Source organism: Lynx rufus, unplaced genomic scaffold (assembly GCF_022079265.1).
Source record: "Lynx rufus isolate CCGP_SWC_20201006 ecotype Redwood Valley unplaced genomic scaffold, mLynRuf1.p SCAF_14, whole genome shotgun sequence".
NCBI lineage: Eukaryota > Metazoa > Chordata > Mammalia > Carnivora > Felidae > Lynx > Lynx rufus.
Genome location: NW_025814828.1, coordinates 14,356,521 through 14,500,699, shown reverse-complemented (window position 1 = coordinate 14,500,699; position 144,179 = coordinate 14,356,521). Strand labels below are relative to the sequence as shown.

Genomic DNA, 144,179 nt, shown 5'->3' with positions numbered 1-144,179 from the left:
CTTAACCGACTGCGCCACCCAGGCGCCACCAAAAAAAAAAATTCTTAAAAAACAAAGAAAAGAAGAAAATAATTGGAAGACACATTACAGTAGCTTTAATAAAAAGAACAGCTCGTGGGAAAGAGGGGACAGTGAAATCGTCTGCAAGACTTGCTAAGCATGAGGATGAAGCTTCAACAACAGGGGTGAATCTTGGGGACATAATGTGAAGTGAAAGAAGCCAGATGGAAAACAGAACGTACCGAGTAAGTCCATCTATAGGATATCCAAGAACAGGCAAAGTAATCTATAATGATAGAAGCCAGAATAATGGTTGCTTGGTTGGGTGTGTGTGGGGTGGGTGTTCTTGACTGGGAGTGGCCATAAGATTTTTCTGGGGTGCTGAAAATTATACCTTGATGTCGGTGTGATTACGTAGGTGCATACCTGTGTAGAACTTAATGGGGTTGTACATTTATGATCTGTGCACTTTATTGCATGTAGGTTAAAGTTCAGCTGGGGTGGGGCGCCTGGGTGGCGCAGTCGGTTAAGCGTCCGACTTCAGCCAGGTCACGATCTCGCGGTCCGTGAGTTCGAGCCCCGCGTCGGGCTCTGGGCTGATGGCTCAGAGCCTGGAGCCTGCTTCCGATTCTGTGTCTCCCTCTCTGTCTGCCCCTCCCCCGTTCATGCTCTGTCTCTCTCTGTCCCAAAAATAAATAAACGTTGAAAAAAAAAATAAAATAAAGTTCAGCTGGGAAAAAAAAAAAAAAAAGCCCAGGATGAGACCACGTTTGTTGAAGTGGCCTTGTGGGGTTGTCCATCCAGTCGGTTCAATGCCCGCTCTGGTCCTCACCCCCCTCCCCGTGACCATCAAAGCATAACTGCTCTTGACTGTTTCCAGTATCTGCCTGCTCCGGCCCTAATTCTCCAGGTCAGCTGCCAGAGGCCCAGCGGCCTGCCAGCGCTTGCCCCATCTCGGACTGCAGAGGTCCAGCTTCCAGTGGGAGAGGAGAGCAGGACCCTGCAAGCTGTAGCAGCAGCCAGAAGGGTTGCAGATGCCTCTACAACTTCTCTTCTTAAAGGCTCCCTGTCATTCACTGAATAAGGTTCAGGCACCTTAGCCTGGCACTCAAAGTCCTCTCTAAATTGACCTTTCCTTAGTTTGTTTGGCACGACGAACCTTTCAGTGTTCAAGGACTTTTCACTACCTTGCATGCATGCTGTTCCCTATGAGCTTCCACGTCTACTTGGCAAACTTTTCATTCTCCCCTTTCAGTTCAAATGTCACCTTTTACTCTCTTAAGAAATAGGCACATGGGGAACTCATGGTGGAGTGTTCGTTGTCAACAAATAGACAGCATGTAGGTGCTTTTCACATGTTATCCTCTTTAACCTTCACTCTAAGACAATATATCGCCAGTTGATTTCATCCACTCATAGTTCACAGTATTATAATGACTTGTTTACACATGATCGGCTATGAACCCTGTAGGTGCTGTACACAGTGCCTCGAATATAAGTTCTTAAAGGGCTTACAGACCTGCTTGAAGACCCTACCCTATCTTCTCAGTTAGTTGGCTCAAAACATGAAAAGAAAACCATCTCAATAATGGTCCCGGCAGGAACAGAAAGTACAATCACATGTGATTTTGAAGAGAATTGGATGAATTATTTACAGAGATGTGGGTAGATTCAAAGGAGCTAACAAGGGATATTGAGGTTGCCCAGGGATTAGGAAAAAATGGAAGATGGAAACTGTACCTGTTCCTCTCACTTCCTGAAGACCCAGCAAGGCTCAATCCCTGGAAGGAGAGCCCTTTCCTGGAGGTGTCATGGAGCCACCGCTACTGCCAGACTGAGATCCTAGGCAGGAAGGGAGTGGGGACAAAGTCTTCTCACACACTTGACTACAGTCACTCCTGACAGTACCTGCCGTTGGCCAAACCAGCTGTTGAGAGTGATAGGCTACTGAAGGTTAAGTCCCCTGGGGCACAGAATAAGGCAAAGAGGGTGAAAATTCATGGGGGTGGGGGATGGCTCAAATGCGGAATAACCAGTACAAAAAGTGTAAAATCAAAATTGGGGCGCCTGGGTGGCTCAGTCGGTTAAGCATCCAACTTCAGCTCAGGTCATGATCTCACGGTTTGTGAGTTCGAGCCCCACATTGGGCTCTATGCTGTCAGCACAGGGCCTGTTTCAGATCCTCTGTCTCCCTCTCTCTCTCTCTGCCCCTTACCTGCTCGAGCTCTCTCTGTCTCAAAAATAAATGAGTAAACATTTTAAAAAGTGTAAAATCAAAATTAATAAATGTTTTAATTAAATGTGCAAAGGATATTACATCAGCTGGTCAGCTAGGTATACAATATTTTATGGGTACTTCTAAAAATGTTTGATTATGCTGAAGGGTGTGATAAACCCTACTTCTTTTGAAGATCTTAAAATCTCTGTGAGCGCGCTCTCTCTCTCCCTCTCTCTCCTCTTTGGACTGGGTGTAAGATTCTGGAGTGTTCAGTTTGTCTTGTACATCTTGGTATCCCCACCTCTCGCAGAGCGTCATACAATAGCATTCAATGAATGTTTGGTGTTTGAATAAAGAACTGAGTGAATGTAATAAATGGCCAAGTATAGTTTATAATGTTGAGTTTATGCCAGTTTTCACAGCATATAGAATACTTGACTTGGCCAAAGTCAGCTTCAATTTCATACACTTTGTTGGTGAAAGACTAATTTATGTTTTGTTTTTTTTTTTTAACATTTTTTTAAACGTGGGCTCCATTAAGGAAAGACCAGGGTTTGGTTTTCTGATAGATTTGGGTAGCACAGTCTCATCTGTGAAGTAAGTGTGGCAGATTTTATTATCCTTATTTTGAAGATGAAAAAAGCTGAGGCATGGTAAGATTCTAAAGAAAGATTTAAGACAAAAGTTTAAACCTCCTGATACAGCTGTGTCCTTTGACAAGACAGTCTTCTTGTTAGACTAGAGTCTCTCTTCGTATCACAGCCTTCACCTCTTGATATTTTTCCAAAAAAGTTACTATTTTGAAGCTAGGAAAAGAGGTTTATTGTAATCATCAGCAATACTAAGAACAATTTATATCTTACTGAGATGTGTTCTTGGTTTAATGGGGAGAAACGGGCAATTTGTTAGAAACCAGGATCTGAAGATGTTTGTAAACTCAGTTACTATGTTAATTAGTTATTTAATACCTACTCTATGGATTTTTTCTAGTAAGGTGGAAATACGACTGGTGAATTTATCAGGAATACCTTGGATCCCTAGCCTCTGCCAGGCTGAGTTAGGCTTCTGTGTTTTAGGGAGGAAGGAATGGGAAAACTAGAGGGAGACTTCCCTAAAATGGTAACTTTACCTATGCAAGTAATATCTCTTCAATATGAGCATGTGTGCTGATGGAAATCTAGGTTAAATTTTGCTTATCTAGGAAAGATCATCTTTTTATTCTGAGGGACTGATATTAAATTCTAAAGAAAGCTACAAAAGGAAGTAATCAAACATACTTGTGATATAGGAGTATTTTGCACTGGATTGGGGCAGAGTGAGGATGATATATCTTTTTTAAGGTCATCATAGATCTTGGGCTGAGCCAGAACTATAGGAGCAAATGGATAGAAACAAATCAGATTTGAAAAACCATAATAAAAATTTGGATTTTACCAGCCTTAGTTCTTATTCTTTCAGTTCAGCTATTCTCCTTATTTTTGTTTTCTAGGCAAAATTAACTGAATTGGTCATAATAGGTATTCATCCATCCATTCAGTCATTCAACGAATATTTACCAAACTCCTATGTGCAAGGTGCTTCCATATAATGTAAAGAAAGTGATGTTCTGACCTATGCTAACAGCATTAAAAAGCAGTCTCAAGTTTACTTTGGCAAAGGGGGAAAAGGAAAAGCAGAGTATAAGTACATAAAAATATTGTTATTAGACGTTTATATACATAGTCTATGATGAAAGCATATGATTTATGACAGGTACAAGGGATAGGAAAGGTTCAGGTATATTTATGTTTAGAAGTTGATTCTGCCACTTAGTTGCTATTTAATATTCAATTCCCTCATCTATAAACTGGGAATAAGGGAACTTACCTCCTAAGAACTTTTTTTTTTTAATTTTTTTCAACGTTTATTTATTTTTTGGGACAGAGAGAGACAGAGCATGAACGGGGGAGGGGCAGACAGAGAGGGAGACACAGAATCGGAAACATGCTCCAGGCTCTGAGCCATCAGCCCAGAGCCCGACGCGGGGCTCGAACTCCCGGACCGCGAGATCGTGACCTGGCTGAAGTCGGACGCTTAACCCACTGCGCCACCCAGGCGCCCCACCTAAGAACTTTTTGAAAGAATATTATGAAAATTGACAACTATGTATCTGAAAAGGCTAGAGGATTCTCAGCACATGGTAGCTGTCACCATTAACAATAACTCGTATTTAATGTAACAGTCACACTTCTATAAATGCTTTGATGAACATAGTAACTGATAAGATGTTCTAATATAGATCATGCAAATTACATTTTTAGAGGAAAGGCTTCAGTAATTTCATAGTAAAAACAGGAATATGGGAAGTAGATGAGGTGCCTGTGAGACAGGCAATTTAATAATCAGAGTACAGTAGTATTTCTACAACTTGATGAGGGGTCCATAGATGAAAAAGATGCATAAGTGACAACCCAAATCTTTCTGATACAGAATATAGAGATGAATTTCAAATATTTCCATTGCATCAGGATTAGAAAGACAATGGCCAATAATTAAAAATTTAAGCTCCCTCATCCCTCCAAGCCCTGCTGTAGTCCATACTAGGGGTCTGCTTAGATTAAACTTGTTTTTTCCTCTCAAAGATATCTTTTTTGGCCTTTGAAAACATTTCGAACCTTGATCTTGGACCATTTCAACATTCCTTACTAAATGGTATGTATATATTATACAATTGGTATGACCAAATCTCTCTTTAGTATTTGAGTAACAGTGGCCTAGTTTTTCTATTTCACCTTAAAGTTTTCTTGAATTTTGCGTGAACATTTATTTCGGCAGTTTGATTTTGTGCTATTGGCCAATGTTTACATACAATAAAAAAAAAACACTTAAATTTGGCCTTCGTTTAATATTGCAAAAGTTCTGTATGAAAATAATTGTATTCTGCATTGTAGAAAATGGATATATTCCGCGGTTGTGTGTATGGTTTTGTTTTTGTTTTTGTTTTTGTTTTTTTTAGTTTTAGGCTTCAACTTCCTAATTATGATTTTAAAAATACAATATGCCCCATATACCAAGTTAAGGCGATCACAGACGAAAAACCCACATCCAGCTTTTCAGAGTTGGAGAGAGATGGCCTGCCAGTGGGTTACTTTTCGCTAACACAGCACATTGTATTATTTTTCAAACAAAAGTTTTAAATCTGCTTATACCCAACCTCACAACGAGGGATGGAGGGATGGGATGTTTTTCTCGGATTTTCTGTTTGCCACATTTTGTGCTGAGAGAGTCTTGAGCCAGTTCAAGGTTATTTTTACGACCTCCCCCTTCCCTTCGGGCGCAACCTCCACCTGCACAACGGCCCGCCCCTGGCGAGGAATATCCACCAGAGATCACAAAATGCACTCTCGAGGACGGTCCCAAGCAGTCTCAAACTAGTGAGCAAATGGCTTTCCCCTCCGGGTTAACCTAGCCCCGTTAGCTCCAGCTTGGGCTTAGAGGAACAACCAAATTCAGAACGTGGACCTGGAGGGGAATGCGTGGCAAAAACCCATGGGGGGGGGGGGAAGCTGTTTCAAGGAACATGCTGCAACCCGCGAAGGAGTGGCTTTGCTCAAGCTGCTATAAAGAGTTGCATTTTCTTTGCTCATCGAACTTGCTTCAGTTCCCAGGGAAGCGCCTGCGTTTTCGGTGCGTGGTCAGTGTGGGTGGTGACCGAGAGTCAAAGGCAATGGCCAAGAGGAGCAAGTTCCCGCGATGAAACTTGACGGGGACTCCGGGGTCTCAGTTAGGGTCCCGTCACAGTCTTGGGTGCAAAGGGCTGCGACTGGCTTTTTTTTTTTTTTTTTTTTTTTTTTTTTTTTTTTTGGCGGGAGGGCAGATAGTGGGGGGAGGATGAAGGAAAACTACCCAGGGCTTTCCTGGGCTCGCAGCGTCTCTTCGCCCGCCACCGCTCACGCGGCCTTCCGGCAGTACCCCCAGCTCGGGCCCCGCACGCGGCGGCGGTCATAGGGCGTGCTTGCGGCAACCGCCGAGCACGCGGGCCAGCCGGGGCGGGGGCGGGGCGGCGGTGGCGGTTGCGGGGCATGCGCGGCTCCGCGCGCGGCTTCTCAAATATGGCGGCGGCGGTGTGAAGACCGGTACCGGCTCGCGGGACCAGTGTCACAATTTCGCTCCTTTCGCTGACGAGACTCGAAGGTGCGTGGCGACTGTGGGCCCCGTGAAGACCAGAGAGGCGGAGCCGTGGCATCTGGTCTCTGGTCGTTGTCCGCGGGCGGTCGGGTGGCCGGGAGACCTCCGCGGCGCGTCCCGCGTGAGTAACGCCCCCTTACCGCCCCGCGGGGTCCGGCCTTATCTTGGCTTCTTACCCGCGTGGCCCACCTTCGGCAGCCTCACGCCAGAGGCCAGGGCTCCCCTGCCCCATTTAGCGCCCTCCGCGACGCCTCATAGCCGCTTTTGCGCAGCCCCTCACATTCCCCCGGGGCCCCGTCGCGGGTCACGGGCCCATCCCTCGGGCGGTGTTTGGTCGCCGTGTCGCTCTCTAGCTGCCCCCCTGGCCCGAAGCGCGGACAGCACTCTTCGGAGCATCCTCCTGCTGTGGGTGGGGCTGGGCTGGGGGTGGGGGGCGAGCTGGGGCCCGCGGGCAGCGCCGGCGGGCGGTGGGGCTGAGGAGCCGGGATGACTTTGCGTGGTCTGGGCTGAAGCCCGCCCGGTTGCCTTCCGGGACTTGTGAGATAACTTTTGGAGTTTGGGAGGGAAACGTTAGCCCGGAAGGATGCGCCTGTGGCGGAGCGCGGGCTCGGGTCCCGGCGCCAGGTGCCCGTCGGACTCGAGCCCCGGGACTCCTGGCAGTTGGGCGAGGGGGTGGGGTTGGGGGCGCCGGTGGCTCTCTCTCAGGGGAGAAGTAGGGCGGGAGGGGTGCGGCCCTCCTTGCGTGTTTGGGGGGGGCGCGGAGAGCGGGGCTCCCAGTCCCAAAGAGCTGCGAGGCGGCCGCTGTGCTTTCGCGGCATGAACTGGTCTGGGGACCATTAGTGCCTTCTTAAGGGATAGCGTTCTTGGCTTTTTCCACCTGGCTAGTGGTTGTGCTGCATCCTAGTGTAAAAATCGCCAAATCGCCAGAGGGAGAGCTAGCAGGCGAATTTAATAGATTTTGCACCTTGAGGTTCTGCATAGCTTAGAGGGCTGTAATTTGCCCCCTCCCCCGCCCCCAAATATTTGGCCAGCACCGGTATTTACAAATTCCCATTTAAGACTTGATTTTTTTTTAAGGTTGTAGAACACTTGTTCATTACAAAGTGTGATTATAATTTGAAATTAGCCTTGATCTTGAAGAACTAGATTAGCATTTATGATTTATCTGTTAAGGTGACATTAGGATATCTCTAGAAAGTGGATGGATCTGTTAATAGGGGGAAACTAAGGCAGGGAAAGTGGATACTGCCTTACACAAAATTGTCAGAGATAGTTTTCTTTACCAAAACAACTGCAGATGCTCCATTTTTAATGCTCGCACAGCTATTCATACTTCTGTTTTGGGCAAAGAGTATTATAAGACATATAACATTTATGGAGTACAACTTTCTGTGACAAGCAATTGTATTATAACAGTAGTTCATAGACTGATTTAATTCTTTTCAACAGCGGTGCTTGGGAATGTTCTTCAAAAATGACAATTTTGCCTTTCTTGCCATTCTTTTTCTTAATTACTCATGAAATAAAGTATTTCTAAGGATCTGTGTTTTTTCGGTCTGTGATTTTGTATATTTAATGGGAGGATTGTGAAAATAAGCTTTTGGAAACAAGTCCAGTTGGGATTTTGAGAAAGGAGTGAATTTATGAGCACTCACCTGATGCTTTGTATTCGTTTGGCTATAGTTTTATCCATTGTCTTCAAAACAGTGTGATAGATTTTTTTTTTCAAAGCTTTAAACACTTTTAAAACTGCTTTGAAATTTTTGAATGAATGTCGTGTGTATCATGCAACCTTACAAGCTTAAGTGTGTATATCTGTTTCCTTTAGAGAACTTGATTTGTTTTGAAATTATTTGGAAAAAAGATTAATGTAACTGAACTACATTATGTGTGAGGTTGCCTTAAAGCTAATGATGTCATGGTATGTACAAAAATCATTGGAGTCAGTCTTAAAGTGGTGGTATCAGTTTTTCTCATGAGGCAATTGGTCAGTCTTTTTATGTTTCAATCAGTACATCTTTATTAAGTGCCTGTGCTGTCTGTAGTATGGAGTTTGGTTCAAGTTGCTTTTATTCAGAGGCTGTGCTTGTTGGCTTTTGGGTGTTTAAGGCTTCCTATCAATACTTTATTCCTGAACATTTCAAAGTTATAGCTAAGAAAATCAGTATGAATGTAAAACAAGTAGTTCTTTTATTTTAAGGCAAATTTAGGGAGTCAGTGTTTTGGTCATAATTCTCTAAACAAAATTCTGGGTGTAACTGAATTATTTCTGGTTTGTGTGATACTAACTTTGTGCCTCTTTATGATTAAATAAAGCTGTACATTTTTATGAAAGATTATTTTCTAGGTCATACAGATAAACATACTGGTTAGGCTTGAGAAGAAAAATGAATTATTGGTATAAATTGAAATCTATGTGCTTTGGAGATTGGGTCTTTTTTAATGCTAAATAACTTCATTTCTATGGCCAAGTAAGTAGTTTAGACTGTAACTGATAATTTAGAGCACTTTATTTTTTCAAAATGTTTCAGAAATCTCTGAGCTCAAAAATAACAAGGGTTATGATGGCCAGCTATAAGCCAGATGTGACTCATTTTCTTTTGGGTTTGTTCCTTTTTAGCTGCCTGCCTGTTCCTCCCAGATGCTTCCTATCTCCCCTCTTCCTGCCCCCCGTTCCCTTTGCTGTTGGTGTCTGTTTCCGCATCAGTGAAATGGTCAGGGTAATCCTGCGCTGCCTCATGGAGAAATAATTGATGATAGTAAAGTGCCTTGAAAAGGCTGAATAAATACCAAGTCTTTTGAATGAAAATGATGTAGCCCCTTGTTCCATTTAAGGAAAATCCAAATTCCAATTTTAGTTTGAGCTCTTGGGGCGGGGGATGGGGAGAGAGGGAGAGAGGAAGAAATTTCACCTGAATATTTTACTGCCCCTCTCTTTGGGTTAATAGAAATGATTCTTGTAACTTTAGTAACTGGAACATTGGAGGATGTAAAGGATCCTCTGTTCTTTAAGTTTTATTAGTGGCCTCTAGTGTTGTGTTTTTTTGTGTGTTGTTGTTGTTTTTTTTGCCAGGTTACCCTGTCTGCCTCCCTTTTCTTTTCCCCTTTATGCCAGCTCTATTCTGATTCCAGCTGTGAATGGAAATCTGAGGTCAGTTTCTCTTTTAGTTCACTTCCCTGGGAGTCTCATTGTCTCCTCATAATCATATTCCTGGTTTTTACGATACACAAGATATGAACAAAGTCTGCCAGCCATCAGTGTTAGAACCATGAGACTATGGTGTGAATATAGGTCTGGCATTGCCAGGAGATGTTTTGTAGTTTGAAGTGAGCAAATCAAGCACCCCTAAGAATTTTAAGAACATTATTAATGTCTGAAAATTACTACATAATATCTCAGGATTTGGAGTGATAGTTAATTTCAGGAACCAAAACCCTGGAAATTTTGAAAATGGCTGATGTTGATGATTTTGAAAGAAAAAGTTCACCCTTTCCTGGCTTGGGGTCTTAATATTTATGATCCTTTTGTCTTAGGGAAATAGATGAAAGAAACCACTGCTGTTTATCTTACATTAGAATAGGTTGGTATAATTTAGTGGTAAGTTTTCCAGGCTCTAACTTGTTTGGGCTTTGGTTACTCTAAGTATAGAAATGCCTTTACTATAGTGATAACATCTCATTTTTAGAAAGATAGCAGAGGTGATGGTTCTTAAAGCTGGATAACTTGAAAATAATTTTAGAAAAATCATCTAAGATTTGGAATGTGCATATGCTCTTTGGTTTTCATGGGTAAGGCATTTTTGCTTCTTTTGTCTTTATGTTGTCTAACATAAGTAAACCTTGGCCACCTTAGAAATAATAATATGAGTGATTTTTATGCTAAATGATTTCTACGAAATATATGTCCATCCCTAAACCTTTCCTCTACTTCCATTTTTTGGGCATGTGGTGGTAAGGTTTTGATGTAAAAAATGAGGGTATCTTATTGTGTGAAAAGCAAAAGATTTGAGGCTCCTTTAAGCAGTTTATATGATGGTGCTGTTCAATTTAATTTTACACTCTTCTCACCTAGGCTAGATGAATTCCTTATTTAACCAAAGAGTAAAAAATAAATAAGCGTTTTTATGAGTAAAGAGCTAGGAAACATTTAAAGATAGAGAGCATTTGACTACTACTACTTGTGACCTGTGTTTATGGCTGTGGCTCTGCCCCTTCCTAAGTTTATAGGAGCAAATTGTTGTAAGAGCGGAAAGAGTGCCCACCTTTTGTGGTAATGTGCCATTGTAAACTTCAGAAGGGACAGATACACTGTAATTTAGGGCATACCTTTAGGACACTTTATTTTCTCACGGAAAAGTTGGTGGGGCTCTCTTTTCTTTAGAATACATATTTGATTTTTCTCAACCTCCGTTTCTTGTAAGGATTAACTAGTGCTGAATTCCAGACATAAACAGCTTCAATTGTACCTTGTAGCCTTGACAGAGTCTTTTAAATTAGGTACGTGTATTGACAGGGTTCTTACTTTCTTTAACATTTGGTCACTTTTCTTACCTTTCATCATTTTAAGCTAGTTTAAGATTTTGATTGTACCTTTATTTTTAAATTAATGAGTCACATGTGTTTCTTCTGTTACCTTGCCTCTCTGTACAGTTGTAAACATATGCTTTTTGCTGTGAAACTGTCTTTTTTTCTTCCATTTGAAAGATTAAAGTATTATTTGGAGTATTAATACACTTTGTTATTTGAAAAAAATGATCAATATTATCTTTATTTTTTATTAACTTGGTATAGTTTCATAAATCTGTTCAAATGAAACACATCGTCTTTGATGATTATTAAAAGAATTTAAATGCAGTACTTGATACTGGTAAGTACCTTTAAATTTTGCTGTGTTTTAGATTAGAAACTCTGATTTGAGATTTTTTGGGTTGACATTTTGAGAGGTTGTAGAAATAACTTAAATGAATAATTTACTGACACCTGCCTCATGTTTTAAGTATTGTGAGGGATGTTTAGTTTTCTGATCACTTCAGATTGTGGTTTATTGCATGCTTTTCTGTAGTCTGTTGTCTAGCAGGGATTGTTGTTGTCATCATTTCCATTATTTCTTGTAGGGCTGGTGTTAGAAACCATAAATCTAGACTGCTGTGATAATAGGAACAGGCTGTAACCTGACCCAGTTCTTTTGTCAAAATGTCGCACCGAGAGCTGCCTGTAGTAAATTGACATGCCCTGCTATTAACTTCAGTCCTCCGCAAATGTCGGTGGGCAGCAGGTCTTTGGGCAATTAGCCTGTGGCTGTGCTTTAAAACCTTAGGAATTTACAACTATAAACTGGGATTTTGGCAACCCTTGACTTGTCTTTCAGTTATCTGTTTTCTGAAATAACATACTTCTTAAGTAAATACATAGCTTTCACATAAATTATTTTAAATTTGCAAATAAATAATTATTTCAACTTGTAGACTATAATTTTTTAGATAACTTAAATTAAAAATTCCTAAAAAGTTATTTTCTTCTTGGGTTTGTTTTGCACAGAAAAAGATTAATTTCTAATTTGTTGGGGTAGACTTTACTAAAGCAAAATTAAAATTGTTCCTCTAGAAACTTTAATTTCCTCCAGGAGGCTAGATTTAATAAATCTTCACTACCAAAAATGTTCATTCTTAATATTGATTATTCACAATTCAGAGATGGAATTTTATAGTTACAACATTAGAAATCAGAGGTTTTTTTTCTGATTACTTTTATAGATAATGCAGAAAAGGGGAAATTTGATTATTTACTTGAGTGAATTGAGTAGGTATTTGTGAAATCTTTAAGTAATGAATCATGTCCAATTCCAACAAGTTATGTATGGCTATACGGTGGATATATACACTTTTTCTATCCTGTGTTAGGATAATCACCATTACCAGAAGCAAAAAAAAGTTAAAGTTAAAAGAGCCAGCTGTTCTTTGTCAAAGGAAAATATGTAGCTTTAATGTATTTCACTTAAATCAATATGAGTTTTTGCATTTAGGTATAAATGTGAAATACTTGTTGAAACCAAAGTAATAAACTGTTTTGAAGTCAAAATGAAAAACTTAAAGGTGCTGTCTTAAACGCAGTTAACTCAGGCTTCCCCATCATCATCTTACATATTGACAGGACAGTAAAGAAGAGCTTTTTTGTTTGTTATTCAATTTTGAGATGAGTGTCGTTATAACAAGATAGACTAAAAAAGAAAAAAAAAGTTGTGGTATTTCACTAATAGTCTCTGGTGAATTATGTGTGTGTATAACTTTATCACTTCTTCCAACATTTTCTTTAAAAATACCAGCAAGCATATTTGTGAACTTCTCCTAGCCTTGAAACTTCCCAAGGGGATGTAATAAAATATTTATGCAACCAAATTATTTGTGTGTAGTGACTGTCTTTTCCTTTTTGTGCATTTGAATATTGATTTAAAGCATGTGTTTTAGTTTCAACTGCAATGTAATTGGAATTTATCAACTGAGTTCTGGTATAGCATATATTGCTAGTTGTTCTCCCTTAAAATACCCACACCTATAATAGCGACCAATTTACACTTGGGGCCTGTCTTTTTGAGACCTCATACAGCCTAGAAATCAAATTCAGAGTAAAAAGTAAAAGGTCTATTAGGTGTTGGGAAGGAGGATGGTGTGGGGAGTGAGGGACTCTGTCTCATCTCACAGTATTTTCTCCGTGGCCCATGACCTAGACTTGTGTAAATTTAGCCACAGCAGATTAGACATTGCAGAAAGGAACAGAGAAGAACAATAATGACAGCCAAAAGAAAAGCTCTCCCCCCTCCTTTTTTTTTTTTTTTTTTTTAAACCGCAGTGTCCTGGGACTGTATGGTTTAGGTATAAGTAACCTGTAGCACAGCAGATTATATTTACTCATTTAGCAAACATTTAGCAAACATAGCACTACCTATGATAGACCCTGTGGGTAGGCATGGGAGGATACAAAGATGATCCAGACATAATACTGCCCCTAAAAGCTTACATCTGCCCGGGGAGATAAAGCATGTACATAAACATAACAGAAGAACTTTAGCAAATGGTTAAGCATTCAAGGACCTAGATCCAAATCTAACTGGGTGATCTTGTGCAGATTTTTGAGCCTCAATATTCTTTTTTTTTTTTAATTATTTTTTAAAAATTTTTTGGGTGCCTGGGTGGCCCAGTCAGTTAAGCGTCTGACTTTGGCTCAGGTCATGATCTTGTGGTTCATGAATTTGAGCCTTGCATCAGGCTCTGTGCTGACAGCTCAGGGCCTGGGAAGTGTTTCAGATTCTGAGTCTCCCTCTTTCTCTTTGCCCCTCTCCCGCTCTCTCTCTTTCTCAAAAATAAATAAGAGCATTAAAAACATTTTTTTTTAAAGTAGTCTCCACACCCAACATAGGACTTGAACTCCTGACCCTGAGATCAGGACTTGCGCGCTCTACTGACTGAGCCAGCCAGGCACCCTGAGCCTCAATATTCTTAACTTTTAAGTGGACATTAATAACAGTAACAACCCTACAAGCTTATAATAGGCTTTAGGTAGGAAAAGTGTATATAAATGCCCTAGTAGGTTAACAGACATTTAGCAAGAGTTCAGTAAGTGACACCTCTTAGTATTTATTATTACCATTTTCATCACCACCACCGTTAGACCCTAAGGACCATAATCTTTATTTTCTCCTGCCTCATGGGTCCATTCTATCCAGGATGCATGGTGTGTCTCCTTACTTTTCCCTTTTAAAGTATGAGCAGTGTATTGAAACCCTGTCTTTTTGGTGTCTTACAGACTTAGGTTTGAATCATTTTTCTTTCACACCAGCTTTCTGATCTTTAAGAATCAGCAGAACTTGGTAATTGGTAAGATACTGGACAAATGAGGAAGAGAATCAAAGATGACTTCTAATTCAGAAAATTGGGTATTAGTAATGCCTATTAAAAAAGGAAGCAGAGGAAGAGTCACTTATTTTGGAAGGCAGAAGAGTTTGATTTCTTAAATATGTAATGTTTGAGGTCGTTGTGAGACATTTAGACTGATGTTCAATTGACTACAAATTTTGGAGAGAGATTGGGGAGTAGAGATGCTGATATATGAGTCATCCACATAGGAGTGTTGCATCAACCATAGTATAGAATGAGATTCTAGACTCTAAAATTACTAGAATCTAGAGGAAGAGACTAAGTGATTTGAGACCAATGGCTAGGACAGAAGGAGGAAGTAGATGCGGAGAGATAATAGAGGTAGGACAACCAGAGAATCTGAGGCTCAGAGATGAGAGGTGTCTGTTATGAGGGGTGACCTATCGCTCCTGAAGTGTCAAGGAGAGTAAGGACTGAAACACTGAAATGGGGTCTGGTGTCTGAATTAGGGTCTTGGAAAGCAGTTGTAGGAAACAAAGGAATGTTGCAAAAAGTAAGATCCCAGAAACTCTTTGTGTTTTAGGTGTTGTTATATTTATTACCAAAATCTTAGTCATCAGGAAAAGGTTAGTCTGGTAAATGTATAGTATAGTAGAGAATTTTTTCTACACTGATAAAAATTGGATGTTGTCTCAATTTAAGGCCACTTAGCTCTTTCAAAAAATGTGGATATTAATATCTGCCAGATGGCAGGTTCAGTGAACAAGTCTAATAATAAATGCTCAAGTTTGGACATTACATATTCCCACCTATGGGACTTTTGCAAACTTTGCTGTCGGTTCGGGAACGGATTTATCTTTTTCAGCTTAACATCTGTATTTTGTTTATTTTTATACTCTCTCAGGTTGAGATTCTATATAATTCCATTCATTTTATAACATCTGATCAATGGCCTAAAGTTGAAAAGAGCCCTGGGAGATTTCTTCCTTGTTAAATTCCTGCCCTTGTCAAAATGTTTACCCTCACAGACTCTTCAGATAGTGGTCTCTAATTAGAGACTCAAGGTGTATTACCTTATCTTTAAAACAAAACAAAACAAAACAAAGGAAAAGCAAACAAACAACCCGAAGCAAACAAGTAATGGAAAGGCCCTGTAATCTTGGAATTATAGATTCATTAACTTGCTACATAGTTCTTTAAAACTCTGGGGGGGGGGGTAGACTTTTCTTCAGAATCAGTTCAGAGCAATGGGAATTGTAGGTTTAATAATTCCACTATTAATCATTGTTTACATTGTTAAATCGTATTGAGAAAATGGCTGAAGACAGTGCAGGATTTTTCAAAGCATTTGTTGATCTCTTATCAGCTCCGAATTCTGCAAGAAGATACAGTCTTCAAAACAAATGGTTTTGTAAAAGATCCTGGTGCTTGTTCAAAGTCTGCTAGATACAGCAGCTAGGTTTAGTGTAACTGGTATTTAAGTAAAAGAAATGTCAAATGTCAGACACTTATTATAAAATAGTGCTGACCTAATACCTTTTTTTGGATGGTTTACATTCGAAAAAAGACTTAATGCAGTGAAGTTGTTCCTTATATGCATTCAGTGAAGCAACTTCTCTATAAGCTGGCAAAAACAAAGCTTTTAATTTTTTTCCTTGTCCAAATTTTCTCTCTCGTATAACATGGAGAACGACTTCAGGAGTCTTATTTGAGTCCTTCTTAAAAGTGCTGAAGCACTTCAAAGTATATTGAGAGCAAAATTAAGCTTTTCTGTTGTTTCCTCTATAGATGACGACTGTGTGAGATGCGTCTTTATTTCTAAAAGAATGTTAGGCTCTTAATTTTTTCCAGAAAGACAGCAGCTGTGCTTTCTGCATATCTGGTATGTAAGTCATATAGGTATGTTCTTAGCTGCACAACCTCTTTATTTGAGGCACTGGGGATTCATCTATGAGTTGATGTTGTCCAGTATTTACCAATAGATCATGGTCTATTCTTTAGACTTCTATAATCTCTGCTTTTGTATTGTGAAGAAAGACATGAATGAATTACAGTGTAATGCTGGGGCATTTTAAGAGGGACAATAGAACTTTTATGTTTTCTTAAATTATAGTCAAAGATAGTTTCTATTAAATTAACCAGTATTCCTTTACATTAGGATCTGTACATATTCCTCCTGATTACTCAGTCCTAGGAAGATGTTTATCCTATTGAATTTGTATGTATTTTTATCTTGTAGTGAAACTTTATATAGACCAGAGAGAAATTAATCATTCAGGTTGGGTACTCATTTTTTTTCCAACTAGTACATTTTTATTTGCTCTTTTTAATAATGAATGCTCCACCCTTTTATAAGTATGTTTTTATCTTGCAGCTGCTAATCCTTTTTAAAAGCATGGTATAGGATATAACAATTATATAGAAATGGTGAAAAGTTTTGGTGATCAAACATTCTTAAAAAATGTTTGATAAATATAAATTTAAAAATTAACCCAATGTCCTAGTAAATATATTTTCATCTTCCATGGTGTTTTTTCACTTTTTAGGTTACAAAATAAGCACTAATTTTTCTCCTGTTTTGAGTGTTAATCTTGAGAATAATGGAGTTTTTTCTTAAGGCACGAACTTTTAAAAGGCATTTATTATTGTCCAGTTTTTATTTTAACTAAAAGTGTTGGCTTTATGAATTATGGGCAGAATTTTATTTGAGGATTATTGATATATGGAATTTGGAAAGTGTATATTTAAAAGTGGTTCAAATGTGTATTATATATGGATTTACATATATGATTTTTCATTGAAAGGATATATACCTGTTAACAGATGGTTAATGGCACACATATTGTTTGATGAGGGGATTATAGATGATTTTTTTTCCTTCTACTTTTAAATTTGGGGGGGGTGATGTGTGTGTGTAAAAAACAAACAAACAAACAAACCCCAAAAACGATTCCAGTTTCTAGAAGTCCACAAAGGCTGTTTTGGTTCACAAAGGGCCAAAAGCTATTTTCAGTACTCATCAACCCCTAAAGGAAATTCATGAATAATTAGGCCTCAAAGTCAACCAACACTGGGTGACATCCAGTATCTTTTGGCTTTAGCTAGAATGTATGTATTCTAATAATGCCGGTTAGTAGATGGCAACTGCTTTCTTTGGTAATTATATGCCTGGGCATTATAAAAAGCATATGTATATTTATTTACTTATTACTGCTTAATTTAAGAGTGATTTAAACTTAGTGTTTCTGTTTATAGAACACCTTTATGGTCTGTACTTTGGAAGAGAATAATTAAGTAATGCTCAGGAATCAAAGTAGGAACACAGTGTCATTTTATAACATAATTAATGTTGAGTGTTAATGCCGAAACTCACTGCTCTCAGGGAGTTTTAATTAGGACAGATGGGGTGGGGTAGAAATCAGCCTTTGAGCTTCCATTTGTTTCAGATACTATGCTCGGTGCTCCACCTACACTATCTCATTTTAATTTTCATGACTATACTAAGAAGTGTAAGTGGTATTCGCCTTAATTTACACATGGGAAAACCAGGAGTGAGGGAGGTGAAGTAACTTGTAATGGCTTTGACCACTTAAAATATTATTTCTGTGTAATTGATATGGCTACCACTAATCATGGCAGCATAAATTGTTTAAGAATATATAATTTGTTGGGGGCCTGGGTGGCTCAGTCGGTTAATTAAGCATCTGACTTTGGCTCAGGTCATGGTCTCGTGGTTCGTGAGTTCAAGCCCCTCATCGGGCTCTGTGCTGACAGGTTGGAACTTGGAGCCTGCTTCAGATTCTGTGTCTTCCTCTCTTTCTGTTCCTCCTCTGCTCATTCTCTGTCTCTGTCTCTCAAAAAAATAATTAAAAAAAAAGAATATATAATTTGTTAAGCATATGCCATAGGCCAGCATTGCATAAACAGAGCTTAATATAACAGCATTAAGGGATTATTAAAAAAAAAACTACCAGGATATATTCCCCCCCTCCACAATGAAAATGACTTAATTATTATTTCATACATCCCATTGTAGAGCATACAAATAATGCATAAAAATATAACAAAATTAAGGTCACCTAAAATCTTACCAGTCTGTAATGTAAGAAAGGAAGATCACCAAAATATTTTTGTGTTACTTTATGCAAACTTACATACAATTTTATACAAATAGGGTTATATCATGCAGGGTATATTTATAAAATACACTCCCTTTCCCCTCAGCACACACTAGCATCTTTGCCCTCCTGGGTAAGCCTTATTAATAACCTATTAAATGTCCTGTTTCTCTTCATGCTTAAATAATCTTTTACTCATGTAATCCTATACAAGTCTATTTATACATTTATAGTGTAATTTTAGTCACTATCATTGAATGTTTAAGAACTTTTTTAAGTGCAAGGTTTTGTGCTAGCCGTGGGGGAGGTATAAGGAAGAGTAACGTGTGGCCTGTATTCTCAACCACTTAATATGTGAGAAGAGATGAGCAGGTAAACAACTTGTATTATACAAAATTTGCTTTGATATCTGTTAAATGTTGGGTGAAAACACAGCCTGAGAGCCCTGCTGGGGAGCGTCCAGAGAGCAGAGGCCTTGCTTTATTTATTCGTATGGGCATAAACTCCTGACTTATGCCCACTTGTCTGTAAAGTCATGTGTTCAAGTGATTAAAAGAAGGTTATTCTTTTGATTGGTTTAAGTGGATTGTAGTTTGAGAGCCATTAAAGAAGCAGTTTGTGTATTTGCTTTGTTTCTTTGTTATGGAAGTATCCATTCTCCCATTAGGGAATTTAATTTTTTTCTCTTTAAGGTTTGGGCATTTTTGTAACAAGGAGGAGGCTGTAATATTTCGCTGTATAGTGCATGGAGGTTGGGAGTTTAAGATAGTTTAAGTAGTTAGTAATTTTTTTCTAAGTTTATTTATTTATTTTTGAGAGAGAGCACGCACCTGAGTGAGGGAGGGGCAGAGAGAGAATCCCAAGCAGGCTCTGCACTTTTAGTGCAGAAACCATGAACCATGAGCCAAAATCAAGAGTCAGACCCTTAACCAACTGAGCCATCCAGGTGCCCCAATAATTCTTTTCTTTTTCTTTTTCTTTCTTTTTCTTTTTCTTTTTTCTTTTCTTTTCTTTTCTTTTCTTTCCTTTTCTTTTCTTTTTTTTTCTTTTCTTTCTTTCTTTCTTAACTTTTTAAAGTTTATTTTTATTTATTTCGTGAGAGAGAGTCCAGGTAAAGGGCAGAGAGGGCGGAAGAGAGAGAGAATCCCAAGCAGGCTCCTTGCTATTAGTGTAGAGCCCAACGCAGGGCTCGAACCTGTGAACCATGAGATCATGACCTGAGCTGAAACCAAGAGCCAGATGCTTTACTGACTGAGCCATCCAGGTGCCCCTCCAGTAATACTTTCTAACACAGAAGTTTTTATTTGCTCAAAAGTAAGCTCAAGCATTCACTTGATTTTGTATCTAGTGCCTAGATTAAATGAGAATTTATGCATTTGCATATGCCAAATATAAACCTTGTATTGTAGGCATATTGCGGAGAATGAGGAGGGAAAACAAGTCTCCAACAAAATGTATGAATTTCAGAATATTTGAAAATAAATATTTTATTAAAGATTGGTAAATATTCACTCAAGTATTCAGTTTGAATCTACCTTGTGCTTAGCACTGTTCTAGGTGCTCTGGAATATATATATATAAAGGAAATAAAGACAGAAACAGGGGCATATTCTCTTAAAGGGAAAATTATTTCATTTAACAGTGAAATTATTGGTGTAGTGAAATATGGAAGCTATATGGCTTAAGAGGGAAAACAGTAAAGCCTGTCTGTAGTGAAAGAAGAATGTTTAGGGCAAATGATTTTGATTTTATTGTGACCCTGAAAGAATCCTTAAATTACTACAGTGTACCCAAGCTCACATTTTATTTTATTCTAATTCCAATATAGTTAACATGAAGTGTTATATTAGTTTTAGGTATACAGCATCGTGATTCAGCAATTCCATACATCACCCAGTGCTCATCAGGACAAGTGCATTCCTTAATCCCCATCGCGTGCTTTACTCATTACCCCCACCCACCTCCCCTCTGGTAACCATCAGTTTATTCTCTATAGTTAAGAGTCTGGATGGTGTCTTCAAACAACTCAGTGCATTTTAACACCATGATTACTGAAAGGGAAAGCTTAATGAGTCACTGACTTATTTCCTAAACTGTTTGAGTTCTTTTTGTGTACTGAAGGCTTTGGACTTCACAAGAAGATATGTCTGCTCACTGGTGCTGAGTGAGTGACTATGATAATTGAAAAGGAAAAGTTTCCAAACTCTGAAAGAGCTGATTTTATCTAATATGGCTAATCTCAAACCAGAGGGATCTGGAATTCTTCCTATCTTTATCTGGGGATAAGTTGAGTATTTTATTCCTTGGTCTGTGGTTCTACCTTTAAAATAAGTGGTTTGGATTCCAAAGCATTGATTTTGAAATTAGGAATATTTGCTTTGCATTTAATTCTAAGAAAGTTCTGTTTTTATAGAAATACTTATTTTATTTTCCCACCAGCAATGTATCAGAGTTCTAGTTGTTCCACATCCTTACCAACATTTGGTATTGTCAGCTATTTTAATTTTAGCCATTTGTGTCGTGGTATTTCATTGTGGTTTTAATTTATGATTCCTTGAATACTAATAATGTTGAGTATCTTTTCACATGCTTCTTGGCCATTTGTGTATCTTCTTTAGTGAAATGATTGTCCAAATCTTTTACCAATTATGTTTTTATTGGGCTGTTTGCCTTTTTAAAATTGAGTTGTGAAAGTTCTTTATGTATTCTGGATGTAGATCTTTTATCGGATAGTATTTTGCAAGTATTTTCTCCCATTCTATGGCTTATCCTTTTCTTAGCAGTATCATTTGTAGAGCAGTTGTTAGTTTTGATAAAGTTCAGTTTTTCAATTTTTTGTGTTGTGCTTTTTTGTAAAAGAAATTATGGCAAAACTTAGAGTCATAAGGTCTCTGTTTTCTTCTAGAAATTTTATAGTTGTAGGCTTTACGTTTAGATTTATGATCTGTTTCAAGGTAGTTTTTGTGCGTTAACTTGTGAGATAAGTGTTTTTGTTTTCCATTTTTTGGTATATGGAAATGTTCTAGTACCATTTGTTAAAAAACAAAAACTACCCTTTCTCCATTAAATTACCTTGGTACTTGTGTTGAAAATCTGTTCACTATATATATGTGCATCTTTTAAGGCTTTATTCTGTTCCATTGGTCTGTATGTCAATCCTTATGCTAGTACCACTCCATCTTTAAAAAGATTTTTTTAATGTTTATTTTATTTTTGAGAGAGAGAAACAGAGTGTGAATGGAGGAGGGACAGAGAGAGAGGGAGACACAGAATCCAAAGCAGGTTCCAGGCTCCGAGCTGTCAGCACAGAGCCCAATGTGGGGCTTGAGTTCACAGATTGTGAGATCATGACCTGAGCTGAAATCACTTAAACGACTGAGCCACCCAGGTGCCCCTAATGCCACTCCATCTTGATTAAATATTGCCTTTAGATAAATTATTAAATCTAGTTTATCAATATTTTCTTTTATGGTTAGTGTATTTTTATGCCTATTCAAGAAATCTTCCAACTTGTGTTCATGGTACATGGATTTATTTATTTAGGTCTTCAAGGATTTACTTTTAATCATCTCTGTACACACATCTTCATCTTCTAGAATTACAAGATTACTTACTCAACTAATGGGAGCAATTGATACCAGTTGAGATTAAGAATTCAGTTATGGTTCTCCCAAAGCCAAGAGCACACTGTATACACTGTATGATAGCTAACTTGATAACAAATTATATAAAAAAAAATTTAAAAAAAGAATTCAGTTATGGTTTAGAGATTTAAGAACATTGGAACCTGGCTATACCTTCTATGTGTGACCCATCGCTCAGTTTTTCTTCTTTTTTTTTAAAACATTTTTTACTGTTTATTTTTGAGAGGGAGAGATAGAGAGAGAGAGTGTGTGTGTGTGTGTGTGTGTGTGTGTGTGTGTGTGTGTGCAAGCCAGGGAGGCACAGAGAGAGGGAGATAGTGGGCTCCACGCTGACAGCAAGAGAGTCTGATGTGGAGCTTGAACTCATGAACCGTGAGATCATGACCTGAGCTGAAGTCGGACACTGAAGCGTTTTAGTGACTGAGCCACCCAGATGCCCCAGCAGAAGCCTCTTTAGTGTTCGCTCATTTTGTGTCTTCACCCTGAAATTCCTCTCTGTCTTCTCTGCTCATTGAAATACTCATCTTCAAAGGGCCAGGTCAAGTGCCACTTCTTTGAATGTGCTTCTTATATGTTCCCAGTTAATTGTGCTTTCTGTCTTCTCACAGAGCACCACTTTTGCCTCTCTCTTTTTTAAAATTTTTTTTTCAACGTTTTTATTTATTTTTGGGACAGAGAGAGACAGAGCATGAACGGGGGAGGGGCAGAGAGAGAGGGAGACACAGAATCGGAAACAGGCTCCAGGCTCTGAGCCATCAGCCCAGAGCCTGATGCGGGGCTCGAACTCACGGACCGCGAGATCGTGACCTGGCTGAAGTCGGACGCTTAACCGACTGCGCCACCCAGGCGCCCCTCTTTTTTAAAAAAATTTTTAATGTTTATTTTGGAGAGAGAGAGCGCACACGTGTGTGTGAGTGGAGAGGGAGCAGGGAGAGAGGGGGACACAAAATCTCAAGCAGACTCCAGGCTCTGAGCTATCAGCACAGAGCCTGATGCGGGACTTGAACCCATGAACCGTGAGATCATGACCTGACCTGAAGTTGGATGCTTAACCCACTTAGCCACCCAGGCGCCCCTTACCTCTGTTAGTAGAGTTTGTATTTTATTCTTTGTTCAATAATTATTAATAGTCTCTCACTGGATTTCTAAGCTCTTTTGTAGTAGACTGTATATTCTGTCCACATAGTGCCAAGCACATAGGAATTCTGTAAATAATTTTTAAATATGGGAATGCAAGCTGGTGCAGCCACTCTGGAAAACAGTATGGAGGTTCCTCAAAAAACTAAAAATAGAACTACCCTAAGACTCAGCAATTGCACTACTAGGCATTTATCCATGGGATACAGGTGTGCTGTTTTGAAGGGACACTTTCACCCCCATGTTTATAGAAGCACTATCAACAATAGCCAAAGCATGGAAAGAGCCCAAATGGACATTTGGGAAAATGTGGTATATATACACAATGGAGTATTACTTGGAAATCAAAAAGAATGAAATCTTTCCATTTGCAACTATGTGGATGGAACTGGAGGGTATTATGCCAAGTGAAATTAGTCAGAGAAAGACAAAAATCATATGACTTACTTATATGAGGACTTTAAGAGACAGAACAGATGAACATAAGGGAAGGGAAACAAAAATAATATAAAAACAGGGAGGGGGACACAGCAGAAGAGACTCATAGATAGGGAGAACAGAGGGTTACTGGAGGGGTTGTGGGGGGGGGATGGGCTAAATGGGTAAGGGGCATTAAGGAATCTACTCCTGAAATCATTGTTGCACTATATGCTAACTAATTTGGATGTAAATTAAAAAAAATTAAAAATAAAATTAAAAAAATAATTTTAAATAAATGACTATATCACACCTGGAAACAGATGGTGGTAATATAGAAAGGAATAAGAAAGAGGTGGGATTTATGTTTGGTCTTAAAGGATGGGTAGGATTTCAAGAAGCAGCAGCAGGAGCAGAAGAAGAAAAGGTATCCTATGCAGATAGAATAGCATGATGAGTTTTGAGCCAGGCCATAGGATAGCTGTAGGTGATAGATGTCAGGTGACTTTGAAATTGTGAGTTAGCTTAAATAGACCTGCAGAAGACTTTTTTGTTCAATTCTGTATGGTGAAATTATTGAAGCAGGAAGGTGATTTGGGCAGAAAGCAGCTTAGTTCATACCTGTCATGTATTGGGTAGATTGGGGTAGGGAAAGACCCTTGTGGCAAGAGGAGTTAGGTGGCTCTGGTATTAACTAGGCAGGAGCTAACGAGGGTGTAAATCAGTGTGAGGGGAAAGAGAAATGAGAGCACGCATGTTGACTACTGACTGAATGTGTGAGTGAAAGAAGAGAACCTCACACATTCAGTCATACCTGGGGTTTTAAGTCCAAGTACCTGGAAGAGTAGTGTGTTGGTAAGAGAAAAATGTCAGAAGGAGCAAGTTTTGAAGAGAGGATGCTTGAGTTTAAGTCTGTTGAGTGAGAGGTGCAAAAGGCGTTCTGGGTGGCTTAATGAATGTGTTCTCCATAGACTTCCTTAAATAACAAATTACCTTCCATTATACACATAATCATGTTCTGACCACAGGCACACAGAGTAATGGGAGATGGATATCCTTTTGCCATGTTCAATATTTTTGTGTACATATTTTATAGCACTCATACTGTGTTTTGTTCATATGCCTGTTTCTGACTGGATGGAATTGTTGGAGGGCAAGGACAGTGTTTTATTTATCTTTGTTGTAGAGTGCCTGGCATATTGAGGACATGTAGGAAAAGTTTGAATTAGTGAATGAATTAGCGGCTCACAATACATATGTCTTTGAGCAAGTAATTGTCTTGTTAGAAGACTTGACTCTTGCAGTTCTTACAAGTTTTACCAACACAGGCGTGATACTTCCACCACTCGAAAATATGGGCTTAAGAGGGTTTTTGGATAGGCCTCAGGCTGAATCCCAACTCTACCAGTTTACCATCTGCTCTTTTTAATTAATTTAACCATAAAATTCACCCTTTTATTATTTTTTTAATGTTTATTTTTGAGAGAGAGCGAGACAGTGGGTGAGCAGGGAGGGGCAGAGAAAGAGGGAGAGAGAGAGAATCCCAAGCAGGCTCTGTGCTTGTCAGCCCAGAACTGTGAGATCATGACCTGAGCCGAAATCAAGAGCCAGATGCTTAACCGACTGAGCAACCCAGGTGCTCCTAAAATTCACCCTTTTAAAGTTTACAATTCAGTGGTTTTTAGTGTATTCACAAGGTTGTGCAACTGTCACGACTATTTAATTCCAGTATATTATTATCACCCCACAAAAGAAACCCCTTACCCATACCCACTAGTAGTTGTTCCCTAGTCCCTATTTCCCCAGCCTCTGCAAGCTACTCATCTACTGAGCTTATTTTTTTAATTTATTTTTTAAATTTACATCCAAGTTTGTTAGCATATAGTGCAACAATGATCTCAGGAGTAGATTCCTTAATGCCCCTTACCTGTTTAGCCCATCCCTCCTCCCACACCCCCTCCAGTAACCCTCTGTTTTCCATATTTAAGAGTCTCTTATGGGGGCGCCTGGGTGGCGCAGTCGGTTAAGCGTCCGACTTCAGCCAGGTCACGATCTCGCGGTCCGTGAGTTCGAGCCCCACGTCAGGCTCTGGGCTGATGGCTCGGAGCCTGGAGCCTGTTTCCGATTCTGTGTCTCCCTCTCTCTCTGCCCCTCCCCCGTTCATGCTCTGTCTCTCTCTGTCCCAAAAATAAATAAACGTTGAAAAAAAAATTAAAAAAAAAAAAGAGTCTCTTATGTTTTGTCCCCTTCCCTGTTTTTATGATTTTTGCTTCCCTTCCCTTATGTTCATCTGTTTTGTATCTTAAAGTCCTCATATGTGTGAAGTCATATGATTTTTGTCTTTCTCTGACTCATTTCACTTAGCATGATGCCCTTTAGTTCCATCCATGTAGTTGCAAATGGCAGGATTTCATTCTTTTTGATTGCCGAGTAATACTCCGTTGAATATATATACCACATTTTCTTTATCCATTCATCCATCGATGGACATTTGGGCTCTTTCCATATTTTGGCTATTGTTGATAGTGCTGCTATGCACATGGGGGTGCATGTGCCCCTTCGAAACAGCATACCTGTATCCCTTGGATAAATACCTAGTAGTGCAATTGCTGGGTCTTAGGGTAGTTCTATTTTTAATTTTTTGAGGAACCTCCATACTATTTTCCAGAGTGGCCGCACCAGTTTACATTCCCATCAGCAGCGCAAAAGAGATCCTCTTTCTCTGCATTCTCGCCAACATCTGCTGTTGCCTGAGTTGCTAATGTTAGCCATTCTGACAGGTGTGAGGTGGTTCTCATTGTGGTTTTGATTTGTATTTCCCTGATGAGTGATGTTGAGCATTTTTTCATGTGTCAGTTGGCCATCTGGATGTATTCTTTGGAGAAGTGTCCATATTCTGTCTTTTTGCCCATTGCTTCACTGGATTATTTGTTTTTTGGGTGTTGAGTTTGAGAAGTTCTTTATAGAATTTTGGATACTAACCCTTTATCTGATATGTCGTTTGCAAATATCTTCTCCCATTCCATCGGTTGCCTTTTGGTTTTGCTGATTGTTTCCTTTGCTGTGCAGAAGCTTTTTATTTTGATGAGGTCCTAGTAGTTCATTTTTGCTTTTGTTTGCCTCGCTTCCGGAGACGTGTTGAGGTAGAAATTGCTGCGGCCAAAGTCAAAGAGGTTTTTGCCTGCTTTCTCCTCGATTTTGATGGCTTCCTGTCTTACATTTAGGTCTTTCATCCATTTTGAGTTTATTTTTGTGTATGGTCTAAAAAAGTGGTCCAGGTTCATTCTTCTGCATGTCGCTGTCCAGTTTTCCCAGCACCACTTGCTTAAGAGACTATCTTTATTCTACTGGATATTCTTTCCTGCTTTGTCAAAGATTTGTTGGGCATACGTTATTGGGTCCATTTCTGGGTTCTCTATTCTGTTCCATTGATCTGAGTGTCTGTTTTTGTGCCAGAGCTTATTTTTATGCAAAGGAAAGATTAGAATGATTTAACTCTATAACTGATTTCTTATAATCCTATTCTTCCGAAATGTGCTGAAAGGAGGCTTTAATTGGTCTTTCTCCTTGTAGGAAAGAATACCGGAAATGGATATCAGGGGGCAAACAGAGAATGAAGGTAAGATTTACTTTCCAAAGATGATAGTATTTTTAGTATTCATTTGGAATGAATATCTTCTAGTAGACTGAACTTTTGAAAAAAAAAAAAAACCCTTTTAGAAATAAAGTCACAAGAGATGTTAGGTGCTTAGAATTGACGTTTTAGAACCAAATAGCTAGTAAAGGTAATTTTGTCTTTCCTTCCTAGTTTTATAAGTGAAAAAATGGACATTCAGGGAGTTTAAGTCAACAGGTTCTACAACAATCTGTGACAAAATCAGAATCAAAATCTCCTAACTCTAATTATAAATGGTTAAAAAATGCTTCATCCTGTCTTGCTTTAGTGAGAGGTCTGCTTACTGTCCCATGAATATGCCACACTCATTTTCACTCTCCTTTGAGTTGTACAGTTGACCCTTGAACAACACGGGTTTGAATTGCATGGGTCCACTAATGCATGGATTGTGGAGCCTCCCTGGGATTCTCTCTCTGACCCTCCCCTGCTCTCTCTCTCTCTCTCTCTCTTTCTTTCTCTCTCTCAAAAATAATAAATAAACATTAAAAAAAAAAAGACCCAGTTCAAGTCCTGTGTCTCTTAGGAGTTTTTCTCTGGCTGAATGCTGAATGTTGTTTTCTGCTGTTCCCAATTTTGTCAAGTTTACTTTGGTCTCTGTGAGTAGATTCTCAGCTTCTCTAGAGCAGGAACCATATCTTTACAGTTTCACTTTCTTTCCTATTAGAAAATCTTACTGTAGGGGCACCTGGGTGGCTCAGTCCGTTGAGGGTCCGACTTTTGGTTTCAGCTCAGGCCAAGATCTCATGGTCATGGGATCGAACCTCATGTCAGTCTCAGGGCTGAGGATGGAGCATGCTTGGGATTTTCTCTCTTCCTCTCCCTCCCCCAACTCGTGTGTGCGCTCTCTCTCTCAAAATAAATAAACATTAAAAAAAAATAGCAACTTAGGTATCCATCTGAAATGTTCACATGTCTTAAATAAGAGTCACTGAGTCATAACCAGAAAGTAGATCTGTTACCTTAAATTGTATACCTGGTATCATTCATAGATCTTTCTTTGAGAAGTTTGTCATTTGACAATTTGGTCATCAATAAGGGTAAAACAGCTATGAATTGGCAACCACACATTAAGTATGGTTAAATTCATGAGTTCATAATGATACAACAAAATAAAACTTATTGGTTATCTGTGGAGAATGCTAGGGATCCAACTCATTATTTTGAAAACTAGAAAATAAAGGAAAAGAACAAAGTATTGCTTGTTACTTTCTTATATGTTCTGTACCTCAGGGTAATTGAATGATTGAAAAGGGTAGGCTTCTTTCTTTCCAAGTTTTCTGGCTAATTAAGACAGGATGATAGAGGCACCTGGGTGCCTCAGTCAGTTGAGCATCTGACTTTGGCTCGGGTCATGATCTCACAGTTTGTTAGTTCAAGCCCTGTGTTGGGCTCTAAGGTGACAGCTCAGAGCCTGGAACCTGCTTCAGATCCTGTGTCTCCCTATCTTTGCCCCTCCCCTTCTTACTGTCTGTCTCTCTCTCTCTCTCTCAAAAATAAATAAATATTAAAAAAATTCTTTAAGACAGGAGGGTAAAATTAGAATACCTCCAGGGCACCTGGGTGGCTCAGTCGGTTAAGCAGCAGACTTCAGCTCAGGTCATGATCTCATGGCTCATGGGTTCAATCCCCGTGTCAGGCTCTGTGCTAACAGGTCAGAGCCTGGAGCCTGCTTCAGATTCTGTGTCTCCCTCTCTCTCTGCCCCTCCCCCTCTCTCAAAAATAAATAAACATTAAAAAAATTAGAATATTTCCATTTTGCAGCTGCTAATGAACTAATGGATCTAGGCAATAGCCATCCATGGCTGCTTATATCACAAAAAGAGAGAGAACTAGATATTAGGAGCCTCCTGTGAGAAGTTCACAATACCTCCTGTGAAGTCATCTTCTCACCTCAGAAAAGCCAAACCTAGGTGCCTGGGTGGCCCAGTTGGTTGAGCGTCTGACTTTGGCTCAGGTCATGATCTCACAGTTTGTGGGTTCGAGCCCCACGTTGGGCTCTGTGCTGACAGCTCAGAGCCTGGAGCCTGCTTCAGATTCTGTGTCTCCATCTCTCTCTGCCCTTCCCCCATTCACACTCTGTCTCTCTTGCTCTCTCTCAAAAAATAAATATATATATAAAAAAAGAAAAACCAAACCTAAATCTGATTATGCTTTCTGGATCAAAACACTAATACGAATTTAGAGAAAATATAAGGACCAGAAGAACCCAGTACCATAGGAGCTAGTCAGCATAATCCAGACTGGAAAACTAAACTGGTATCATCAGCAAAAAAAATTCCCAGAGGAAGGAAAAGAAAAAGGAGGAGGAGGGAGCCTATAAGTATCAAGAGAGACTGAAAACACTTATCATCCCTTGCTATATACGGACCTTATTTGGGTCCTGATTCATAGAGACACACTTAAAATAAGACAGTTGGGGAAATATGAACACTGACTGCTTATTTGGTGTTATAATGGAATTCTGGTTAATCTTTTCAGCATAATAACAGCATTATGGTTAATTTAGAAAAGAGATAAATATATGTGGACAGAATAATGTCTTGGTAAGTCACAAGGTTCAGTGCTATTGGAGCTCCTCAACTTGGCCCAGAGAAAAATCTCTGCCTAATTACATTGTATTCCAGCTTCCCTCTTATGTTAAAAAAAATTTGAGAGAGAGAGTGTGAGAGCGAGCGTGAGCAGGGAGAGGGGCAGAGGGGGAGAGAGAGAGAGAAAACATCTTAAGCAGACTCCACACTCAGCACAGAGCCTGATGGCAGGGCTTGATTCCAAGACCCTGGGATCATGATCTGGGCCAAAATCAAGATTTGGGTGCTCAACCGACTGAGCCACCCAGGTGCCCCTATCAGTTTTTAAAATTCTCAAAAGCATGCAGTTTATTTCTAGGGCATGTTAATTCTAACAAATGCTTAATGATGTTCTGCATGCCAGGTCCTAATCTAGGCACTGAGGATACAGCAGTGAACAAAAGAAACAAAATAAAATAAATAGATCCCTGCCCTTTTGGAGCTTACATGAGTGGAGTGAGACATATAACAAACAAAATAAATGAGCAAATTTTAAGATACATGGTATGTTAGTGAAGTCCTATGCAGGAAATATGCAAAAATTTAAACGGGCTCCTATTAGAAAATAGTTTCAGTTTATAGGTTTTCTTTTTTTTTTTAAGTTTATTTATCAGAGAGAGAGAGAGAGAGAGAGAGAGAGAGAGAGAGAGAGAGAATGAGCAGGGGGAGGGGCAGAGAGAGAGGGAGAGAGAATCCCAAGCAGGCTCCATACTGCCATCTCAGAGTGTGATGTGGGGCCCGAACCCACAAACTGAGATCATGACTTGAGCTGAATTCAGATGCTTAACCGAATGAGTCACCCAGGTGCCCCTCATTTACAGGTTTTCTAAGAACTCTTTCAGACTTTTCCTATGGCCTTCCATATTGCTCACTATTTTCTTTCTTTTTTTAGATCCAATGGATGACAAGAAGGAGAATCAAGAGAAAGTGCCTGACTCAGGCACACCTTCTGTGCAGAGTGGTAGGTTTTAAAGTATTTCAGTACAATGTATTTTTCTTCCTCATTCAGTGTTGATATGAACTCTTAATGCTTTTGGTATAGTATACATGTATGGTAAACTCCTGTAAATATAAAACCTAAGCAATGGGAAAAGTAAAACAATAGCATTTATTTTGAAAATTTTACTTTGGTTTTATTTTAGAGATATTGGTATGGGATTAAAGTAAAAAAAAATGTATTTCAATGCACATTTTGCCAAATTAATGGTGCATGGTTAATAATTACCATTTATTACCAATTAGAAATAATCTGTTTATTAATAAAAATTCTTCTAATAGTAGAGTCAATATGAAAATCCTTTTTTTTTATGGTCAAAAGACAGTTCATTGGATAAAAGCTTAGGCATTGGGAGGTCTGACTGATCTGTTCTAGAATCCTGGCCTCATTCTTTACTGGCCTTGTGACCTTGGGCAAATTACTCAATGTTATTAGTCTCTTTTGTCTTCTCTGTAGCACAGGGATAATACTACTTAATTCATAGGACTATTGGAATTAAATAAAGGAAATGAATGTAAAGCACCTAATATAATGCCTAGGCATGCAGTAAAATGATCAGTAAATGTTTATTTATTAACCTGGAGTTATTAATTCATGCTTTAAGTTCTTTATTGTGAACAACATGTGTATAGCACTGCATTAGAGACTCAGGAGATAGAATCTGACCCATTGTACCTGCTATTAAGGAAAATGAAAAAATTAGTCACATGCACATAAAAGGCTGAATTGAAAAAATACTCTAACAAACTGACTGTGTTTATCAGAGATTTCCAGGTAAACATTTTTCCCCTTGTTTTTCTTTTGTCCTGTCCTGCCAGCCCCACTCTCGGGGTAGTTCACCTGTGACTTTCTGTTCCTACAGGAAGATTGTCTATAAAGGTAATCCCCATGGAATAATTTTTTCTCACTGTAGCTGGGCTCCCAGTGCTTCCTTAGCTTCCTTTTCCATTGCCCTCATTTGTTTTTCAGCAATTCCCTCCAACCTCCAAAACCCTCCAAGGAAAGGGAGGCTATTAGGTTAGAATATTCTTCCTTAATCCCTACAAATTCCTCTCCGTCTGTTTTATTTTTTTAATATAACATTTTTATTGAGATACAATTTACATACCATAGAATTCACCCATTTAAAGTATACAATTCATTAGCTCTTGATATATTCACAGACTTGTGCAATCATCACCACAATCAATTTTAGAACATTTTCATCATCCTAAATAGAAATCCCATACCCAGTTAGCAGTCACTCCCCGTTTTTCCCCAGTGCCTCTCCCCTGCCTCATCTCTAGGCAACCACTTATGTATTTCCTGTCTCTATAGATTTGCTATTCTGGACATTTCATAGAAATAAATTTAAAAAATATATTCTTAAAGATTGAAACTAGTAACTTCAAAATTCTCAAACCGTTGATTGAAAAAAAAATGAGATTACTTAATGAAACTGACAGACATCTGCAGGTATTGCTCAGGGCTCTGACCCTAACGTTTCATCTTAGAAATCTGTGATTGTTAGAAGGTAAACTCCAAGAGAGCCAGGACTTTTGTTTTTTTTTTTATTAATTGCTGTGTCCACTGTACCTAGGACAGTGCCTCGCACATACTGGCAACTTTGTATGAGAAACCAGTGATGAATAAGACAAACATGATTCCTGCCTTCTTTGAGCTTAGGGGGCAAGATTGACATTAAACAAATGCCCAGTTACAGGTGTGATAATTGCCATGCATTAGTAGCTGCTGATCATTCAGCCAAGAAGCTTCCAGCTCTGGATATTTTTCTCATCTTCTTTATTTACATACCCTCTAAACTCAAGCCTAGTACTGATGAGAGACATCAGAATTCTGATTTACTCTGGAGAAGACCAAGGGGGCTCATATAGATTATTTTCAGTTTGCCAAAAGGTGTTTGGGCTAATGTATGGACTAGATTAGAGTACAAGTCAAACAAGGACCATGGACATGTGTTAATAACAATCAGACCATGAGGTTATGTGTATACACCTGTCTCACGAACAAACCTGTCAGTTGCCAGGCTTCTTTTCTGAGAGAGAATAACATCCCCCTGCCCCAGTCTGTCCATGAGGATAAGATGCAGAGGCCGACTGGGACCTCAGGTTTGGGTAAGACTTTCTATTTTGGCTCTTGGTCAGGAATTCTAGCTGTGGTATTATTGTGGATGTGTCAAATTTAAATTTAAGTAAATCCTGTTGGTCTGTGTGTGTTTCCCCCTGTGTTATTGGTAGGGTCTCAGCACATGGGTAGCCAAATTGAATGGTTTTGGGAACTGAAAATTTTGCCTTATGAATGAAGGAAAAAAGTTAAGGCTCCAGTGGTTAAGTACTACATAGGGTCATTAGCTAGCACTATGATAGAAGTGAGAGAAAATGATCATATTACAGTGTACTGGTATAAAGGATTTGCTAGCTTAAATTATAGCCCATTCAGACATTAATGGTGATAGAATAAAAACTTGTGTTAGATAAATTAAATATTTTCCACTGTCATTGAAAATTTTTACAAGTGTAGCTGGTTTATTTGAGATGTAATTGTGAAATGATTTTAGTTTCCCAGTCATTATTTTCAACTTCCTTTCCTCTCTTTCTGGGATGTTGGCTCTTTAATCCATAGTCAGATTTTTCTCTCCATTCGTGTTGTGTTTTGTTCTTTTTTTAAAATGCTCTCTAAGATCATATGGTGGTAGAACTTCATTTAGAACCTTGGGTCTCCTTATTGTCAGGTTAGTAGTTAGGAGGTCACTGAAATATCCTGGTCAGTTCTATTTTGGACCTATGGATCACTTTATATATATATATATATATATATGTATATGTATATGTATACACACACATATATACACACACATTATATATTTGTATATATATAGTGTATATATGTTTTATATATATAAATTTATACATAACAAATACAAATTATAAAATATATATATATATTTTAAAGTTTATTTATTTTGAGAGAGAGAGGGAGCATGAGCGGGACAGGACCAGAGAGAGAGGGAGAGAGAGAATCCCAAGCAAGCTCCACACTGGCAGTGCAGAACCCGACACGGGGCTCAAACTCATGAACCGCGAGATCATGACCTGAGCCGAAGTTGGATGCTTAACAGACTGAGCCTCCCAGGTGCCCCTAATATATTAAAAAATTTTTTATTTTAAGTAGGCTCCACATACAACATGGGGCTTCAACTCATAACCCTGAGATCAAGAGTCCCACACTCTATGGCTGAGCTAGCCAGGCACCCCTCAGTTTTTACGTTTGACAAAGCTATCCAGTATTAATAAATTTGGCACAGCTATGACATTTAGTTTTAGAATAATCATACCTTTTATTGAGTGACTTACATGTATGCTGTGTCACTTAATTCTCAAAATACCTTGTACCATATGTATTACTTTTCCTCATTTGGTAGATGATAAGGAACTGAGGCTGAGAAAGTGAAATGACTTGATCAGGTCACAAAGGTTTTAAGAAGCAGAACCAAACTAGAAAAAGGCAGGTTCGACTGCTGAGCCCATATTCTTGACATTTTGCCACATGCCATTCAGCACTGTGGTAGTGCTAGCTTCATATCATTTAGAAGTGGAGTTAATCCCAGTATTTTTTTCTTTTAATGGAGCAGTCTCTTAAATTTATGGTTAAAAAAAGCAGGGTGTACAATGTTATGTCTGACATGCTTAATGCGATATATAATATGTATACATATGCATATAAATGCATACCCACACATAACAGTGGTATGCTGATGCTGGCTCACATCAGGTTGGGAGAGGGTCACTTGTGCACATGTCTTCCCAACTTCATAGTTGTTGACTTGACCTTGGCACCTTGCAATCAGCCATGGTAGTAGTATTTATACCATAGAAATCTGGAAATATTATCAGTTAGGCTTTTTATTTGTATATTTTGGAAAGCTGGTTCCTGATTTATCAGCATTCCATGTGTGTGTGTGTGTGTGTGTGTGTGTGTGTGTGTGTGTGTATGTGTGTGTGTGTGTGTGTGTGTAAACATTATACCCTTCAAAAGTCGAAGGATATATAAGAGGCTTGTCATGCAGATTTCCCCAAGAAGGGAAACTGTCAAACCCAGTATATATTTTTTAATGTTTGTTTATTTATTTTGGGGGGGGGGAAGCACACGCAAGAACAGTGGAGAGGCAGAGAGACAGTGGGAGAGAAAGAATCCCAAGCACAGAGCCTAACTCGGGGCTTGATCTCACGAATTGTGAGGTCATGACCTGAGCTGAAATCAAGAGTCAAATGCTTAACCAACTGTGCCACCCAGGTGCCCCAAACCCAATATTTTTATAGTGAGGAAGTTAAACAAGAGTATAGGTGGTTGATGAGAATTAAACTTGGTATGAATTAAAAGTACCTTTAATACTGCTGTTAAGTCTTTTTCTTAGTGTCTTGGTAGTCTTAACTGGAACAGTGAATTGAAGTGTTCAAGTCAGGCAAAGTACATTGCTTTCTGACTTTCCTCAATACCATTGTAGTATATCATGAAGACTGAATGAGAGAAGGACAGCAAGGGTTTGTAGAAAATATAGATCATTAAAATAATTCATATCAGTGACTGTACTGATGACTGGTTTATTGCTTTATTCTGCCACTGTATTCTTTTATTTCTAATGTTTATTTATTTTTGAGAGAGAATGTGAGTGGGGGAGAGGCAGAGAGAGGAGGATAGAGAATCCAAAGCAGGCTCTGTGCTGACAGCAGAGAACCCAGTGTGGGCTCGAACCCACAACCTGACCTGAGCCAAAGTTGGAGCTTAACTGACTGAGCTACCCAGGTGCCCCTCTGCCACCATATTCTTAACATCCTGTATGGAGATCTAATAGTCAATTGAGAAACAACTCTGATTCTCAGATTTTTTCTCTTTCCATAAAGCATTGCAGGGGTAAGATTCTGTTAGACCACATACCTAAACACCTTTAGTTCTCCATGAAAAAATAAAAAAGTGCCTTCACATTAATGGGATGAAATGGTCTTGAGTAAACACATGTCTTGAGTAAATTTATATTAGAGACAGATGAGAAGAATTTGCTGTTACTCTATAAAAAATCATTTTGTTCTTAGAGTCCACATTGTTAGAATCACTGTGCTAATTTCTCGTGCCATTGAGAAGATCTTGAGTGTAATTTGTATCAGAACCAGTATTATCAGAAAGTTGTCTCTTTCATTTCTGTGCTGGTAATTAAATGTAGATCAGGAAATTTGAATATGCTCTGTAGGAAGTCTTTTAACTTTTTTTATTTTGGGGGGGTGGGGAGAGAGAGAGAGAATGAATGAATGAATGAATGAATGAATGAATCTTAAGCAGGCTCCATGCACAGTGTAGAGCCCAATGCAGGGCTTGATCCCATGACCCTGGGATCATGACTTTAGCCGAAATCTAGATTCAGACACTCAACCGATGGAGCCACCCAGGCGCCGCTAGGAAGTCTTTCCCACCTTTTTTTTTTTAAATTTAAATATTAGTTAACATACAGTGCAATATTGGTTTCAGGATAGAATTCAATGATTCATCACTTACATACTTACATAGAACACCCATGCTCGTCACAAACAAGTGCCCTCCATAGTACCCATCTAACCCATTTCCTACCCACTTTCCCACAAACCCACAAACCCATAGTTTGTTCTCTATCATTAAGAGTTTCTTGGGGCACCTGGGTGGCTCATTTGGTTAAGCGACTGGACTTCGGCTCAGGTCATAATCTCACAGTTCGTGGGTTCGAGCCTTGAGTCGGGCTCTGTGCTGGCAGCTCAGAGCCTAGAGCCTGCTTTGGATTCTGTGTCTCCCTCTCTCTCTGTCCCTCCTTTGCTTGTGCTCTGTCTCTCAACAATAAATGTTATAAAAATGTGTTTAAAAAGTCTCTTGTGGTTTGTTTCCCTCTCCTGTTCCCCCATATGTTCATCTGTTTTGTTTCTTACGTTCCACATATGCGTGAAATCATATGGTATTTGTCTTTCTCTGATTGACTTATTTCTCTTAGTTCCATCCACATCATTGCAGATGGTAAGATTTCATTCTTTTTGATATATATACATACCACATCTTAATGATCCATTCATCAGTTGATGGACATTTGAGCTCTCACCCTAGTTTGGTTAATGTTAATAATGCTGCTATAAACGCTGGGGTGCATGTACCCTTCGAATCTGTATTTTTGTATAGGAAGTCTTTTTTTTTTTTAACGTGTATTCATTTTTGAGACCGAGAGCATGAACGAGGGAAGGTCAGAGAGAGAGGGAGACACAGAATCTGAAACAGGCTCTAGGCTCTGAGCTGTCAGCCCAGAGCCCGATGTGGGGCTCGAACTCACAGACCGCGAGATCATGACCTGAGCAGAAGTTGGACGCCCAACCGACTGAGCCACCCAGGTGCCCTAGGAAGTCTTTTTTAAAAGAGAGATGGAGGGGTGGGCTCAGTGGGTTAAGTCACCGATTCTTGGTTTCGGCTCAGGTCACGATCTTGTGTTTTGTGGAATCAAGCCTCGTGTCAGGCTCTGTGCTGAGTGCAGAACCTGGTTGGGGTTCTCTCTCTCCCTCTCTCTCTGCCCCTACCTTGCTCATACTTGTCAAATATATAAGCTTAAAAAAATAAAAGAGATATGGAACTAAAGTCCATTTTACTCCTGAAAGTTAGTATACATATTATATATACTAAAAAACCTATTTCATGCGTTTTTCCCCCCAGATGAGTTCCACTGGGAAAATTACTTGAAAGAGACTGGATCTTTGGGTGCTCCTTCAGAGTGCTTCAGACAGGTATGCCCAAATTCTGTAGAAGTTGTATATATTAACGTGAACTGTTAATTTGTTGAAGGATGTTTGTGCGATTGTTAGATTCTAGTAGTGCGAAGAGGTAACGGGGATTGTGGTAGTGCCACTTAAGGGGCAGATGGTATCTTTGCATTTGTTCATTAAGAAGTTACTCTATGTCAGGTATACTAAGCCCTTATGACTGTCCATCCGGAGGGGGAGACAGACATGTAAAAAGTTAATTATGAAAATATGATAACTGTACTGCGAGTGCTCACAGAAGAGATGGTATCTGAGATGGTTGGAATGAGGGCAGAGATATTCCAGGTAGAGAGAACATCCAAAGCAAAGGCACATGGGTGTAAAAGAACCTGAGTGTTGAGGGATGGCATCGGTGGCTGGAGCACAAAGTGGGTAGAGGTGATAGTGTAGAAATAAGGTTAAAGGTGTGGGGGCTTTTAAACTGTACTGAGGACTTGCACTTAAGCAGGGGTGAGCTGCCAGTTGGTTTATTTCAAGGGGAATGGCCTAATCAGATTCTTATTTTAGAAAGCCTCTCAGGGTGCCTTTTAGAGGGTGTATTTGAATTGCCTGGAAGTGGGCAGAGGAGTAAGACCAGCAATGAGCAGGGTTTTTATGCTTCATGTCAAGCCAAGGAGAGGATTTGGAGATCTTTTCCTTGACCCTTATAGTTCTTTTGCTTACCATCTGCTATGACTGGTACTTAAAACATTTATTGAGTATTGTGGTAACATAACTGACCATTTGTTTTTCTTACAGTTGATACATTTTAACAAAACTGTGTGTGTGTGTGTGTGTGTGTGTGTGTGTGCGCGCGTGTGCGCTTGTGCGTGCGTGCACGTGTGCATATGCACGGATGTAATATATACATATATATGTATGCAGTCTAAGGTTCCACCAGCTAATGAATTCAAAGTTGGCATGAAATTGGAAGCCCATGACCCTCGCAATATGACTTCAATATGTGTAGCCACGGTCGTCGGAATTACTGGTGCCAGGCTACGTTTAAGACTGGATGGTAGTGACAACAGAAATGATTTTTGGAGGCTTGTTGATTCTCCAGACATACAGCCTATTGGGACATGTGAAAAGGAAGGGGACTTACTTCAGCCTCCACTGGGTAAGAATAAACAGTTTTTAAAATAGCATATTCTTACTAATGTAACATTCAGTAGAAATAGTTTTAAGTGGCCTTATTTTTTAAAGATTTTATTTTATTTTTTAAAGTTTATTTATTTATTTTGAGAGAGTGTGTGTGGACACGAGCAGGGGAGGACAGAGAGAGGGAGAGTGAGAACCCCAAGCAGGCCCTACACTATCAGTGTGGACCCCAGTGTGGGGCTCAAGCCCAGGAACCATGAGACAATGACCTGAGCCAAAACCAAGAGTAGGATCGTCAACTGACTGAGCCACTCAAGAGCCCCAAGATTTTATTTTTAAGAAATCTCTACATTGATCGTGGGGCTCGAACTCATAACCCCAGGATCAAGTGTTCCCTGCTCTACTGACTGAGTCAGCCAGGTGCCCCTGAAGTGGCCTTTTAGAAGTCTCTTCTAGGGATTTTTGCAAATAGATTGTCAGGTGGTTCCTGTGGAGAATGTATGAGAGAGGAACTCTGTAGCCTATGTTACAGAGTTTCACTTAAATACACATGTGGCATATATATGTATGCTGAAGGTTCCCCACTCCAGGGCAATACATATGCTGTCTTCAAACTTGAAATGTGAGAAACAGCACTACTAGGTTACACATGCAGATTCAGAAACCCTTCTGGGGGAGAAGTTTGTAGCATTTGTTACAAGTTATTCTTTCCTTATTATTGTCCACTGAGCCATTTAGTATTTTCACCATGGGGATGAGCACAGGGGAAGAGTATGATTCCACATCCAGACTCCAGTTTCAACTTTGAAAATTTCATTATATCTACAATGGGAGGAAATCATAGTGAGAGGAGTAAGGGTCTTTAGGACTTTGAAAAGGAGGAGATTGTTGGAACTTTAGAAGCAAAGGTTTTAAAAAGCTGTCAAGTTTGAGTTTTTAAAAGGTAAAAAGTAGGTGACTCCAATTTGGGGCAAAATAGTTCACTCTTAATATTTAGATGTACTCTGATATTCTGTAGAAAATAAATGATTTCCTTTATTCTGCTATCTGTGAGTGAATGGTGGATATTGGTTTTTGTTTCTTCTTTACAATGCTGAAAATGAAAATTCTCTGTTGTAAAGGAAAATGAGGAGATGGATTTTTTTTGGTCTCCTACTAGTTAAAAATTCCCTGAGAACCCGAAATTTAAGATATTAATAATAACCACTCTTGGGGTGCCTGGCTAGCTCAGTCGGAAGAGCATGAGACTCTTGACCTGGGGTTTGTGAGTTTGAGCCCCACGTTAGGTCTAGAGATGATTTAAAATCTTTAGAAAAAAAAAACCACTTTTTTAGCAATATATTTTTATACTTTCCTTGCTCTAGTTGTTAATCATTCCTAATTTGGTTTAAAATGTTTAAAAAAAAAACTAATTAGAGATGTGTTCTTCCAAGAGGGTGGTTTAGGGTGTGTGTGTGTTTTCTGCTTTTTGCCTTCTTTCTTCATATCACTTATGGTTTTTGTTTACTCTTCTCTCTTAAATCATACAGAATTCTATAAGAGATAGAAGTGTAAATCTGAGGCTTAGTGCTTCCCTGCTGGGATTTGATTTCTGTTTACAAATGGTAATAGGTTTTTGTATTTAAAGGAAGCACAGCTATTGTGATTGTCAGCATTTCAAACACATAGCCAGATTTATGATCATTCCTTTTTCAAATTACTTTTAGAGTTTATTTTTATTAATTAAAAATATCAAGTACATAGTAGTACATGCTGATTAATAGATATTTTGGTAGTACATGTTAAAAACACACAAGTTTTGCCAGTCTGCTCATTAGGTGTTTTTGAATAGTTTAGTTTCCATTTTAATATAACGCAATTTACTTGGTTTTCTTCTTTTAAAGATTAAACCTTAAAGGTTATTATTTAAAAGCATTTTTAAAGTTTTAGCATACAAACAGAAGAGTATACACATCATAAGTGTACAGCTTATAAACGAACACATCTATGTATAACCATCACTCAAATCAAGAAACAGAACATTATCAGCACCCCAGAAACCCCACTCCTCCTGATCTCCAGTTATAAACCTCCCATTCCCAAAGGTACCCCTGCCTAGACTTCCTAACATTATAGATTAGTTTTATCTGTGTTTGAATTTTTATTTTATGTATGTATGTATTTATTTTTAGGTTTATTTTGAGAGAGAGAGAGCACACACAAGCAGTGTAGTGACAGAGAAAGGGAGAGAGAGAGAATCCCAAGCAGGTTCTGCACGGCTAGCTCAGACCCCGATGAGGGCCTCGAACTCCAGAACCATGAAATCATGACCTGAACCAAAACTAAGAGTTGGATGTTTAACTGACTGAGCAACCCAGGAGCCCCTGTGTTTGAATTTTTATATGCACTTTCATCTATTTTTGTCCTTTTAATCTATGTTTGACTTTAGGCAATTGAAGAATTAAGAAAAATGTCAAGTTAAGGTGATGGTGATGATAATGATTGCGTGATAGAAGAGGATAAGATGGGGGTTAAGAAAAAGGCATAAGGACCAGAGAACAACTGTTATGCAATATTCTAACCATAATGTGGCAAATCCATGTTGTGGATGACTATTTATTAGATATCACTAATAATACTGATTTATTATAAAGGAGTATATAATAAATCTCCCCTTTCCCCATTTTTTTTCCTAACGACAATTATTTTCTCAACAACAGTTATTTTCCCTGGTCAATTAAGGAGATTTTGGTGCAGGATTATTATAGAGTAACTTTCTGTCTGAACTTTTTTGCATGTTTTATCCTATTGATGGACCCACTGCCAGTGATTGCCAGTGATTCATATGCCTCCCTATCTTAATGCACGTATTCATCAGGAATGCATGCCAAGTTCTCTTTAATTCTGGCATCAGGGCAGGCAAGTGTTGCATGAAACAGATTGCCCCCAGAAAGCAATAAAACTAGCAAACCTCTCTACTCCCTGTTGCACATGGCAGATGCTGTGATATCCACCATTAATTGATGAGATCTCCAAAAAAGACACCTGTTGAGTCTCTTTTGATTGCATCTGATACAAATTCTAAGAGAAGATCATGTTTAATGTGTATAAAGATTGCTAAAGTGAGAGCTATCTTTTTTACTAACATACTGTATAAAAAATTTCAAATACAGGAAAGGTGAAAGAATTTTACAGTGAACACCCACATACCCATTACCTAGATTCTACCATTGTCATTTTCCATACTGGCTTTATCACTTACTTGTGAATCTGTACTTCTATCGATTCATCAATCCATCTTATTTTTAAATGCATTTATTGATGTCAGTACATTTCCCCTAAATACTTCAGCATACATATCAGTAACTGGAGTTCAGTGTTTATTGGCAGTTTTTTAAGATTTTGAGGTGAAATTTATATACAATGAAATGCACCATCCTAAGTGTACGTTTGCTGAGTTTCACAGAAAACTGTCTTTTTTTGAAAGGAAAATGAGGCAGGGACTCTGAGGAAAAAGAGGCTGGAAGTCTTTTGCAGCCTTTGCCGTGCTTTTGTGGCTATTAGTGGGGACTGGAAGCTCTTCTGGGTTTTGCCTTGGGTCACCCATAGTATTATGGCCCATTCCTAAAGTACTTATGTGTATGTTGGTGAACTCAAGCTAGTGGCTTTTCTAAAATGAGAGTTTCTACCCCTACTGTAGCATTGTTGCCAGATAGTACAGGGGTACAGTAGAACTTATTGGAGGGTGCATCTGCTCTTCTTGCCCATTTCCTGGGTTTCTTGGTAAGCAAATAATTCTCTGGAGAAGAATGTTAAACAAAACCTATTTTTTATACCATCTTGCTATAATATCACAGGAAGGCTTTTTCATGCTGATTTATTTTATAAAATAGGATACCAGATGAATGCGTCATCTTGGCCAATGTTCCTCTTAAGAACCCTGAATGGATCTGAAATGGCACCTGCAACATTGTTTAAGAAGGTAAGAAAGATGTTATAAAAAGCTTCCATCGGGGTGCCTGGGTGGCTCAGTCAGTTGAGCATTTGACTCTTGATTTTGGCTCAGGTCATGATCCCAGGGTTGTGGGATCGAGCCCCATGTCGGGCTCTGTGCTGAACATGAAGCCTGGTTAAGATTCCCCCCCCCCTCTCTCTCTCACCCTCACCCCGTCTCCCATCCTTCCATTCTCCTCTCTACCTCTTTCCCCTGCTCATGCCCGCATGCTCGCTCATGTGCTGTCTCTCTCTCTCTCGCTCTCCGTGGTTTTATTGTTTTGATAGGAGCACTTAAATGCCCACAGACTGGGTAGCTTAAACAATAGAAATTTAATTTTTCGCAATTCTGGGAGCTAGAAGTCCAAAATCAAAGGGCCATCAGGGTTGGTTTTTGGTGAGGCCTCTTTCCTCAGCTTATAGATGGCTACCTTTTTGCTGTGTCCTCACGTGGCCTCTCCTCTGTGCATGTGGGGAAGGGGAGGTATCTCTGGTTTCTCTTACTCTTATAAGGACACCAGTCCTATTGGATTAAGGCCCCACCCTTAGGACCTCAGTTAACCTTTGTTACCTCCTTAAAGGCCCTGTCTTTAAATAAAGTGACTTTGGGTATTAGGGCAAATTTATGAATTTGGGAGGATACCATTCAGTTCATTCCAGTGGCTTAAACAACAGAAATTTATTTTCTTACAGCTCTGGAGGTTCATAGTCTGAGATCAAGATGTCAGCAGACTTGGTTTCTTTTGAGGCCTCTCTCCTTGACTTTTAACAATCTGTGTGTCTGTGTCCTACTTTCCTCCTCTTGGATTAGGGCCCACCCTAATAACCTCGTTTTAACTTAATTACCTCTTTAAAGACCCTGTCTCGAAATGAAATCACATTCTGAGGTACTGGGGGTTAGGATTTAAACATGAGTTTGGCTGGGGTGGGGGATACAATTCAATCCATAACAGCAAGTCATAAAAAAGTCTTAATTATAATCACTCACTAGTCAAAATGAATTTGTACTCTCTTTCAAGACTTTAGATATGAAACGAGTGCTCTACTAGAAGCAAATATTCATTGCTATTTTTTATTTGCCTTCAGAAGTGGAGCTTCCCCTCACTTTGCTGTATTAGTCATCCTTTGACATTGGAGAAAATGATGATAGGCCAAAAAACCACTTGAAAGAGAGATTTTGTTTCAGAAGTAAAAGAATGTTAAAAACAGTCATCAGAAAGAATTTGTTATAAGGAAATATTTGTTATATAACAAAAGAGGGAAAATTCCAAAAATAGTTTATGCTCTTGAGAAAATGTTGAAAAAGTACACTATGTTAAGAAACAGTGAATAAAAGCCAACTTTTAGTTAAATTATGGGTCAAAATATTTCTTTCTCACCCTGTGTCCTGATTGTTTTCTCAGTCAAATTTTATTGCAATTATTCATATCAGGGGATGCCTGGGTGGTTCAGTCGGTTGAGCACCCAATTCTTGATCTCAGCTGAAGTCTTGATCTCAGGGTCATGACTTCAAGCCCCACTTTGGGCCCCCTGCTGGAAATGGAGCCTACTTAAGAAAAATAAAACAAGGTAAACAATTATTCATATCAAGAATGGTAAATATTGTAGTTTTTTTTTTTAACTATTCAATACTTCTATACATTTCTCAGTGCTGATTATCAAGGTAAGTGTACTCTTGTGGTGCCTGGGTGTCTCAGTCCTTTAAATGTCCAACTCTTGATTTTGGTTCAGGTCACAGTCTCACAGTTTGTGACTTTGAGGCCCTTGTCTGGCTCTGCGCTGATAGCGCAGAGCCTGCATGGGATTCTCTTTCTCCCTCTCTCTGTGCTCCTCCCCCATTCTAATGCACATGTGCTCTCTCTCTGTGTCTTTCAAAAATAAATAAATAAACTTAAAAAAAAGAGAGATAGTTTGGAGCGCCTGGGTGGCTCAGTGGGTTAAGGGTCTGACTTCAGCTCAGGTCATGATCTCATGGTTTGTGAGTTCCAACCCCACATGGGGCTCTCTGCTGTCAGCACGGAGTGGGCTTTGGATCCTCTGCCCTCCTTCTTTCTGCCCCTCCCCCACTCACATGCCCTCTTGAGTGTGCACGCCCTCTCTGTCTCTCAAAAATAAATAAACTCTAAAAAAGAAAGTTTAAAGATAAGTGTACTCTTTTTTAGGTTTATTTATGGGGCCCCTGGGTGGCCTTAAGTATACTTAAGGGTTAAGTATCTGACTTTGGCTCAGGTCATGGTCTCACAGTTTGTGAGTTTAAACCCCACTCTGGGTGAGCTCAAACCCTGTTCCAGGCTCTGCACTCTCCTTCTCTCTTTGCACCTCGGGGGACTCTTTCTCTCTCCCTCTCTACCCCTCCCTCACTCCCACTGTCTCTCAAAAGTAAGTAAATAAAAAGTTTATTTTTTTGAAAGAGAGGGAGAGAATAGGCACAAGTAGGGGAAGGGCAGAGAAGGAGGGAGGGAGGGAGGAAGAGAGAAAGAGAATTCCAAGCAGGCTTCTCACTGTCAGCACAGAGCCAGATGCAGGGCTTGAGCTCACAGTGAGATCATGACCTGAGCTGAAATCCAGAGTCAGATGCTTAATTAACTGAGCCACCCAGGTGCCCCAAAATAAATGTATTCTTAATCCCCTTTATCTGTTTAACCCCTCTCCCCACCCATCTCCCCTCTGGCAACTACCAGTTCTCTGTTTAAGAGTCTGTTTTTTTGTTTGTCTTTTTTTTTCTTTGTTCGTTTGTTTTGTTTCTTAAATTCCACATGAGCGAAATCTTATGGATTTCTTATGGACTCTCCTGCTTTAGGGCCTTGGCCCTGGCTGTTCTTTGTCTGGAGTACTCTTCCTGTAGGTAACTGTGGTTAATAATCACCTTTAGGGTTCTGCTCACTTGTCCCCTTCCATTTGAGGTTTGTTCTGATTACCCTATTTAAAGTTTTGCACAAAACCCTCCCTTACATTTTTCTCTGGATCTCACTCTGCTGTATACTTCCTTTTATTGAATAGCACTTATCATTTCTTTTTTTAAAAAATTATTTATTTATTTATTTTGAGAGAGAGAGAGAGACAGAGACAGCACAAGTGGAGGAGGGGCAGAGAGAAAGGGAGAGAGAGAATTCCAAGCAGGCTCTGTGCTCACGCCACTCGGCACTTGGGGCTTGAACTCATGAAACCGGGAGATCATGACCTGAGCTGAAACCAAGAGTCAGATGCTTAACTGACTGAGCCACCCAGGCACCCTGCACTTAACATTTCTAACATAGAGTATATTTTGCTTGTATTGTTGTTTCTTGTCTTTCTCTTTACTAGCAGGTGAGCACCACAAGGATGGGATTTTTGTCTATTTTGCCACTTAATGTATATCTGGAGCCTTCATTAGTGTCTGACATTTAGTAGGCACTTAGTAAATATTTGTGAATCAATAAATGAAGTTTAAAGGACTAGAATTTTTGATGAGGTCAAAGAAGTAGTTGATTAAAAGTAAGGAAGTAGAAGTTAAGGATAGGAGTTTGTGGTCAGAGGTAGACTCTGGGAATACAGCTATAAATAAGACAGTAAAAAAACTGTCCTTATGGGGCTTGCCTTCTAGCTGGGGAGATGGATAATAAATAAACCATACAAAATAAAGTATATATTATGTTTGATAGTTGTACATGCTAAGGAAAAGGGAGGCCTTAGAGTCTGTGGGATATGAAAAGAAATAGCCTTTAAGGAGAAGTGTATTGTAGGTAGATAGGCAAGGAGAGATAGGAGAGAGATTAAAAGAGTATTCTTTACTAGTCACCTTCTAGGAAAGAATCATTTTTTTTTTCTCACAGTAAAAAAGAATGGGTCCTTGTTTATTTTAGCTATTGCTTTTGTAAATTATATCTTTTTTTTTTTTTTTTAATAAGCTCTGTGCCCAAGGTGGGTCTTGAACTCACAACCCCGAGATTAAGAGTCACATGTTGTACCAACCAAGCCAGCCAGGTCCCCCTACAAATTATATCTTTGTGTTTAGGAAGTCATTCAAGAACTGTTGATGACAAACCATATTCTTTAAAAACATTTAAGGGGCACCTGGGTAGCTCAGTCAAGCTTCTGATTCTTGATTTTGGCTCATGTCATCTCACAATTTGTGAATTTGAGCCCTGCATTAGGCTCATGCTGACAGTTCAGAGCCTGCTTGGGATTCTCTTTCTCCTTCTCTTTCTGTCTGCCCCCACCCCAAAATACATAAACTTAAAAAAAAATTAAAACATATAAACATAAAGCAACTTTATATTATTACCTTTTGTGGACAGCAGAGGGTACTATTTTGCCAGTTATCTAAATCTGGAGGTAGCTTGTTTTGAGATAAAACCCTCTCATTTATTTATGAAAAAGAGTAGTCCCTTTGATTTTTTAAGAAAATAAATATTTGTTTTCTTCCAGAGCTCTGTTTATTTGTATGGCTATACATATGTAAGTAACTTTGATAGAATATTCGTGAAATTTAGAAGAATTAATAAACAGTGTAAAAATCTTCGGAGAATAAATTGCATTTTGTCCATTATCAATTGTCTGGTTTTTGTTACTTGTCAGTTTATAGTGGCATTGATGACCTGTCACATTTGGGATATCTTTTTAAATTATACATTTGAATCTTAAAATTCTGTTTCTCTGCTCATTCCTGTCTTCTGTTTTGTAGCAGAAAATGTATATTGTCATTTGAACTTAGTTTGCTTTGCTACAGAAAGTCTTATTGTTATTTGGTTATTTGACAGTATAAGGGCCTAAGAAACTTCTGTGTGCTTTGAATGTTTTCTCCATTCTGTGAATATGTAGGACAAATTTATAAACTGCCAAAGTTATCCTTTGTTAAATCCACCTCCCTCTTTTCCTTCCATATGTAATAACAGTTAGCTGACCTTTAGCCCCTTCATGAAGTGGCAGTATGTAACTTTGCTTCTTATTTACCAGCAACTTATTTATCAAATACCTTTGATCTTTGACCAAGCTAACTTTTGCCCTGCTGACTTTAGGGTGGTTTTTAAGAATCAAGTTAAGATTATGTAATTAAAAGGACTTTGAAGGCTAATAATTAAGGAACTTACAAGACTTCAGAGGTATAAAGGATATCACTGGAAAAGCACAGGACGATGAGATGGGTTTAAAGGGGGCATTTAAAAAAGAAATCAACCTACCAGATATGTGTTTAAATTATATCTTGGTGAAAGAATTACTTGAATTACTTGAAAGCTTGTTTACTGTTCTTCAGGTGATTACTTGGTTAATTCATTTTTTTAAAATCTTGTTGAGTACTCTGCTGGAAATAGCAATATGAATAAGATGTATCTGCTTTTGAGAATCCCTTGGTCTCAGAGGAGTGAACACGTTTCAAGGGTAGTTTAGCAGTTGAAGGCAAGAGCATCTTCTTTGAGGGGGCCTAGGAGCGGGCAGGAGTTGGCCAGGGAAGCCTTAAGGAGACCAGAAAAGCTGGGCTTTGAAGTAGATCAGTTGGAGTTGTCCAGGCAGATGATGTGGTAGGATGTTCCAAGGAGTTGTCTGCCTATGTTTAAGATCCAGCTCCTGCTCTCATATTTATGGTGTATTCTTAGGCAATCATGCATCAATTTCATCATCTATAAAATGGGAATAATAATTGCATTGACTTTGTAGGGTTGTGAGAATTAAAACATTTAGAAGCATGCCTGGCATATACTGAACAATTGAGGGCTAACTTTTCATGTTGTTACGGGATTCTAGAGATCTAGGTGATAGAATTGGCAGGTTGTAGTCTTTGAATGTGAGTGTTAAGGGGAATATTATGCATCTGGCCTGGTGGTCCTCAGCCTTGGATGCACATTAGGATCACCTGGGGAATTAATATGTGCTAATGCCTGGTCCCCACCCCAGACAAATTAAATCAAAATCCTGGCTGTGGGATCCCAAGTGATTTTGAAGTTCAGTTGGACTGATAACCCCTGGTCTAGGGCTTTTTCCAGGCTTCTGGCTTGAGCAACTGGGTTGATGATGGTGCTATTTATTTACTGTGATAAAAACCAAATTGAAAGAAAAGCTGTTGCTTTTAACATTGCACTTAGGCTTTCTAAGAATCCTGTTAGCATTTGCATGCTTTAAATTTTGGTAACTAAAGTATGCTTTTTTAAATATTGGTTTCTGGGGGTGCCTGGGTGGCTCAGTCAGTTAAGCGGCCGACTTCGGCTCAGGTCATGATCTTGCGGTCCGTGAGTTCGAGCCCCGCGTCAGGCTCTGTGCTGACAGCTCAGAGCCTGGAGCCTGTTTCAGATTCTGTGTCTCCCTCTCTCTGACCCTCCCCTGTTCATGCTCTGTCTTTCTCTGTCTCAAAAATAAATGTTAAAAAAAATGTTTTTAAATATTGGTTTCTGGATTGGATATCATAAATGACCCCAAGCTATATGACTTTCATGTTCTTGTGTCTGCAATAAAACTTGGAGGTTTTTTAATTTTTGTATGTTGTCTGGTGCTATTCCTTTTCGTTTTTTTTTTTAAGTTTATTTATTTTGAGAGAGAGAGAGAGCAGGGGAGGGGCAGAGAGAGAGGGAGAGAGAATCCCAAGCAGGCTCCACACCATCCACATGGAGCCCAGTGTGGGGCTTGAACTCATGAACCATGAGATCATGACCTAAGCCAACACCAAGAGTTGGGCTTTTAACGGACTGAGCCATCCAGGCACCCGTTTTTCTTTGGACTTACCAACTTTCAACATACCCTATAATTTACACATTAATTGGGTTTGTTTGATTCCCTCATTTAAAATTTCTTGTTGGTTTCTTCTCTCTTTTTCCCTCACCTGCACCCTGATCACTAGAAGGTAAGTTCCACCACAGTAGGGATCTTTGATATTTTTTGTTCACCAGCGAATCCTAAATTTCTGGTACCTAGTATATAGCACCTATTTCTTAAATGAATAAATGAATCACTATCAGTTTGGGTTTGTTTCCTTCCATGTTCTTGGTTCTGCTCCAGAGTAAGTAAGATGTTGTAGAGCAGAGTTTCACAGAGATCTCTGACAACTGTTTTCATGGAGTTTAATTTTTGGTTGATAAGGGTTGTAAGAATACAATTGAGCAAATTCTTCTTATTGCATCTTAACAAAAACTTTTTTTTAATGTTTTGGTAGGAACCACCAAAGCCACCTCTAAATAATTTCAAAGTGGGAATGAAGCTTGAGGCCATAGATAAAAAGAACCCTTATATGATCTGCCCTGCAACGATTGGAGATGTCAAAGGAGATGAAATTTACATCACATTTGATGGCTGGAGTGGAGCTTTTGATTATTGGTGCAAGTACGATTGTCGAGATATTTTCCCAGTTGGGTGGTGTCGCCTGACAGGAGATGTATTACAACCACCAGGAACTCAAGGTATGATAATAAGTAACTATGTATTTTTAAAATTTTATTGAAGTTAGATATAACTGCTATTGGCATTGAGGTTAGGACTTCATGCTCAACTGGAGCAGCAGACAGAATAGTGAGGGCCCTGTCTAGGCTCGAGAACTACAGGTAGAAGAAGGTAATAATTACATTTCTTGAGGGCCAACTCAGCATCATAATCTGAATTGACAATCCACATTGGAGAATATGGACAAGCTACAAGTCACACTTGGACCATTGAAGCCTAGTTACTGTAGCCATTTTGGGGTGCTTAGCTACCTTTGTAGTTGATATTTCAATTTAAAATTACACATAGTATTCCACTATTTATATCTCAGATCGTTTTCATTTTTTTATTAAAATTTTTTTTTAATGTTTATTTATTTTTGAGAGAGAAAGAGAGAACAGGGAAGGGGCAGAGAGAGAGGGAGACAAAGAATCTGAAGCAGGCACCAGGCTCTGAGCTGTCAGCACAGAGCCTGACCCAGGGCTCAAACCCACAGACCACGAGATCATGACCTGAGCTGAAGTCAGATGCTTAACCGCCTGAGCCACCCAGGCACCCCTCAAAGATAGTTTTTAAAAGGTTAGGCTTAACTGTTATATATATGTTTTGTACACTTTAGGTCAATTTTTGCAAGTCAAGTTGATACTTTGATAGTCTTTTTTTAATTAAAAGTTTTTAATGTTTATTTATTTTTGAGAGAGAGAGAGTGCAAACAGGGGAGAGGCAGAGAGTGCGGGCGACACAGAATCCGAAGCAGGCTCCAGGCTTTGAGCTGTCAGCATAGATCCCGACGCAGGGCTCAAACCCACAAGCTGTGAGATTATGACCTGAGCCGAAGTCGGAGGCTTTACTGACTGAGCCCCCCAGGCACCCCAGTACTTTGATAGTCTTAAGTAAAATCTCCCAATCAATGAAAATTTTATGCTATGGAAGCCATCATAAATTAATATGTTATTATAGTCAGGTGTTTATCAGTTGTAATGCTGTGCTTCCTAAGTTGAATACTATGATCATCTAGATGTTTTCTTTCAGAGAAAAATCATCAAAATATTGAGGCTCCTCAGTGACTCTCCCAAGGGCTTAGAGATGCCTAAACTGGTCTTCTGTGATGGAATAACTGCTGAGATATAAGTGGGATCTAAGCAAAGCACCTAATCATCTATCTAAGTTAAATATAAAATTAATAGAATCAAATGTAAACATACTTAAAATTTATCCAACTAAAATTTATTTGTACCATAAAAAAAGAAAGATGAGTGTAGAAAATGAGTAAGTAATGTGTGCCAGAAAAGAGCAATGGCTAGATAAAAGCATATAGCCATATTCTTGTAACTGCTGTTAGAATCTTCTATGATTTGGGACTCTTAACACATCCCATTATATTACAATAATACATACCATAGTGTCCGTTTTATTAGGTACTTATTTTACCAGTTCCATGCTGCCATAATTCTAGGAAGCAGATATTAATGGCTGATTTTTGTGAAATGTAGTATGCTATAGATCTATATGTATATGATGCTGAGGCAGTCTCTGCCCTCAAGGAGTTTACCTTCTAGTGGAAGACAGATGAATGGAGGGATAAACTTTAAAAAAATATTAGAATTAACAATGCAAAAGTAGAATTGTATGCTAGATACAAAAGTGACCCAAAGACATCCAGTCTGTTTAGGCTGAAGGGAAAGGTGGTTGGGTAAAGGAAAGCTTCACAGAAAGATACATGATGTGAATATTAAGAGAAGGAGTTTGCCAGGAGATAAAGGCAAGGAGATAAAGGAGATAAAGGTAGGGTAGACAGATCACAAAGGTATAAAATTGCACAGTATATCCTGAAAACTAGGGAGTTCAGTTTGGGACATGGTAACTTTGGAATGTGTGGCCAAGAATGTTGTAGTCTTCCACCCTCTGGTTTCCCTTTTTTTCTTAGTAACGCAATTCAGCTACCTAACGTGAAGACTAGTTACAGCCTCCCTAGCAGTTATATGTGACCGTGAGACTAAGTCCTGGTCAATGAGATAAAAGTACAGGTCATATGTTCTACTTCCAAGAAGTGTATTAGAGATCAATGTACCTTTCTCTATTCTATCTTCCTGCTTCTATCCTGCTGCTAGGAATGTGCTTGTTTTGGGTGGAGTTCCATCTTGAACCATGAAATGGGACCATATTCTAGGCATAGTGGAGTGGAAAGCAGAAAGGAGCCAGAGTCCCTGAGAATTTTGTGGAGCAGAATTTTCATACTGGCCTCTTCCAGACTATTATTTTATTTATTTATTTATTTATTTTTTACAAATTTTTTAGTGTTTATTTATTTTTGAGAGAGTGAGAGCATGAGCAGGGGAGAGGCAGAGAGAGAGGGAGATACAGGATCTGAAAGAGGCTCCAGGCTCTGAGCTGTCAGCATGGAGCCCGATACGGGGCTTGAACCCACGAGCTGTGAGATCATGACCTGAGCTGTAGTCTGACGCTTAACCAACCAACTGAGCCACCCAGGTGCCCCTTCTTACTGTTATTTGAGAGAAATAAACTTCTGTGTTGTATAAACCAATATTCTTTTAAGTTTTTCTGTTATCGTTAGCTGAACTTAATCCTAACTAATTCAGAGTAACTTTAGGACATTGGATAGCAGCGAATGCAGGTATGGAGCCTGAAAGAGATAGGTCTTAATTGACAAAGCAGGTTTGAGAGTCATCATGCTCACTCAAATAAATACTCTGTATCAGGTGGGATTATAGGTACTGGCAGTGGCCGGGAGTGGAGGTAGGCAGCTACACATCCAATTAATAGCAGTAAGGGGGGAAGTTTTGGGTGTTGTTTTTTTTTAAGTTTATTTATCTATTTTGAGAGAGCAAGAAAGTGTGAGTAGGGGAGGGACAAAGAGAGGGGGAGAGAGAATCCCAAGCAGGCTCCATACTGTCAGCATGGAGCCCAACTCAGGACTCGAACCCACAAACCGTGAGATCATGACCTGAGCCGAATTTGGACACTTAACCAACAGTCACCCAGGCACCCTGGGTGTGGTTTTAATTGTGCATGTGTAACAGGTAGAAGAGGATCAAGGACAGAACCTTGTGAGTAAATATTTAAGACAATTCTCATACTTGAATCACCTGGTAGGGGGAGCTTATTCAAAGGCTGATGCTCTGGGGGCACCTGGGTGGCTCAATCGGTTAAGCACCCGACTTTGGCTCAGGTCATGATCTCACGGTTTGTGGGTTCGAGTCCCGCATCGGGCTCTGTGCTGACAGCTCAGAGCCTGGAGCCTGTTTCAGATTCTGTGTCTCCCTCTCTCTCTGCCCCTCCCCCACTTGCACTCTGTCTCTCTATGTCTCAAAAATAAATAAACATTAAAAAAAAAAAACAAAAAAAAACAAAGGCTGATGTTCTGGAGCTCATACCCAGGGGTTCAGAATCAGTAGGTCCGGAGTGGGATTCAGGTGTTTCAATTGCACTTGGTTTCAGGCCCACCCTTTGAGAAACACAAAAATAAAGGGTGAGTAGAAGATAGAAATCAATTTAGGGCACTGAGAAGAGAAGAGCTCATTAGTGGTCTTAAAAACATGGTTACTAGGCTACTTTGCAAAGCCAGACTTAGAAAGCTGTGTAAATAGGAGATGCAAAGTGTTTTTTAAAAAATGTGGTTTCACAGATACTTTGTGAGATCTGCCTCCTCTGTCCTTTACCCCACTAGACATTTCACTAAAGTGAATTTTAGAAACCTTACCTCAGTTTATATTCCTTTACCCTCCCCTATTCATCATATAATCTTAAGTATTTCCTCTACATTCATCGAGAATGGCATTGGACAGTGGTAAGATTTTTGTTAAACCATTGAACATAATTTAAAAACTCAGGAGAAGGAAAGTATTGTATTTACCCACAGTTTTGACATTTCAGTTCTTCCTGATCTTCAGATTCCTTTTTTTTTTTTTTTTTTTAATAATTTCCTTTCTGTTTAGAGAACTTCTTTTAGTCATTCTTTTAGGGTAGGTCAGCTAGCAACAAATTCTTAGCTTTCCATCATCCAAGAATGTCTTTATTTCCCCTTCATTCCTGAAGGATAGTTGCTGGATATAGAGTTCTAGGTTGACAGCTCTTTTCTTTCAGTACTTAAAGAATGTAGTACAACTTCCTTCTGGCTTCCAAGGTTTCTGATGAGAAGTTTGCTTTTATTCGAATGGTTTTTTCCCCTGGAGGGTCCGTTATGATTATGAGTCCATTTTTCTGTATAGTTCTTCTAGTGTTTACTTTATGCTTTATCTGTTTTGTGGCTACATTATCAGGTGTGTACAAATTTTGAACTGTTACAACTTCCTGGTCAGTTGAACCTTCGGTAGTAACCCTCTTTATGGTTATTCTTTTTTTAATACTTCAAAGTCTGCTTTATCTTGTATTAATGTAGTTACACCAGCTTTTGTTTGGTTGGTGTTCTTGTTCTCTCTCCAATGTTCAACATTTATCTATTCTTATCTAAAAAGATACATTTATTTCAAATAGGTGGATTTTGATTTTTTGGCTCGTCAGCCAGTCTGTCTTTTAACTGGAGCTTTTAATCTATTTATATTTATTGTGATTACAGATATATTTGGTTTTCATTATGGAACCTTATTTTGAGCTTTTTACTTTCCTGCCTTTTTTATGTTTTCTTTCCATTCTTGTCCTATTTTGGGCATTTTTTCTTATTCTATTTCCCCCCTTGTTTGGAAGTTCTACATTATATTTTCTTTTTTTTTTAAATTTTTTTTCAACGTTTATTTATTTTTGGGACAGAGAGAGACAGAGCATGAACGGGGGAGGGGCAGAGAGAGAGGGAGACACAGAATCAGAAACAGGCTCCAGGCTCCGAGCCATCAGCCCAGAGCCTGACGCGGGGCTCGAACTCCCGGACCGCGAGATCGTGACCTGGCTGAAGTCGGACGCTTAACCGACTGCGCCACCCAGGCGCCCCTACATTATATTTTCTGTTCTTTGAATACTCTAGAAATTTTAACATGCTTTCTTAACTTAATGGACGTCTGAAATTGATCAGTATCTATTCTGTACTAAGACAGTAAAAGGAACTTAGAATACCCACTTACTCCCTTCAAATTCATGTGGTTACTGTTGTATATTTTAATTAGTTACATCTTTTACAGGAATCCTATTAGCTATTATTATTATTCATATAGTCAGTATTTGTTGAGACTCATCAGCATATTGAAAATGTTCTTTATTATTCGTTCCTTTTTAGTATCTCAGATCTTTCGTTTGAGAGTAATTTTCTTCTGTCTGAGGTAGATTCTTCAGATTTTTCTTTAGTGAGGGGTCTGCTAGTGGCATGCTCTCTCAGTTTATGTTCATCTGAATATGTCATTTCAACTCCTCTCTTGAAAGATATTTTTTCAAGGTGTAGAATTCTAGAGTGACAGCCATTTTCTTACAGGACTTTGAAGATCGCATTCTTTTACCTTTTGGTTTCCGTTGCTTTTTAGAATTTAACTGTCAGTCTAATTATTTTTCCTCTGTAATCTTTAATTTTTTCTCTAATTACTTTAATATTGTCACATCATCTTTGGTGTTTTGCAGTTTTACTCTGATACTTCTAGGTGTGGGTTTTGTTGAATCTTGATATCTTGGCAAAACCACACATGCAGATGATGAGTTGTTTATTTTGATGTATGAGAAATTTTAAATTTTTGATGTTCTATTTTAACTGTTTTATGATCATTGTGGATTTCAAATGGCACAAATAATTTGACATTATAAAGCACTTTTCATGACTGCATTTTGAATACAAATAACTCAAACCGTGTTAAAGTAGAACTTGGAAACATTAGAATAGAAACACAGATGTGCCCACTGATGCCACATTCTGTTTTGTAAAGATTCACAGGTGTCCCCAGAAGAACCTTAGGATTCTGGGCAAAGTATGGTTAAAGATTGTTAGTTGAGGGACGCCTAAGTGGCTCAGTTAAGCATCCACCTCTTGATTTCAGCTCAGGTCATGATCTCACATTTCTTGAGTTCTAGCCCTGAGTCAGGCTCTGGGCTGACAGCGTGGAGTCTATCTCCCTCTCTCTGCCCCTCCCTGACTCGTGTGCTCTTTCTCTCTCTCTAAAAATAAAATAAATAAACTTTAAAATAAAAGGATTGTTAGTTGAGGGGTGCCTGGGTGGCTCAGTTGGTTGGGTGTCCAACTCTTGATTTAGGCTTGGGTCATGATCTCATGGTTCAGGACCTTGGGACCTGGGTTGGGCTCCGTGTTGACATTGCAGAGCCTGCTTGGGATTCTCTCTGTCTCTCCCTCTCTTGCTTCCCCTCCCCCACTTGTGCTCTCTTTTCTCTCTCAAAATAAATAAATAAACATAAAAAAAGATGATACTCACCCAAAGACATTGCGTAAATGATTCGTTTTGATTTTTTCCCAAGCATTGGTTATTCATTACATAGGTTAATAGAGTTACTACTATACTTACACAAGGTGAAATACTTATATTTCTCTTTGAGTAGAGAGTTACTTGTATACTCTCTTTGAGTAGAGAAAACAGTTACTTTAGCCAATACAACATTAAGTGACAGCTGTAATATAAAAATACCATTTCTTTTTTTTTTTTTAAGTTTATTTCTTTATCTTAAAAGAGAGCACAAGCTGGGGAGGGGCAGAGAGAGAGAGAGAGAGAGAGAGAGAGAGAGAGAGAGAAAGAAAGAAAGAAAGAGAAAGAGAAATAGAGAAAATCCCAAGCAGGACACATGCCATCAGCGCAGAGCCCAACGTGGGGCTTGAACTCACGAACCGTGAGATCATGACCTGAGCTGAAATCAAGAGTTGGATGCTTTAACTGACTGAGCCACCCAGGCATCTCTAAAAATATCATTTTTTTAGATGTAATGTGATACATTCTTAAAATCATAATACTTTAAAATTATTTTTATTATTTTTAATATAACAGGTTTTCTCTAATATAAAAAGTAATGCTCAAACCGAAAAATTCAGAAAAGCATGCAGAGATAACCATGGCAAATAATTTGATCTGTATTTGGCCTCATACTGCTTTTTCTTCTTTTTGTCTTACACATAATAGCTTTAGAACATACACATGGTCAAATCAAAGAAATGTTGAAATAGGTTATGGTACAGTTATTCCTTAGAATAATATAGAATCATTTAGAAGAGTGAGAGGATTCCTGTTTACTAAGAAAGATAGCTCTCTAGGATGTAGTAAGTGAAAAAAGCAACCCCCAAAATCCATACAGCATAATGCCAAATCAAAACAAAACAAAGATGTATTTCTATATTAGATGTATGTATATACATACATAGAAAAGATTTGAAAGGCTGTATTATCAAATTTGTAGGAGTGATTATATCTGGAAAGAGGTGTTGGGTAGTAAAGGGAACTTCTGCTTTTATCTGTGGCTCTTTTTTTTTTTTAAACAAGAATGTATTTGTAGGTTACATTTGTACTTTAAAATAATTAATAATTTTGAAAAAAGATTATTTTGCATTTTCTAGTTTCCTCCCTAACTTTTTCATAATATATTGTGATTGTGTTCCCATATAAAGTATATCCCTACAAATTTGATTTTATTTCTATGTTGTATTACATCATATGGCTGTACCCTAATTTATTTAACCAAACTTTTATTTTGTTTGACATAGATAATGTGATGAATGTATCTTTGCATATCTCTGATTATTTCCATAGAATGTTTGCTGGGTTAGGGGATATGTTTCTAAGGGTGAAAAAATTTTATTTATTTATTGGTTGAAATTATATTTTTTTAATATTCAAGTTAGTTAATATACAATGTGGTCTTGGCTTCAAGAGTAGAACCAGTGATTGATCTCTTACATGTGACATCCAGTGCTCATTCCAAAAAGTGCCATCCTTAATGCCCGTCACCCTTTTAACCCATTCCCCATCCACCTCCCTTCCAGCAACCCTCAGTTTGTTCTCTGTATTTAAGAGTCTCTTAAGGTTTGCCTCCCTCTCTGTTTTTATCTTATTTTTCCTTCCCTTCCCCTGTGTTCATCTGTTGAGTTTCTCAAATTCCACCTATGAGTGAAATCATATATCTGTCTTTCTCTAACTTATTTTGCTTAGCATAATACCCTCTAGTTCCATCCATGTTGTTGCAAATGGCAAGATTTCATTCTTTTTCATTGCCGAGTAGTATTCCGTGTGTGTGTGTGTGTGTGTGTGTGTGTGTGTGTGTGTGTGTATTTCATTGTGTGTGTGTATATGTATACATAATATATATATTATATAAAACATATATATTCCAGTGTACGTATGTATACACACACACATTTATATATATATAACACATCTTCCTTATCCATTCATCAGTTGTTGTTGGACATTTGGGCTCTTTCCACAATTTCATGATTGTTGATAGCACTGCTGTAAACATTGGGTGCATGTGCCTCTTTGAATCAACATTTTTGTATCCTTTGGATAAATTCCTAGTAGTGCAATTGCTGGGTTGTAGGGTAATTCTGGTTTTAATTTTTTGAGGAACCTCCATACTGTTTTCCAGAGTGGCTGCACCAGTTTTCATTCCCACCAATATTTCAAAAGCATTCCCCTTTTTTCCACATTCTCACCAACATCTGTTGTTTCCTGAGTTGTTAATGTTAGCCATTCTGACAGGTGTGAGGTGGTATCTCACTGTGGTTTTGATTTGTATTTGTCTGATGATGAGTGATGTTGAGCATCTTTTCATGTCTGTTTGCCATCGGGGTGTCTTCTTTGGAGAAGTGTCTATTCATGTCTTCTGCCCATTTCTTCACTGGATTATTTGTTTTTTGGGTGTTGAGTTTGGTAAGTTCTGTATAGATTTTGGATACTAACCCTCTATCTGATATGTCATTTGCAAACATCTCCCATTCTGTCAGTTGCCTTTTACTTTTGTTGATTCTTTCCTTTGCTGTGCAAAAGCTTTTTATTTTGATGAGGTCCCAGTAGTTCATTTTTGCTTTTATTTCCCTTGCCTCTGGAAACATGTCCAGTAAGAAATTGCTGCAGCTGAGGTCAAAGAGGTTGCTGCCTGTTTTCTCCTATAGGATTTTGATGGTTTCATGTCTCACATTTAGGTCTTTCTCGCATTTTGAATTTATTTTTGTGTATGGGGTAAGAATGTGATACATATCATTCTTCTTCATGTCACTGTCCTGTTCTTCCAGCACTGTTTGCTAAAAAGACTTTTTTTTTTTCCATTGGATATTCTTTCCTGCTTTGTCGAAGATTAGTTGACCATATATTTGTGGGTCCATTTCTGGGTTCTCTATTCCATTGATCTATGTGTCTGTTTTTGTGCCAATACCATACTGTCTTGATGATTACAGTTTGGTAATACAGCTTACAGTCTGGAATTGTGATGCCTCCAGCTTTGGTTTTCTTTTTCAGGATTGCTTTGGCTATTTGGGGTCTTCTCTTGTTCCATACAAATTTTAGGGTTGTTTGTTCTAATTTGGTGAAGAATGCTGGTGTTATTTTGACAGTTATTGCATTGAGTGTATAGACTGCTTTGGGGTAGTATCAGCATTTTAATAATATTTGTTCTTCCAGTCCATGACCATGGAACGATTTTCTTCCATTTCTTTGTGTCTTCTTTGATTTCTTCTATAAGCTTTCTATAGTTTTCAGTGTACAGATCTTTTACCTCTTTGGTTACGTTTATTCCTAGGTATTTTATGGTTTTTGGTACTACAATTGTAAGTGGGATCGATTCTTTGATTCCTCTTTCTGCTGCTTCATTATTGGTGTATAGGAATGCAACCAATTTATGTACATTGATTTTATATCCTGTGACTTTGCTGAGTTCATACATCACTTCTAGTAGTTTTTTGGTGAAGTCTTTCGGGTTTTCCATGTAGAGTATCATGTCATCTGAGAATAGTGAAAGTTTGACTTCTTCTTTGCCAGTTTGGATGCCGTTTATTTCATTTTGTTGTCTGATTGCTGAGGCTAGGACTTCCAACACTATGTTAAACAGCAGTGGTGGAAGTGGACATCCCTGTCATGTTCCTGATCTCAGGGGAAAAGCTCTCAGTTTTTCCCCATTGAGGATGATAATAGCTGTGGGTGTTTCATATATAGCTTTTATGATGTTAAGATGTGTTCCTTCTATCCCGACTTTCTTGAGGATTTTTATCAAGAAAGGATGCTATATTTTGTCAAATGCTTTTTTTGCATCTATTGACAGGATCATATGGTTCTTATCCTTTTCTCTATTAATGTGGTGTATCACATTGATTGATTTGTGAACATTGAACCATCCCTGCATCCCAGGAGCGAATCCCACTTGATCATGGTGAATAATTCTTTTAATGTACTTTTGAATTTGATTTGCTAGTATCTTATTGAGAATTTTTGCGTCCAGGTTCATCAGGGATATTGGCCTGTAATTCTCCTTTTTAGTGGGGTCTTTGTCTGGTTTTGGAATCAAGGTAATGCTGGCTTCATAGAATGAATTTGGAAGCTTTCCTTCCATTTATATTTTTTGGAACAGTTTGAGAAGAATAGGTATAACTCTGCTTTAAATGTCTGGTAGAATTTCCCCTGGGAAGCCATCTTGTCCAGGACTCTTATTTGTTGGGAGCTTTTTCTTTTTAGTTTTTAAAAAAAATGTTTATTTATTTTTGAGGGGGAGAGCACAAGCAAGGGAGGGGCAGAGAGAGAGAAAGAGAGAGAGAGAGAATGAATATCAAGCAGGGTCCACACCGTCAGCATAGAGCCCGATGAGGGGCTCAAACCCACAACTATGAGATAGTGACCTGAGCTGAAGCCGGACACTTAACTGACTGAGCCACCCAGGCGCCCCTGTTGGAAGATTTTTGATAACTGTTTCAATTTCTTTGCTGTTTTTAGGTCTGTCCAAATTTTCTGTTTCTTAGCATTTGAGTTTTGGTAGTGTGTGTCTAGGAATTTGTCCACTTCTTTCAGATTGTCCAGCTTGTTGGCATATAATTTTTCAGTGTTCTCTTATAATTGTTTGGTTGTGATCTCTCTCCTCTTTAATTCATGATTTTATCCGTTTGGGTCCTCTTTTCTTTTTGAGAAGTCTGGCTAAGGATTTATCAATTTTGTTTATTCTTTCAAAAAACCAGCTGTTAGTTTCATTGATCTGGTTTTTTTAAATTTTATATCATTTATTTCTGCTCTAATATTTATTATTTCCCTTCTTCTCCTGGCTTTGGGCTTCATTTGCTGTTCCTTTTCTAGCTCCTTTAGGTTTAAGGTTAGGTTGTGTATTTGGGACCTTTCTTTTTTTTTTTTAAAAAATATTTTTTAACATTTAGTTTTTTAGAGAGTACGTGCACACACAAGTGGGGGAGAGGCAGAGAGAAGGAGACAGAGGATCTGAAGCAGGCTCCACACTATGAGCACAGAGCCTGATGTGGAGCTTGAACTCATGTACTCTGTGAGATTATGACCTGTACTGAAATCAAGATTTGGCTGTTGAACCAGCTGAGCCACCCTGGCGCCTCTTTTCGTTCTTGAGATAGGCTTGAATTGCAATGTATTTTCCTTTTAGGACTGCCTTTGCTGCATCTCAAAGAGTTTGGACTGTTGTGTTTTCATTTTCATTTGTCTCCATGTATATTTAAAATTTTCTTCTTTAATTTCCTGGTTAACCCATTCATTCTTTTTTTTTAAAAATTTTTTTTTTTCAACGTTTATTTATTTTTGGGACAGAGAGAGAGACAGAGCATGAACGGGGGAGGGCCAGAGAGAGAGGGAGACACTGAATGGGAAACAGGCTCCAGGCTCTGAGCCATCAGCCCAGAGCCCGACGCGGGGCTCGAACTCACGGACCGCGAGATCGTGACCTGGCTGAAGTCGGACGCTTAACCGACTGCGCCACCCAGGCGCCCCACCCCATTCATTCTTTAGTAGGATGTTCTTTAACTTCCATGTATTTAGGTGCTTTCCAAATTTCTTGTGGTTGATTTCACGTTTCATAGCATTGTGATCTGAAAATATGCATGGTATGAGCTCAATCTTTTTGTACATGTTAAGGACTGTTTTGTGACCCAATATGTGGTCTGTTTTGGAGAATATTCCATGTGCACTCGAGAAGAATGTGTATTCTGCTGCTTTAGGATGAAATGTTCTGAATATATGTTAGGTCCATCTGGTCCAATGTGTCATTCAGAGGTGTTTCCTTATTGATTTTCTGCCTAGATGATCTGTCCATTACTATAAGTGGAGTATTAAAATCTCCTACAGTTACAGTATTACTATCAATAAGTTTGCTTGTTTGTGTTTCATTGATTTATATATTTAGGTTTTCCACATTGGGGGCACAAATATTTACAGTCGTTAGCTCTTCTTGATAAATAGACCCCTTAATTATCATATAATGCCCTTCTTCATCTCTTTTTACAGTTATTGTTTTAAAGTCTGGTTTGTCTGATATAAGTATGGCTAACTCTGGCTTTCTTTTGATGTCCATTAACATGAGAGATGGTTCTTTATCCACTAACTTTGAATCTGCAGGTGTCCTCAGGTCTAAAATGAGTCTCTTGTAGGCAGCATGTAGATGGATCTTATTGTTTTATCCATTCTGATACCCTATGTCTTTCGATTGGGGTATTTAGTCCATTTACATTCAGAGTGAGAAAAATATGGATTTAGTGCCATTGTGTTATCTGTAGATTTTATGTTTGTGGTCATGTCCTCTGGTCCTATTTAGTCTTTGCTACTTTCCACTCAGAGTCCCCCTTAGGATCTCTTGCAGGGCTGGGTTAGTAGTCATGAACTCCTTTAGTTTTTGTTTGTCTGGGGAAAGTCTTTATTTCTCCTTCTATTCTGAATGACAGCCTTGCCAGAGAAAGGATTCTTGGCTGCATATTTTTTCTATTCAGTACATTGGTTATTTCCTGCCACTCCTTTCTGACCTGCCAAATTTCAGTGGACAGATCCACTACTACCCTTATGTGTCTACCCTTGTAGGTTAAGGTCCATTTGTCCCTAGCTCTTTTGAGAATTCTCTCTTTATCTTTGTATTTTGCCAGTTTCACTGTGGTATACCATGGTGTTGACCTGTTTTTGTTGATTTTGAAGGGAGTTCTCTGTGCCTCTTGGATTTGGATGCCTGTTTCCTTCCCCAGATTAGGGAAGTTCTCAGCTATGATTTGTTCAAATAAACCATCTGCCCCTTTCTCTCACTCTTTCTGACACTCCTATGATACAGATATTGTTTCATTTCATGGAATCACTTAACTCTCTAATTTTCCCCTTGTGATGTAGTAATTTCCTTTCCCTCTTTTTTTCAGCTTCATTATTTTCCATAATTTTGTCTTCTGTTTCACCTATTCTCTGCTTCTTGCATCCTCACTGTCACTATATCTAGTTTATTTTGTATCTAGCATTTTTTAATTCATCCTGACTAGTTCTTAGGTCTTTAATCTCTGCAGCAAGAGTTTGTCTGGTATCCTATATGCTCTTTTCAAGCCCAGCTGTTAGTCATATGATGGTTATTCTAAGTTTTTGTTAAGATATATTGTTTATATCTGTTTTGAGCAAGTTTCTGTGATTTCTTCTTGAACTTTGTTTTGGGGAGAATTCTTCTGTTTTGTCATTTTGGCTACGTTTCTGTCTTTTGCGTTTTAAAAGCTTGTTATGTGTCCTGCACCTGAGAGTACTACTATATTAAAAAGGGGTAATACGCTGTCCAGAGTTTGGTACTCCAGAAAGTGTTTCTGGTGTATGTTGCATGCACTCTGTTGTTGAATTTTGGCTGCTCTACCCCACTGGTCAGTGCTCTGCAGAGCTCCTCCTTGCTTGTAGTGGTGGAGTGTTTGGACCTTCAGCTAGGTGTGCTTTGATTTATTTGTTGAAGTAACCCTGGGGGGAGAAAAAGGAAAGGGAGGGGGGAAGCCTGCTTATATAAAAAGAGAAAAATGAAAGGGGAGAAAAGAAATACAAACAGAGAATCAAAAAACTATAAGGCTAAATCCAGAGAAAGAGAGAGGAAAATGAAGAAGAAGAAAGAGGGTGGAAAAAGAAGAGAATAAAAATGCCTGATCAAAAAAAATATATGATAAGAATTGACCAAAAACAAGTCAGAAACTATGAGCCTGATCCAAAAAAAAAAAAAAAAGAAGAAAAGGGAGGAAACAAATATGAAATGAAATGAAATAAAATAGTAAAGGAAAAAAAAAACAAACCAGTTGTCTGTTGGTGCCTGGGACTTGTGACTATGCTGGTGTGGAGAGGCCAGCTGCATTGGGTCAGTCAGTCTTGCCCCAATAAATCATCAGTTGCCAGGCACGGGGTCTTGGGGTTTGGCTTAAGCAGGTCCCATCTCCACTGAGGGCCCCTGTGCTGCTCTCTGAAGTCCCACCCTGTTGGTGTCAGGGAGAAAAAGGGCAACGCCCCAATCTCTCCTCCCCTTACTGGATATCTCAACCCATGCTGATAGAATAGTGAGGGCCATCAGCTTGCCCTGCTCCACAATTCTCTGCCTTCTAGGTGCTCAGCTGGGATTCAGAACTCCAGGTCTTAACGGACCCAGCCCAGTGTGGCTCCTCTACCCTGTTCTGGAGTAGAGCCACTCTGTGTGATAAACCCTCTTCCCAAAGTACTCTGGGAAGGGGACTGTTCTCTCCCAGTGTTCCTCTGAGATCGCTACACCATGCTATGCACTCCTGGCCGGCTCCCTTCTCCCCCGTAGTGTGCGCCACGGCTTCCAGCTCCATTCCGGAGAAAGTCGCCCTTTTCTGAAACCTCTGAGTTTCAGCTCCTCAGGCTGTTGGCAAAAAAGACACTGGCACTCTCTGTATTTCTCGTTCCCCAGTCCGTGTTCCAGAGAGGTTTTCCATTTGTGCTAACTCGATGCCACACTTTCACAACTCCTCTCTCTTTCTCTCCCTTTTGTCTCTCCACAGAAGGGGTTCCCTCCCCTCCGTGCCTATGCCGTTTTATCTCCCACAGTTCACATACATGCACTTCGATCCTGCCAAGCGGTCTCCCTCCAACCGTGGAGATCCTTCTGCCCCTCTGCAGATCGATTTCCTGGCTGTTCCGAGTGATCTGACCTCAATACAGCTGTGTTTGAGGGACGAGGAAAATCCTGGTCCCCCTACTTCTCTGCCATCTTAACTCCCTTCCTGACAAATGGTCTTTTAGAAAGTCATACCCATTTCCACTCCCCTCAGAGGTGAGTGACAGTGTTTTTTTCCTTCTCTTGTCAACTTTAGGCATTATCTTATTATTTTTGCTAATTTAAAAAATGTTTTTACAATTTTCATTTCTTAGCTAGTGAGGGTGAATCTTTTTCTTTGCATATATCTTTGCCATTAATATTCTTTTATAATTTTCCTGCTAACTAACCTTTTCCTACTTTTTTCTTATTTCCTTTCTTGTTCATTTGGGTGCTTCATTTATTGCACATAGCAATAAATGTCATGAAAGTAAAAACTTTTTGTCAGTCATTTGCTTTTTTAAAGATTCCAGTATAGTTAACATACAGTGTTATATTAATTTTAGGCATATAATATAGTGATTCAATAATTCTATGCATTACTCATTATTCATCATGATAAGTGTACTCTTTCATCCCCTTAACCTATTTCATGTATCCCCCCAGCCCCCCTCCCTTCTAGTAACTATCACTTTGTTCTCTACAGTTAAGAGTCTGTTTCTTGCTTTGTCTATTTTTCCTTTGCTCATTTGTTTTATTTCTTAAATTCTGCATATGAGTACAGTATTTGTCTTTCTCTGACTTATTTCACTTAGCATTATGGTCTCTAGCTCCATCCATGTTGTTGCAAATGGCAAGATGTCATTCTTTTTATGGCTGAATGATATTCCATTGTGTGTGTATGTGACACATATACATATCCACATCTTTATCCATTCATTTATGAGTGGATACTTGGGCTGCTTCCATAATCTGGCCATTGTAAATAATGCTGCAGTAAACATAGGGGTTCGTGTATCCCTTTTTTTTTTTTAATTTTTTTTAATGTTTATTTATTTTTGAGACTGAGAGAGACGGAGCACGAATGGGGGAGGGGCAGAGAGAGAGGGAGACACAGAATCGGAAGCAGGCTCCAGGCTCTGAGCCATCAGCCCAGAGCCCGACGCGGGGCTCGAACTCACGGACTGTGAGATCATGACCTGAGCTGAAGTCGGACGCTTAACCGACTGAGCCACCCAGGAGCCCCATCGTGTATCCCTTTAAGTTAGTGTTTTTGTATTTTTTGGGCAAATACCCCGTAGTGTGATTACTGGATCATAGGGTGGTTTTATTTTTAACTTTTTGAGGAACCTCCATACTGTCTTCCACAGTTGCATTCCCACCAACAGTGCACAATAGTTCCTTTTTCTCCACATCCTTGCCAACACTTGTCTCTTGTGTTTTTGATTTTAGTCATTCTGACAGGTGTGAGGTGATATCTCACTGTGGTTTTGATTTGTATTTCCCTGATGGGTGAAAAATACTGAGCATCTTTTCATGTGTTTGTTGGCCATCTGTGTGTCTTCTTTGGAGAAATGCCTATTCATGTCTTCTGCCCATTTTTTAATTACATTATTTCTTTTTGGGGGATGTTGAGTTATATCACTTCTTTATATATTTTGGATACTAACCCTTAATAGGTTATGTCATTTGCAAATAACTTCTTCCATTCCATATGTTGTCTTTTAGTTTTGTTGATTGTTTCCTTTGCTCTGCAAAAGCTTTTTATTTTAATGTGTCCCAATAGCTTATTTTTGCTTTTATTTCCCTTGCCTCATGATACATATCTAGAAAGATGTTGCTATGGCAGATGTTAGAGAAATTACTACCTGTGCTCTCTTCTAGGATTTTTATGGTTTCAGGTCTCATATTTAGGTCCTTAATCTTAATCCATTTTGAGTTTATTTTTGTGTATGGTGGCATAAAAGTAAAAACTTTTTTCTCATTTGCTTTTTAATGTTATTTATGGTCTTTAAAAATGTACAGAAATGTTAATTTTATTGACTTGAACATTAAATAATATAAGGGTCTAAATTAAGGATCTTAGCTAAGTAATTTCAAAAGGCACACAAATAATGTTAAACTGATTGAATTTCATAAATTTTAAAAAGTCTATTTTTTGGTTCATTTTGAATATTTCTTTTTTTAAATTTTTTTAACATGTTTATTCATTTTTTGAAAGACAGAGACTGTGAGCGGGGCAGGGGCAGAGAGAGAGGGACACACAGAATCTGAAGCAGCCTCCAGGCTCTGAGCTGTCAGCACAGAGCCCGACGCTGGGCTCAAACCCATGAACCGTGAGATCATGACCCGAGCCAAAGTCTACTGCTTAACCCACTGAGCCACCCTGGCGCCCCCATTTTGAATATTTCTTAAACACACGTAAATGCTTGGTTTTCAACCTTTGAATAATTGCTTTTCCAACAGTTTTTAAGCATATAACACTTAAAACTTTTTCAAATACTTAATGACTAAAGACAGTTCACTTGGATAATTTCTTAAAGAAATGTAATGAGGCATCCATGAATGCCACTTGGTTTGACTTTACATAAAAAAACTACTTATTTAAGCTTTACTTTTTTTTCTTCAAAAATAGTAATACAGTTTAATATATTTTAAAGCTTACTCTAACAAAATTTTTTCTCCCTGTGTTAACACTTCTATAATCAGAAACAGCCAAGTTCTTTTTAGGCTTATCATTGGTCGAAAAATCCACTGGGAAACTTACCTTGGATAGAAAATTGAGCAAGCTGTGTGGTTTTTTTTTCCTCTTGTTTATTTAGGTTTTTGTTTCTTGGCTCTCATTATGACCCTCCACTCTTTCAAAGTCCTTCACTGCTGGTTGGTGCTGTCACAGCTCATCAGATTTATTCTGGACCTGTACAGGGTATCTGGGGAGAAAGAGGAAAGAAGTATGTGTACTGCTGTGTCCTTGACAATTTAAAGAAGGCTGGGTCAAGTAAACTAAAACAAGGCCCAGTGTAGACTTTTTCTTCTTGAAGAATTTATTTGGTCTTGCTGTTTTCTGTTTCATTTTGTTCCCCACCTCCTTTGTATCCTACAACTTCATTCTCTCTGAAAAAAAATGATAGAAATTTAGGAATGTTCTATAAGCTATTGATTTATTCCCATATTACCTTTCTTTTGTCTCTGGTACATAGGATACATGGCCAGTCATCTCATTGAAGTTCACACATTTAATATGTGAAAGAGCAAGACCCGGAATCTAATAACTTAGGATCACAACTGGAACTAATGTTATTTTAAAGGCTATGTGTGCTTTTTGTATTTAATATTTTAATGTTTCCTGTCTTTATTTGGGAAAGTTTCTAAACAAATAGGTTGCTATTTTTTATGATTTTATTTATGAACACAATAAATGTAGGTTTCTAGTCTTTGAGAAAATGGATATATTAAGAGGCAGAGGATTCTTAGAAATATTTACCCTAATACTAATTTTTTTCTCATATTGTGGTATATTGAAAGTTTTTTTTTTTTTTTAAATAAATTGCTATATTGTAAACCATTCTACCTGGCTTTAGAGGTACTTAAAGTTAAATACTTTTAAGTTAACTATGTAAATTAAACTTTCAACTTATGTAATTTCTAAAACACTAATGAATTAGTTTTATTTAACTTAGCTTCAGATTTATGCATCACTGGTTATAAATTAACAACCTACGCTGGTGTGAAGTGTCATATTGTAGCCTAATTCTTTATGCAGTTGTGACCACATAGACCAACCAGGAAGGAGGGCAGCAAACTTCCAGATGCTTTGAGTATAAAGTTGCAGGGTCCCGAGGGTTTAGAGGAATTCCTCTGGTCCATAGGGAACTGTGGAGGAGGGGAAAACCTAGAATCAGGAAACATTCCTGTCTAGTGGTATAGCCTATCAGTGACCATCCTAGCTCCTTTCTTGGTAAAATCCTTCAGTTTTATTGGGTTCCCCAGCCCCCACCTCTCACAGAAAAAGCTTTAATTTCTAGGTAGAACTCGGTGGTAACATGGCATTTCTTCCATAGCTTTGTAAAATATTTTTGATGATGTTTGATAGAACTGGCATGTTAGAGTTTCTCTGTTGGTAGTTCAGATACAAACTGTATGAATAGGAACTTGTTTCTTAAGAGTAAAGTAAAATGCTTTGAATAGGTTTTAAATGAGATTGTCTTGGGCACTGTTAGCTGCTTCGAATGCTGGTTTATTTTGTGGTTGTGTGTGTGGTGTGTATATGGTTTAGGTTTTTTTTTTTTTTAATTTAAAATTTTAAGGGAGTGGGTTTTAAAATCTGAACTTTTGATCTTTTTAAAAAGTGTAACTAGTCATTTTATATAGTAGTCTTATTTTGTAAAGCCCTTCCTATGTAGAATTTTCCTTTTGAACCCTTTCAAAGTTAGTCTTTTGAGAAACATTTCAGACCTTCCATTGAGCAAACAAATACTCTATCCCCCACCCCTACCCCCACCTCAGTCTCATTTTTTTTTTTTTTTTTTTTTTTAAGAAACAAAACCAGAAATAATGGCTGCTTTTGTTTTTTGTTCAGGGGTGCATAGAGGAGTATGTGGTTTCTGTAACTTGGTCTTCACCTTTCTCTAAGTTTTAAAATTAAGATTTTATAGTTTTTAGGACATATCTTTACCACCCATTCCCCTCTTTTTATACAACTGTGTATGTTTAGTAAAAACCACATAAAGCAACATTTTTTCCTTTATGTTATAATGGGTCAAAAGTAACAGACATACATGTAATTAAGGCTGTAAAAAGTTCAAGGTGTGTCAGTGCCATGAGAAAGCTTCTGAATGAACACTTAATTTTAAGTATTTGTTTAGATTTTTGCACTTAATGTAGCTTATGATAAAATACAGGCTATACTTAATTTATTTAGTACTCTTTTTGTTTGGCATAAATGAAATAGAAATGCTATCACCCCAAATTATTCACTCAAAAGCCATGAAATTTAAAACAGCTGATATTTTCTTTTTCATACTAACAGCTTGGAACAAATGTTTTGCTTGTGCAAATGAGATGGCTATTGTGATGCAAAGAAGTATCTTGAAAAAAACCAAATGTCCTTTCTCTGTTTTGAGTATTTCAGTTAAATACTGCAATAATTGTAAGCAGAGCCTGGAGTTTCTTTCTTGTTTCTGTTCTGCGATATATTTTAACAAGTTCTCTTGTGACTTTTAAAATGTCTTGGTTTTAGGACACGTGGTTCGGCGGGGATAACTTTGTCTACAGACGCAATGGGTTAGCAGTTAGATTTTGCAAGTCTTCTCATTTCTTTCCAGATTCTCTGACCCAGGGTAACCTTTGGTTCTTCTCTGAAGGCAGGAGTGAGGGAAGTTTGAGCAGGTGACTGATGATCACTGTCCATACAGCCCACAGACAATATGCGAATTACTTTAGCAGTCCTCTTAGTCCCTCCTCCCACTCTTCCTCCCCTTAAACCAACAAATGCAAATAGCCTCATCCCCATTTGCTAGAAATCTAGGCTTGCTCTGGCAACATGGGCTTTGTTGTTGACTCGCTTTCTCCAGAAAGGCAGTTTTATTTCTGGTAAAAGAGAAAGGCTATCAAGTGGAACCTAAGTCACTTTAATGGTAAATATAGCAACAGCTTGTTTCTCTGGAATATTTCTAAAGGTAGGAATTACCCCAAAGTTTCTTTATATTGTAGTTGAAGTATGGTTAAAGAAATTCATTGTCTGCTTTGTTAGCTTTTGTGTACTAAATATCCAATCATTTCTATTATCTCAGAAAATTCTCTTTTTTGCTCTAAATATTACTTACTGAAATTGGTGGTACTATTATTTGATTAGTCTTTTATAAAAATTGTTTTATGGTAGAAGGGAAAAGTCTGTCTGGTTATTTTTACCATAAAGATGGCTTTAAATAAAGAAAGAACAACCCTATTGTGACTCAAACTTGATAATTTAAATCTCCAGTTTGTGATGGAAAGTGTTATCATATATTTTTCTATAGCCTTGAGGAATATGACATGATTTTTCATTAGAATTACCTGAGACTTAGTAAAAGTATTTGTACAGTAATAGAGATGTGGATAACATTATACTAATTAAATATCGTGTCAGTACATTTGGTTTGTGGAAATCCTAGCAGTGACTGCTATGTTGTTGTTTTTTTTTTAACAGCATAATGCAAGTCATTCTGTAAGAAAAAAGGTGCTGTGATTTAAAAATTGAGTGGCTTTTAAAAGCTCAGAATTGTTAAATGAATTATGAATTGACCTGAAACAACTGAAGTTGCTTCTTTTCATGTGAACTTTCTTCTGAAAATATTAAAGGTGTTGGAAATTGTCATCTTCTTTAATGTCATTGTGACCAAAATCTTGGTTTCTTTTGAAGTGAGCAGATATGAGTAACGATTGTGAAATATAATGGTCTTCATGGGAAGCACCCCCATGAAGCTGAAGTGAGTAGTTTACAGAGCGTCTGTGATGGGGCAAGTATTGTTAAAAGAACGCTCTTAAGGCCCTTCTAAAATTTAATTGTGATTTCTAGCTGCTTCTTGCATTTTTTTGGTTTCCTTTCTAGGCTGAATGCTTATATCATTATATAACAAGTTAGGAAAACCATATAAATTCCATTAAATTAGATTTTATTTTAATTTAGCATGTATGCCAAGAAAAAAGGCAGTGTCATTTACGTACAAGGTAAATAACTTTAACTGGACTTTTGTATTTTGTTTAATTTAGAGAGCTATCCTTTAACCTTTTTTTTAAAAAATTTTTTTTTTCAACGTTTTTTTTTTTTTATTTATTTTTGGGACAGAGAGAGACAGAGCATGAACAGGGGAGGGGCAGAGAGAGAGGGAGACACAGAATCGGAAACAGGCTCCAGGCTCCGAGCCATCAGCCCAGAGCCTGACGCGGGGCTCGAACTCACGGACCGCGAGATCGTGACCTGGCTGAAGTCGGACGCTTAACCGACTGCGCCACCCAGGCGCCCCCCCTTTAACCTTTTAATTGTGTTTGGGATATTTTTCCCTGTAGCATTTTTGTAAGTTTTCAGTAACCTTATAGAATATTCTATACAGATTAAGGTATGTTTTATAAGGTGTGTAAAGGGTGTCTTTTCTCTTCTTGAATCTGTTTGTCTTAGATCTCCAAGTCTTATTTTGAAATGGGGGAGACAGAAATTAAAGCTACAAAGACTTTCAGTATATTGGTTTTGGTTAGTTGTCCAGACATAATTTTTAAAAGCTCCTAGAAGAGACATAGCAGCATTTCCCAAATGGGGATGCTCTGTCATACCGCCCCAAAACAAGCTCTTTTAAATCAGATCTTTACTTTTGTGAGTGAATGGCTTGTTTTTCTTTTTATGTGGGAGTTATCTTTTATTGTATGTTTGTTTTATATTATTTTTTAACAAGCTTTTTAAAAATGTTTACTTTTGAGAACAAGTGAAAGAGAGAGAGAGAGTTGGGGAGAGGCAGAGAGAGAGGGAGACAGAGCATCCCAAAGTGGACTCTGCACTGACAGTGGAGAGCCCGATGTGGGGCTCAGACTCACGAACCACGAGATCATGACGTGAGCTGAAGTCGGACGCTTAACCAACTGAGCCACCCGGGCACCCCTATTTTATTATTATTTTTTTTATGTTTAGTTTTGGGAGAGAGAGAGAGCAAGCTTGTGCAGGCAGGGAAGGGGCAGAGAGAGAGGGAGACAGAGGATCCAAAGCAGGCTCCACACTGACAGCACAGAGCCCAACGTGGGGCTCAAACTCACGAACTGTGAGATCATGACCTGAGCTGAAGGACATTTACCCGACTGAGACACCCGGGCGCCCCTTATTGTATGTTTAAAGTATTTTTAATACCGTAAAACTGTGGTTCTTGGTTTTGGGGAGGGAAACCTACCTAGGTCATGAGGAGACTCAGGAAAGACAGTGGAGGAGCGAAGGCAATAGGGCTGGGCCTGTTCACACTATTGGATGCCAACAATGCCAACTAAACCATCTCTTCTTGGTAAATGAGCAGGGAACTGGGCAGAACATTCAAGTTAGAATAGGTCCAATAAGGGTTAAAATATGAAAAGACAGTACCATTTCCACAAAAACTGGGGACAGCTACCACTAAGAATTAGAGACCTTCTTTTCCTTTTTAACTTTTTCAGTGTTTGCCATTCTTTTTCCTTGTAGTGATTAGTTGTAAAACAAATAAACCTTTTAAAATGATAGGGCAGGGGGCAGGTCTCAAAAAGAACTTTTATACTTGTTTTGGGCACAGTGAGAAAGTGAGAAAAGTGAAAAAGTATCTTAGAGGTCTTTAAGTAATGGTAAAAGGAAGAGTGATAAGCAGAGGCCTTTGGGAGGTGTCTGACCAAGACCAAGAGTGCCCCTGCTACTGTGAATGGAAATAGAGACCATGTGTCTCTGCTGGTCAGCTGCTTGGCCAATAATGATGCTTTTACAGTTCTATTCTGCTGAGTCAGCCTGGCTACTGAGGGGATCTACTCTTTAATTCTGAAATTGCTGGAGACAGCTGCAGATTCTAGAGGTCACTGCCAGTATGCAGTGAGTCTGCATGGGTATCTCTACTGTTATTTTTTAGTGGATTCTTGTATGTCTTTACAAGTTGTATGGCTTTTTATCAAAATAAAATATTAGTAATGCTTATGTCAAATAATTGTTTTCTTTAGAGACATGACTTGTTCTGTTATTTAAAAAAGTGGCTAGGTTTGGGGCACCTGGGTGGCTCAGTCGGTTAAGCGTCCAGCACTTGATTTCAGCTCATGTCATGATCTCATGGTCGTAAGATTGAGTCTCGCATTGGGCCTGCTTAAGATATTCTCTTTCTCTCTCTTTCTCTCTTTCTCTTTCTCTCTCTCTCTTTCTCTCCACCACCCCCCCCCCAATGGCTAGGTTTATCTTTGTGAGGGCATTTTATAATCTTTATGACAAAATTGGAATTGTAGAACATTTAGAAAACAAAGCGATAGGGTAAAATCTAAAAATTGCTTGTATTCTTGCCTGTATTCTTGCCAGTATTCTTGCCATCCTCTAATATTTTGATATATAAACCTTAGGATATTTTAATTAAAAAATCAGAAATATTAATTAATTGCCAGTAGTCATTGAGACGAGGATGTCTTTAGAAGCATGTGTTGTATTCTGTTCCATGTATACAGAACTGTATTGGTTTGGTCCCATCTACTTAAGTATTCTTGCTTTGTTATTATAATAATTAATAGACATAAAATGTATTTGGATTATAAATGTTTCATTTTGAGAAAATACATAAGAAAATTTAGAGTACAGAAGGTTCTCCTCTAATATTTGATGCATTTTTCCCTTAAGGGTTTATTTAGCCAAGAGAATTTAAAAAAAGGAAAGCCCCTAAATACTGGATTATTAAGGGCATGTTGATAATTTGTTTTTAGCACCACTTTAGATATTTTTATCTGTGGTTTACACAGAAGCTCCCTCAAATTTGAACCTTAAGAAATGTTTAACCCAACTATTTAATTCTGCATTTGAGTTTGTTAAGATTATAGAAGAAAATATTTTAACTGTGACCACTAATCTGTATTCTGTTGCTATAGATTTACTTATTCTAGATATTTCGTATAAATTGAATCATATAGTATGTGATTTTGTGTCTGGCTTCTTTCACTTAGTGTAATGTTTTCAAGGTTCATTCATGCCATTTCAGCTACCAATACTTCATTCCTTTTTATGGATGAATAATATTCCATTGTATGCATGTGTAACACATTGGTTATCCATTTATCCATTGATGTACATTTGAGCTGTTTCTACCTTTTGGCTACTGTGAATAGTGCTGCTATGAAAATATCCCTGTACATGTTCTTATTAGAGTCCCTGTTTTCATTTATTTTGGGTATATACCTAGGAATGGAATTGTTGGTTCAAATGTTACTTCTGTGTTAACTTTTGGCTACTGCCAAACTGTTTGCCGCAGGAGCTGCACCACTTTACATTCCCATCAGCAATGTATGGGGGTTACAGTTTCTCCATATCCTTGTCAGCACTTAACTGTTTTTCTTTTTAATAGCCATCTTAGTAGGTGTAAAGTGGTACCAAATTGTGATTTTGATTTGCAGTCCTTCCTTCATTTTTGAATGGAGTGTATTCTTAGAAGTTGATTTTTTTTTACACATTGTCAAAGATTATCTTTTATTTGGTTTGAGACAAGGTGTTTTCCTTTAAACAGACAAACAAAAAATTAAACATTCGCTCCATATATCTTGGATTACAATGCCATGGGTTTGGGCATTTTGGGGTTACCATAACAGCAGCACCTTAGAAACTGGGTGAGAGGAAACACTACAGATAAGAGATTTTATTTCCTCCTTTTTTAGAAGTTGATTTTTAAGTTGGTTGATTGGTATTTGAAGTTTTTTTTTTTTCATACAGTGTTATATTAGTTTCAGGTGTACAAAATAGTGATTCAACAATTCTATACATTACTCAGTGCTCACCACGATAAGTGAACTCTTAATTCCCTTCATATATTTCACCCATCCAGCCATCCATCTCCCCTCTGGTAACCACCAGTTTGTTCTCTGTAGTTAAGAGTCTGTTTTTTGGTTTGTCTCTTTTTTTTCTTTTTTTAAATGATTTTTTTTAAGCTTATTTATTTATTTTGAGACAGAGAGAGAGAGATGCAGGAGGGGCAGAGAGAAAGATGGAGACAGAATTCCAAGCAGGCTCTGCAGTGTCAGCTCAGAAACCTGTGCGGGGCTCAAACTCACTTCCTGTGAGATCATGACCTGAGCTGAAATCAAGAGTCAGATGCTTTAACTGACTGAGCCACCTAGGCGCCCCTGTCTCTTTTTTTTTCTTTGTTTTGTTTCTTAAATTCCATATGAGTGAAATCCTATGGTCTTTGTCTTTCTCTGATTGACTTATTTCTGTTAGCATTGTATTCTCTAGATCCATCCATGTTGTTGCAGGTGGCAAGCTTTCTTTTTTTATGGCTTAGTAACATTCCAGTGTATGTATGTGTACATACACACACACACACACACACACACACACACACACCACATCATCTTTATCCATTCATCTGTCATTGGGCACTTGAGTTGCTTCCATAATTTGGCTATTACAAATAATGCTGCAGTAAACATAGGGGTGCATATATCTTTTTAAATTCGTGTTTTTATATTTTTTGGATAAATACCCAGTAGTGGAATTATTGGATCCTATTGTAATTCTCTTTTTAATTGTTTGAGGAACCTTCATACTGTCTTCCACAGTGGCTGCACCAGTTTGTATTCCCACCAACAGTGCAAAAACGGTTCCTTTTTCTCCATATCCTCACCAGCACTTGTCTCTTGTGCTTTTGATTTTAGTCATTCTGACAGGTGTGAGGTGATATCTCATTGTGGTTTTGATTTGCATTTCCTTGATGGATGAGTGGTATTGAGCATCTTTTTATGTGTTTGTTGGTCATCTGTGTGTCTTCTTTTGAGAAATGCCTGTTCATATCTTCTGCCCATTTTAAATTATTTGTTTTTGGGGTTATTGATTTGTATAAGATCTTTATATATTTTGGATACTAAACCCTTATCAGATCTGTCATTTACATGTATCTTCCCCCATTCAGTAGGTTGCCTTTTTGTTTTGTTGGTGGTTTCCTTTGCTGTGTAGAAGCTTTTTATTTTGGTATAGTTGCAGTAGTTTATTTTTGCTTTTGTTTCCCTTGCCTCAGGAGACAAATGTAGAAAAGTGTTGCTATGGCCAATGTCAGACAAAATTACTGCCTGTTCTCCTCTAGGATTTTTATGGTTTCAGATCTCACATTTAGATCTTTAATCCGTTTTGAGTTTATTTTTGTGTGTGGTGGAAGAAAGTGGTATAATTTCATTCTTTTGCATGTAGCTGTCCAGTTTTCTCAGTGCCATTTGTAGAAGAGACCGTCTTTTTCCCATTGCATACCCTTGCCTCCTTTGTTGAAGATCAATTGACCACATAATTGTGGATATATTTCTGGGCTCTCTCTTTTGTCCCATTGATGTATGTGTTGTTTTTTTGTGCCAGTACCATACTGTTTTGATTGCAACAGCTTTGTAGTATATCTTGAAATCTGGGATTGAAATACCTTAAATTCTGTTCTTTTTCAAAATTACTTTGGCTGTTTGGGGTCTTTTGGGGTTCCATACAAATTTTAGGGTAATTTGTTCAGTTTTGTGAAAAATGCTGTTGGTATTTTGATAGGGATTGCTTTGAATCTATGTATTGTTTTGAGTAATATGGACATTTTAACAATATTGGTTCTCCCAATCCATGAACATGGAATATCTTTCCATTTGTGACATCTTCCATTTCTTTCATCAGTATTTTATAGCTTCTAGAGTACAGGTCTTTCACCTCCTTGGTTAACTTTATTCCTAAGTATTTTATTATTTTTGGTGCAATTGTAAGTGGGATTGTTTTCTTAATTTTTCTTTTTGCTACTTCATTATTAGTGTATAGAAATACAGTGGATTTCTGTCTATTGATTTTGTATCCTGTGACTTTACTGAATTCATTTATTAGTTCTAGTAGTTTCTTGGAGTTTTTAGGGTTTCTATATATAATATCATGTCATCTGGAGATAGTGAAAGCTTTATTTCTTCCTTACCAGTTTGGATGCCTTTTATTTCTTTTTGTTGTGTGATTGCTGTGGCTAGGACTTCCAGTACTATGTTGAATAAAAGTGGTGAGAGTAGACATCCTTGTCTTACTCCTGACCTTAGGGGAAAAACTCAGTTTTTCATCATTGCATATAATGTTAGTGGTGGGTTTTTCATATATGGCCCTTATTATTGAGTTGAAGTATGTACCCTCTGTAACCTTCTTTGTTGAGGTGAAGCATTTTTTTCCCAGCAAACTGTAAAATGTTGTTATTAAACCATGGTGGCCTATTTGATGCATAAGCTACCCAACTTGTTTCTATGGGAATATAAGACCAGAGACAAAACTTGGATGTTAAACATTTATTCATTTAACAAACATTTCTTGGATGCCTGTTATGTGGCAGGCCCTCAACCACATGTTGAAGGTATAATAATGGTTTGAACTTACATAGTTCCTTCTTCTAAAGGAATTCACAGTGTAGTGGGACAGGTAGGTATCTAAGAAAAGATAAGATGCTGTAATACCTGTGCTGCTAGAGATAAATGCAGTCTGTGAAGTTTATTAGCATGAAGTCCTATGGTTTGCCTCGGAGCTTAGTGCTGGAATTTTGCAGTGCTCGTGATTGAGCTCGTCATTGACATGAGAGGGAAGGCCTTTCCTGGATCAGCTTCTGCAAGGCAGTAAGGGTCAGAATATTTGGGGACCTGAAACATGATTATGACTGAATCTATAAGGATAGTTGGAGAATAGAGGATATGAGATTGTGAAGATATGTAGAGGGCCTTGGACACCAGGCCAAAGACTTTAGATTTTAGCATATGGGTAATGTGGCATCACTGAAGATTTTCTTTTCAATGTTTGTTTATTTTTGAGAGAGAGAGAGACAGACAGACAGACAGACAGACAGACAGAGCATGAGCGGGGGAGGGCCAGAGAGAGAGGGAGACACAGAATCTGAAGCAGGCTCCAGGCTCTGAGCTGTCATCACAGAGCCCTATGCAGGGCTCGAACCCATGGAACTGTGAGATTATGACTGGAACTGAAGTCAGAGGCTTAACTGACTGAGCCACCCAGGTGCCCCAGCATCACTGAAGATTTTTAAGAGGAAAAGTGACATATAGTTTGTATTTTAGAAAGATCATGATTATGTGCTATCAAATATGGATTGTAAAGGTTAGCCAGGAATGCTAGTAAAGAGGCTAGTGCTATAGCTTATGTGAGAAGTCATTTCATGGGCATAAAGAAGAACACAACTAGGAAGTACTTCAGGTAGGCTTGGTTTCACACGTCGATGGTGGAAGAGTACAAAGATGTCTTCAAGATTTCTGATTACTGATAATTGAGTGTAAAAGGTAACGTCATTCAAGATAAGCGTGATGAATTTGGTTTTGGACATGTTGAGTGAGAGATGCCTATATATAAGATTATTGAGTTGGCTATTGAAAACACAGCTCTGGAACTTGAGAGAGGCCTATGATGGGTAGGGGGTGGCTTACGAATGCTTAAGTGGGCAGAAGAACATGAGAGCAAGCAATTTGGTGATCATTATATGTAGGCAGTAGCTGAAATCAAGGGAGTGAACTAAAAGCACTCAAAACTGAGGTGGGGGTAGGGGGAAGGTGACTAATCCTGGGGAACACCACAGGAAACATGACAGAGGTATAAGAAGGACCAGGAGGGAGTGGCTGTGTGAAATCCAATAACGAATTTAAAAAAGAAGACATCATCAAAAGTGTTTAGTGCTATTAGGAGGTTGTGGGTTACCTTAGCATTCAAAGCTTCCCTAAAAAGAGGTGTCTAAAAGTGTAATTGCAGCGGGTTGAAAAATAAGAAAATGGCAGTGGTAGTGAACATGGGCTAGTCTTTTAAGAAGTTTGGTCATGAAAGGAAGGAGGAAAGGGATCAGAATGTCGGTAAATAGGAGATCCTTATTTGGATGAAACTTTTTTTCTTGCATTTGTTAGGCATTGACAACAAGGTTTCCCTGATATCCCATCCATTGATAGAAGAGGGCCAGGAGCACCCTCAGGGCCTGGAAAGAGAAGGTGAGAATCAAGGCAGGGCTGCTGCTGATGGTAATGCTGCTGCTGCTGCTGCTATTAACAGTTAACATTTATTGAAATATGTACCATGTGCCACATGCTGAATTTAAATAATTGTCCCAAGACCTCATAATTATTATGTGGTAAATCTGGATTTGAACCTAATTAATCTAGAACCAGTGTCTCTCCCTAGATAATGAGAAGCAGGGAAGGGAATAGGTTATTATGACCAGTTGGTACAGGAGTCCCATGCCCAGCTGATCTCTACTCTGCTTCTTCTGAGAAAATTCATAGTCCTCACCTGGCTTCTGGCTTCCAACTATCTGCTGTGGTATTAGGAACATGCTTCCTTGTTTTCCTTTCCACTAGTAACTACCCCCTGTGGTTTTCTTTAAGAGTTTTTCTTAGCTTGGGGTGCCTGTGTGGTTCATTCGGTTAGGCTTCTGACTCTTGGGTTCAACTCAGGTCATGATCTCATGGTTCATGAGTTCAAGCCCTGCATCAGGCTTTGCGATGGCAGTGCTGAGCCTGCTTTGGATTCTCTCTTTCCCTCTTTTTCAGCCTCTCCCCCACTTGTGCTCTTTCTCAAAATATAAATAAATAAATTTAATATTTTTTTAAGTTTATTTTTGAGAGAGAGAGAGAGCAAGTGCAGGAGTACAAGCAGGGGAGAGGGAGAGAGAATCCCAAGCAGGCTCCGTGTTGTCAGCACACAGCCCAGTGGGGGCTTGGTCCCACAAACCATGAGATCATTACCTGAGCCGTGGCCAAGAGTCAGAGGCCCAACCCACTGAGCCATCCAGGTGCCCCTAAATAAATAAATTTTAAAGAAATTTAAAAAAGAGTTTTTCTTAGCTAATTTGAAGGTTTCTTTTTTTTTTAAGTTTATTTATTTATTTTGAGAGAGAGAGAGAGAGTACACACAGGAGGGGCAGAGAGAGGACGAGAGAGAATCCCAAGCAGGCCACTATCAGTGCAGAGCCTGATGTGGGGCTTGAACTCAGGAACTGCGAGATCATAACCCGAGCCAAAACCAAGAGTGGATCGCTTAACTGACTGAGCCACCCAGGCACCCCTTATTTGAGGCTTTCTAAAATGAGTTTTTTATTGCTGAAGATAAGGAAATATACATTTAAAAGACTCTCGGGGCACCCAGGTGGCTCAGTCAGTTAAGCGTCCATCTTTGGCTCGGGTTATGATCTCACAGTTGGTGAATTCAAACCCCCTGCACTGGGCTCTCTGCTGTCAGCGCAGAGCCTGCTTCAGATCCTCTATCCCCTTCTCTCTGGCCTTCCCCATGTTGTGCACATGTTCTCCCTCAAGAAAATAAAACATTAAAAAAATAAGTAAAAATAATAAAAGACACTTAGCATGCTAATGGGAAGGGAAAGTTACTCTTATATGACAAGAACAGTCCTTGGGTATTCAAAAGGCTAATTTCAGAGGAAAAACAGACTCTGGCTGTTATCAAATGTTTAGTTTCTCAAGCAGGGTTTCGCTTCTGGAATGGCATGGGTGGCTTCCTCTGGTACAGGTTGGGAGAAGAGAGAGGAGAAATGGGGCAGAATCTGAAACACCAGTCAAGGGAGCTGGTGCTTTGGTATGGGATGGCAGCAGGAGTGAATGAAAGAAGATCAGGGGGTTTCCCCTTTGCTCTTACTGCCGCCCACGACCAGTTTGTGGCAATGTGAGCTCGTTCTATGAGTCAGGGAGCAAAATTCCAGATAGAGGCATTGGGTGCCTCAAGTGAGCTTTTGTGACTATCAGGCCTCAAGGTTGGATAGTGATAGTGTAAGTGTAGCCATCTCTATTGCTATGTCTATGTTTTTCAAAGTTGAGGCTTATATTGTTTCTTTGGGTTTATAGCAGTATGAAGGATTTTTTTTTTAATGTTTATTTTTGAGAGAGAGAGAGAGAGAGAGAGAGTGGGGGGGGGGAGGGGCAGAGAGAGGGGGAGACACAGAATCCAAAGCAGGCTCCAGGCTCTGAGCTGTCAGCACAGAGCCTGATGTGGGGCCCGAACCCACAGGCTGTGAGACCATGACCTGAGCCGGAGTCGGACAATTAACTGACTGAGCCACCCAGGTACCCCATAAGTTTTTCTTTTTAATGTTTTATTTATTTTTGAGAGAGCACGTGAGTGGAGGAGGGACAGAAAGGGTAGGGGGGGGACAGATCTGAAGCGGACTCTGTGCTGACAGCAGCGAGCTCGATGAAGGGCTCGAACTCATGGAAGATCATGACGTGAGCCGAAGTTGGATGCTCAACTAACTGAGCCCCCTGGGCACCCCTTGAAAGATTTTAGTATAAATGATAGTTTAGTTGTACATGCAGTTTTAAGAATAAGGAAGATGACTTGGAAAGAATTGCTAAATCTGAAAAAGGTTCCAAAGTCAAATGTTTCCAATGACAGATGTTTTCTTTTTGACTTAGTTTTGGTTTTTCCAGACCATATCTTGCTTTTCTGTTTTTGGCTGTTCAGAATTTGACTTTGTTTATTACTTGCCTCAAATTCAAGGTATCTGTTTTTACAGTAATTTCTGCTCTTCTTGTCATATGGCTGTGTAATACACTATTCAGTTTATTTGAGGAGAAGGAAATCATGTATCATTGATCTACTTAAGGAGATACGAATTTTATGGATACACAACTACATTCACAGGATACACAAACTGTATGACTGGGGCCATATCTATTTCTTCTGAATCTCCTAAATTGCCTAGACTGGTAAAAAGTATACACTAAGTATTGAGTAAATAAATGGTGGATGGAAAATCTGGAGAACACTAAGCAACCATACCTCTTAAGTCTTTTTAGATCAAAAGCAAGATACATATTAATTCAAATCTCTAATCCATTTTAGTTTCTGTTCCAGTCAGCCATGTGTAAGCTAAACCAGCACATGTGGAACAGTAGCTGGAAATAGGGGGTTGCTGTTCATTTCTAAGTGTATTTCTTCTTCTGTGGTAATTATGTGTGCAGCTGTCTTCACAATTCAGAGAAGGCAAGCACTATCTTTCAATAATAAAGTGTCTTCATGGGTCAGCAGAAATGTATATTTAATGAGTACTATTTGGAAATAAATATTAAACAAGGTTAAATTCCCAGGCATGAAAAGTTTTACCAGTGTGTTTTTGTCTGTACTTACTTGTTAATGTTTTCTCTTTGTAAGTATGCCTCCACACCTGTTTTTTTTTAAAAACCTAAGACTCCTTCTTAGAGAGCACCTCCTGACTCTCTAGTAAAATAGCACGTAGGAATTCACAAAGTTGTCTTTTGCCCCCCACCATTCCCTTTTTTTAAAACTTGTGCACTTTGACTCAGGGGAGTGAATTTAATAGCCTTTTTTTGTTTGAGGGCAGAAAGCAAGGTAGCATATTAGAAAAAGCATGCACTTAGGAGACCAAACTCTCTTAGCCAAATGGGTGATCTTGGCTGAGTTACCTCACCTTGCAGAGCCGAAGTTTCCTCATGTATAAAGTGGGGAAATGGTACCGACCTCAGGAATTTTGGGTGGATTAAATGGGATAATGCATATTGAAGTGCCTAGCCTGTAATGGGTAGCCAGTAAATATTGGCATCTCTCTCCTTTCTTCTGTTCCCCTTGTTCCAGGCTTCCAGGCCTCCTCTTGACTTTATTTACTTCCTCTGATGGTTTCCCAAAATTCACTAATTTTTTCTGCATTTCCACAATTCACTAACTTCTCATCTCCTGGACAGTTTTCTTACCTGAAGTTCTCTGTTATATCTGAAGATAAGCTGAAGAACCAGTACATTTGGTTAGGTATTCATATAAAAATTTTATTAAAGATGGTTAGTATACCTTTCTATATTGTACATACTTTTTTCAAAAAGGTTTTTGTTCACTTTGTGGCTACTATGAACACACGGTTTTAGGACTATATATAGTTTGTGTGTGTGTGTGTTAATTTTATTTTTGTGCTGTGCTTTTCCCCCCTCAGTGCCCATTACAAAGAGTATAGCAAAAACACAGTCTTCTCTTCCCAAAGCGGCCCCACATTCAATGCCGTCTCCACAGAAAACTGCTATAATATTACCAACGCAGCAGATCAGGAAATCAAGTCGGATTAAACCACCTCTACATACTTCAGCCCCCAAGAAGGGAAATTCTGCTAAAAATACCACACCAAGGAAAAAAGCCCCCAAAAAGGTTAGTTGTATCTCTTCCTGATTTGTTGTACTCTGGTTATTTATTATAACATACAGGTTAGGATCATACTAACAGTATGATGAGGCCTTTTAGGAATATACTGTGCAAAGAGTATACATAAGGCTTTTTAAAGCCCACATAGCCATCAAGATTGGTATTTGTTTTTGAGTGTTTATTTATTTTGAGAGAGATACTAGTGTGTGTGCGCATGTGGGAAGGGCAGAGAGGAAGGGAGGGAGAATCCCAAGCAGGCTCCACAGTGTCAGCACAGAGCCCACTTGTAGGGCCCGGATCCCATGAACCATGAGACCATGAACTGAACCAAAGTCAAGAGTCGGCTGCTCAACCAGCTGAGCCACCCAGGTGCCCCTGGTATTTCTTTTCTTGGGTTAACTTAAAACTTTGAATAATGTTTGACTTTTTCAGAACCACATTGAAAATACTGTGTGGGTATATTTACGTTCAGGCCAGTTTATTTAAAACTCAGTGTACTTTAAATTTTTTTTTTAACATTTATTCATTTTTGAGAGACAGAGACAGAATGCGAGCAGGGGAGGAGCAGAGAGAGAAGGAGACACACAATCTGAAGTAGGCTCCAGGCTCTGAGCTGTCAGCACAGAGCCTGTTGCCGGGCTTGAGCTTTCTGACTGCAAGATCATGACCTGAGCTGAAGTCAGATGCTTAACCAACTGAGCCATCCAGGTGCCCCAAAACTCAGTATACTTTAAAAGTGAGGTGAATTTTACTATACATAAATTATACCTCAATAAAGCAGATGGAAGGTGGAATCAGAATGATGAATTCAATGATGCTAGAGTCACATACCACCTAAGTGATTCCTGCAAAGAAAACAACTTTTAAACCTGGAAGTAATAGGAAAAAAAACTAGCTACTTGAAGATACTGGACAGTGAATGGAAGCAGACACACTGTGGTTCAGGAGAGTACACACAGGAGATAGGAGTGTTACACAAAATTCTATATCCAGCAAAAATATTCTTCAGGAGTGAAGGTGAACTAAAGATATTTTTAGATAAAAACATCCTTAGAGAATTCATCACTGGCAGACAAGCACTATAAGAAATGCTGAAGGAAATTTATCTCTGAGTGAATGCAAATGACTTTGCGTTTTGCTTTTTTCCTCTTAATTTCTCTCTGTCTCTTTCTTTTAATGTTTTATGTTACTTTTGAGAGAAAGAGAGAGAGAGAGATACAGAGTGTGAGCAGGAGAGGGGCAGAAGGAGAGGGAGACACAGAATCTGAAGCAGTCTCTAGGCGCTGAGCTGTCAGCACGGAGCCCAATGCGGGGCTCAAACTCATGAATGGTGAGATCATGACCTGAGCCAAAGTCGGATGCTTAACCAAGTGAGCCACCCAGGTGCCCCCCTCTTAATTTCTTTATAATAATGTGACTAAAGCAATAATCATAATATGGTCTTACGGGGTAATGTAATGCATATAGCATGATAGAATACATCATTATATAACATCAATACATAACATGAGGTAATACATGTAATACTTAGTATAAAGGTTTTGAGTGGAGGATACAGATTTATATCATTGCAAGGTTTCAACATTTTATGTTAAGTAGTACAATGTTAACTATGTAGATTATACATTATAATCCCCAGGGCATATTGTAAAAATACAAATGCAGAGAAGTATAGCTAAAAAGCCAATAGGAGAACTAAAATGAAATTCTAAGGAATATTCAAGTAACTAAAAAAAAAAAAAAAAAAAAAAAAAGAGGGATAGAGGAATAAAACACAAAGGAGACAAATAGAAAAGAAATAATAAAGGGTATACTAAGACCCAAACATATTAATAATTATTTTAAAAGTTAGTGGACTCGGGGCACCTGGGTGGCTCACTTGGCTAAGCATCCTATTCATGATCTCTGTTTCCTGAGTTTGCTACACTGTCAGTGCAGAGTCTGCTGGAGGCTCTCTTTCTGTGCCCCTGCCCCAACACATGTGCACTTGCTCTTTCTCTCTCTCTCTCACAAATAAACTTAAAAAAAAAAAAAAAAGTGGAGGGGCGCCTGGGTGGCGCAGTCGGTTAAGCGTCCGACTTCAGCCAGGTCACGATCTCGCAGTCCGGGAGTTCGAGCCCCGCGTCGGGCTCTGGGCTGATGGCTCAGAGCCTGGAGCCTGTTTCCGATTCTGTGTCTCCCTCTCTCTCTGCCCCTCCCCCGTTCGTGCTCTGTCTCTCTCTGTCCCAAAAATAAATAAACGTTGAAAAAAAAAAATTAAAAAAAAAAAAAGTGGAGTAAACTTTCCATTTAAAAGACAGATTATAAAAATGGATTTTAAAAAGACCCAAATGTATCTGGTCTACAAGTGATACACTTTTAATATAAAAACATAGAATATTCCTAGATGGATTAGAACTAAAATAGCAGTATTACTTAAACATTTCTGAGTTTAGCCATCTGAATATATATATATATATATATATATATGTATGTGTATATATATATGTATGTATGTATACATATGTATATAACATTTGTTTTGTTTTATCTAATGTTTGTTTGCAGTATGGAGCAAAATGACAATACCATTTTGATTTTAAAATTCTTAAATTGGGGTGTCTGGGTAGCTCAAGTCAGTTGAGTGTCTGACTCTTAATTTCCACTCAGGTCATGATCTCATGGTTTGTGAGTTCGAGACTTGCATCAAGCTCTTGCTTACAGTGTGGAGCCTGCTTGGGATTCTCTCTCTCTCTCTGCCTGCCTCTCTCTCTCTCTCTCTCAAAATAAATAAAAACTTTAAAATAAAATGCTTAAAATAATACTGGTATTTTTATTTCAAAAAGCATTCAGAATTTTTAAATAAAAATTAAAAGTCAATAAATGTGAATATATTTCAAATATAAAATCATCAACATTGAAAAAATCAAATAAGCAGGTTATTCTAATGTAAATCATTAGCAGATTAAATTTTTAAAATTCAAAATAAATTGCATAGGGGCGCCTGGGTGGCTTAGTCGGTTAAGCGTCTGACTTCGGCTCAGGTCATTGATCTCATAGTTTGTGAGTTCGAGCCCCGCGTCTGGCTCTGTGCTGGCAGCTTGGAGCCTGGAGCCTGCTTTGGATTCTGTGTCTCCCTCTCTCTCTGCCCCTCCCCCACTCACACTCTGTCTCTCTCTCTCTCTCAAAAATAAATAAACATTAAAAAGAATTTTTTTAAATTGCATAAAATTAAGGAAAGTTACGATATTTAAAGGGAAATAATTTTTTTTTAATTAAGTAGGTTCCACACCCAACATAGGGCACAAACTCAGGACCCCAAGATCAAGAGTCACATGACTGTCAGCCAGGCACGCCCAGAAATAATATTTTATTTTAAATGCTTTTTAAAAATTAAAATTATCAAGGGTGTCATTGATGCATATTTTTAATGTGTATTTTCCAGCTGTTGAAAAAAGTCTTTGTGATTAGTTGGTATAATGATGAAGATAAAACTACATGAAGTTTCTCTTTATGCCTTTATTTTCAAATAATTTTAGTTCTAATTTGACAATTTTGAAAAGGTGTTTTTGAAAATACTGTTTATAAGATGGTGGGGTCGGGTGAGGGATAGATTGATAGATTTTATAATTTTTTTTGAGATTCTATTTTTTGTTTCAAAGGAAGAATTTTATTAAAAAAATTTTTTTAAGCTTATTTATTTATTTTGAGATAGAGAGAGGGAGGGAGTGCTATCACCTGGGCAGGGGAGAGGGGGAGAGACAATCCCAAGCAGCCTCTGCACTGTCAGCACAGAGCCTGACACAGGACTTAATCTAATGAACCATGAGATCATTACCTGAGCCGAAGTCAAGAGTGTCCACACTTAACTGATTGAGCCACCCAGATGGCCCTCAGAGGAAGAATTTTAATTCACTATCTTCTCTGTCTTTATTATTTCATCATGAAAAGATGAAGATTCTCATGTGGTTACCTATATCTCTGTTTCAGTACTGTCATGCCATAGTTTAATTATTTAGGAAACCTTTGAACTAGAGTATGAATTATTCTTTACTTTGTCCACTCTCCACACATACCCCCTCTAAGGATTCTAGTGGTATAGAAGCACATTTTTCAAATAAATGTACCTTTATTCAATATAAATAGCTAATGCAAGCATACTATATCTTGGTATGTCTTAAGACATAGGATTCAGATTTCAGATTTTTAAAATACTGTAAGAACAATAATATATCAACACAGTAATTATAGTTCAGTACTTAAAAATAATATGATTTACTGGAATACAGAGAACCCCAATGACAGTCATTAATTTAAACAAATAAGGAAAATCCAACAATATTGAATGTTATCCTATTTTATCCTCCTTTATCCCTGCTTTTAAAATATCCTCTATTAGGGGCACCTGGGTGGCTCAGTTAGTTAAGTATCTGACTTCAGCTCAGGTCAGATCTCTTGGTTCCTGAGTCGGAGCCCCATGCTGGGCTCTGTGCTGACAGCTTGGAGCCTGGAGCCTGCTTCAGATTCTGTGTCTCCTTCTCTCTCTGCCCCTCCCCCACCTGTGCTCTGTCTCTCTCTCTCAAAAATAAACATTAAAAAAATAAAAATATCCTCTATTATTACCTTTTCTAGGTATAAGAACTCCTTCTCTGACATTGGAGAGCCATGTTTGAAGGTAGCTCCAAGAAAACTCCAAGAGTTGATACATAATAAACAAAATGCGAGTGATATTTAACAATGTCCAGAAGGCGTTTGGTTTTTACCAAATATAATAGACATAATTTTATATGGACTTTAGCAAGCCACTTATAATTTTTTAAAAATTATCACATATAATATGGAGAAATGCAGGCTAGATACAGTAAAAACCAGATGAGTGACTGCTTTGTAAAGACAAACTCTGTCCTCTGCTTTGTTTAGGTCCCCTACCCCATTTGATGTATTGCTGGATTAGATTTACAGGCTTTTCTTTAGCGGTGTGAAAAAAATAGTTGTACAGAGAACCTCAGAAAATAAAACAAGTTTTATAGAGTGAACTATTTTGGCTCAGGCGTGACCAGTTGGAGGAGGGATAACCCTGGGAATTCCAGCCTATTGGTCTCTTCCTCTCCTACCTGACCAGCTCATGGGCCCTTCTGAGAGCACAGTTTGGAAAGTACTGTAGCTTGTGACACACACAGGGGTTTCCAACCCCAAGGGCTTCAGACAGCTGATCATTTGTGAACCAGTGAGGCTGATAAGTTTTTGACCTCTGTCTTTAGGAATTTTTAAAAATGTGTAATGTATACTTGTGCTCTTTTTTTTTTTTACAGGAAAAATATTTTCCTGTTTTGTGTTCTACATCTTCAGCTTCTATAAATTCCCTGATCAGAGATCGTCGTGCTTATAATAGGGATGCCACTCCTGGATCATCTAAAATAGTGATGTCTACAGGTAAATTAGTATTTTTTAGAGAGTATAAAATTACTAATCTTTTACTCTGTGTTATTTTAGTGTCTTTGAAGTCTGAGGACTAAAATAAGAGGAGAACAAGATGCTGATAATCACATTTTTGAAGCATTTTTCATATTAAAGTATTTTTAAATTCTGGTTATTCATTTTGATGTTAAGGAAAAACTGTTTAAATACACAAATCAGTTGAAAATTCAGTACTCTTAAAGTATTTTATCCATCTTAGTAAGATTTACAAAATTTACATCGTTGTCAGATCTGTTTTTGTCTTCCCTTATTTCATGATGTCTTTTTGTCTTGTGTGTAATTTTAAAGCTACCTCAAATCTTTTTAAAACGCCTTTTGGGGCGCCTGGGTGGCGCAGTCGGTTAAGCGTCCGACTTCAGCCAGGTCACGATCTCGCGGTCCGTGAGTTCGAGCCCCGCGTCGGGCTCTGGGCTGATGGCTCAGAGCCTGGAGCCTGTTTCCGATTCTGTGTCTCCCTCTCTCTGTGGCCCTCCCCCGTTCATGCTCTGTCTCTCTCTGTCCCAAAAATAAAAATAAAAAAAAAATTTAAAAAAATAAAATAAAATAAAATAAAATGCCTTTTAAGGGGCGCCTGGGTGGCTCAGTCGGTTAAGCGGCCGACTTTGGCTCAGGTCATGATCTCGCGGTTCGTGAGTTCGAGCCCCACGTCGGGCTCTGTGCTGACAGCTCAGAGCCTGGAGCCTGTTTCAGATTCTGTGTCTCCCTCTCTCTGACCCTCCCCTGTTCATGCTCTGCCTCTCTCTGTCTCAACAATAAATAAACATTAAAAAAAAATAAAATGCCTTTTAAAATCTTGACAGATCCTTGCCTGTCAAGGGGCATGATGACTTTAAATTATTCTCTGTTATGTGAAGAGTATGAAATGACACAGACCTAGATTGAACAATCCCCCTTTTATTTGTCATCTCTTGTACATTTTCTTGTTCCCTTCCTTTTTTTAAAAGCATGTACTATTGCTTTTTCTCCTAGATCTTTATCTCCCTTATACTTTTCTGTTCTGTTGATTTTTCTTCCAATTTTACTTTCCTCGCTAAAAAGAGATTACTTTTTGAAGTAGAAAAGATCACCTAAAGATTATTGTACATACTCAGTTTATTATTTCTGATTTTTAGGCCATTAGCAGGAAAGACTAAATGAGTATAATGCAAAGGAGATAAAACATTGAAATCTTTGTTTAGCTTCACTTGTGTTCAGTAGGGTTTTGTCCATGGCTTAAGATTTTTTAATGTTTATTTTTGAGAGAGAGAGAGAGTGCGCATGTGCGCACGGGTGGGGGAGGGGCAGAGAGGGAGGGAGGGAGGGAGACACAGAATCCGAAGTAGGCTCCAGGCTCTGAGTGACAGCAGAGAGCCCGACATGGGGCTCGAACTCCCCAACCGTGAGATCATGACCTGAGCTGAAGTCAGGACGCTTAACCAACTGAGCCACTGAGGTGCCCCACCATGGGTTAAGTTTTTAATAGCTGTTTCATTTCTGTGATAAGAGTCCATCCTTCCTCTGGCTGTTGCCACAAAGTTGAATTATCATATATTTCAAAATAGTGAAAGTGAGATTAATGGGTTTTTATTCTACTGAATATAGACTATATATAAAATTGGGCAGTATAAATTAAATGATGAATGAAAATAATGTGCTTCTTGATTTAGGGGGACAGTATATTTTGTGTTTGGTAATAATACAACCTCATATTGTTACATTGTATGTTGATTTAGATTTATTGATTCCCAGGGAAGAACTGTTATGGAAACGTGACATTTGCATGATTATAGATGATTTGTTTCTCATTCATATGCTTGGAGCGCCTGGGTGGCTCAGTAGGTTAAGCCTCCGACTTTTGATTTTGGCTCAGGTCATGATCTCACAGTCTGTGAGATCAAGCCCTGTGTTGGGCTTGGTGCAGGCAGAACGGAGTCTGCTTGGGATTCTGTCTCTCCCCCTCTGCCCCACCTCCACTCGTACTCTGTTTCTCTCTCAAAATAAATAAATAAACATTTAAAAAATATAAATCATAAGCTTTTATTATACTAAGGAAAGCATTTAATTTTGGATTTTCTTCAGTGAACCTTGGCATATATATAAAGACCATTTTTATTTTCCTTAAGTTAATGAAAAAAATTGCTCTAGGTCATTAGAACTTACTTTGTGGCATGTATCTTAAATTATTTGGGTTACTTTAGAAAATATAATGAAGGTGCGGTGTTGGTGATTTAAAATAACCAGTCTAAGAAGGAGTTGTGACCAATTTTGAAAGAAAATTCTTACACTGTGTGTACAGTTGAAAGGTGAAAATATTTATCTTCATACCATTTTCTGTGATGTGGAAATGTGTAAAGAATTGTTTTATGATGCTACTAAACTTGGATAGTTTTTATTATAAGTTTAGGCAGAATTCTAGAAAATTGAATAAGCATTTGGATTATTTCTCTCTAGATTGAATATCTTTATACAAATGTGAAAAGACGTTTACATATGTATTTTTAGGTAGCAGAAATGGTCATTGATACTAACTATATTTGGGTTCTCTTTGAAGTGTGGTTAGTGGGATATAGTAATTACGTAGTGTTTATGTTGCTTTTAACCAGTCTGTTTGTTATTTTTGTATACACCTGTTTCCTCAAGTCTGTGTCTATGTAAACAAACATGGAAACTCTGGTCCTCACCTGGATCAGAAGAAGATCCAGCAACTGCCTGACCACTTTGGTCCAGGCCCAGTGAATGTGGTGCTCCGGAGGACTGTGCAGGCCTGTGTGGATTGTGCCTTTCAAAGCAAGACTGTTTTTGGATTTCTTAAGCCAGATCATCGTGGAGGAGAAGTGATAACTGGTATGCTCATCTAATCCTTTATTCAGCTTTTCTTCCAGATTTGATTTTAGGTTTTGAGAAGGCAAAGATTTTATAATAACAGATTATTTTATAATACTTATAGTCTATGAGCTATTTATAATATTGGCATGCTTATATTGATATAATAGAATATTTATATAATTATATGTCTATAGACTTTTAACTCTGGTTTGAAAAGTTTAACTTTATGTTCAAAATAGACAAGTAATGTCAGAGTCATACTGTAAATTGAGGTAAAAGTTTTTTTTATATGCTATATTAAGTTCACTATAGACAAAATAACTTGGTTGATAATATATTTTAATGTTTTTAGAAAACAGACTGATCTATAAGAGGCTCTAAATGAAACTGTGATTCAAGAAAGCTTAGGAGATAAGATACAGCTGGCTTTCATGATTGTCTGATCAGATACTATATTTATACCCACAGAATGCTTGGAATAGCAGGAAGTGTTATTATACATCATTGGGTTGCTGCTGCTGATGCTGTTGTTGTTTGCCTTATGAATATTTTTAAATGAGAATGCTTTTACCAATACAGGCTCTTATGTTTTAATGAGAGGAACTTTATAATTTAAGATTATTCTTTTGTAAATTACAAAAACCACAAATTACATTTATAATACATTCCCTAAATTGATGGCTTTTTTTCGTTATAGTTTTCATCTTTCTATGATGTAACTGACATCTCTTTTCCCCCCCGATAGCCTCCTTTGATGGGGAGACTCATTCTGTCCAGCTCCCTCCAGTGAATAGTGCATCATTTGCTCTTCGCTTTCTTGAGACCTTGTGCCACAGCCTGCAGTGTGATAACCTTTTGAGTAGCCAGCCCTTTAGCTCTTACAGAGGTAATACTCAGAGTCCTACAGAGCTTAATAAAACTGTACCAGGTGAGAGAAAATGTAAAATTTTATACTGTGCTTCTATATTTCTATTACATTTTATAATTAGCTTGAGAATCTTGTATCATTCAGGTTTTCCTTGTGTCCTCCTCAAAGTAGCCACAATGAACTAGACATATATAATATATAGTTGTTTTTGTTCATTCGAAACAAGAAAATAAATTCTTATATTCATAATGAACTTGAGAATCAAAACCTGAAAAGTATCCCATGGTTTGATTTGCGTTTCCCTAATGGCTCAGGTTGTTTGCATCTTTTCATGTGCTTACTGGCAATTTGTGATCTTTGGAGAAATGTCTATTTAAATCCTTTGTCTATTTTTAATTGGGTTCCTTGTTTTTTTATTGCACAGAAATAAAATATATTTGTTCCTGGTATATATCATATTGTAGTTGTTATATATAAAGAGTCTTTGTATATTCTGGATATAAGTTCCTATCAGAAATACGCTTTGCACATATTTTCTTCCATTCTGTAGATTGTCCTTTCACTTTCTTGATGGTGTCCTTTGAAGCACAAAACTTTGTAATTTCAGCGAAGTCCATTTTATCTATTTTTTCTTTTGTTTCTTGTACTTTTGGTGTCATACCTAAGAAAATACTCCTTAGTAAAAGTTCACAAAGATTTACCTCTGTATTTTCTCCTAAGAATTTTATAGATTTAGCTGTGTATTTAGATTATTGATCTATTTTGAATTAATTTTTCTATATATAGTGAGGTAGGGGGTCCAATTTCATGCTTTCACATTTGGATATCTAGTTGTCCCAGCACCATTTGTTAAAAGACTACTCTTTCCCTATTGACTTGTCTTTGCACCCTTGTCAAAATGTATGGATTTATTTCTGGACTTTGTATTTTTTTTTTTTTAATTTTTTTTTTCAACGTTTATTTATTTTTTTGGGGACAGAGAGAGACAGAGCATGAACGGGGGAGGGGCAGAGAGAGAGGGAGACACAGAATCGGAAACAGGCTCCAGGCTCTGAGCCATCAGCCCAGAGCCTGACGCGGGGCTCGAACTCCCGGACCGCGAGATCGTGACCTGGCTGAAGTCGGACGCTTAACCGACTGCGCCACCCAGCCGCCCCCCTAGTTGTTTTTTTAAAGGAAGAAGGAGAAGAAAAGAGTTACAAACACAAATAAATTTACTGGTACTCTTTGTTTTTTTATGTGGATTTGAGTTGCTGTCGAATGTCATTTCATAAGCTGTTTAAGTGAGGAATCTTCTCACTTGTGAGCTCTTTAAAAACGTGAGGAATTTCTTATTTCTCCTTCATTTTTTAAAAGTTAGTTTTGCTGGATGTCGAATTCTTAGTTGACTGTCTTTTTGTCAATTTGAATGTCATCCCACTTCCTGGTAGCCTCTGTAGTTCCTGATGAAAAGGCAGTTGTTAATCTTATCAAGGATCTCTTTTACATGAAGACTTGCTTTTCTCTTGCTGATTTCAAGATTCTCTTTGTTTTTTTGCTTTTGATTAGTTTGTCTGTTTTTTTTACGTGTGGATATCTTTGAATTTTTCCTGGTTGGAGGTTGTTGAGGTTTTTGGATATTCGGGTCAATGTTTTTCATCAAATTTGGGAAACAGCCATTATTTTTTCAAATGTTCTTTCTGTCCTCTTCTCTCTGTCACCTCTCCTTCTGAAACTCTCTCATTATGTGTGTTTTGGTGTCCTTGATGGTATCCCATAGGTCTCTGGGGTCTGTTCATTTTTCCTCATTCTGTTTTCTTTCTGTTCCTTAGACTGTATAATTTCATTTGACATTTCTTTAAATCTGCTGGTTCTTTCTTGTGTTAGTTCAAAGCTGCTGTTGAGCCCATCTAGTGAATTTTTCATTTCATCTGTACTACTTTTCAAGTCCTGAATTTCAATATCCTTCTTTTTTGTAATTTTTATATTGATTGTCCCTATTTGGTGAGATATTGTTCTCATATTGTCCTTTAGTTCTTTAGATATTGTTGTTATTATTATTATTATTATTATTATTATTATTAGTTCTTTGAACATAAATAGAATCGCTGATTTAAAGTCCTTGTCTACTAAGTCCAGTATCTGGGCTTCCTCAGAGACGGTTTCTACTGACATATTTTCCCCTCTTTGTATGGGCCATACTTTTCTGTTTCTCTGCATGTCTCCTAATTTTTTAGTTGAAAACTGGGCTTTTAAAAATAGGGTAAAGCAATAACTCTGAAAATCAGCTTTTCTCCCCTTCCCTAGGGTTTGTTGTTGCTGGTGCTGTTTGTATAGTGACTTTCCTGGACTAACTTAATGACTTCCTGCGCTCATTTGTTATATGTGGTCACTGAAGTCTGCTCATTTAGCTTAGTTTTCAGCAAATGATTGGACAGGGATTTCCATAAATGCCTGCAACTGGTCTTTTCCCCATCCTTTGCCACGTAGTTCTGTGTATGTGCTAGAATTTACCTTGAACACTCCAGGAAGCAGTTTATAAGTCTGCTTTGTGCAGAGCCTCAAGGTTAGCAAGAAATGAAAGATTAAGACCTTCTTAGGTCTTTCCTGGACATGGATACAGCCTTGCACATGCATATGGCCTTCTAGATTCCCAGGAATATCTCCATGTTTTTCAAAGTCTCCTAATGGACATTTTATTCTCCAGGGTTTTTTGTTTGGTTTGGTTTGGTTTGGTTTGGTTTTTTAAGCTTTTTGGTCAACTTCTTGTGAGCCCCAGCTGGTAATGCTGGCTCGGGCAGCTGCATTGTTAAATAATTGCTACTTTGGGGTGCTTTGTTTTGTTTTGTTTTTTTTGAGCGATGTCTTGGAGATAGGGCTGTTCACACAGAGTAGGCTCTGATTTAGGTCAAATAAAACAAGCCCTGAGATCAGAGCTTTTCATTGAGCTTCAAGATTGGTCAAATAGTGACAGTTCTCTGGGGATAGGGCCTTGTGGGAGCTCCAAACCCATTGTGCTGCCTCCAGTGACTACTAGGCTGCTGGTTTTCATAGCTCCGGTAGTTGTGAACCTGTTGGTTTACAAAGCTGCTGCAAAACTGAGTGAAGGGGATGATGTTAGGGAAGCTAAAATGGCACAGAATTTACTGTTCTGACATTTAGCCATTTTTTTCTTGAACAGATGCTTTTACGATTGTTGTAAGCTTTTACTTAATGTCCAGAGTTTTTGGAAAAGGTAATTTTGCCAATGTCTTCATTATTTTTATGAAGAAATGGATTTTTGGAGATCCTTAATCAGTCATCCTGGAAGTGCCTCGAGATGATGCCTTTTAAATTACTTCGTGAATTACCTGCTTTTTTCTGGTTATCTCTGCAGGAACAATTTCATGCCTGAGGTTATTTCTACGATATCCAGAAGCAGAAATTAAGACTCATTTTTATATTTTATCAGCCTCAGATAGTAATCCATATACCAACTTCATAAATTTTTCATAAAGCATTAGAATATTACAAGTAAAAGATGAGTAAAGTTTTTCTGATCTTGCTAAGAATCTGAGGTAAACAAACATCTATAAAAAACTAAATGTTAGTATTTGACTTTTCTGTGTCCATTTAATAATGGATATGAAAAGAGTCAAAAGAGAGTCAATTAAATTCTTTATAAGAATTTATATGTCCTATTTGTAGAAATATTCGTCATTCACTGAAATATGTTTTGTGTAATTTTGTAGTTCATGATTAAAAATAAAATCAAGTGGTAAGAGCTCTCTTAGACTCTTCAGTAATCAGTCAGTAACCAGATGGCTAAAGGTTGCTTATCAGGTGATCTTAAGAAGCATGCCCTGGCCCCCAGCCCTCTTGAACCAGATAAAGTTTGACTTTGGTACTTTCTTATTGTAATATTTCTTCTCACTCAAGTTCTATTATCAGACTTTTTAGATTTCTATTAGACTTAATTTTTCCTTTTAGTTGAGGGTTAAATCAAGATATTGATTGATTTTTAGAGTGTAATTGTTAATTTGATATGTCATTACTTTCAGGATCATGCCTTAAAGAGTAGTCCTTTAGGTAGAAATGCATTTGGCTTAATAATCTGTAGAGTATATAGTAAGGGTAGCTCTAGGCCACGATTGTTGCGTGTAAAATGGGATGTCCATTGTACCCTGTCTTCTCCTTTTCTGAATTCTTAACTTTTCTTGTTGATGAGAATAATTTTCCCAGGCCTTTTGACACGGTATAATTGATTTTCTTACTGCTTCCTGAGGTTTTTAGAGAGATGTGATGACCCTAGAATAAATGATGCCTAGACATAATGCTTTTAGCTCTTGAATATGATGTCAATGAAATATATAACAGGATGAAATGAACACACATTATTCATAAACAATCAAGTAATTGATAAATTATTGATGAAGTTATAGTAGGCAGATGATTTGGAAACAAAAGTGTTATATGCTGATGATCTGACAATGCTTGAGGAATGTTAATTAGTTATAACAGACACCTTTTTTTTAAAAACAGTAAAAGAAGACATAACAGAAAAGAAAAGCCCCAAACGGCCTTCTCAGGAACCTTTACCTTATGTTGTTCCTGTGTCACCTAAGTTCCCCAAAACAAAGGTGCATGCTTCTACAGGTAAATAGTATTTATACATCCCAGGAGTGGGAAGAAAAGTCACTCTGCTACCACTTACTGTATGCTCTTGGGTGGGGGTATATATTTGCTCAAATCAGTTTAGCAATCAGGCTACTGCTTTGGCAGCTTTGTGGAGTGTTTCATTCCCTTCAGAAGCGCACGGTTGTCGTTTCTCCTTAGATTAAAAAAAAAAAATTATAATAACATTTTCCATTCAGCTTTGTTGCTGAAAGCTCATAAAAGAAGATTAGAAAAACCTAGTACCTTTCTCCAATGAAATTTGCTTTTTAATATTAATTTTTTTTATTTTTGAGAGACAGTAGGTGTGAGCCAGGGAGGGGCAGGGAGAGAGAATCCCAAGCAGGCTTCACGCTGTCAGCGCAGAACCTGATGTGGGGCTCAAACTCTCGAACCGTGAGATCATGACCTGAGCTGAAATCAGGAGTCGGATGCTTAACGGAGCCACCCAGGTGCCCTCCAGTGAAAGTTTTAAGTGCCCAAGTAGTAAGCAAATGTTAGAAGCCAATTGTGTGGTCATATTATAACAAATAGTTGTGGAGAACTGCATTCTTAAAAATGAATGCTTTAGTGAGGTGTTGACAGCGTTGGTGGCAAGACTGGCAAGGGACAATTGCCATGAGAAACAGGTGATGTCGTGGAATCAATTTGGATGTTAAGACGGTGTCCATTACTGAGAATGCCAAGAAGGGGATGGCCATGTACTTTGCGTTTAGAGGTTTGTGGTTCAGTATAGCATGGCTTAAGTGGCTTGTTGAAGATGACAAGATCTTTTGACCTTTGGAAGTATTTAAGCTGTAAGTCTACTGAAGATAATTGCCTTTGTCTTTTTTTCTTTTAGAAGAATCATTGTCTTCTGAAGGAAATGGCATGCCCAAGGAGGAGAAGCTTCCTGAAGATTCCAAAAGCCCACCACTAAGTCCAGCAAGTTCTGTAACTCCTGACAGCAGAAATCCTGTAAGCGCTCATACTGCAGTCTCCAGGGATTTTTCTCCAAGTGTGCCAGGCCACTCAAGTTCAGCACTGGTGGGAACTAAATCTACCAAGAGCAGTCAACATGAAGTTAAATTCCAAATGCAGAAGAAAAGTGAAGGTATATTTAAAAACAGTGATTCTCAACCAGTGTGTTCCTTTACTCCTCAAGTTTTCCATGCCCAAAAATATCCCCTGAGAGTGTATGACATTGGAGAAAGTGCCAAAATTAAGGAGTTTGAGTCCTCCCTATTTATGTCACTGTCAGGATCAGGCCAGTACAGATGGCTCTGATCCTCATGGCAGCATAGAACTGTCTTTGGGGATCTGGATCACCAACCATGTCTCTCATAGAGACTTCTTAATTCATGGTTCTTATTAATGGTTCCCTTGTAATTTATCATTTCATTGGCTACTGTCTGGACTCACAAACAAACCTCCTGTGACACTGAGGCTTGGAACGATGTACTCCCTCTCCTTTTTGATGTACTCTCTTCCTTGTCAGAAGAGACCTTTCCTGGCCCTAGCCTGTGTGTGACTCCCAGATCTGGGTTCTGGTATTCTGTTGCTGCAGCCATTTCTCCATTCTCCACACCTTCGGTTACTCCCTCAGACCCACCAGGAGTATTTAATATGTGTAAACACGGCAGCAGCATCTTGCCATTTGGAAAGAGCCAGCATAGTTTTCCATGTGCAAAGATAGCTGCCCTTTACCATTTTAAGCACTAAGAGTGTGGGGGTAGGGCTAGAAGTGGGGTGAGGTGGGTTAAGGGTGAGAATAAGTGTTCTATCCTTTTTGCCCTGGTAGGCATCTAGGTAAGGTGAGCAGTGAATGCAGTAGGAACTGTCTGACTCAGTTGCTTTTTATCATGGATATTATCTACGGGCAACTGCACTGCATACATGCTATGACATATTTCATGTCGTCCCCTTCCATCTCCCACCCCATGTAGATCGCCTCTGCTTTCAGAGTGACGTCTGCAAGGAGTCTGGCAATACATGTTTATTCCATAAAGGGATAACATAGCTGGAATTTTAGGTATTTTCACAAAACACGAGCTTTTGAAGACGGGCCGCCTCAGTAAAAGGCTATAAAAGGTTACCTCCAATGCTGAATATCTCACTTTCAAATGTATGCCTAAGCATAACAAAGTAGCCTGTATTTGGGCTGGAGAAGGCTAGTTTCTGGTCTCTCCAGGAGTGAAAAGACTAATAGTAATAACATTACTTACTAGTAATTTTCTATTATTAATAATAGAAATCAGCATCATCTTCATCACTGTCTGCCATGTGCCAGGTGCATAATATTTTACATAGCCTTATACAGTACATCTTTACAATAATTCCTTGAGATGTATGTGCCTGTAAACATTTTTCTGTGAGAAATCTGAGAAGTCACTTGTCTAAGGTCCCCAGCTAGAAAGTGGCTGGGTCAGTCCTTGAATCCAGGCGCTCTGGCCCCAGGCCGTACACTTAACTTCTGGGCTGCTTCCATCTCCAGAGAATAGGTAAGCATTTCACTTGAAAAGTGTCTAGACATGTCATTACCATTACTTTCTTTAAGGTTTTGGAACTGTTACTTAAGGCTGAGTCCCCCCCGGTTGCCGGTGATGCTTTCACAGCCCTCTGCCCTGCCCCATTATTTGAATGAAATAAATTGTTTATTTTTATTTTAGGAAAGAAATCCAGTAACATTGTCGTGGATAAAATCAAATCACTTTCATTTTATTTGTTTCAGAAACATTTAGTGTATGTAAGACAAAGCCATTCATGAAAAAAAGCATGACTGAACTTTATTTTTCACATAGTTTATTTCATGTAATTATTGAGAATAACACTAATGTTTGCAATTATGATTGTTTTGAAGATGCAGGCCCACTTAAATTATTTTTCCATAATGGATTAAAAATAGATGATCTTACAGTTGTTTTAACATAAAATTATAGCTTTATACCATAAATTATATCTTTGCCTATAGGTTTTCTGTTGTAATCTTTGAAACTAGTTACATGTTATTTGAGACCTAACTATACCAGATTCTGATGACGTAAACCAGAAATCCCACAAAAAAGTTAATTTAGAGGTATTGATTAGCTTTGCCAGTAACTTCTTAATCTCAAATTGAGTCTTTCTTGAGCTAAAGGAGAAGACTTTTCTGTCTAAATTGTTAAAATGCCTTAGGCATGGCATGGTCTATACACCGTCGTCATTTTCATTTGGGTTGACACAGCCCAGCGGCATTTCTTGGTAGATATGACCAACAATTTTATCTCTGACAAGTGGAAGGGAGGATGTATTTTAGTAAAGAGTTGTTGTTTCACATTGAAGTTGCAATAGTGAAAGAGAAAACAAATATACTTTTGAGCTACACATAAAAAAAAACTTACCATTGTGAGTTCTTTTATCTTCTGTTTTTCTTTGCCCTTTACCTGGGTAAATATCAGAATGCCCCTAAAATGGCTGGAGCCCAGATAGGAGAGAAAAAGTATATCTTTGGTTAATTCATACCAAAAACAAAAAAAACCAAATCTGTGTTGACGGTCCTTGTTTAAAGAAACAGATCTTCCTAGCAAATTACAAAACTGTCTTCTGTCACACATTAAACTTTAGAGAGTCAAGCCACTCTGGTTGAGTAAATGAATACTTGTCTGGACACAAAGAAATTATAGCACAACTTGGTGAACAGCACACCTAAAACTTTTTGAAGTATGAGTGCTTAATTTATTCTCTGTCTCAATTATTTCTTTTTTTTGACCTGAAACATTCAACCAGAATATCTATTACTATGCAATTAAACTTGAGAGAGGTATTCAATATAATGTTAAAGTTACTTCTGACCTAGCCAAGCAGAAAATAATCCTCCTTTCTTCAAAATTCAGAGAAGCATTTAAGCCATAAGAGACAGGAATTTAAAAAGCAAAGTGATGCTAAAAATGTCCATATTGAATACATGGGAGAGATTCAGTAAAAACTAATTTGGTTCTCAAAGATAATGGGGTTATTGAAATTCATTGATTAAAGTGAATAAATGTAAGCAATTAGAAAACCAAATCTGGAGACTTGCCATTGTATTTAGCTGGTAAGAGAAACCTAGTCTAGACATACTAAGAGGAGGGAGATTGAGAGAAATTCATCGAAATACTTAAAGAGAGTAATAGGTTAACTTAGATTAACCTAATTTAACCCAAGCAACAGATCTTTTGCTGTCTTTGCCTGTGGCCAACAAAGCCTCAGATTGCTCAGTCTGTTTTATGATTTTTGAAACTTTAGGGTAAATTCTGAAGCTGCTCTTGTTTTTGGGGGAGGTCAGATGGGGTACTCTTGGGCAGCCATCCTCAGGTCACCTCTAGCTAGACTTGCGCTGGATTCTACACTTAGAGTCCCGGGTCCTTGCTGGGGTGCTTACTAGAAGGTTCCAGGAATGAGAGACCATCTCTCCCTACCTAACATCTCTTCTTTCAGGATAATGATCAGGTCGAGTATGATTTGTCTTTTTTCCCCCCCATTGAAGCTCCAAGTTATATAGCTGTACCTGATCCCAGTGTCCTGAAACAAGGCTTCTCTAAGGACCCTTCAACCTGGTCTGTGGATGAAGTGATACAGTTTATGAAACATAAAGATCCTCAAATATCAGGCCCCCTCGCCGACCTCTTCAGGCAACATGTAATGTATCTTTTGATCCGGTTTTCCTGCCGTAATGCCTTTCAATGACCTCTGTGCAGGCCCTTCAGTTGGATGGATGCTGATTAGTGTGGATGGTGGGGGAACCCTATCAACTGATTTTTTTCCATATGTGAGAAAGCTTACTTGGCCCAAAGTTAGCTTCTTAAAAGGTAAAGGCTGGATCTGTGCTTTAAATGGGTACTCGAGTACCTAAAGTACTACAAGTCTTCAAGTTCTCCAGGAAGATGATTCAACATGGCCACTCTCAGATGTCGTCTCCCACAAGGATCCTCCTCCCCTCTCCTCCCTGCTTTGCCCCAGGACCGTGAGTAGGAGGGGGTAACCACAAGCTGTGACAGGGTATCTTCCTTGTTAATGATGCCCAATGAGTCCAGCAACTGTAAGATTAAATGCAGTTTTATTTTATTAAACTTTTTTTTTTTTTTCAACGTTTATTTATTTTTGGGACAGAGAGAAACAGAGCATGAACGGGGGAGGGGCAGAGAGAGAGGGAGACACAGAATCGGAAACAGGCTCCAGGCTCCGAGCCATCAGCCCAGAGCCTGACGCGGGGCTCGAACTCTCGGACCGCGAGATCGTGACCTGGCTGAAGTCGGACGCTTAACCGACTGCGCCACCCAGGCGCCCCAGTGCAGTTTTATTTTAAATAGGAGCTCGTTAATCCCAAATAATATGCTTCTGTGACATAAACTGGTTAACTAAGGAAATAAAGAAATTTTAGGAGGATGCCTTGTGTCTATTAAGTAATGTTTATAGTCTTTTCTGAGAAATCAGTGACCAAATATCTTACGTCCTTTTCAGTATTCTAAGAAAATCAGTAGTTTTAGCATTTAATTAGCTTCAGACAACTAACTAATTCGCTTTCAACATAAAGACAACACTGTGTATATAGCACATTTATAGTTTGCATTGATGCTGACATACTCATATTCCCAGCCTTTTTAAGAAAGTTAATGACCGTCTGAAATTTGTTTCTACAATTCATAGTTTTCTACTCTTTGTCATAGGTAGGTAGTATTGTATTCAACACACAGTACTTAAAATCAGACAGCTTGATGCTTAGGCCATTTTTGAAAGATACTGGATTAAATTTCCTTTTTCTTAAAATTTGAAGTAAACTTAAAAATTGTCAAATGATGTCTTGCTGTAGAAATTATATTTTTAATAGTTCTCAGGAAATAATATTCAGAGAATATATATCGAGAATGTACAACTGCCCTCTATTTTACATGTTCTTATATAGAAATAACTTGACAAGGTAGGAATGCATCACTAATCATAGTTTCCTTTCTCTATAGGAAATTGATGGGAAGGCTCTGCTACTCCTCAAGAGTGAGGTGATGATGAAGTACATGGGGCTGAAGCTGGGCCCGGCATTAAAGTTGTGTTACTACATTGAAAAACTTAAAGAAGGAAAATACAACTAAAACAAAATTGTATGTTGAGATTGGACACAATTCTCAGTTGTCCTCATAACTTTTAATTTAAAAATGTTTTTATTCTCCTAGCAGCTTTTGTTTGGTAGACAGTTCCTCTAAAAGTATGTATATCCAGAATCGCAAAACAACGTTATAGTTCACTCTACTTTAAAAACAGTTTAACGTTAGTAGTAGTATATTCAAATTGGGAGTTCTTTATGTCTTTTTCTTATTTTACAGTTGAAAATTTATCATTTGATTGCACAGTTTACAAATTTATTTCATGCTGGAAACAGAGAAACACCTTTGATTTCAGTTAATGTTTATATATAGAACCAAAACAGCTGAATCCCAAAGGGGAAAGTATCAGGGACTGACAAGTTCTCTCATAAAATCCATGAGAAGTTTTCCTTAGAAGAGAATTTAAAGATGCAACTGCAGACATTATCTTTCTCCCAATATTTTATGTCTGTTACTGCCATTTTGTTTGTGTTCTGCCAGTTTCCAGAAAGGGAAAGCCATATAAATTATTTTCCTTTTGTTATTATTTCTCTGTATGTTGTATTTCTTCATATTTAAAGAAAAAAAGCAACCTTATAAGCTTTCATAAAGTGTTCTTAATCAGTTTTTGATAAATTTTGAACAGTTATAGGATACATAGAATGGTTGTTTTATGCAGGAGATATTATACTACAAGGGTGGTTTGGATGGAGTCAGGTTAATTTTTTTTCAATAATATACCTATTATTTTAAAACGTTACATATTTTCGCTAAGCGTAGACATTTAACTGGGCATTCATTCCTCACATCTCTATATGAAGACACCTGTGCCCAATTTTTATAAGATATATATTTTATTGTCTGTGTTTATTCCTCATATGGATACTATACCATATTTATATATTATTCTATACCTGTAGGTATACGAACAAGTAAATCTCTTCTTTTTGAATTTAATATGGCACTTTGTACTGCCACAGAGGTGATGGTGAACTATTTATATAGTTAGAGGTTTTTATTCTATAAAAAATATGTGCATCATTTGCTATCACTATTACCTCTCAGCTTTGTCTTCAGGGGATAAGAAACAATCCGTAGGTTGGTTTTCACACAGGGAAGTTCTCTGTCCTATGCAATGTTTCTAGTGAATTTGCTTAGCTCTGAGCCATTTATTCTGCTACATTTTGGAAGATATTTGATTCTGACTTCTCATTTTGGGCTTTATTTTTAAAGTTAGAACTTTAAAGGGGAAATGGTGCTATATGTTTATTGTAATTACTTTGTACAACTTTGGTGTAATGTTTATAAGCTATGAGAATCTGTGCTAAAAGTCTTAGCCATTTGTTGTAAATGCCAATAAAATATACACCAGGGGCATGAATGTACATTTTCTTTCTCAGAAAACCAAATGTACTTTATATAAGAATGCAACTATTTAAAGGGTGATTTTATCTATGTTATTCCTTTTGTGTTATAAGACAGAATTCTAATTTAAACCTGGTTTTTCTTCAAATTGTTTGTGTGAAGATGCCGGTGCCCGGTTGAACAGTCCTCAGGTGTGTTTGTATGAATACTATGTTTTACAGTTTTCAGATTTAAACATTTAATAAAGTTTAAAAAACACAATAATTAATGTCAGAGCCTCAGACTTGAGTTTATTCGCTTTCACCGCGTGACATTAATGCACGCACTTATTAGAGTTGATGAAGAGGCACTCTAGTAAGTTCGTGGGTTTCTGTGTCCAAATACTTGAGTTTTAACACTTGCCCTCGTTCTACATTTAAGCGGATCCCTCGCAGGGGGGCCTGATCTCTCGTAGGGCCTTAAACCGGACCCCGGGGGAGCAGTGCGACGTGACCTCGGGGAGCTTCACTCATCTGTCCTCCAAACCTGTTGCCCCCCGTGGTATTGCTTGATGATGGGAACGAACGTGCCAGAAAACGCCAGTGCCCCCGCGCATCTCGTCTGCCCTGAGTTCCCACGTCTGGCTGGCAATTCTGGCTGCTCCTCTGCCACCGGGAGCCCGAAGCCGTTCTGCCTTTGTGCGTCCAGTTCTCCCAGCTTAGGGGTGGCCAAGCCTGAGAGGCTGGGGCCTGGGCTCGAGTCGCCCTCGGCGTCTGACCCCTTGTCCCCCGCCCCTGCACCAGGAGCTACTGCTCCATGCCTTTGAACCCAGAAGCTCCTACCGCTGCAAAGCGGGTCTTGTAGTTCATTGGGGACGACGGGGCCCTCCCTCGCGGAGGCTCCGGGGCTGAGGCGCGAGTGCCCAGAATGGGGGGGGGGAGGGCGGGGGTACCTCTTCGCTGAGAACCTCTCGTTCTGCACTGTGTGCTTTGTAACCTCTTAGTCCAGAGAATAGCACGCCACGTGAGGCTCTTGTGAAGCGTCGGGGCTTTCAAAACCGATCTTTCCCCCGGTTTTGCCTCTCGGCGCATCCTTCTGGCAAATTCCGCAAGCTGAGCTCGGCGGCCCTCTGGGCGCGTGGAGCATTTGCTTTCGTCTTTGCACGATTGCTAATCGTTGCAACGTCTTAAGCTGTGCATTCCAGAGGAGGACTTGCCACCCTTAAACCCAGGCCCCCTCTGTAGGCATGAAAAAGCCATGCCCTTCTGTAATGTTAGAGATTGGGAACTCAACGTTATAACTAGCTAGGCACGATGTAGTCGGGAGGCAAGATACCGCGTTTTCAAGCTACGTCCGGATTGTATTCCCAGTCGGCCGAGTAACTGAAATAGGTGTGAAATTCTGGGGCTGTTCGCACAGTGAGGTGCTGGGACTGGCTTCTATTTAGAAGTCCTCTGAGGCGGACCCAGGGAGGGAGGGAGGGAGGGAGGGAGGGCTCCAGGGTATGGAGGACGTGCCGCCCAGGGCTCACGTTCAGAACGCGCGGCAGACGGTGTTCCTCCCTTGACCTCCCGACACGTCTCCTCTTTTGTCCTGAAGGTTGTTGAAGTTGAACCTGGAAAGCAACTCTCCACGGTGAGCATGCACTGGGAGCATGCGCTCTGATCGAGCTCGCCCGCTGTCCTTGCTATACCAGAGGCACCTGGAGAGACGGGACTATCTTCTCTGGCTTTGGCGGCGCTAGCAGCCCAAGGGGCCACGTTTGAAGACCAAGCGACCTGCCTCCTCCCCTCAAGCTGCCTAGAACATAATCGAGGTGACCGAGCGTTCACGGAAATGAGAGCCTCAGGATGCGTGTGATACAGCACGTGAGCCGGTTCCTAGCGACCACGAGTGATAAGCGTCCTAATACTCCAGTAATTCTGTGTCCTGCTCTTCAGCTGAAGAACCAAAGCACTGAATCAAGCTCCTTCGTTTGGGGAAATAATCCCTCAGGGGCAAGGGGACGGGCAGGGCAGCCTATGGCCTCAGGAAGCCCCCCCCTCTGCCTTTGGCGTCACTGTTGCACCTGCCTTTGGCTGGCCCTCCCCGTTCAAGTGCATTGACGTCGGGTGGGGTATACATACTCCGCGAGGCACGGAAGCCGATCCATTGGGAGGAGGACGAATGTATTACATGTTCCTTTCATTATTTTTTTACTTATATTTTTTAAGATTAAAAAAAATTTTTTTAAGTATTTATTTTTGACACAGAGAGAGACAGAGCATGTGCAGGGGAGGGGCAGAGAGAGGGGGGACACACAGAATCTGAAACAGGCTCCAGGCTCTGAGCTGTCGGCACAGAGCCCGACGCGGGGCTCGAACTCACGGACCGCGAGATCGTGACCCGAGCGGGAGTCGGACGCTTAACCGACCGAGCCCTCAGGCGCCCCCCACCCACCTTCCTAAGTTCTCCCCTGTGCAGCCCGGAAGTGGCATTTCCCAGGCCCCTTTTCCAGTAGGGGGCTTAGATTCTCCCACGAGTGAGGAGGAAGAAGGGATGGAGAAGCAGTTTTTCTGTGGTGGCTGCCTGGGACAGCCTTTGGTGTCAGCAGCAGGCAGACGTGCATTTGACCAGTGGCCTCTGGATGTCGTCCTGACATTTACCCACTTCATCGTGCAGGAGGCCGAAACCACTGAGCAGGCTTCCCTGCAACCCCTGTGCTCCCCCATCTCTAGAAACTGCCTCCCTCATCTTGGCCCCCTGCCTCCCAGCAGCTATAGAAGCTTCTGGTTCTGTATTAAACCACTTCCATTCTGCAGACTGAGAACGTCGTGTGTCCCCTCTCAATCTACCTCCCTCCCTATAGAAGCTACCCACTGTTGGGAGGGAAGAGTAGAAGTTCCACAGGGAGGCCCTTTCTGTTCTCTGGTTTAAATAAGCGAGTACCTTTTATCAGACCTAGGACTCCTGTGGTCTCAAGATGCGCCACCGTCTTATGGACCAAATAGGAGAGAAGAACGTGGCCTATGGAATTGCACACCATGATCATATATGCAGGCAATCTCATCGATGTTAGGATGTGGAAAAAATGGGTGGGTTAAGACATAAAATGTCGGGGCGCCTGGGTGGCTCGGTCGGTTAAGCGTCCAACTTTGGCTCAGGTCATGATCTCACAGCGCGTGAGTTCGAGCCCCCCGTCGGGCTCTGTGCTGACAGCTCAGAGCCTGGAGCCTGTTTCGGATTCTGTGTCTCCCTCTCTCTCTGCCCCTCCCCCACTCACACTGTGTCTCTCTCTCAAAAATAAATAAACTTTAACACTTTTTTAAAAAGACATAAAATGTTAACTCTCAAAAGCTGAACAGGTAGTTTTAAAAGGTTAATGCAAAGAAATGAAGAACTAAAGGCCGATAACGCGAGCCCAGTGAACGAACGGCAAGAAAAGAGCAACGCTAGTCTGAGCTTTGGAACAACCACAGCCCGGAGGAAAACAAAAGCAATCTGATCAGATCTGCCCAAAATTCACAATTATCAAGATTGAAACGTGAACGGACGGCCAACAGCATAAGCAGAGGGTCTTGCCATGAGTGTATATTTTACCTTTAGGCATCAGCTGATGCTAGACAGAAGCCATCACGCTTAGCAGGTCATTTAACAATTTCCTTACATCCAGCAAAGAAACAAAAGAGGGAGCTGGAATGATTCTAGATTAACACTGTCTTAAAGACATGTCGTCCAGACGCCACGGGTAGACTTTGTTCAGATCCGGATTAAAAGACGCCAACAGTAGGGGTGCCTGGGGTGGCTCCGTTGGTTAAGCATCTGACTCTTGATTTGGGCTCCGGTCCTGCTCTCACGGTTTGTGAGTTCAAGCCCTACGTCAGGCTCTGCACTGACAGCGCAGAGCCTGCTTGGGACTCTCTCTCTCCCTCTCTCTGCCCCTCCCCCACTTGTTCTCTCTCCCTCCCTCTGTGTCTCAAAATAAATTAACAAAATTTATTTTAAAAAGCCAACAGTAAAAGGCGTTTATGAGACAATCCAGGAAAGGCGAACGCCCGGTGGGTATTAGATGCCAGTAAAGAGTTACTCATTTATGACCATGTGGCCGCGCCAGACTGTAATGGTGACCGGAAAAGTCTGTGCCCCACAACACCGGGAAATGGATCTTGGTAAACAGCCGGCAGTCTCAACCATACGTCGTGATCCCACTGGCAAAATAGAACACATTCATACCTTTCTGAAATTTGCCAATTTCCTGGGTGCCCCCCCTTCTCCCCGCCCCCCCCCGCCATTATGCTCACATGCCTGGGTCCTCTAACCCTCCCTCCCTGCCGTATTTTCTCCATAGCACTTAAACTTGGGACTGATTATATTAGTTCTAGCCCTCACCTCTTCCTTTCCCTGTAAGAGGATCTTGCATCCGTCCATTGGCACGGGGCTCGCGGTTCCTTCTTGAAGACAAAGTCTATCGCCCATGCCGTTGTTGACCCTGAGCTCTGCTTTGGCCAACGAGACATAAGTGGCCCTGAAGCACATCAAGTGCCAGCAGAAGCGTTACGATGGCTTCTTGGTCATCTCTCTCCCATTCCCCTCTGCCACGAGCACAGCTTGTGCCACGCAGGGGCTGCTCCTTCAGACTGGTTTCGGGAGCAAGAAGGCATGTTGGGGCAGGACCAGGCCAACCCACCGCCTCCTACACAGCGTGTGAGTAAGAAGCCGATGTGTGTGACTTACTGGGTTTGGGAGCCTCGGTAGCACAGCTCAAAATAAGGTGAAATGTAGCCGATGCACTTGCTGCCATCGTGTTTATTTGTACACCGGATGTCCTCCCCGCTAGAACGAACTCTTCATAAGGGCAGTGAGTCTCACTCGTTTGTTTCCTGTGTCCTCAGCGTCGAGAAGGGCGCCTAACGCGAAGCAGGGCCCAAGTATTTGTGCTCTGACTCATACTCCCAGGAATCAAATGTAGCTTGATTTTTTTTCCTTTTTTGGGGACTGAATTCATCCTAGCCTTTCCGCAAGTAGGAGAGTTAATGAGTTAATGTCATAAATTGCCATTTGGCCTTTAGATCATTTTCTGCTTGGTCTTACATACGTAGTGCCAAGCTTTGAAACTAGAGGGAGAACGAGTGAGTTACCAGAGAACAGTGTGGCTCTGAAGAGAATTAACAACTAAGTTCCCAACCCGTCATCTGGCTTAACGTGACATCTCGGTCCCAGCCATGGACTCACTCCTGCCACCTCACTAAAAGTCTGTAAGAAACGGAAAATGATGGAGATGCACGGTCCCCCCGAAAACTAAGATGGGCAGGCTTGCTTTGGCTACGGTCCCGGAAATATTTCCACTAAGTCTAAGGTCCCGGGGGCCGGAGTGAGAAAAGTCCTGTGTCATCCATTTGAAGGCGTACTCCCCCCACCAGCGCGAAAGCACGTCTGGTTTCCGGGCGTGTGTGACAACCCGCGGCATCTTCAGGTCTCACAAAGTACGGTCATTCGTGGCCCTGCCATGCTCTGCCCCTTGCCTTTTCATTCCGTTAGGTCAATTCCCAAACACCCGGCAAACCTTAGAAAAGGAGGCAGAGGGAGTGAGCCTCTTTGGGGAGGTGAGCGAGAGACCCCACGGGCCTAGCGTTGCAGGTAGAAGCCACAACAAGAGCGTCCCTGGTAGCGGCGGGCGCGCGCTGGCAACGGGATTTTAAAGTGTATTGAAAAAAGTATTTAACGTGCATTTTAGAAGATGGGAGGAAGCACCCCCGGAAAGGTGCTAAATGCTTGGCAGGCTGCCCGGCAGGGAAGAGTGAAGGAAAGAGTGTGCTCCTTCACACCTTAGGCACCTTCCTGTCTAAGTGAGAAGAGAGCATCGCCCTCCGGGGGAGGGTGGGTGGCTCAGTCGGCTGAGCGTCCGACTCTTGATTTGGGCTCAGGTCTGGATGCAGGGTCGTGGGATTGAGCCCCACGGTGGGCTCCACGCTGAGCCTGCTTAAGACTCTCTCTCTCCCACTGCCCCTCTCCCCCGCTCGCTCGCACGTGCACTCTCTGTCTCTCAAAACAAACAAAAACCCTCCAAATACTTGGGTAACGTACAAATGTCCAAAATGTGGCAAAGGCGGGGTAGGCATGAGATACGCCAGGTGACCTTTGCCCGGTGGAGAGGAGGATGAGCCACCCGCTCGAGGAAGTGTCGCTTGAGCCCAGACCAGAAGGACGACGAGCGGGGGGCGGAGGGACGTGTGCTTTCAAGGCCAGGGCCACTGAGCAGGGGTGAGCTGCTATAAACACGCCCACGTCTCTTCCAGTAGATTTGCGGTTCTTTCTTGTTTTTTAACGTTTAATCATCTGAGAGAGAGACAGAGACAGAGACAGAGAGAGAGGGAGCATGAGCTGGGGAGGGGCAGAAGGAAAGGGAGACAGAGGATCTGATCCGAAGCATCGTCAAGTGCAGAGCCCGATGAGGGGCTCGAACCCACGAGGCATGAGATCACGACCCGAGCCGAAACTGAGAGTTGGGCGCTTAACCGACTGAGCCACCCAGGCGCCCCTGTGGTTCTTCTGAAGACATCATAAATACATCCGGTGAGCATCTTATCAAAAAGCCTTTACCTTTTTTCCTCATGGGAAAACAGTGGTGCCCACATCATTTGCTGAACAATCCATCCTTTCCCGACTAGTTGCAAAACATCACCTTCATCATACATTAAATCCTGGAAGAAAACTGATAAGGAAGCATGCAAATGTTCAGCTTGACTAGGTATGACACTCGTACGAATGAGAACAGGATGCGCGTTATTCTTCCCCTTTTATCACATTAGCAAACATCAAAAGCAGTATTAATTATTCATGCTGAGGAGAAGTGAATTCGGTACAAACACATCCGAAGGGCAGTTTGCAAATATCTGTATGAAGCCTGACTAGGGCCACAATAAGGGGATTTTCAAAATTAAGTAGAGGGGACTTATTCATAAGGAAAGGCATTCGTGCTCCGTCCATCCAAGTCGGTCACGGGAGTGGATGTGTAGGATGACTCCCTGGCGGATTCTATTGTGCGTTTATATACAGATGTGTTTACATTTCTAGAAGACATTTGGGAAGATATACACAAACATGTTTACAGTGGGCGTCTCTGGGTAGGTGGGATTCTGGGTCTGTTCCATTTCGTTGTGCTTATCTTTACTTTCTGATTTGTCTGCAGTGTATTGCTTTTACAATGGTTGTTTCATTACAAAAACACAGGCCATATCATGTTCAAATCACTGTGGAAGATAAAAGAAAATAACACATTGCCATTTAGTGGGAGGCAGAAACCGCAAAACCGTAACAGGAAAGCATGACATGTGTCAGAGGGTCACTTTAGTTGAATGGGACGTACAAATAGATTAAACACCCGTATTAAAAAGATTCAAGGATGGGTTCTACAAACAACTGTATGCATTTACCTACCTTGTCATTTGCTTTAAACATTACAAATAAAGGGCTGGGCAGGCGGTGATCCGCAAGTAAACAAAAAGTGGGCCGCGGTGACGATCCTGATCCCTGCCGGGTAGAATTACAGGCAAAGAGCAGTCAACGCATCTGGAGTCCTTACATTGGTAAGAGGTTCGAGTACAGGGAAGGCAGACCATAAACCAGTATATGTGATCAATTACATCGAATCCAGAAGGAGGAATCAACACCAGATAGACCATATGGGTACTCGGATAGAAATGCAATAGAAAAAAAAGACCTTATTGTGTCTTTCAGCCTTGAACATAAGTAAGCCAAATTAAAGGGCAGATATCGGTAGATAAAGGGTAAAAAGGTATTGTTGATACACATTAGACTCAAAAAGCGAATTCACTGTTTTCAGGGACGCACGGAACGTTCACCAAATTGAGGACGGACCGAGGTCGCAAGTGCACTGTGCATTACAGAAAGCAGAGTTACTACGGGCTACAGGCCGCGACGTAAAGTGAGAAGTTGAGGGGATAGTTCTGAGACACCACCGACAAAAACGATCATCACGCCTACCTTTCTAGCTACAGCTTCTTTCCCGAACGTTCTCCTTGAGTGCCAGGCCTATACCGTCGTCTCCCCTTACCCACGGACTTCGGTTACCCGAGGTCAACCAGGGTCCGGAAGCAGATGATCCTCCGGGAGCACCATCAGGTCAACAGTAGCCTGACGCCAAGTCACAAGGCCTGCGTCTCCCGCCTCACTTTATCTCATCATTGACACAGGCATTTTGTCAGCTCACAGCATCACAGGAGGAAGAAGAAGGGTGAGTGCAGCACGAGACATTTTGAGAGACAGACCACGTTCACGTAACTTTCATTATATTGTTACAATGGTTGTATTTTGTTATTTTTTTAAACTGGAAAAAATTGACTTATTTATTTATTTTGAGAGAGAGAGAGAGAGAGAGAGAGAGAGAGTGAGTGTGTGTGTGTGTGTGTGTGTGAGAGGCAGAGAGAGAGAGAGAGAGAATATCCCACGCAGGCTCAGTGCTGAGTGGAGAGCCCGGTGTGGGGCTCCACCTAATGAACGGGGAGATCACGCCCAGAGCCAAAATCAGGAGTCGGAGGCGCTCCCTACTTTATCATTACTTACTGTTGTTCATCTCTTCCTCTGCCTCCGTGAGAAATTGAACTCCATTTGAGGTATGTATGTACAGGGAAATCGTGGTATATATAGTGTCGGGTACTAAGCGCGGTCTCAGGCTCCCGTTGGGTGTCTTGGAACGTGTCCCCTCGCGGTTAAGGGGACTGCCGTACAGCCGGTTGTCTAGTGACGTCTCCACCCGCGAGCCCAGACACATCTCATCCTCATCACACCCAACTCTTCTCCTGCCTTCTCTTTGCCAATCCACCCCTCTCCAGTCCCGTGTTGTCAACAGCACGCCGTCCACTCTCGCGTCCGGGCCCCTGACACAGCGACTGCCGCTGTCGTCCTCGCCGGCCGCGGCCCTCAGGTCACCAGGTCCTGCACATCCTACCTCCCGCGACTCTCTCTGGTCCCCTGGGCCCCCCAGTGTGTCGTTCCCCGAGCTTGCTGCCAGATGGCATCCCGGAAATGCTCAATTTCCTCCCTGTGAGCACTTCCAGGGCTGGTACTTTTATTTATTTCTGTATTCCCAGGGTTTAGCCCAGCATCTCCCACGTAGAGATACTCAAATGTCGGTTGAAAAAACAAAAGCACACAAAAGCCAAATTTCTTCTTAAAACATGGCCCCATTTCCAGTATGTCTCCCAGTTAAAGATAAACTAATCGTTACTGATGTTTGTACTTCATGAATCCAAGTGTGGCTCCCCACTACCACCATGGGACACGTCACATATGTTTGAACGGTCACGAAAGATGAGCGATCCAGAGGATTCTTGTGACCAAGGCAGACGCGCCTTGTAGGAGAACTGAGGAAATCCTGACCGTTAAGTATGAATATACTGAAAAATTTGTCCAACTCGTGAACCAAGTGCTTTGAATAAGTGGCTTGGTGTTCCGGGTGTGTGTGTGTGTGTGTGTGTGTGTGTGTGTGTGCGCGTGTGTGCGCGCTTAACTAGGATTTGAAGATCTAACTGTGACCTGTAAACACTGAAGTTTTAATAAAGCTGTCCTACGTCCTATAGACAATTTATATCTTATGTCTCCAAACCAGTTGGTGGCTGATGCCATTTTGTTTGAGCCAGGCTACTATTTTTCTCTACAATGGAGAGGCCACTTTTTTCATGCTTTGGACTTGGAAGTTAACAATAAAAGTACAAAGGGTCAGAGATGTGCTTATTGTTGGTATCTCCAATAAAACACCTGTTTCCATCGGCTCTGTCAACTATTCCCTTCTTTTTAAAAAGCTTTGTGATAGTACATTTCAAGAACCTGTAAAAACAGAAGAGTAAAAGGAACCCCAGACCGATCACCCAGCTTCAATAATGATCAACTCATGACCAGTCTTGTTTCATCCATACACCCACCCACACCCCTCATTTCCGAGTTGTTTTCAAGCAACTATGACTTACCACGTAATCTACACAGGTCAGTGTGTATATCGAAAAGATAAAGAGACTTTTGAAAAAGTAACCCTAGGGGCGCCTGGGTGGCTCAGTCGGTTAAGCGGCCGACTTCGGCTCAGGTCATGATCTCGCGGTCCCTGAGTTCGAGCCCCGCGTCGGGCTCTGTGCTGACAGCTCAGAGCCCGGAGCCTGTTTCAGATTCTGTGTCTCCCTCTCTCTGACCCTCCCCCGTTCATGCTCTGCCTCTGTCTGTCTCAAAAATAAAGAAACGTTAAAAAAATTTTTTAAAAAGTAACCCTACTATTGTCACACTTTAATAATTCATTTCTAACGCCATTCTGTAAGGAAAGGAACCAGGGCTCCTCGGAGAAATGTCTGACCCTAGGACTGGGGCAGGGAACATTCCAGGTGAGTCTGGAGCATCCTGTAGTGTCAGAGGGATGTGCTCCACAAAGCACCCACGGTGGGGCATTTCAAAGCGACACAGGGGCCAAGTGGAAGAGCTCCCAGCGGTTCGGTCTGGAACAATTTGAGCAACAAGTGAAGTAGTGTAGGATTAGAACCTAGCGCGTGAACGAAATCCCCACGAGTGCACACTGCTGTAAATGAGGGAGCGAGGAAACAAACAAGTGGGGGAGAAGAGACAGGAGAACCCCAAATTCTGTAGATTCTCACTCTCAAGGGTGGAGCACTGCTCCCCACTCCTTAAGTGTGGGGTGTGCAGAGACTTCCTTCCAAAGAGGACAGTGTGGACAGGGGCAGAGTGTAGGTTTCCAGTGGAGAGACCCGATAAACACGACCTCAGCCAGGTGATCAGGGTCAACGGCACCAGCCATCAGTCATGCTGATAGCACATCCCTCCGAGACAATGTAATGAGAAGGGCATTTCACCCCTGCCGTCTTCCTCCCCAGAACCCATCACCCCAGTCCCATCATGAGGAAAATCACCAGACAAATCCCAGCTGGGGAACATTCTTCCAAATACCTGACCAGTCCTCCTCAAAACTGCCAAGGTCATCAAAAAAAGGAAAGTCAGAGAAACTGTCGCAGCACAAGGAGGCGTGCACGGTGAGTGAACACGATGTGGTTTCCTGCATGGGATCCTGAAACAGAAACAGGTGAAAACCAAGGAAATCTGAATTCAGGGTGGGCTTTTGTTCGTAATAACGTGTCGATATTGATTCATTCTTTGTGGTGAATGTACTACAAGACACTAGCAAGCGGGGGAAATGGGTGTGGGTACTCTCTCTACTATCTCAGCACCTTTTACCTAAATCTAAAACTATTCTAAAACTTAACAATTAGTTTAAAACTTAACCACTCCTTAAGATCACTAAACATCCATGCAGTATTTAAATTTGTGATTATCCCAATGTCATCTTTTTAAAAAAAAACTTTAAATGTTTATTTTTGAGAGAGAGAGAGAGAGAGAGAGCGGGGGAAGGGCAGAGAGAGAGGGAATCACAGAACCCAAAGCAGGATCCAGTCTCTGAGCTGTCAGCACAGAGCCTGATGTGGGGCTCGAACCCACATACTGCGAGATCACGACCTGAGCCGAAGTCGGACGCTCAACCGACGGAGCCGCCCAGGCGCCCTTGTCATCCTTCTTTTTCACAGGTTGATATCCTACCTCTTTTAATTGTCTGTTATAGTGCTGTCCAATAGAGATATAATTCGAGCCATATACGTAATTTAAGTTTCCCAATAACCACGTTAAGGAGTAAAAATAGGGGCAACTGGGTAGTTAAGAGTCTGTTAAACATCAACTCTTGATTTAGGCTCAGGTCATGATCTCACAATTCATGAGATTGAGCCCTATGTCGGGTCTGTGCTGACAGCACGGAGCCTGCTTGCGATTCTTCCTCCCTCTCTCTCGATGCCACATCCCCTGCTCTCTCTCTCTCTTTCTAGCTCGCTCATAATATTTAAACTTAAAAAAAAAATAAGTAAAAATGAACAGGAGTTCCTGGCTGCTTCAGTCAGTGGAGTGTGATCTTGATCTCTTGATCTCGGGGCTGTGAGTTTGAGCCCCACATGTGGTATCAGGTTTGCTTAAAAAAAATTTAAAGAAGTAAAAATAAACAGGTAATATCAATTTTAACATTATGACTTAATCTAACATATCTAAAATATTATCATTTCAACATATAAGTAAATGAAATTATTAAAGAGATAGTATACACTGTTTTTGTGTCTTGTCTTTAAAGCTCGATGTGTGTTTCGCACTTGGAACACATCTCATTTCAGCCTGGCCCCGTTCACGTGCTCACCAGCCACGTGTGGCTGCAGCATTGAAAGGCCCCATCGAACAGGTCAGATGTGGGTCTCTAGGTCCCAGACCAGCAGTATCAGCTTCACCTGGGAGCTTGTGAGAAATGCATATTCTCGGGCCCACCCCAGACCTGCAGAATCAGAAACCAAGAGTGGGGCCGCCCATCTTTATTCTTTGATTTCTCAACTTTTCAGAACCTGGGAGCAGGGGGCGGGGGGAGGGGTGATATTTCCTGGAGTTTGGAAATCTCAACATGCTCAAAGTTGGTATCTAATACCTCTCTCTCTCTCTCTCTCTCTCTCTCTCTCTCTCACACACACACACACACACACACACACACACAAACACACAGAATCAATTATCAGGTTCTGTTGCTTCCTTCTGTAGCACACAGCTAAGTCTCTTCATCCCTTTTGGCATCATCTCTGCTGTAGTATTTTATACACACAAGTTACCTGTGTTCATGGTCAATCCTTCCTATCCTCTTCAGGATGTTATTCACCATGAACCTGAAATAAATTTTTACATCAGCTGGATACATTTGTAAACTTGTGGCCCTCCGAACTCTACTGGGATTCTCCCCTACCTGGCTAATCTCGTTTCTGGCTGTGTCCTGGCCCACACACTTCACACCAGCCAAGGCATCTTCGTCCTCTTTCCATTTTCCATACTCTCTTATCATTAAACTCATAAACCCCATTAGAAATATTGAAAGCAGCTCTTTTCTCCTCACTGTGGAAGATGTCCCCATGATCCCATTTTCCTGGTCCCCACACCTTTGTGTATTCCTCTCCCGTTGAATGTGGTTGGACTTGCTCTCTGCTTTCTCATGACTAGATACAGGAGAAGTGATGAGATGTCAGTTTTGAGACCAGATTGAAAAGACTGTGGCTTCTGTCTTAGGCACCCTCTCAAACTGCTTGCTCTGGGGGGAGCCAGCGGCCATACCGTGAGGCAGCCCTTGAAAGATCTCAGGTGTGAGGTCCGAGGACTACCAACAACTTTGTGAGTGAGCTGGGAGGCAGATCCCAACTCCACCACCCGTGGAGCCTTCAGATGAGACCACAGCCCTGCTGACAGCTTGACTGCCACCTAGCGAGACGCCTTGAGATACAGGCAACTGGCTAAGTCACTGCCAAATTCCTGCCCCACGGAAAATGTGAGAGAACAGATGTTTGTTGTTACACAACCATCTCTGAGTGAAACAGCCATTCTACTTTTTCTGCCCTGTTTTTAAAGGCAAACGTTTTGACGATTATTATCCTATCTTCCCCCAAACCTCACCACCGAACCCTTCTCCCCCTGATTCCCTCCCTCCACTGATAACAACCACAAAACCTGCTGGAAAGCTGTCTGTCGCCTATGGGCACATGGGAAATTCTCGGCGGCTGGTTTCTGTTTCAAGTTCTCATCTCTCAAATCTGAGCTGGGAAAATCTTTGCCCAACATCCCAGTGAGGTTTTGGAGTGAATGCTCTTTCCTGTAAAGGAAAATGTGCAAAGTTTCTTCTTGTTGCATGAAATAGTTGATTTGTGCAACCTGCTCCGGTAGTTATTTGTATGTCTTCTCTCTGATGGAGTGCCTGGCTCTTGTCTTCACTTGTCTTTCAGTGCGTGCGTGTGACACAATGAGGTCAACTCTCAAGAAGAAGAAGGAGTTACTGCATATACTTTGTGGGCAAGTTATGTGTGGTCATGTAGATTTATTTCTTCTTTTTCGGTTTCCCCTTTTATCCTTTTACAGTATTTTCTTGTTGTCTGCTTTTCCTATAATGAGTATATATCTAATTTCTGTATGGGACGGTGATCTACAATGTACCATCAGCCTATGAGGGTCACCGTTTGGAAACGACGTTTGGAAACGTCGACAGTGTGAGGATTGCTGGTTTCTAATGTGACATCTTGCTTTGTTCATTTACGTACTCATCTATTTCAGAAGTTAGCGTGGATGCTGCTGAGATCCACAGCAATGTTTGTGTTAGAAAAACTGCAGGTACACAAGAAATGACTCTGGTTAGGAAAGTGTGCCCCGAAACGATCCCTTCCTGAGACGCCTGGTTTAATCAGTGACGTGCGAGCTTCCCTCCGTCAGCCGACTGTGGAGAGGCACTGGCCAGAGTGGAGAAGGTTGACAATGAGCACCGAGCTCCACTCCAGACATTGCCAAACGTTTGCACGGCCTGCTAGTGGATATACTTACGACAAGAGTGCGAAGGATCGTGAGCTTTGTGATTATGTAATAAGTAAAGCGAATGATTAAGATGTGGTTGTGGTCACTCTGCTCACAGAACACGTGGCCTCCAAAGATGTTTTCATCGCCTCGGTCCACAGGTGACACGTGGTACTCGTACTCGGAGCTGACTGGTAGAGCTCACGTGGCCCTGCTTACGTGCACCAGGGCTGGGTACAGCGGCTTTCCCAAGAAGAGGAAAACGGAAGATGTGGAGAATGCGAAGCGTTGCTTCTAGCACGAGGCTGTCAACGGTTTTTTCAGGCTCAAGTGACTGCAGACATACTTTCAGGCCGGGCCAGGTCAGTGGCCGGGCTGTGAGAAGCTGGCTGGGTGTCGTGCCCGGGTGCCTGGAGGGGGCTGCGTCCGCTTGGGCCCCCCGCCCCGTTGCCCCTAAGGACAGCAGTAATCCCTGTGGTTGTTGACATGCAACAGTTTGAGTCTTAGGCTCCAGATCTTCCAGTGTTTCGAAAGCAAGTAGAAAGGCCGATTGGAGCGTGAAATGTCCCAGTTTTAAGATGTGGGCGCAGGTGTATGCAAACACAGGCCAAACAAAATGTGCACGCAGGCCTAATCTGACCTATGTGTTGCCAATGTCAGATCTTAGCCCTTTCGCCTGGGAACCTGGGATTCTGAGTGGCCCTTTATTTATCTGTGAGGTAAAGCTAACCCTAAGTTTCTAAGAAGAATCTTGGCTCTGCCCGTGAGCACTCACCCCCCGGTCCACCTGGGTTCAGGTTCAGATTCTTCATGTTCACAACAGCCCGTGCTCGGCCCGCCACTAGAGCAGTTGGGGGCCACACCAGAAGGACTTCACATTCCCTGCATTCCAGGTCCCTTCCAGGCTGTGTGATCTTGAGGTACGTGGTGAACCACAAGTGTCGAGAGAGTTTGAAATGTGGGCCGGGTATTGGGGAGTTATTATGAACCTGGAGGGCTGAACGAGGCCTGGAACAGGAAGGCCCCTGGGTCACCTTTGGATGGGATCTCAGGGCCCGTGGGAAGCACTGAAGGGATCGTAAATGGGGGGTGGGTGTCTCACAGCCAGACCAGCATTCCGGACATTCTGGACAGATCATTCTGGCAGCTATTGGGGGTGGGGGTGGGGCGAGCCGTCAGCAGACAGAACCCATCATCCGCTATGCGCAGTGCCCTTGATGGGATCCCGTCCAGGTATTCCCTTTGGAGGCGACTCCAGCATCTCCGTTTCACCTTTTTCCGGGCTGTTCTCAGAGGCGGAGGTGTCCGTCTCAGGATGGCCCGAGTTGTTGGGTGAAACATAGCCAGCAAATAATCAGGCACAACCACCTTTCTCTTGAAAATGGGGGAAGGAGTTCCGTTCAAGATTGCCCGAGGTCGGGGACCACTGCCAGGAAAACATGGGACTGGTGTCACAGCCAGGACAAAGGCAAGTGAGGAGAGGTCCCGACTTCTGAGCCCGGTGGACGGCGCGTGGCCACCACGGGCAGGACAAGGTGTCGCTCAGCCCGGAGCAGGGTGGGGGCTCGTTGCCACATGGCTCCCCAGAGCCGGGTCACCACTGGTCACCAGCGCTCCCCGGTGGTTGCCTCCCAGGGGTCTGAGGCCCAGACTCAGCCTGGAAGGCAGGCTGGCTGCGGTCAGACTGGCACAGCGATGGGGAGGTGTCGGCTTTCACCTACTGACTCCTGGCCCGTCTCCTTCCTGTTCTCTGCCCCTCGGAAGCCCCACTCCTCCCTCCACGTCTGCGTCTCTCGCTCTGTCTCCCTGGCTCTCTCTCTCCCTCTCTCCCACGCATTCTTTCCCTTCCTTTCTCTCTCCCTCCCTCCCTCCCTCCCCCCCCCCCACTCTCTCCCCCGCACACTGTCTCTCCCTGGCACACGGACACACACACATCTCGGATGGCAATCGTTAGGCGGGCCTTGGGGCCCATCCCCCGCGTTGCAGCGGTTGTCACGGAGTCGACTAGAAGCCCGCCGAGAACCCCGCGCCCCACACGGTCAGCGCTGCTCTGTGAGCATGCCGTACCCTTGTGTCTCGTGGGCAGAGTGGGCCGCGGTCCTCTGGGTCGCATGGACAGTACTTCCCAGCTCTCCTTGCCGCACCCTGGGCCTGGCTCGCCGCTTCCTGCTGCACGGAAACCGGGTCGGTAACGTGAACCGGCCGGGGCGACGCGAGAGTCAAATGCACTGATCCGGTGACCGGCTCCACGCGGCCTCCAGAGCGGTGCCCCTCAGCCCGATGCCCGAGAATCCCCCGGAATGGGGCAAGATCAGCGCCCTGCCTCCCCTGCCCCGCGCCCCGGGAACCTCTGGGCCCCAGGCCTGGGCGCTGGGACTCCTTACAGCTCCCCTGGCGAATCCAGGGGCAGCCCGGGTTAAGGACAGGCACCTCGAGGGGCGACGGGCGGCGGCCCTGGCGCTGCGGGCAAGGGGCCCGCCTCCCCCGAGGCCAGTGGCCCGAGTCAGGGGCTCGCGCTCCCTCGGAGTCCTGGCCGTCTGTCCTTCCCTGTGGCCTTCCGACAGCCCCACCGCCCTTTGCCGCCTGCATTTCTCTCGTCCCCGCGAGGGTCGGGGCAGCCGCTTGGGCTCCGTGCGCTCTGAGCACGTGGCGTCCTCCGGCGTGTCGTTCGGCCTCTCTCCCTGGCTTGGCTGAAACGAGGTTTTCCATCCACCACTAAAGGGTGAGGGGGCTCCTTCCTGAAAGCTTGGGCCCCCGAGGATTTTCGGTCTGGATCCTTCCCACGAATGTCCTCGAAGTTGCTCACAGACTAGCTTCTTCCAGAGGACCAAAGTCATTAGCAAGGTGCCTGTGTCCCCACCGCTGTGTGTGCGGGAGTGCCCTGCGGTTGTCGCCGTGGCTGCCGGCAGGAGGCGCTGTCACTGAGCATAGATGTTTTTGTTTCTTTGGCTGTCTTCTCTCCTAAACTAGGTTATTTCACTTAATGCTGTCTATTGTATTTACTTATTTAAAAAAAATTTTTTTTTGTTTAGAGAGAGACAGAGACAGCGTGAGTGAGGGAGGGCAGAGAGAGAGAATCGCAAGCAGGTGCTGAGCTGCCAGCACAAAGCCCCTATGGGGCTGAAACTCACGAAACTGTGGAATCCTGATGTGATCTGAAACCAAGAGTCAGTTACTTAACCGACTGAGCCACCCAGGCGCCCCATGGACATTCTGTTTAAATATTGTTTATAGAAATAACTTTAAGTTATATTCACAGGAATGAATTTTTGTTTGCTTATGAGAGGCACCTGGGAGTGTTAAACCCCTGGATGATAAGAGACTGAACTACCATCTATGGGGTTAACTGTTGGTTAATTCGGGTCACTTTTACTCTGAAGGGGTGACTCCTTATGGCCCCTGTCCAAGGCAGGGTTGGTTTACCAGCCCCCTACCAATCGTGGGTCCCAGATTCTGACTCTTGTCTCTCAGTCCTACAAAGCCACCATAAGTACAGCCTGGCCTCTTTTAGCCTTTTCTGGATCAGTAAGTGCCTTAGAGCAAAAGCAGCCCTCTCAGCTTTTTACATTTTTCTAGGTTTCTGGTCTTTCCCAGCTCTTAGCTCAGTCATTGCTTACTGTTTTGTAAACTTTTTGATGTTCTTCAGACTATTTTAAGATCATTCCATCCAGCTTTTCTAGTTGGTTCTCAGGGGACTGGCAGCTCTGCATTATAAGAACTGGAACTCCAGGGGAGCCTGGGTGGCTTAGTTGGTTGAGCATCTGACTTTGACTCAGGTCATGATGTCTCAGTTTGTTGGTTCGAGCCCTAATCGGGCTCTGTACTGTCAGCACGGAGCCTGTTTTCGGATTCTCTGTCCCTCTGTCTCTGCCCCTTCTCCACTCTCTCCTTCGAAAATAAACGAACATTAAAAAAATCTTTAAAAAAAATATTAGAGGGGCGCCTGGGTGGCTCAGTCAGTTAAGCGTGAAACTTCGTCCCAGATCATGATCTCACGGTTCGTGAGTTGGAGCCCAGCACTGGGGTCTGTGCCGACAGGTCAGAGCCTGAAGCCTGCTTTGGATTCTGTGTCTCCCTGTCTCTCTGCCCCTCCCCTTCTCATGCTCTATCTGTCTGTCTCTCTCAAAAATAAACATTAAAAAAAAAAAGAATGAAAAGTGCAGGTTCCCAGGCTGTGCAGATAGAAATACTGCTCTGTCCACAGCTTCTGTGATTCTGCTCTGACCTGAGAACAGGTGGCTTGTGCTATCAGCACCTCTTTGCACTTCTATTGCCGTCAGGTCTCCCTTGCTTGTCGGGCACGATATTCGGCCCTATTCTAGTTGATGCAGCTTAAGTAGACCAGAAGAAAAGCTAGCGGTTGGAGTGAGAGTAAGGAAGTGTACCTTCCTTGTATTCTGTGTCCCTCTGTTGCAGAAGCGGGATCAAGCAAACGGACTCACTAGAAATGAAACGAAGTGTTTGATAAACATCTGTTGGATGCTTCATCACATCCCAGCAGCAGACATCGTGTTCCTATTGAGTTCTAGGTGACGGAAGGGAACCCAAAAGGGTGAGGGGATCAGTCTGGGTCTAAGACGAAGAGAAAAACCACCCAGTGAATTGAACAGAGAAAGTGTAATGTAAAGAAATATCAAGTATAACAGGATTGGAGGAACAAGGGACTGGCTACTAAGAAACACAGAAAACTCAAGAGTATCAGAATAAGAGCTATAAACAACAGCTACTAGCTCTAGGATGGAGACATTATGCCCAAGAAGGCCCAACTATGACTCACAGAGTGAGACAAGTCACTTGGTGGCGCATTGGTGGAACTTGTTGGAGAGCTACCTTCTAGAACTTGCTGGAAATCTGCCCTGTCAGGTGTGTGTTTGGGGTAGGGTGCTGCACTCTGCAGCAACCTGCCTAGAGAGCAAATGGGGACTAGGAAGCCAAACTAGCTTCTTCTGCAATCTCTTTCCAGTGTTTTGTAGTGAAAAAAAGCTTAAACTGTGCTACTGGCAAAGGAAAAAAACTTTAAAGGGCCCATATCCATTTTCTCAGAGTAGGCAATGGGGTGAATTTGAAGTCAAGAGGTAAAACACCAATAATCTGTATAGTACATCGATTCCTCTCTTCAGCTTCATAATGCACCCTCCTGCACACATTTATGCTCCCACACAACAGTGAAATAACTATATTTCTACCTAACAAAACGTGCCTTTCCTTCTCACAAGTGAAAAAACTCACCCTTCCCCTAAAGTGAGGCGATGCACAGTGCCAAGTCATTATGTAACTGACAGAGGGAAATGGAACTAGAATTCTAGTTGCTGTGCTGGGTGATTTATGTTTTATGACATTTAATTCTTAGAAGTGTGATAGCAGTGCTGTTTAACATAAGTAAGGTGTGGTGCTGCTCTCCAGGAACTTAGAAGGAGAGAGGCATGGTGAAAAGGCATCCACAGTGATTTAAGTGCTAAAGGAAATTAAGGTTGAGGAATCCTAGAGAAGGAGTGCTCATTCTTTCCAGGGGACTGTAGGAAACTGTCTTGGTGCAGATATTATTAGAACTGATGCCAGGCTGGAACAGGCTTTGAAGGGTGTGGAAAATTTCCAGAAGCAATTAAGGAGAGGAGGGAAACTGACATAGAGGATAGGAGCATGTGACGTGGTGGGGGAAGGGGGTGGTATGCATGTTGAAATCTTAACTGCCACTAGCCTTGTGGCTTTGAGCAAGTGAAACTCTCTAAGCCTCTGTTTCCTTATCTTTAAAATGGGACAGTAATACTGACTTCTTACAGTGGTTGAGGACCACATAAGGCCAGACATAGTAAGTGGCTGGTTTGTGGTGAGCGCACGGTAAAATTATAGCTATTATTATGTTAAGGAGGAATGAAGCACGTGGCTGTCTGGAAACCGGCAAGTAGGGACTAGGACAGCTGAAGGGCAGGGTGGCATGGATTTCGGGGGGATTAGGGGCACATTTGAAAAGTTGGATGATTTTAGGATTTCCTCCCAAATATGGCATTGGACGTGAGTACACAATCTGGAAAACATAAGTCTGAATTCTTAGATTCTACACTTTTTCTGTGATGTATTGTGTGAAGAGCATTTTGGGAAGAGCGGAATTACACCGGCGACCTGTTTACATGGGGGAGGGGCACACTTAAAAATGTATCCACGTAGGTGGAAAGGGCGGGAGGCACCACACCTAAAGGCACCATTACCCCCCCCCCCACCCCGCTCCACCCCGCCCCCCCGCAATAGTCGCTCTTCCCGAGCGTGCGCTGCCGCGCAGTCGCAGAAGCGGGGCTTGGGCCGGGAGTTGCGTGCGCCTTCCGTGTGGTGCCTCCGCGCCCTGCAGTCGCCGAGTGGGCAGTCGCTGTTTGACCGCACCGTCGACGCCGAGGCCAAGGCGCTCAGAGAGGGATTCTCTGCCTCACGATGTCTGAGGAAGAGGGTAAGGGGCCCTTCCCCAAGCCGTCCCACCAGCTTCTACCTCTTTCCTCACCCCGACAGCGTTCGCGCTGTGCCCGGCTAGAGGGCCTCACAGGCCACCAAACCGTCATCTTGGCACCGACCAGGGCGTGTCCGGTGGTGGCCTCTGGGCCGCTGTGGCTGTTTGCTCAGGGGGCATTTAGGAACCCAGGTGTTGCATGCCGGATCTGGACCACGGTGTCCTTGGGGTTCATGGTGTTTCAGGGGCTCGAGGGGCCCCTGGGGCTAATGGCGTCACCGGGGCTCATGGCGTCACCGGGGCTCATGGCGTCTGAGGGGTCACTGTGGCTGGCGGTCAGCATGGCGAGAGGCGGGGTCTGGCTTCCAGCACGAGGGCGGTGGTTCTTTGCAGGACTTCTCGTGGCCAGATAATCTCGGCTGTCGCCACTTGGGAGGCTGAGGCGCCGTGATCTGTTTCCCTGTGTGTCCGGAGCGTGGCGTGGCGGGCCCTGGCACCAGAACAGGTCTGTCAAGGCCTTCTGGTATGTGTCCACGCCACAGAGCCGTGGAGCGATCCTTAGGGCATGAAAGCAGCTTGGCTTAGTGGCTGGGGGCCCTCCTGGGAGGCGAGCATTTGCTTTGCTCCGAGGTTAATTCTGCACTTTACAGACTCCTGTTCACCGGTGCGGCAGAAGGAGGCTTTGGGGTGGTTCCCACTACCGCTCATGGGATGCCAGCACCTACAAGCTTTTGAGATTTGGCCACTTATTAAGTACCTGGTGCTGATTTCCTGGGACGAGTTGAACCTTTATCCTTTCTCTTTCTGTGTCGGAGGAGGGAGGGGTCCAGAAGGACCATCTTAGACCATCAGAATTTTGAGTTTATTTTTTTTCTTCAATATATGAAATTTATTGTCAAATTCGTTTCCATACAACACCCAGTGCTCATCCCAAAAGGTGCCCTCCTCAATGCCCATCACCCACCCTCCACTCCCTCCCACCCCCCATCAGCCCTCAGTTTGTTCTCAGTTTTTAAGAGTCTCTTATGCTTTGGCTCTCTCCCACTCTAACCTCTTTTTTTTCCTTCCCCTCCCCCATGGGTTTCTGTTAAGTTTCTCAGGATCCACATAAGAGTGAAACCATATGGTATCTGTCTTTCTCTGTATGGCTTATTTCACTTAGCATCACACTCTCCAGTTCCATCCACGTTGCTACAAAAGGCCATATTTCATTCTTTCTCATGGCCACGTAGTACTCCATTGTGTATATAAACCACAATTTCTTTATCCATTCATCAGTTGATGGACATTTAGCTCTTTCCATAATTTGGCTATTGTTGAAAGTGATGCTATAAACATTGGGGTACAAGTGCCCCTATGCATCAGCACTCCTGTATCCCTTGGGTAAATTGCTAGCAGTTCTATTGCTGCGTCATAGGGTAGGTCTATTTTTAACTTTTTGAGGAACCTCCATACTGTTTTCCAGAGCAGCTGCACCAGTTTGCATTCCCACCAACAGTGCAAGAGGGTTCCTGTTTCTCCACATCCTCGCCAGCATCTACAGTCTCCTGATTTGTTCATTTTGGCCACTCTGACTGGCATGAGGTGGTATCTCAGTGTGGTTTTAATTTGTATTTCCCTGATGAGGAGCGACGTTGAGCATCTTTTCATGTGCCTGTTGGCCATCTGGATGTCTTCTTTAGTGAAGTGTCTATTCATGTTTTCTGCCCATTTCTTCACTGGGTTATTTGTTTTCTGGGTGTGGAGTTTGGTGAGTTCTTTATAGATTTTGGATACTAGCCCTTTGTCCGATATGTCATTTGCAAATATCTTTCCCATTCCATTGGTTGCCTTTTAGTTGTATTGATTGTTTCCTTTGCAGTGCAGAGGCTTTTATCTTTATGAGGTCCCAATAGTTCATTTTTGCTTTTAATTCCCTTGCCTTTGGGGATGTGTCAAGTAAGAGATTGCTGTGGCTGAGGTCAGAGAGGTTTTTTCCTGCTTTCTCCTCTAGGGTTTTGATGGTTTCCTGTCTCACATTCAGGTCCTTTATCCATTTTGAGTTTGTTTTTGTGAATGGTGTAAGCAAGTGGTCTAGTTTCAACCTTCTGCATGTTGCTGTCCAGTTCTCCCAGCACCATTTGTTAAAGAGACTGTCTTTTTTCCATTGGATATTCTTTCCTGCTTTGTCAAAGATTAGTTGGCCATACGTTTGTGGGTTTAATTCCGGGGCTTCTGTTCTTTTCCATTGATCTATGTGTCTGTTGTTGTGCCAATACCATGCTGTCTTGATGATTACAGCTTTGTAGTAGAGGCTAAAGCCTGGGATTGTGATGCCTCCTGCTTTGGTCTTCTTCTTCAAAATTACTTTGGCTATTCGGGGCCTTTTGTGGTTCCATATGAATTTTAGGATTGCTTGTTCTAGCTTCGAGAAGAATGCTGGTGCAATTTTGATTGGGATTGCATTGAATGTGTAGATAGCTTTGGGTACTATTGACATTTTGACAATATTTATTCTTCCAATCCATGAGCATGGAATGTTTTTCCATTTCTTTATATCTTCTTCAATTTCCTTCATAAGCTTTCTGTAGTTTTCAGCATACAGATCTTTTACATCTTTGGTTAGGTTTATTCCTAGGTATGTTATACTTCTTGGTGCAACTGTGAATGGGATCAGTTTCTTTATTTGTCTTTCTGTTGCTTCATTATTAGTGTATAAGAATGCAACTGATTTCTGTACATTGATTTTGTATTCTACGACTTAGCTGAATTCATGTATCAGTTCTAGCAGACTTTTGGTGGAGTCTGTTGGGTTTTCCATGTATAGTATCATGTCATCTGCAAAAAGTGAAAGCTTGACTTCATCTTTGCCAATGTTGATGCCTTTGATTTCCTTTTGTTGTCTGATTGCTGATGCTAGCACTTCCAACACTATGTTAAACAACAGCAGTGAGAGTGGACATCCCTGTCGTGTTCCTGATCTCAGGGAAAAAGCTCTCAGTTTTTCCCCATTGAGGATGATGTTAGCTGTGGGCTTTTCATAAATGGCTTTTATGATGTTTAAGTATGTTCCTTCTATCCCGACTTTCTCGAGGATTTTTATTAAGAAAGGATGCTGAATTTTGTCCAATGCTTTTTCTGCATCGATTGACAGGATCATATGGTTCTTATCTTTTCTTTTATTAATGTGATGTATCACGTTGATTGATTTGCGAATGTTGAACCAGCCCTGCAGCCCAGGAATGAATCCCATTTGATCATGGTGAATAATTCTTTTTGTATGCTGTTGAATTCGATTTGCTAGTATCTTATTGAGAATTTTTGCATCCATATTCATCAGGGATATTGGCCTGTAGTTCTCTTTTTTTTGCTGGGTCTCTGGTTTAGGAATCAAAGTAATGCTGGTTTCATAGAATGAGTCTGGAAGTTTTCCCTCCCTTTCTATTTTTTGGAAGAGCTTGAGAAGGATAGGTATTATCTCTGCTTTAAATGTCTGGTAGAACTCCCCTGGGAAGCCATCTGGTTCTGGACTTTTATTTGTTGGGAGATTTTTGATAACTGATTCAATTTCTTTGCTGGTTATGGGTCTGTTCAAGTTTTCTATTTCTTCCTGTTTGAGTTTTGGAAGTGTGTTGGTGCTTAAGAATTTGTCCATTTCTTCCAGGTTGTCCAGTTTGTTGGCGTATAATTTTTCATGGAATTCCCTGATAATTGCTTGTATTTCTGAGGGATTGGTTGTAATAATTCCATTTTCATTCATGATTTTATCTATTTGGGTCCTCTCCCTTTTCTTCTTGAGAAGCCTGGCTAGAGGTTTATCAATTTTGTTTATTTTTTCAAAAAACCAACTCTTGGTTTCATTGATCTGCTCTACAGTTTTGTAGATTCTATATTGTTTATTTCTGCTCTGATCTTTATTATTTCTGTTCTTCTGCTGGGTTTGGGGTGTCTTTGCTGTTCTGCTTCTATTTCCTTTAGGTGTGCTGTTAGATTTTGTATTTGGGATTTTTCTTGTTTCTTGATATAGGTCTGGATTACAAGGTGTTTTCCTCTCAGGACTGCCTTCGCTGCATCCCAAAGCATTTGGATTGTATTTTCATTTTCATTTGTTTCCATATATTCTTTAATTTATTCTCTAATTGCCTGGTTGACCCATTCAATTCTTTAGTAGGGTGTTCTTTGACCTCCATGCTTTTGGAGGTTTTCCAGACTTTTTCCTGTGGTTGATTTTAAGTTTCATAGCACTGTGGTCTGAAAGTATGCATGGTATGATCTCAATTCTTTTATACTTATGAAGGGGTGTTTTGTGACCCAGTATGTGATCTATCTTGGAGAAGGTTCCATGTGCACTCAAGAAGAAAGTATATTTTGTTGCTTTGGGATGCAGAGTTCTAAATATATCTGTCAAGTCCATCTGATCCAATGTATCATTCAGGGCCCTCGTTTCTTTATTGATTTTTTGTCTAGATGATCCATCCATTGTTGTATGTGGAGTATTAAAGTCCCCTGCAATTACCACATTCTTACCTATAAGGTTGCTTATGTTTGTGATTAATTGTTTTATATATTTGGGGGCTCCTGCATTCAGTGCATAGACGTTTATAATTGTTAGCTCTTCCTGATGGATAGACCCTGTAATTATTATATAATGCCCTTTTTCATCTCTTGTTACAGCCTTTAATTTAAAGTCTAGTTTGTCTGATATAAGTATGGCTACTCCAGCTTTCTTTTGACTTCCAATAGCATGACAGATAGTTCTCCATCCCCTCACTTTCAATCTGAAGGTGTCCTCAGGTCTAAAAAGAGTCTCTTGTAGATAGTAAATAGATGCGTCTTGTTTTTTTATCCATTCTGAAACCCTATGTCTTTTGGTTGGAGCATTTAGTCCATTTATATTCAGTGTTATTATAGAAAGATATCGGTTTAGAGTCATTGTGATGTCTGTAGGTTTCATGCTTGTAGTGATGTCTCTGGTACTTTGTGGTCCTTGCAACATTTCACTCACAGAATCCCCCTTAGGATCTCTTGTAGGGCTGCTTTAGTGGTGATGAATTCCTTCAGTTTTTGTTTGTTTGGGAAGACCTTTATCTCTCCTTCTATTCTAAATGACAGACTTGCTGGATAAAGGATTTTCAGCTGCATATTTTTTCTGTTCATCACATTGAAGATTTCCTGCCATTCCTTTCTGGCCTGCCAAGTTTCAGTAGATAGATCTGTCGCTAGTCCTGTCAGTCTCCATTTATATGTTAGAGCATGTTTATCCCTAGCTGCTTTCAGAATTTTTTCTTTATCCTTGTATTTTGCCAGTTTCACTATGATATGTCATGCAGAAGATCGATTCAAGTTACATCTGGAGGGAGTTTTCTGTGCTTCTTGGATTTCAATGCCTTTTTCCTTCCCCAGATCAGGAAAGTTCTCAGCTATGATTTGTTCAAGTACACCTTCAGCCCCTTTCTCTCTCTCTTCCTCTTCTGGAATTCCTATGATACGGATATTGTTCTGTTTAATTGCGTCACTTAGTTCTCTAATTCTCCCTTCATAGTCCTGGATTTTTCTATCTCTCTTTTTCTCAGCTTCCTCTTTTTCCATAATTTCATCTTCTTTTTTTTTTTTTTTTTAATTTTTTTTTTCAACGTTTATTTATTTTTGGGACAGAGAGAGACAGAGCATGAACGGGGGAGGGGCAGAGAGAGAGGGAGGCACAGAATCGGAAACAGGCTCCAGGCTCCAAGCCATCAGCCCAGAGCCTGACACGGGGCTCGAACTCACGACCGCGAGATCGTGACCTGGCTGAAGTCGGACGCTTAACCGACTGCGCCACCCAGGCGCCCCCATAATTTCATCTTCTAATTCACCTATTCTCTCCTCTGCCTCTTCAATCCGAGGTGTGATCGCCTCCATTTTATTTTGCACCTCATTTATAGCATTTTTTATCTTCTCCTGACTGTTCGATTAATTTTATGACTATTATTCTAAATTCTTGTTCCGTTATATTGCTTAAATCGTTTTTGATCAATTCGTTAGCTGTTGCTACTTCCTGGAGTTTCTTTTGAGGAGACTTCTTCCGTTTCCTCATTTTGGATAGTCCCTGGGGTGGCGTGGAACTGCAGGGCTCTTCCCCTGTGCTGTCTGGAGTAACTTGCGTTGGTGGGCGGGGCCTCAGTCAGACCTGTTGTCTGCCCCCAGCCCACCACTGGGGCCACAGTCAGACTGGTGTGTACCTTATCTTCCCCTCTCCCAGGGGCAGGACTCACTGTGGAGTGTTGTGGCCCCTGTCTGGGCTACTTGCACACTGCCAGGCTTGTGGTGCTGCTTTGATGGGATCTGGCGTATTAGCCGGGGTGGATCCGCAAGGTGCACAGGGGTGGGAGGGGCAGGCTCAACTTGCTTTGCTGTCAGTGGTCCCCTGCGGAGAGGCCCTGCAGCTACCGGGAGGGAGGCAGACCCGTCAGAGGGATGGATCCACAGAAACACAGTGCTGGGTGTTTGCGCAGTGCAAGCAAGTTCAGTGACGGGAACTGGTTCCCTTTGGGATTTTGGCTGGGGTATTGGAGAGGGAGATGGTGCTTCCCAATGCCTTTGTTCCCCACCGAGCTGAGCTCTGTCTTCCAGTACTCAACACCTCTCCCTCCCAGGGTCCTCTCGCCCTCCCACTCTCTGAGCAGAGCTGTTGACTTATAACATTCCAGATGTTAAGCCCTGTCGGCTGTCAGAACTCACGCAGTCCAGCCCCTCCGCTTTTGCAACCAGAGTTCGGGGCTCTGCCTTACCGGGCGGGCCGCCCCTCCACCGTCCCGGCTCCCTCCTGCCAGTCCGTGTAGCGCGCACCGCCTCTCCGCCCTTCCTACCCTCTTCTGTGGGCCTCTCGTCTATGCTTGGCCTCGAAGAGTCTGTTCTGCTAGTCTTCTGGTGGTTTTCTGGGTTATTTAGGCAGATGTGGGTGGAATCTAAGTGATCAGCAGGACGAGGTGAGCCCAGCGTCCTCCTATGCTGCCATCTTCCCTAGTCTCTCCCCCCGTTTTTTAATCATTTAAAAATATAAAAAACAAACAAAAACCAAAACCATTCTTAGCTTGTGGGCTGTATAAAAATAGGTGGCAAGGTGGGTTTGGTCTGTAGGCTATAGTTTGCCAACCCCTGATCTAACTGATGCCACAAAGTTTTGGTACCACTGTTCCATGTTCTGGTTTTAATACTACATGCAGAACCAGCAGAATACTTTCTTAGTGTGTTACAGATTCCAACAGCCCTCTTTAGTGGGAGAGAGCTAGAGTGGATACCCTTTGACCTGTCATTTCTACTGCTAGGAATTTATCCCATAGAACTACTTTCAGAAGTGCAGGGCTGTTCAGCAGTGTGCTTTGCATGGGCAAAACTTTAATAGTAACTTGAATATCCATGAATTAGGGACTAGTTGAATGAATCATGACCTATCCACATGAAAGGAAACTAAGAGCTGTTGAAGTGGTTGCAGTAGATCTAAAAGTAGTAGTTTGAAGACCAACACATGTTTAGTGAAGAAGCAAAGGAGGTCGCAGTCTGGTCCTTATAGTCTGATCCCTTTGATCTTTCTAACTGAAGCAAAAATTTAGAATAAGGAATTTCAGAAAAGGTGACCAGGTAGTTTTTTTTTTGTGTGTGTGTGTGGTAAAATATATGTAACATCATGTTTTTTCCCTTTGTTCTATTAATGTGGGATGTTACACTGATTGATTGGTTTTCTTTTGTTGAACTACCCTTGCATTCCTGGGATCAGTCCCTCTTGGTCATGGTGAATAATCCTTTTAATTTGCTGGTGGATTAGATTTGCTATTATTTTGTTGAGGATTTTTGCATCTATATTCAATAAGGGATATTGGTCTGTGATTTTCTTTTCTTGTAATGTCTATCTGGCTTTGGTAACCAGGTAATTCTTGCCTCACAGAATGAGTTAGGAAGTGTTCCCTCTTCTTTAGTTTTTTGGAAGAAGTTGAAAAAGACTGGTGTTAATTCTTTAACTATTTGGTAGATCCAGCAGTGAAGCCCTCTGGTCCAGGCCTTTCCCTTGCTGGGAGGTTTGTGAGGACTGATTCAATTTCTCAACAGACCTGTTATAGGTCTGTTGAGATTTTCTATTTTTTCTAGAGTCAGTTTAGACAATACATTTTTTTAATTATAAAAGCAAATTGTTTTCTCATATACTAACATCAAGCATTTATAACATATATAGGGTGGGGTGGCTGGCTGGTTCAGTTGGCAGAGCAGGTGACTCTTAGTCTCGGGGTTGTGAAGTTAAGCCCCACATTGCACGTAGAGTTTACATTAAAAAAATTATATTTGTGTGGGAAAAACCCAGCTGATAACAGCTACAAATAAATATTAAAAATTCTAAGGAATAAATGGATAAAAATAGCAGAATCTGTATGAAAGGAAAGCAAAAACTACTTTACTGAAGGTCTTAAAATAAGGCTTGAGTATGTGGAGAGACACAAATTGTTCCTAGAGGAGAAAAAACATTCTTGTATAACTAAAAAAAAAAAAAGAAAGAAAATCTTAAGAAAATCTGTTTAAGGGACAGGTGGTAATTTACCATATCAAACGCTAGAACATTTTGAAAGTACAATTATTAAAATATGATGGTACTAGTTTTGAAATAAAGAGCCAGATTTAATGCAGCAGGAAGCTCACAAAAAGAGCAAAGAATTTAGAATTAATATACTGTAGTATTAATAAGAGAAGCATAGATAGTAAATCATGCTGGTACAGATGCTTAACTATTTGGGGAGAAAAGCCCTTTGGATTTCACCTCATATCACACACTTAAATAATTTCAAGATGGATTAAAGAGCTGAATATCTAATGAATGGAAGTATGGAAAACTAGGAGAAAATATAGTTGAATGTTTTTCTATTCCTAGTGAAAGATGGAGCATACAGCAGTTCAAGAAATCACAAAAATATTAATGAATTTGATGAAGTAAAAATAGAACCTCTCCCTATCTCAAAAACTGATTAGTTCAAAATTACATCACCACTTGAGAAAAATATTTGCTGAAAATATACATTGTCAAGGGTTGTTACTCTTTTTTTTTTTTTTTAAATGTTTTAATGTTTGTTTATTTTTGAGAGAGAGACAGTTGTGAGAGCAGGGGAGGGGCAGAGAGAGACAGGGAGACACAGATCTCAAGCAGGCTCTAGGCTCTGAGCTGTCAGCACAGAGCCCGATGTGGGGCTCGAACCCAGGAATGGTGAGATCATGACCTGAGCCTAAGTCAGACACTTAATCGACTGAGCCACGCAGGTGCCCCTCTAGGGTTGTTATTCTTAAGATAGCAAGACCTCCTACAAATCAAACAGGAAACACTGAAATTCCAACAGGGCACTGAGCAGAAGGTACGAAAAATAATAGATCACAGCACAAGAAATCTTAATGGATAGAAAACATTTGGAAGATATTCCACTGCATTAGTAACAAAAAATGCAAGTTAAAATGGGATACAGACTTTGAACTTTAATTTACCAAATTAGCAATTTTTACATGGTAATTCACTTTACTGGTAATGGAGAAGAACTATTGCATGGTAGTTCTCATTATAAATGTAAGTTACTGTGACCTTTTTGGACACTTTGGAAGCACCTATCAGGAGCCCTTTAATCTGGTGATTCTTCTAAATATCCATTATAAGGAACCTTTCAGAGATGTGCATAAATATTTACATTTGAATGTGTACCCATCATTATAGCAAAATAGTGAAAAATTAGAAGCAATATAAATGTTCCACAACAGAAAACAGATAACGTATGGACATCCACACTGTGGATTATTATGCAGGCATTTCTAAAATATTTTTTAAATTATTGTATGTCAAGTATATTTCAATTAAAAATAAATAAAAAATAAAGGAGAAAAATATTTTTTTTAATTTTTTTTAATGTTTATTTATTTTTGAGACAGAGAGAGACAGAGCATGAATGGGGGAGGGTCAGAGAGAGAGGGAGACACAGAATCCGAAGCAGGCTCCAGGCTCTGAGCTGTCAGCACAGAGCCTGACGCGGGGCTTGAACTCACGGACAGCGAGATCATGACCTGAGCCGAAGTCGGACGCTCAACCGACTGAGCCACCCAGGCGCCCCTAGAAAAATATTTTAAAAATTATATATGACATACAAAATTGTTCAGGATATATGTACAGTGTGATTTAAACTATATAAAATGTACATAGGGTAAGAAAAAAGGAAATATATTTAAAGGTTATGATATTTATTGGTTAGGGACTACTTTAGATTCTGAATTTTTTAAAAGCTTATTTTTTTAGGTAGATTTTTTAATAGAAATCTATCACATACAAAAATATGTATAAATCATATGTGTATGTATATGTATAAATGTGTATATGTATAAATGTGTATATGTATAAATACACAGCTTAAAGAATTTTCAAGTTAACACACACATGTAACCAGCACTCACACCAAGAAATAGAAGGGTATGAGCTCCCCAGAATCAGCCTTCACCTCCCTTCCAGGCATTACCGTACCTCTTGCAAGGTAGCACTATCCTGACATCTCCCACCATTGATTACTTTTGCCGATTTTTGAGCTTTAGAACAATTGAATCATATACAACTTTTTTAGGTTCCTGGATCAAGTTGCACAGTGTGTGTTAGTAGTGGTGGTGGGAGATTCTCACTTAACACAAGCAAATCTTGGACATAAGCAGGGTGTCTGAGAATTCAATTCAATTCTGACACTATCTACCCAGAGATAGCGTCAGATTCCACAGGTTAAGGGGCTCAGTCCCAGAAGACTGCCCCCGCCCCGGCCCGTGCAGCCTTCAGACATCAGTCACAAGCCTGGGCTATTACCTGTGCTTCTGATTGCATGGCTATAAAAGGTTCCTGTGACCCCCTCCTCAGGTTTGATTGATTTGCTAGAGTAGCTCACAGAACTCAGAGGAACACTTTACTTCCTAGATTACTGGTTTATTATAAAAGGATGTAACTGTGGAACAGCCAGATGGAAGAGATGCATAGGACAAGGTATGGGGAGAGGACAAGGTATGGGGAGAGGACACGGAGCCTCCATACCCTTTCAGAGCAGACCATCCTTCCCACATCTGCATGTGTTCACCAACCCAGAAGCTCTCCCAACCCTGTGCTTTGGGTTTTTATGGAGGCTTCATTACATAGTCATAATTGATTAACTCACTGGCCACTGGCAACTAATTCAACCCCCGGCCCCTCTCCCTTCCGCAAGGTCAGTGGGTGGGACTTAAAGTTCCAGTCCTCTAATCACAGCTTGCTTCCCCTGGTGACCAGGCCCCCTATCCTTAGGTGATCCTGGGGCTTTCCAAAAGTCACTTCATTAATATAACAAAAGACACCTTTATCACTCTCCTCACTTAAGAAATTCCAAGGGTTGTAGGGGCTGGGCCAGAAACAGATGAAGACCAAATACATGTTTCTTATTATAAATCACATCACAACTATATTCTTTGGTGTCTGGCTTTTACTTCGTGTTATGGTTGTGAGATTCGTCCTCGTGTGTAACAGTAGTTGGTTCATTCTCATTGCTGTGTAGTCTTCCTTTGTATGAAAATACCCCGGTTTAATTATTCATTATTAGTCTTATAATAAAACAACCAGTTTAAAAAATAAAAATGGAAGTTGCAGCTCAAATTGGAGGTATTTTCTAATTGAATTTTCCCCACCATATTAGCCTGCATTTATCTCCCCTGGGAGTTCGTTCTCCCTTCATTCTGCCTCCCACCCCTTCCCTGGCTCAGGATGGCTAAAGGGAAGGAGGTCTGTTATTAAGGCACCCCTCCCAGTACCGTAATGCCAGCACCCAAGTCTCTACTACGGGGTGTAATAGGATGATCTTGCGCTCCATGTCTTTTTCTAGTTGCAGACTTAAATGACTCAGAACCATAAGTGAGCCTACATAATTCTAGAATATTTAGGGGTTTATACTTCACATACATTTATCTAGGTTTAATATAAAATGTAACTATGGAACAGTTCCATATAAAATGGAACAGTCATGATCTTAGAGTTCAAGTGACCTTAGAGATGATCTCAAGCCATTCTGACCTGGCAGATGGGGGGGCGGTGTCTTTATGGTCTGCCCAGTCCTTACCGTGGTGGGGGCCTGAGCCAGAACAGTCTCCTGACTCACATTTGGAGGCCAGCTGCCTCCCTAAGTACAAAGCCTTTTGGGCTCCTTTTTTTTTTTTTTTAATTTTAATTTTTTTTAACGTTTATTTACTTTTGAGACAGAGAGAGAAACAGCATGAATGGGGGAGGGTCAGAGAGAGAGAGGGAGACACAGAATCTGAAACAGGCTCCAGGCTCTGAGCTGTCAGCATAGAGCCCGACGCGGGGCTCGAACTCACGAACCATGATATCATGACCTGAGCTGAAGTTGGACGCTTAACCGACTGAGCCACCCAGGCGCCCCTGGGCTCCTTTTAAAAAGAAGCTGGGAATTGTGTTTTCTTGTTCATTTGTTTCCAGCTTTTACTCTGTAGCCTTTAAGTTGTGAAGCATTCACTTCACAGTTTTGAATTTGTGTTTGATCTTGATTCTTATTCCTGGGTGTGGCAATATTAGCCCTTCAATTTTAAAGGTTTATTCGAAATCACTAATGGAAAAGTTATTGTTTTGTCACTCTCTAAAATTCAACCAGGACTCCAATTCAGTTGAAGTTGGAATTCGGAGGACAGATCCATGTTAAGTTTGTTATGGTGGTAAGTCTGTGAAGTAACTTTTTTATGTGTTGCTTTTCAGGAGTAGATGGTTTACCAGTCCCAGGTGACCAGGCAGTTTCACAAATGAGCCATATAGCAACTTTAAAAAGACACAGCTCCAACTCATTGGAAGTGGAATTTCTCCTATCACACAAAAGAAGACGATCATCTTATCCACGGGGAGATTATAGGGTTTGTATATTAAAGTGAAAATCTTTGGGTTTTTTTTCATTCTGCTTTATTTCTTTTTCTTCAAATTGAGTTTAATTTCATACAGTGAACAGTTCAACAAGTTTTGGCAAATATGTATACCTCCCCCGACCACCCGCCATCAAGAAGAAGAACATTTCCATCATCCCAGAAAGTTCCCTCATGCTTCTACCCAGTAAGACCTGCCTCCGCCCCCAACCTTGGAGAAACACCATTCTAATATTTTCCCTATGATAGATGAGTTTTGCCTGTTCTAGAACTTGATATTAGTAGAATCATACAGTATGTAATCTTTTGTGTCACTGTCTCTTTTTCCCAGAACAGTATTTTGGAGATTCATCTGGTTGTAGTGACATTTCATTCCCATTCATTGCTAAGTAATATTCTGTTGTATGAGTGTCCATAATTTTTTTATCCATTCTCCTTTTGATGCACATTTGGTTTTTTTCCAGTTCAGGCTATTATGAGTAAAGTGGTTCTGAACAATAATGTTCAGAATGTGAACACTTTGTGAATGTATGTTTACATTTAATTTGAGTAAAGACTCAGGAGTGCAAATACTAGTTCAAAGTATTTGGATAGATGAAGTTTAGAGGAAACTGCCAGTTTCCTGACATAGTTGTACTGTTTGACATTTCCCTCATATTCTGCTGTTCTTCTTGATCTCTAAAGTAGAATGAAATAGATTATTAGACTGTATATAACTTAGCTTAACAAAAAATGCATTTATTTACTTATATAAGGATGGGGACAGTAGTACCTATACCTAAGTAGTACAGACAGTTCTCTTAACTTCTATCAACCCCAGTATGTTCATCTTTGGGGATGATGTTAACTGCCTACCACGAGTCATGGTTTCTGACATAATTATGTGAAAGCACTTTGAAAAGTATAAAACACTACACAAGAGTAAGATAGCAATATTGTTTTTATAATTAGTAATCTATATTATAATTCCATATAATTTTTGCTGTTTAGTAAGTTGGTAATGCAGGGCTGATTCATAAACTTTTAAAAAAAATTTTTTTTTTAACGTTTATTTATTTTTGAGACACAGAGAGACAGAGCATGAACGGGGGAGGGGCAGAGAGAGAGGGAGACACAGAATCGGAAGCAGGCTCCAGGCTCTGAGCCATCAGCCCAGAGCCTGACGCGGGGCTCGAACTCACGGGCTGTGAGATGGTGACCTGAGCCGAAGTCGGACGCTTAGCCAACTGAGCCACCCAGGCGCCCCTCATAAACTTTTAACACAAAGACATTGATAACTACTTGGAATGTTTATGTTAAAATTATTATTATGGTCCATTGTAATTAAGTATAGTGGCTATTTGCTGTCCGTTTACTTATTTATACCCTGTTTTATTCCAAAAAACAATTTAAGGTGTCTTAGCGATTAGTTTATTAAGAAAAATAGGTGAGGGGCGCCTGGGTGGCGCAGTCGGTTAAGCGTCCGACTTCAGCCAGGTCACGATCTCGCGGTCCGCGAGTTCGAGCCCCGCGTCGGGCTCTGGGCTGATGGCTCAGAGCCTGGAGCCTGTTTCTGATTCTGTGTCTCCCTCTCTCTCTGCCCCTCCCCCGTTCGTGCTCTGTCTCTCTCTGTCCCGAAAATAAATAAAAAAGTTGAAAAAAAAAAAAAAAAAAGAAAAATAGGTGCTTTAGTGTTTCTTATTTTGTCCACAGAGTGTCACTGTTGGATTATTTGAAAGTCACAAACCATACAACATTTGGTTCTTTGTTGATGGTTAGAAATATTTGCTTTCAAAGCGGTTCTAGTGCCAGATTACTAGAAGACTAGTCTTTCTACCCCAAAGTACATAAGGGGTTAAGCTTGATAGAAAATGGTGTCTTGAGTGTAGTTGGGTTAATAAGAAAACAGTTAAGTAAGTACAGTTGACCCTTGAACAATGTGGGGGTTAGGGATGCTGATCCCCACACAGTCAAAAAGCCACGTATAACTTCTGACTCCCCCAAAACTTAACTGCTAATAGCCTACTGTTAACCAGAAGCCTTTCTGGTAAACAGTCAATTAACACATGTGTTGTGTGTTATATATAATATGTAATATATACTGTATTCTTACAATAAAGCAAGCTAGAGAAAAGGATGCTATTAAGAAAATCATAAAGGGGTGCCTGGGTGGCTCAGTCATTTAAGCATCTGACTCTTGATCTCAGCTCAGGTCTTGATCTCAGGTTGGTGAGTTCAGGCCCCGTGTTGGGCTCCACGCTGAGCATGAAGCCTACTTTAAAAAAATCGTAAGGAAGAAAAAACACACGTATAGTATTGTACTGTATTTCTCGGAAAAAAAAAATCCATGTATAAGTGGACTCGCACAATTTATACCCATGTTGTTCAAGGGTCAGTGGTACATCTTTTTGTGTTGTTGTACTATTTGCAGAGGGCAGAGGTCCTTTATGTCTTTGGTGCTTGTTGAAAGCGGAATTGAAGTCCTCAGTGTGTCTCTCAGTTCTTTTCTTTTCTATTTCCTTTTGGTTTATTAATAAATCTTCCCTGGACAAGAACATGAATGCCTGATTGTGAAGAAGGTGGAAGCATAATTAATGAATACATATCTGACTGAATATTTACATAATATTAATTGCTAATTGCCAAATATATTCACACTTACTATCATACAGAAAATGATTTAAATTCTTTTTCAGCCTTCACATACTGTGGAGTTACTCTGAACTTGAGAGCTGAAGGAAATATTTCTCTCATGAATTTGTATGCTTCCTTAGCAATGAACAAGACAATGAACACTTAACCATTTTGTTTCCTTCTCCTTATCTGATAGGAAATTCACAGTGGTTTCGTACCGTTTGAGTAGCTTTTCTAATTTCGGGAATAATTTGAGATTTACAGAAGAGGTGCAAATATATTACAGAGAATTCTCATACATACAGCTTCCCTCAATGTTAACTTACCTGTATAACTTAAAATTAGGGTAATTTTTGAAGCATAGGACTGTTTTTGCAAGTACGATGTTAACACTGTTACAGTCCTGTCAGCTGACCTGCAACCCTTGTTTGAATTTCAGCATTCCTCTCCCCCTTGTCCTTTTTCTCCTCCAGGATCCAATCCAGTATCCCACAGTGAATTCAGTGGTGTCTCCTTAGTTTCTTGCAGTCTGTGACAGTTCCTCATTTTTCCCTTGTCTTTCATGGCCTTGACATTTTTGATGAGTGTGCAGATCAGTTATTTTGTAAAATGTCTCTCAATTTTTGTATGTCTGATTATTTTCTCTTGAATAGCTTGAGATTATGCATTTTTGGCAAACATGCCATCCAAATGATGTTGTCTCCTTATTAAATCGTTATCAGGGACACATGGTGTCCATATATATCTTTTTACTGGTGATGTTAACATTCAGTCTCTTGGTTAATGTGGTATCTTCTGGATTTTTCCACTGTAAAGTTACTGTTTTTCCCTTTGTGACTAATAAATATCCTGGTGGGAGGTACTTTGAGACTATGCTAATATCCCGTTTCTCCTCAATTATTTTGCCCACTGAGTTGTTTCATGTATTTTACCTGCAACATTCACTACTGTGGTGTTTGCCAAATGTTAACTATTTCCCTCATTCCTATGTATATATTAATAGGAATTCATTTGTAAGGAAGAGCTGTCCTTTCTCCCCCATTTACTTATTTATTCAATTATATATTTTATATCTGTATGGACTCATGGGCATTTATTGTATCATATGAGTTTTTAAATTTTTTTTAAGTTTATTTTAGAGAGAAAGAGTGAGAGTGTGCAAGGAGGGGAGGGGCAGGCAGGGCAAATCCCAAGCAGGCTCAGTGCTGTCGGTGCGGAGCCTGACACGGGGTTCCATCCCATGACTGTGGTGAGACCATGATCTGAGCCGAAATCAGGAGTTGGACGCTTAATAGACTGAGCTGCCTACGTGCTCCTATATGAGTTTTTAAATAATCCAATATTATCATTGTTTTATTGATCTAATTTTACAACTTTGGTTATTGGGAGTTCCTTCTAGTTGGATCCTGTGGCCTTTTCACATGCCCCTACTTCTTTTTGAGCACTTCCTTATTTTCTGATATCACAAGATATTCTAGGCTCATTTATACTTTCCCTGACCCAGCTCTGAAGTCACCTCTCCCCAAGGGGCCCTGGTTCCTTTACTGAAGAGTGATATTTAGAAACCAAGATCTGGACACTAGATATGTTCATTGCTACTCTTGTATCATTGCTCTTAGGTCCTCCCAGTGGACAGAGCTAGGAAATATATGTATACTATCCCAAGCTTACACATACATTTTTATTTCTATAGCTGTTTTTATATGTATTGTAAACTATGTGTTCATACTGATATTCAGTAGCTTTTCTTAAATCTAGGTTTTTATCTAATAACTTCTTTCCTCACCCTCCTTTTTAATCAGCTTTTATCTTTTTCATTCTCATGTGAATACGGGTTTTGGTTTTACTTTATGTTTGCTTTATATTATAAGACTTATGAAGTGCTTTTGGAATGTAGATGAAAAAGGAAATAATTAAAATAGATAAATTATGTAATATAAAGTATTGGGTTTTCTAGTGCTTAGTTTGGGTCCTAGTGATATTAAGCACTGACTACTTCTTTTTATAATATTAATAGCAGAGCAATGCATCTGAAAGTTTCTCTGATGAAAATCATCAAAATCAACTTATGGAACTTCAACACCATTGTGAGGTATCAAATTTCTGTCTTTTAAATGTAGTTTTCCAAAATTTTACGTAAAAGTTTTTTAACCTCATTTAATGTCATTGTTTTGTTGTGTCAAATTCTGTGTGATTATCACTCCATTGTAATATATTTAAAAAAAAAGTTCTAGTTAGAACAGTACCTCTAGGTGGAACACTTGAAATAAGAATATGGCTTCTGTAGCTTTAAAAAACCCAACAGCCCATAACTGGTCCAATGTAGTTCAATGTCTTTCATCTAGATTGTTCAATGTTTGATTTCTCCAATATACTCTCTTAAGGAAATTGGCTGATTTCGATAGAATTTAGTATGTGCCTAAATGCATATCAAGATATCTCAATTGAAAGAAAATGGCAGCTCACTACTGCTTTTTAAGGAGTATCTTACATAGTTTCGAGGGGATGTTGTAAAAGTGAGCCTGTTGGTAGAGATTGATAGAAGTATGTAAATCAAGCATTTTGTGAGCTGCATCCTCTAGAGGTAATGAAAGGTTATTTTTTAAAAAGTAGTTCTTGACAAACCAAGTGTCTTGGATTAAAACCAGGTAGGGTGCCGAAGAGAGTTTATTACGTGAGTCTTTATCACTGTCACTGAGAGCAGAAGCTGACTGCCTGCAGGGGGACTGCCTGGAGGGGACGCGGCAGGGCTGGGGGGGGGGGGGGAGGACGTGCAGGGGGCGGGGTGCGGGATGCAGGAGGGAGGCTCCGCCCCGGAGCAG

General features: G+C 40.3%; 1 protein-coding gene and 1 long non-coding RNA gene across 2 annotated transcripts; one reads left to right on the top strand and one right to left on the bottom strand.

Moving 5' to 3' along the window:
- Positions 1-27,160: 27,160 nt before the first annotated feature.
- SCML2 (Scm polycomb group protein like 2) lies at positions 27,161-105,294 on the top strand. Its single transcript, XM_047075962.1, has 15 exons — positions 27,161-27,191; positions 30,708-30,776; positions 37,527-37,597; positions 38,498-38,732; positions 42,586-42,674; positions 49,806-50,049; positions 79,583-79,663; positions 83,623-83,831; positions 89,117-89,237; positions 91,902-92,105; positions 92,833-93,015; positions 97,456-97,569; positions 98,429-98,680; positions 102,071-102,222; positions 103,542-105,294. Exons 1-15 carry the CDS (start codon positions 27,161-27,163, stop codon positions 103,668-103,670), a joined length of 2,184 nt encoding a protein of 727 aa, XP_046931918.1. The 3' UTR covers positions 103,671-105,294.
- Positions 105,295-111,767: 6,473 nt separating this feature from the next.
- On the bottom strand, positions 111,768-113,369 carry LOC124509653 (uncharacterized). Its single transcript, XR_006961479.1, has 3 exons — positions 112,989-113,369; positions 112,422-112,514; positions 111,768-112,234 (listed from the first exon to the last, which is right to left on the bottom strand). It is a non-coding gene; the product is annotated as an uncharacterized LOC124509653 (long non-coding RNA).
- Between the last annotated feature and the right edge of the window lie 30,810 nt (positions 113,370-144,179).

Bases quoted from the DNA above. Each gene is read 5' to 3' on its own strand.
- SCML2 (XM_047075962.1), top strand. From the start codon at position 27,161: ATGGATATCAGGGGGCAAACAGAGAATGAAG. The intron at 38,733-42,585 runs GTAAGAATAAAC...TTTATAAAATAG, and splicing joins CTTACTTCAGCCTCCACTGG to GATACCAGATGAATGCGTCA. The intron at 83,832-89,116 runs GTTAGTTGTATC...TTTTTTTTACAG, and splicing joins GGAAAAAAGCCCCCAAAAAG to GAAAAATATTTTCCTGTTTT.